This window comes from Trachurus trachurus (genome assembly GCF_905171665.1).
Source record: "Trachurus trachurus genome assembly, chromosome: 11".
NCBI classification, from domain to species: Eukaryota; Metazoa; Chordata; class Actinopteri; order Carangiformes; family Carangidae; genus Trachurus; species Trachurus trachurus.
In genome coordinates this window covers 12154293-12260991 of record NC_139904.1, presented here as the reverse complement: position 1 = coordinate 12260991, position 106699 = coordinate 12154293, and the positions used below count along the sequence as shown (strand labels likewise).

At 41.0% G+C, this 106699-nt stretch overlaps 5 protein-coding genes across 7 annotated transcripts; 3 read left to right on the top strand and 2 right to left on the bottom strand.

Annotated features, from left to right (window-relative positions):
* Positions 1-41257: 41257 nt before the first annotated feature.
* tac1 (tachykinin precursor 1) lies at positions 41258-45098 on the top strand (the record flags this gene model as incomplete). Its single annotated transcript, XM_083981861.1, has 5 exons — positions 41258-41374; positions 42859-42961; positions 43058-43081; positions 44913-44969; positions 45052-45098. The coding sequence occupies 5 exons, from the start codon at positions 41258-41260 to the stop codon at positions 45096-45098; spliced, it is 348 nt and encodes a 115-aa protein (XP_083837987.1).
* Positions 45099-46936: 1838 nt separating this feature from the next.
* asns (asparagine synthetase) lies at positions 46937-67195 on the bottom strand. Of its 3 annotated transcripts, none has more exons than XM_083982524.1 (12): positions 67105-67195; positions 62876-63131; positions 60033-60270; positions 59747-59932; positions 59567-59668; positions 57262-57389; positions 57040-57166; positions 55487-55593; positions 51068-51168; positions 50239-50320; positions 48536-48691; positions 46937-47505 (listed from the first exon to the last, which is right to left on the bottom strand). In XM_083982524.1, exons 2-12 carry the CDS (start codon positions 63122-63124, stop codon positions 47296-47298), a joined length of 1686 nt encoding a protein of 561 aa, XP_083838650.1. In that variant the 5' UTR covers positions 63125-63131; positions 67105-67195; the 3' UTR covers positions 46937-47295. The 3 variants fall into 3 exon arrangements, with proteins under 3 accessions (XP_083838650.1, XP_083838652.1, XP_083838651.1); XM_083982526.1 differs by having other exon boundaries at positions 60033-60258; XM_083982525.1 differs by lacking the exon at positions 67105-67195 and adding an exon at positions 64240-64329.
* Positions 67196-69558: 2363 nt separating this feature from the next.
* Positions 69559-79794, bottom strand: anln (anillin, actin binding protein; the record flags this gene model as incomplete). Its single annotated transcript, XM_083982522.1, has 24 exons — positions 79646-79794; positions 77856-78006; positions 77344-77772; positions 76474-76811; positions 75897-76257; positions 75460-75656; positions 75259-75366; positions 75049-75160; positions 74512-74894; positions 74243-74388; positions 73996-74137; positions 73730-73865; positions 73126-73308; positions 72892-73018; positions 72723-72771; positions 72397-72450; positions 72233-72265; positions 72124-72142; positions 71293-71405; positions 70981-71034; positions 70605-70691; positions 70409-70516; positions 69788-69960; positions 69559-69673 (listed from the first exon to the last, which is right to left on the bottom strand). Exons 1-24 carry the CDS (start codon positions 79661-79663, stop codon positions 69559-69561), a joined length of 3636 nt encoding a protein of 1211 aa, XP_083838648.1. The 5' UTR covers positions 79664-79794.
* A 7162-nt stretch (positions 79795-86956) lies between these two features.
* Positions 86957-93679, top strand: matcap2 (microtubule associated tyrosine carboxypeptidase 2; the record flags this gene model as incomplete). Its single annotated transcript, XM_083982527.1, has 7 exons — positions 86957-86994; positions 88293-88960; positions 89912-90055; positions 91359-91491; positions 91613-91918; positions 92051-92148; positions 93521-93679. The coding sequence occupies exons 1-7, from the start codon at positions 86970-86972 to the stop codon at positions 93677-93679; spliced, it is 1533 nt and encodes a 510-aa protein (XP_083838653.1). The 5' UTR covers positions 86957-86969.
* Positions 93680-97474: 3795 nt separating this feature from the next.
* stx12 (syntaxin 12) lies at positions 97475-106265 on the top strand. The gene is made up of 10 exons (XM_083982534.1): positions 97475-97556; positions 98300-98442; positions 100822-100891; positions 101158-101257; positions 103195-103332; positions 103421-103464; positions 104087-104192; positions 104948-105020; positions 105105-105187; positions 105278-106265. The coding sequence occupies exons 2-10, from the start codon at positions 98343-98345 to the stop codon at positions 105368-105370; spliced, it is 807 nt and encodes a 268-aa protein (XP_083838660.1). The 5' UTR covers positions 97475-97556; positions 98300-98342; the 3' UTR covers positions 105371-106265.
* The last annotated feature ends 434 nt before the right edge of the window (positions 106266-106699 follow it).

The following is a 106699-nucleotide window of genomic DNA, read 5'->3' as shown; positions in this document are numbered from 1 at the left end:
GGTAAGGATTTAGTTCCCAGATTTTCATATGTTGCCCTTACTATATTTTGTTATTATTTAATGGTCGACTCGCCCAGCACTTCCTAGTTTCGGTTTCCCGCACACTGCCCAGCGGGTCATGGGAATAACGCCGTCGGATCGCTAGTTGGCATCGCTTATGGTCGGAACTACGACGGTATCTGATCGTCTTTGAACCTCCGACTTTTTTGATTAGTGAAAACATTCTTGGCAAATGTTTTAGCTTTCGTCTGTCTTGCGCCAGTCCAAGAATTTCAATTTCACACACTTCCGAAACTCCTTGTAGTCCCTTTAATAGATATACCTTTAACTTAATCTGTGTTTTTAAATATTCTTTATATATACACCGTTTGGAAAAATTATTATGTCCGGAGGGTGATGAACCCTGACCTTCATTTGGAGCAAAAATTAAAAAGTAAAAAACTCCTCTTACACCGTCCAACAATGGTCAAGGGTTGAAAAGTATATAAATGAGTGCCGTATAAAGGGTTAAACCAGTCCTCAGGAACCTGTGGGCGATGTCACAGACACTATACGTCCATCTTTATTCACAGTCTAAGGCCATGGTATGATATGTAAGTCCCACAGTCCAATCTCTTAATGAAATCAGTGATTAATATAAGCTGTGATAGGCCCGCGCTGTAATTGATTGAGGGATAATAAGCGAGGTGATTCTTTCAGTAATTGTTTAATATGACCTCCATCACTCCCTCATGGCAGCTGGTAATGAGCAGCACCATATGTGGCTAAGTGGCTGCTTATAGAGTGGGATGTGGGGGTCTGCAGGGAGCATATAGGAGGGAGGGGGAGCACACTCGACCTAGAGACAACATGAGAGTTTCAAATGTAAACTGCTGGAAGCGAAGAGGAAGATCGGGTGGAGCTGAGAGGAATCACAGAGAAGGTGCTCAAGTTATTCTATCTTGATGATTGTTTGAATCTGGAAATGCACAGGCTGTATGAACACTAAAAGCAGATTTCATGACATACTGCAGCTCTCCACGACCTGTCCAGTGGTCTCACCTGCTTATTAAAAGGTGACAGCAGCCACAGCCCGGGAGGAGTATCTGTCTAATGACGAGTTTCCATGCTGAGGCTCTGCAGATGAACCTCTGCTCTGTCTGGAGACCTGTGCACTGAGTGTGAAGGAGTCTAACACTTCATTTGCATGCAGTGTTATGTCAGCTGTTTTCACTTGGAGGAAAAAAAAAATCCCCAAGGCGTGTTAACCTGCTAATCAACTGGAATCAATCTGAAGTGGAGGTTTTAATAACTGAAGTGATGAACAGTGACGTTAGTGAGGTCGGCCTTCACTTGTTTGATTTCCAGGATCGTTTGTCCCCATCAAAGCCTGTAAATAAACTGTGTGATATATTTATTTTATTTTTGAAGAAACAAATTTGTGTTGGAAGTTCAACAGAGAGAAGGGTGGTAAGAGCTGTGATAGAAAAATGATAGGGGGAGGTCAATGCAATGGTTTCTTCACCTGCTTGCTTTTCCTGGTTGTAAATAAAACTTAAACTAATTTTTGCAACAATTTATAGCTGAGAAAGAGAAGGAGGGCTGCATCTTTCCCCGATGACTAGGAGTTATTACTGTGAATGCTCTGAGGATTAAATGCGTATAAATAAACAAAGCTTTGTTTATGTTGATACCTGCAGCTGGGACCTCCTCATCTCTAGATGAAGCCTGAAGTGCATTAAACCTGGGTTTAAGTCAAACCTCCAGTCACTGAAGGTGTGTGATGGCTAAGAAAATAAGTGGTCCTTCAAAGTAAGAACATAATTCTGGTTTAATTTCTTTCAAATCTAGTAAATACAAAAGCAAACTCCTGGAAGATCAAGACAAGTTTTCAATGATTTGACATTTAGAAAAAAGCTTTCGTTGTTTCTCCAGGGAAATCAGAAGATATTAGTGAGAGTGGTCAGTAGCTAGTAGCAGAATGCCGAACTCTTCAGAAACCATTAATAATCGACGAGGAATTAATTTTTGAGACAGTCCTACTTAGATATGCAATTATGGAAATTTCATCAGACTTTACATAAGGGTTCAGGTGGGATCTCTGCAGATATTTTTTAATTTTAATTTATTTATTAAAGCCTCATTCCCCCTCATTTACACGTTAAACATTTCTAAAGAGGACAATGGTGAGTGAAAGCATTAACACATTCAAGTGGTACCTCTCGCTCATCCAGAGCCAGTGAGCGTGTCCCTCCGTGTGTTCGGCAAATTTTCCAGGTTCAGAGTTTTGAGGTCCAGTCAAATTCACACTGTTGATTTCATTGTCTTCCTGCATCAAGTAAATCATCTGTATTTCAGCCATTTATTCCCAAAATTAATCATTATCTTCGGGGGTGAATGGATTCTCTGAGAGCTGGAATCGTTGCCTTCTGGTTGTTTCTGATAACATCCCCATTTATCCAGAACCAGGTAAAATATGAACCATTTGTGTGAAATTATCTTGAAGTTGTATTGTTTTGAGACTTGAATAAGGGCTTAACAAGTCTTTTCTGTGGACACATTGATCTTTGACCACCAAAATACAGTACAAACAGTTTGTAGTGAGATTTTATTGTATATCCTCTTCAGGGTTTGAATCCATGGATCCAACCTGCCATCTTCCTGCTTCCTGCTGGAGCAGTGAGACTGATTTAGGTTTCACACTATAAAATCAAAACAATGAATTAGATGTCACAAGATCCTAAAGAGCAGAGGCGTAGTATGGGCAGCCATTTTCACATAACACATGATTTTTAACACAACTAAATATGTATAGTTTTTTCTTTACATTTTACTGCCACAAGTAAGGAAATGACTTAATTAATAATAAAGTAACATTAAATATTCAAGTTTGAATGTTCCATTATACTGTATGAGTCATATACAGTTGTGTTCAAAATAGCAGTCCGACATCACTTGCAAGATAAATCACTGATTTTGTTAGAATTTCAACTTCTTTTTTTTTCAACTTTTTCTAGAAGGTTTAGTAAAGGTATAGAAAACCAACAGACCCAACAGGCATGACGTGCATGCTGCTGATTCTGTGAAACTGAATCATTTACTGAAAGGGGCGTGTTCAAAAAAATAGCAGTGCCAGGTTCAATTATTGAGGTAATTGATTATGTGAAAAAAAATAGGTGTTAAACAGGTGGCCCTTATTCAAGGATCAAGGCAACTGATGCTGCATATGCTGGCTGTGCATTTGTCCTTGAAAAACAGAGTAAAATGGGTTGTTCAAGACACTGTTAAGAAGAAGAGCATTCTTTGATTAAGAAATTAATAAAAGAGGGGAAAATCTATAAAGAAGTGCAGAAAATGATAGGCTGTTCAGCTAAAATGATATCAAACGCTTTAAAATGGCAGCCAAAACCAGAAAGGCGAGGAAGAAAAAGAAAAACGACTATTCAAAGGGATCGGAGAATAACCAAAATGGCAAAGGCTCAGCCAATGATCAGCTCCAGGAGTATCAAAGAAGATCTAAGATTGCCTGTGAGTACTGTAACAATCAGACAACGTCTATGTGAAGCCAAGCTACCACCAAGAAGCCCCCGCAAAGTCCCATTGTTAAAAAAAATACATGTAATGAAGCGGTTACAATTTGCCAAATAACACATTGACTGGCCTAAAAAGAAATGGCGTAATATTTTGTGGACTGATGAGAGTAAGATTGTTCTTTTTGGGTCTAAGGGCCACAGACAGTTTGTCAGACGTCCTGCAAACACTGAATTCAAGCCACAGTACACAGTGAAGACGGTGAAGCATGGTGGTGCAAGCATCATGATATGGGGATGTTTCTCGTACTATGGTGTTGGTCCTATTTATCGCATACCAGGGATCATGGATCAGTTTGAGTACACCAGAATACTGGAAGTAGTCATGTTGCCGTATACTGAAGAGGAAAGACAATGACCCCAAACACACCAGCAAGCGTGTAAAGAAAGATGTCAACGCTGCTATTTTTTTGAACATTATATTTCTTGACTTTCTGTAAAATATTATCAAATTAAATTACTTTTTCCAATTTTCTTGGTTTGAAATAGAATGTGCAGTGTCCCCAATGCAGTTGTGTTCCTTAAAATACAATTTATTTGAAGAATTTTGAGGTTTACTCACCTTTTTAAACACACTGCTATTATTATGAACATAACTGTAAATAGTGAAATTACAACAGTTAATCATATAGTTGTTAAGTGCAGAGATATCAGGCCCACCAGGGTTATCTAAAGAGGACCAGATCCACGGCCAGAAGTCAATATAAATCAATTATTATTGGCAAACACAGTGTATTATTAGTGTGAAATTAGAGTGTTGGAGAACAAACACCGCTGAGGACAGTCAATAATGTGACAGGACAAAGGGAAATGATTGAATTATGTGCTACAGCCATCAAAGCAATAAGCTGCAACTCTTCAGGGAGTTCACTTCCTCATAATAAAATGTTGCGTTTGGGAGACAATGCAATCCCACATTGACACAAATATTCACACAGTTTCTATTCTGTTCATGTTTCGCAGTTTTGTGGTCGCACGACACATCGATTAAATTAAACACATAAAGTTTTATAGTACACTTTTAAGTCATTATGAGAACCCACTTACAAACATGGCTGCTGGGCTAAACTCAATGCAGTGTTATAACAACTGAGGCACTGATGGAGAATTCATTGTGTGCAGTCAGTGATGTTTTGACAGATCGGGCTGGCGGCTCCTCCGTCTGAACTCTGGGTTTATTTCAGACTCTTTACACCACTTTGAAAAGCCAACGTCGAACAAGTCGAGTGCTCAAATTAACTGTAACAACTGGCCCATTTTGCTGCAGCGCAGAACAATGCAGCTTGAATGTACACCATGTTGACTTGAAATATCGCAGGTCCATGGGGTCAACAGTGACTCACTCTGCTCAGAAAAACAAAAAAATCATGTAGGCTCAACAGCTGTGCTCGTGTATGTGTATGCGTGTATATGTGTGCGTGTGTGAACTTGTCTTTCTACCGTTGTGGAGACACTAGTTTAAACCAGTCTTGTGAGGACCTCAGAGCGTCATGGGGGCATTGAGGGTCAAGACTTGGTTTTTGTCTCGTAATTTAAGTTCAAGATATAGGGTTTGTTGCATTTTGTCAACAAGTGTACTTCTACCCAACATGAGACAAGAACATGTGTGTGTGTGTGTGTGTGTTTAAGTGCGTTATCACCTCCCCCTCAACAACCCTTTGACTGCATCAAGTACAGCACTGTGTGTTTATTATTGACGGTCTTATATGTGGTATGACGCAGTAGACCTACATCAAGCAGGTCCTTACAGAGCACTGGATTTCTCTGTCACCACTTGGTAAACATTGCTTGTTTATTCCTGTTACTTGGCCCGTGTACTTCATTTTTCTGTTTTAAACAGCAGACCCCCATGTTTTTATTTTTGATTAATTTAAAAGAAAAAAACAAAACGAAGAACATGAAATCAGAAGACGCTGTTCGGTGGAACTAAAGGTAAATATTTCTAAATAAAAGCCAAGACAATTGCGTGGGCATTCTGTACATGTGTAAAAATTGCCTGAATGTATTCTTATCCTTCTTCTCCAGATTATCCATGATTCATAGGCAGACGGACACTTCTGAAACATCCAAGCACGCACAGAGCTAATCAATTAACACCAGCCGCAGCTCAACATAACATTTACACTTCTTACACACTTATATGATGAAAGTAAACAGGACCATCTCCAGAATAGTAGTGAGCACAGGATGTTAAGGGGGGAGGATAAACTCGTATCAAACTTACTGTTTGAGTTTGTCCTGCAATTATCAGATACTTTTAGGCTGGACTCCTCAGTGATATGTTTTCTGTCACATACAGTGACTCAGTGACAATGATGACAAAAGGCTGAAGTTATAGTCTTATTCAAGATCCTCTTTTCTCCCTTTAGCTGAAAGAACAATCACTGCTACATGGTCAGCGTTTTAAAAATAAAATCATGAGGTATATTTTACTTCACTTTTCCCCACAGCTTTGACACCATACGCTGGGAAATGTTATATATTTGCAGTTAAATCATCATAATCACTGTTCTCGCTGCCTCCTCAGTGATGAAGACCGTCCTCCTCCCCTCCTAATCTGGTCCCTCCTGAACATTCACCTCAGCCTTCATGAAAATGAATAGGGGGCTGGGGAAAGCATCAATTATTCAAAGTCAATTACTCAGCAGGGTTTTTTTTTCTTCTTTCTATAACACACAGTGGATGATGTCTGCAAGCTTGCTCCACAGTTATTTTTAGGATTTTTTCATGTTGAATTTCTCTGCCCCTCTACGGTCACACACATCGAGTATAACACGCTTGCTTTTGTCATTGCCGGTACATATATTCTAGCATTGCCTGTGTATTGATGTAAAGAAATCTATTTGGCCTTAATCAAGTAGAAAAAAAAAAGTTATTTAAAATCTGACAGGAGGAGCACTGGAGACTCTTAAAGCTTCAATCTCAGCTTTGATATCTGATGCCTCAAGGTCTGGAGTAATGTTTATTATGGATGGCATCTCTTCGGTGGAAAAAAAGCATCTGTTCAAACTCACATTTTTATTATTTTGACATGACATGAAAGCGTCTCATGCACGTCCCTCCGAGCGAACGGTCCGACGAGGCTCAGATGGGACTCATACTGATGGAAGATGTGATGCTTGTATCTATAGGGTGTCAAGTCCTGGACTAACAACTCCTCCTCCTCCAACCTGACGAACCACCAACCCCTAACCCTCCAGGGAGCGTCTCCCAAAATAGCTCCCCCTATGGCGGCAGGTGTACCAGACCTCGGTTGTCATGATTTCACGACAACCATGTGGCTTCGTCATTGGTTCCTAAAGTAACAGTGATGACTTGGTTTAGATTTAGGAAATGATTGTGATTTGGATTACCGTTAAAGGGATAGTTCACTCATAATTGAAATTTCACTCATTATCTACTCACCCTCATGTCGACTAAGGGCTGGGAGAAGTTTCAGAGTCCTCCGTGCCTTCTTGAGTTACAGCGGGGCTCCGTGCAGCACTGCACTGCCATATGACAGTAGCAAACAGGGCTCACTTTTCTTCGTCCAAAAAGACACACCAAAAAACATCCAAATACCTCCACAAAGCTTGTCTGTAATGTCCCTCTTGTATTGAAGCCGCAACATGAGAAATTGTTCCGAAAAAAATAAAATAAGTCTATATTTTAAGCTTGTTTGTAGCGGAAGCTCCCAGCACTGCTCTTCCTGGTCCGTCCAAATCTCGCGCAATTTGGACGGACCAGGAAGAGCAGTGCTGGGAGAAGGCACGGAGGACTCTGAAACTTCTCCCAACCCTTAGTCGACATGAGGGTGAGTAGATAATGAGTGAAATTTCAATTTTGAGTGAACTATCCCTTTAAGTTAAACTTTGTTGCTATGATTACAGTGATGGTCCTCTGATTGTATCATGGCCTATTAAGGTTGTTCTTTTGCTTGTTTGTTTTGGTTGTACTTTTATTTTGCACCATACAATAGGTAGCTATCACAATTTCCCACATCCACTCTCCAACCTGACTGACTGCCTACAGATTTCATATATTTAATGCATCTTATTATGCATTTTAAATATGATTGATAAATAAATAAACATGATTGATTTCCCATGATTTTCCGTCTTTCATAATAACAATGTGGTCATGGCTACTCCCTCCCTCGTCCATTACTCCATTGTCTGTTGCTAACCAAGCAAGATTTACCATCATGCATTGTGCTTGTGCTTGAAGACAGAAAACATTGCAGTGTAGTAGTGTCCATGAGAATTTTACATGAGCTCTGTATAAAATCCCATTAAAAAAAAGAGGGAATAAATGAGTGTTGTCGCACATAACCTAATGGATAAAACATAGAAACAACCGAGAGAACAAACTTCAGATAGAAAGTTTAAGCCCTGACCCACCATTGCAACACTGTGCATTGTTTTTATGATCTTAAATTGACACCACGGTGCCAACAGAGTAAAACAAGAGAAGTAATTTATCTCACCTCATCCATCTCACTGGTCTAAAGGAAGCACTACCACACTGACATTATTTTATGCTCTGGTTATTTATGAACTCTGAGAGAAATGATTCCTATTGATCCACTGACCTTTCATAAAGATCCAGGTCAAAACGTTTGTGTGACCAGCACTTTGACAGATGAAAGGGTCTCATAAATTTTATCACTGACATTAAAAGCTGTCTGCTCAGCGTCACCTCAGTTGAGTCAATGAACGTGACCTCTCTGTATGTGGTGTTTGATTCTTCTGGAGGATTTTCCATGTGAATACCAAAGAAATAATTTGACTTGTTGGTGAATTCAAGAGGATGTGAGGAAGTCTGTGCTCATTATTGAGCTACAGTATCATTACGTCAGCACTCATTGGCAGGTGCCAGTGTCTGCACAGTGTAGGCTACCTGGCTTGTTAGCTTTGCTTGTTAACCAACTAATTAACCAGCAAACAATTAGCCTAAGGGTTACCCTCTGACATAAAAATGCACTATAACATACTGTATATCACCTATCACAGGCTGGTATGAAGGGGTTTACATTTCATGGTCAGTCACTGAAAAAAAAAAAGACAGACATGCTGCCTTCCAGCCTATAATTGCTGTACAAATAATTTATTTTCTACATCGCATGTCCATGTAAAACTACGGAAGAGTACTAAGGCCACTCATGAAAAAAGAAAATCAGAGGGATACTTTTTTTCATTATGCATTTCGAGAGTCAGGTCAAAATGTCGAGGAAAAATGTCGAAATGTCGAGAATAATACACTGTCGAGAACAAAGTCAAAATGTTGTGGAAAAAGTTGAAATGCGAAAACTTCAGAAATGTACTATTACCATTACAGTCCAAGGATGCATACAATTGTCAGTAGAACTCCACTCCAAATTTAATGGACCAGAGAGGAAATTGTTGACTTCACTCTTGACATTGTATTTTGACTTTATTCTGTTTGTGTGCTCTGTTTGTACTTTTCTTTTTAAAATTATTTTAACAAAGTGTGTGTGTGTGGGAGAGAGAGCATGTTAAAGAGCACGGGGCGATGGTTGGACTTAAACTATGCCTGTACAATATTAGGACTTGAACAAGGGCCACTACCAGGGTTAATTATGCTTTCATGGTACAAAATTAGCATCTTGTTGTCTTATTGCAGAGCACTGAATGATTCCTGGGAGCTGTAGACCAAAGCAGAATTCAGTTTTATTTGTATAATACAAACAATATACCCCAAACCACTGCATTTCATTTCCTCTGTTATCAAGGTACAAAACACAGACGGCAAGATAATTGTTTTTTAAATTTTGTATATGTATTTGTAATATTTCTTCACTACAGATCCTGTAACATAATTTTTTTTTTTTATGTATTTTTCACCACACTGCTGCTTGTTGTTACTTTCACAGACCCATTTATGTTGATCAGTTACTTCTGACTTATAATTACTTTGACTAAGAGTTTTTAAGTTGGACACTGCAAATTAATTCCTGTGATTAAAAAAAGAAGAAAAAATGTTAGAATCTGAATCTGAATCATTCTTGGATTAGATTTGGTCAAATTAATTGTCAGCGTGGTGGAAAATGACATTTTCATGCAGCCTTGCTAAATAATGTAGCTGCAGACTTTCCTGCCTCCATATCATAAATTAATCATCTATGATTAATTCCGCTTAATATTATCTTATATCTTATGCACTAGAAAATGTAATTTAGACTGCGAATAAGCCAATTTGATAGTGTCTTATTTTTAGTGTATTGAACTATTTTCCTTCTGATCACAGGAGCTTCAGCGCAGATCTCAGGTGAATGAGATTTGTCCCATTTGCTCAGAACTAATTTATCTCAGTCCGGAGATGAGACTCCACTCATCTGACCAACTATGTAATTGGAGGTTTTAACCCTCACAGCTCATTATTCATCCGAGCAGAGGCCTCAATCAGAGTCTTTTATAAAACGACAATACAGAAAAGACAAGAAAACCAGTCTGTCCATATTGTGACGTCACGGCGGACTGGGAGTCTCATTGCAATTGATTTTAGTGACGACCTCTTCTCCCTGGAGTGAGAGGTGCTGTGGTGTTGCATTTGTGTTTCTGGATTGGTCGGTGCAGCAGGAAGGGTCAGTCAGTGTTACAGTAATCAGGAACCTAATGTGAAGAGGCAGCAGAGAGAATAGAGTCAGTCTTCTGAGTGACACCATCATGAAAAGGCGTGACATTTCATCTGGGCATGTTTCCGCCAGCTTAGCACAGCGACACACACTGCAGCCAAGCGCCCTATGAGCAACAACCTCTGCACTAATACTTCACATACCAACACACACATACACACACACACACACCACGTCACACTGTTTTTAAGCTTTGGAGAAACGTGACATAACAAGTTAGCTTTAGCTCTTTATTATTCTACTCCCAGTTAGAGTGAAGTCTGATGATCTCCCACTCCCTCACATCACTGATCAGAGCAAAGACGAGTACAGAGAGTTTCATAACAAATGACCAGCAGCTGTAACGTCAGTGAAGGTACGTCTGAGGACAACTGTGGTTGGTTTGATGCTGAAGAAGCCTGCTGAGGGGCACCGAGGTTGCTCCAGGTTTCTTTCCAGGCTCATTAGCGGTTTCCATTATAGCTTTTTCTGGTAGTTTTTGGATATGCAAATTTTTCTGGTGAAGTTATATTACAGTTTTTCTCGATTGTTTACACACATTTTCTGAAAGCATGCCTCATACTCTCAGAACTCTACACACAAATCCAAACACACACACACAATGGGCAAAACCCCTCACTTCTCCTGCAAAATGAAACTTTACATTCAAAACAATGTTATTTATTCTCAAAATGCTATTTTAGTCTCAAATGACACATACAAGCCATCATATGACTAGACATTTATAAGAACCAGTTGAACACTGATGTGCTCAGTGTAAAACACTATGATGAATGGAAAACACTTCTACTCCATTCATCATAACGACTTAGGCTTTTTTTTTTTTTTTACTGTAACTACAGACAGTACATAAATGTGTTGTAAAATTTTAGAATATTGTTTTGATACTCAGAACACTCAAATACACGGTAACAAATGAAATGCGTGAAGACGCGACCGAGGTGGTCGTGTGACGATGCAGCCGTGCTGATGTGACCACAAAAGAAAAGAAAAAAAGAGTCGGTCGGGTTCAGCTGGTTTACGGCCGAACAATTTTGAAAGACGGAACACATAATTTTGACAAGATGTACTGTAATATGTGGCTCACCTAGTAGAGCAGCACTCTTTGTAGTCAAAGACTTTGTTCTAGTCTAGGTTCAAATCCTTCCATTGACATGCAATTTTGGTGATCAATGCATTTTCTTTTCTCATCATCATTATGATCACTGCTATATATATATATGTGTGTTTGTGTTGTGTGGCCTCTCTCTCTGTTTGGTTTCTCTCTTTTTGGTGTCAGTCCATCACTGCCTGTTATGTTGCCCTTTTTTGCTAAAGCTCTGATTGCTAATTGTAAAACTGTGTGACAGGTGTTTACCCATGTGATGAGTCAGTGTGCATAGTAGGGAAACTAATTTTAGAATTTTGAATAACAGTGTGTTACTCGTGAAAACAAGATGCCAAATGCAGAGAATTGTGTGTAGTGTTTTGAAAAAAGTGTGTTATAGAACTGCAAATTGAGTGTAAAGCAGGAATTGTGCTTGTAGTTTAGCAGACTTGGTTCAGGGGGTTGGTGCATGAGTTAGATGTTGAGGCCATTGTGCCTCAAGAACCAGAAATTGTGTGTAAACAATCGAGAAAAACTGTAAAAACAAATGTTTAGATGGGAACAGGGTTGAACCAAAATTTTGGTAACACAATGCTGTTAATGTTTCAAATGAGATATTCATAGAAATCATAATGTAACCTTTGAATTAATGTTGGATTTGAGACCACATTACTTTGTGACACTGTCCTCCTGTAAAGAATGAGCCTATACCCAAGCCATAGTTGTGTTTTGGTGTGAAGCAACAAATAGTGTAGTAATTGTCAGGGTTAGAGTTACTGTAGGGTTAGCAAAGTGTAAAGTGTGGTGACATATAAAAGGAGACTCATTTTCACATTGGGCCAGACTTGTAAAATACAAAGGAATAAACTCAGGAGCTGAGGTTTTGATTAAAAGCTCTATAAAGTTTATATTTCTCAATCGATTTCAATTAGTCTTTTTGTCCTCAAGGCTCTCGGATGTATGTGGAGTAAAGATTAAAGTTGGGTCATCACTTATTGTAAACTCATGATTACTGCAGTCCCTCTCACGGTCTGGCCTCAGGGCATGTTAGTTTTAGTCAACCTCGTCTTTTTCTTTTCTTATTTTGTAGTTAGTTTAGTTTAGTCACAGAAAAACTGAAAAATTAGGGCTTATAGTGTTAGTCGAGGAAAATATTGTTAGATTATATTGAACTTCGTATTTATAGTATTTCGGTGAGGATCAGATTGACAACTGAAAAGGCACAGTCACAAGTCCATCTGCCGCTTCAGCACCACGGACAGCGCCATTGATTTATCAATAAATTCCAACTTTACACAAAACCTGCAGTCAGATAACAGATCAATAAGTCCATCAGACTAGACGCTGCACTCTCTCCATTAGACAGGAGAGGGGGAGGGGGTGGCAGTTCACAAAATGGTAACATTTGACATTTTAGTTATTTTGCTACTTTCCTAAAACTGCTGCCTGCCAACATCTGAATATGTCACAGATATGGAGGGGGGAAAAAACATCTTTTAAAACTTATTTGAACAATTTCCTGTTAATAAAGTAGGAATTAGAGGCTATGTAAACTATGGCCATAGAAGAAATTTAATTATATTCTCATTAAGTTGATAACAGAACATTAGGTCTCTCTCTCTCTTCGCTCTCTGTATTTCTCTGAACAACATTAAGTCAAATAGCTCCACAACATAAAGCAAGCTGAATGCAGCAACAACAGTTCAACCATGGTGGATGCAAAAAAACAGATGTGTGGTCCAGTCTCTTTCCAGGCATTTGGTTAACAAGAAAGGAACCCCTTTCCAAATTCATATTGATAATAAAAATACATTTTATTTATAATGCACTTTTACAGATGCTCAAAAATAAAAGAAATAGAATGAAATGAAATAGATAAAATTCAATTAATTTTATTATAATTTAATTTGACTGTGAATCTCGTTTCCTGTAGCGTCAGCATCACATCAGATTTCTCCACTGGATCAATATATGCACATTCATGCTCTCCAGATAATTCATTAATTGATTATTTAAGTATAAAATATTGCGGGGTGGAAGATCTGTTGCTCCTCTCATCAATAGACAATGACAGCTGAAACAGCCTGCATGATCTTTAAGGACTAATTCTACCCCCCAGTGGAGACTGAAGTCAAGTCAAAGGTCACGTCTCAGCGGGGGGCTGAACCCATCAAAGAGATTCACCCCGGTATCAGAGCAAAGCTGCGGAGACTAATTAACTCTGAGACACCAGGCAGCTTTCTGTTCCCTCTTTAGTTTGACAAATGTCATGAGAGTAACTCATTCAAAAGCACCTGCCACCTGATGTCCCCCCCCGTTTCAGAGAAAAGCTGAGAAGGAGAGGGAGTGGGGGGGGGGGCTGAAGTAAGTTGACTGACTGAATCATCTTACATAAAAACACAAATTCATGCAGATCTTTGTCAATTTATTTAATTATTTGCAGCTTAAATTGATGAAGCCTTTTTTGGAATTTGTTGTGTTTTGTTGCCTTAAAGGGATATTTCAACATTTTGGCTAATTCACCCATTTCCATAATCCCTATAGTCCCTATAGTAGGTTCATTACCTTTAATTGTCGGTGCAAACAATCGACAAGGACAGAGACGCGAGCTGGAGGCGCATGGTATTTCCACGTTTCCCTCATCAAACTAAATACACAACCCAACGATTCCAAAACACTCTCGTGGACAAGTTGTGTCCTACACATTCGCCATGTTATGAAATAATCATGTATAATTGTGTAACATTACAACACATGAAGCAAATACTCTGAACTCCTTGAGTTTTTGAAATCACTCTGCCGAGCAGTCGTATCTGGTATGTAGTTCCAGCTACGCATTTGCCTCGAAAACAACTCCGTCTTGTAACGTTCCACTGTTATTTCATAGCGTGGTGAATGTGCGGGTCACAACTTGTCCACGAGAGCGTTTTGGAGTTGTTGGATTGTATGTTTGATGAGTTTGATGAGGGAAAGGCGAAAATACTCTGCACTGCCGATCTAAAAACACCATGCACCAACAATTAAAGGAAATTAACCTACCCCTAAGACTAGGGATTATGGTGATAGGTGACTTTGCCAAAATGTTGAAATATCCCTTTAAGCTGCAGCATGTCCTTCTCTCAGGGCCACCGTTCAGAAGCAATCACAGTTATATAAATAGATGCTATCTATTGTCTATCAGTGCATTGTCATCATTCACAAACTCAGAGTAAACTCCAGATTAGTGTCCCCGAAATAGCCGACATTTTATCAGCACAGCGAGAGCCGCTGATTACATATACGTACGTCCTGTGAGGCAACTGATTTTCATCAATGAAGTGATGAAGCTTTTCTTTCAGTTCATGTTCAATCTGTTTGATTCATGACGATCTCAGAGAGCGGGGGAGGTAAAGTAAGGGGGGCAGACGCCAGACACAAACAGCAGCACCCACTCATCATCACCCAAAAATTGACATTGGCAAAAACATCGCTGGTGGCTTTCAGTCAAGTTGACAGACAGCATGTCAGGAAACAGGTCTTTACTGTGAGACAATCATTGTGATTGGAAGATTTGATTGAAAAACCCGAGTGAATGAAAATGGGACAAGAGACAGTCGGCTGTCTGTCTGCAAAGTGCGGTCATGACGATGGGCAAGGAGAGTGTGCACAAGAGGAGCGACAGGGACAGAGCTTTGAACCAGACCAACCAAACTGTTATACATTGCCTGTCCAAAAAAGAAAGTCACACACTCTAATATTTCGTTGGACCACCTGTAGCTTTGATTTCGGCGTGCATTTGACATGGCATTGTTTCAATAAGCTTCTGCAATGTCACCACATTTTATTTATTTCCGTCCAAAGTTGCATTTATTTTTCAAAGATCCTCAATGGGGTTAAGGTCTGGACTCTGTGGTCACATTGGATGACATTTCTTCCTTGAAGATGATAGTTACTATCCTTCCAGTTTTTTTTTTCCCAGATGTGGAGAAATGCTAGATGTTAGAATTTCCATTGGGGCGTTGTAGTTATGTTGTTATGTTATGTTCATAATCAGACCCAGCACTGGAAATGTATTGGCCACGACAAAATTATGTGAAAATTAGCCTGAATTTTTGTAGTATGATTCTGGCATTAGGGGGAGAGGTGGTGATAATAATTTCTTCTTTTTCTTCTGCCTCTCACTCTTACTCTTGCAACATACTAGCCATGAGTGGGATTCAAACCCCCAGTTCACAGTCAGTGGCATTACCCATTGACCTATCCATCTGTGACACAAAACAAAGTCAGTCATATGACTCAAATGTTCTGCTACAGCAAATACATTTTAACATTGTCATAATAGAAAGTGAGTTCTTCTTTTGTAGATCTTTAAACCTCAGCCTCCCAATAAAATGTCATTGGTATGACTCACTGACCTATCCAGCAGCTCAGGCAAAATTAAATCATTTTAAACCTGTTAAGGGTCCAGAGGGTCCAATCCAAGTGTGAAAATGACATACTGTAGAAGACGAAAGAGGCTTAATGTTGTTGAAATTGCACATTCAGGTTGTTCATAATGTTTTGTAAAAGCATAGTTCTTTAACTGTAGACATCTTAATAAGGTAGGCTACTTGTACTTCTTAACACTAAAACAAAGGGAAGACTTGTTTTCTTTTATAGGTTATTATGTTATTATTTTACTGGTCCGGCCGACTTGAGATCAAATTGCATTGTGTGTGGCTTCTGAACTCAAATGATTTTGACACCCTTGTGTTAAATGGTTTAATTTCTCTCCTGTCCTGGCATTGTGCATCTTCCTGTTGCACACATTCACTGAATTAGTCTGAGCCCATATTCAGTGGTCCTGTTAGGGCCATAAATCAGTGTAAGCGAGCAGAGCTTCCGCTCTAATGTCCGCCTAGTGCGATACACACACATCACACCGACATCAAAGATTCAGATTAACAGAACCTCCTGTGACACCGGGCTTTTTATCTACATTTCAAGCCTTTGTTTGTGGGATTGCTGATCGAATCTGACCTTTGTGTAGATCCCATTCTGCTTCATGTGCTAATCCATTGTGTGAAACCATAGCACCTGTGGGAATTGAGCAATTATCACGGTGTCGGCGAGGGGGGGTCTCCTTCCTGTCACAGATGTGAATGTGTTAACTCTGGTGAAATACGGGGCACAGCAGATCAATAGGGAGATGCTGCTCTGCATCAAGTGCTGGTTATTTTTCCATATAAAACAGAAAGAAAAAGACATTTATTTATTGTATCTAAATTCAAGTATCAAGATGACCGACGGGATCTGCATGTTGTCAGTTTTGTTCTTACATGATCTTTACACGAGAAATCTGTGATCTCATGGTAACACTACAGGTCACTGGTCTATGACAAGCTCAACCTTTACCTTCATCCAGTCTTAATTCACATTTTTAAGATACACTGTGTATGCCATTCTAATTTCCAACTATACACTGATCAGCCAAAGCATTAAAACAGGACATTGTTTTTATTTTTTGGCTGATTGGTGTGTATCTGTTACTTATTTTAAGGTTTAGTTTTGAATTATAGTAATTTGAAATGCTAAATTTGTAGTTTCAGTTATTTCCCACTGCATCATGGTGTAACTCAGTCCAAAAAAGAAAAAAACAAACAAACACAGATCAGTTCCAACATTTAAAAAAAAATCTCGACTGGATCTGAAGTTATAAGAGACACAAGCTGAGTTCAAATGAAACTGCAATGTGAGTGTTTCTACTGTTTTTATTCTCCCAGACTGTTTGTTATGGAGAGGAGGACACTTCTGTGGAGATTCCAGCTGCTTGTTAAAAAAAACAAAAAAAACACGTTTCTGAGCATCTGGTTCATAATTTCTCACTGAAAACAATCAAAACAAAGATCAGCTGCTGTTTGATTCACTGAACAACTGACAGTAAATGGTAATGGTGGTGGACCCCGCGCCACCTCATGACCAAGTGCTGTGTTGTGTGTTGTTGTCCCGTGCTATGGTTGATAGTTTGGGTGGTGGTACTTTCAGTCAAAGGGGAGAACACGACAGGTCGCAGATCTTAATGGGAAATAACAAATTCTGTTCTTCCGGTTTTCCAAAGTAAAAGAGCTGTCTCCACAAAACAGAAGGTACAGGTGTGAAAAGCATTATAATGGGGTTAAAGAAGAGAAGAAGCCTTAGAAACGATGAATGGTAACGATGTCAGGGAATAAACCAGCAGTGATGTCGGCTGTGGGGAAGTGACTGGCTATAATGGAGGGGGGACAAACTATTAATGATTTAGGGAATATAACTGATACGGGTGGAAGGGTAATGGTTAACAACGACGCCGGGGATATGGACGACGTTCATCCATCCAGGGAAAAGGCCAGAAATAATGAGTGAGAAGGAAAAACTCAGAGGGTGAGAATGAGACGGGGACAGACAACAGCAGCCACCTGACACCACTAACTATTATATACATGACAAGCATCAGTTACCTCTGGATCCCAGTGTGTTTTCTGTTTCTATCCTCGTTCACGAAGCAGGAGTTTCAGCAGTTTTAAGCTCTGAGTGATGGACTCCTACAATGCAACCATTGATGGTTGCTAACCAATACTATCATGCATTGCACTCGTGCTGAAAGATCAATGCTCACTAGTCACACACTTCGAAGATCTGACCTTTTAAGTGTTTGAAATGTCGCTGTGCTTCTCCCTCAGTGTCTGTGTCTGCGTCATGTCAAACAGGTGTGGTGCTGCTGAGGAAACCTGGATGAGAATACCTTAAAATGCTCAGAAAAACAAAACTGTGACCACCAGCAACAGGTCCGTGACTGACAACTGTTGTTCTGCTCAGGAAAATCACCAGATGCTCAGATGGAAACATATTTCCAGCTCCAACTCTCAATGCAGATCTCCAAAGGTCCTGTTTTCGAAAGAGCACTTGAGATCAGAGTAGCAGTCTTGGAGGGTTTCCAGTCTCCACTTAGCAATATAAATGATTAAGGAGCCATTTGCTTGCAAGGTGCTCTTTCAGAAAGCTGCTTTGCTTTGTGCCATAATCTGATTTGCATTCATGTCTTAGTAAATCAGGATACTGAAATTCTGCATTCTGCCACAGAGACTCAACAGAGAGATCTTTGGAAGACAAAGTCTTCGCAAATCCGCACATTGCTATTCTGGCTGACCATCAGGTATTCCCACCGTGTTCTCACTATTTGAGCTTCTGGCGATTAACATTCATCTGCATGGGCTCGAAAGACATGTCTGGGAGCGCCTTTCGTTTCTTCTTTGGCTTGTTTCAGTCTCTCGACAGACTGAGGCGAGCTGAGAAGCTGCTGAAGGGTATTTCCAGCATCAAAGCACGCAGGGGGGCCAGGGGACACCAGGAGGGTCCTCACAGCGTCTCTCACCGGCTCACTTCGTTTCAGCGTGGCGTGCAGCAGGGGAGCAGGGGGGCTAAATGCACGCTTCGACACAGAGGATGCAGTAGGCCGGGGAAGAAAAAAACGTTCTAAGTCTTCGCCCCCACTCGATGCCACGTCGGTGTAATTATACTGTCACCTTCTCCGTGTGACCCAGTGTGACTAAACAGCAGAGTGAGCGCCCTGTGAATCAACACTAAAGAAGACGATCTCAGACCGGAGCGCACGCTGGAAAACACTGTTGTTTGTGAACGCTGCTGGAAATAGAACACTTATTAGTTTAGATTCACCTCTGTGCGTTTGCTGAGGACACCGTCTCATGGACACGGTTCACTCTGGTTCACTGTGTACATATACATATATCTATATGTGTGTGTGTGTGTGTGTGTGCATGGAGAGTGTACAATCCAATTTACAGTACATGATTAGGTATAAACATATAAATACTTCCACAAAGTGACAGCAACATGTGACGTCACCATACATAGAGAGGCTGAGCCACAAAGCCTGAAACTGATCGGAGGAGCAGCCACCCCAAGAAACTTAAAAATAGAAAAATCAAAGCATAGAAGAGAAAAAAAACTGGGGCACAATTTTGTATAGAAATTATCAACTAGAACAACAACAATACTCCATGGTTAAATTAGGAAAACCTCCATCCAGCGTAAGAGCAGTTTTTCTAGTTCAGCAGTTCTATTCAAGTCCTTCGCAGCTTTCCTTCACCTTGTGGTGTTTTCCATCAAGGTTCAGTAGAAGTGTTTGGAGAACATCTTTGTCCTGTCTTCCCTTCCCTTCCCAGTGTATGTTGTTTCCCTGCAGTGTCTCTGCAGTTGTTCTCCTGTTTGGTCTGTTTTGTTCTAGTGTTGCCTCATTGTGTCCTTTCACCTGCATTTAGGATTTTGATTTCTCAGTATTTTAACTGGTGTGCATAAGATCTTTTCTTCACCTCCAAATTTTTCAATTAATTTAGTTCCTCACGCTGCAAACCACAGAAAATCACGGTGAAACCAAGAAGCCTCTTGAATGATTCCTGCAGTATAGGAGCTCTTGTGCACAGCAGCAGCAGCTCACTCAATCTATGGTGACAAACATTTTTGCACACTGGGGAGCTGCTTTTTTATGTGCAGAAGTGTCCTCAGGGGATGTATCACCAATGATGGCATTTGCACCTTCTGTTGTCTAATCATTGTAATACGCTTCCTCTCAACATTCAGGACCTGGCTTGCTCTGGATTGGTGAGGAAAAAAAGCAGCGTTGGTCCAAACATACAGAGTCTGGTGACCAGCTAATTGTCATCGAACCTCTTGTGATCCTGGATTTTCACTCACTTCAACCTTTAACCTTGCCTGCGCTGCAGACAGACCATGGACATGCCACCTCTTATCAGCCAGGCATTTAAAAAAAAAGTGCCCTTTGACCTTTATTGATCCAAAACATTACCAAAAGGTTAAGGAGAACCACGTGTGACACACATAATGTCACTGTTGAATAATAGAGAAGAATCAGCAAAATGATAAGATCCACCAGAAACAGAGGTTGTTAGGGAGGAATTTGTGGTGATGCCAATGAAGAAGAAGTAGTACCAGAGTCCTGTATGTCTTATGCTGAAGGAGTTTATTTAGGCTCGGCCGAGGAGAACAGAAGATTCGTCATCACAACATATTAAGTGCATGAGTCCACCTCAATTCTATTTGGGTCAAACAGTAAAGCTCAGATTCTTATACTAGAAAGGTCCGGGCCGAGACAGCAAAGGGGAGATGTGTCAACATCCAATTGGCTATAGTGAATAAACATGAAGATAAGGATTCACACCAGCTAGGAAATGCAAAGTATCATCCAGTGACGGAGGGCGTTATCATCTAACCAGCCAGAGAGTGAGATTGAAGTCGCCAAAGAGGGACCATGGCCTTCGCATGTTCCTCAGAGAGAAAATAGGGCAGATAACTGCCCCAGCAGTAATCTAACAGAAAGTCACTATGACACAGAGGGATTGATACATTAACTACACAAACTATCTATAGGGAAGTGAAATTATTCTCTAACAGAGGTGATCCTAAACTCCTCATATTCAGACACACGTCATCACTCAGGTCCACAGCTGCAGGTACTTCACCTGGGAACTCGTCCGTCTTTGGACTCTGAGAGAAAGCTGCAGGTTCAAACCAGGTGTCTTCATAATGTGCAGTGACAGTGCAAACCACTCTTCCACCGTCCCACTCCAGATGGAGTTACTAATACAAATGATAACACATGATATACAAAGACGGTTATTTGGAGATCCCATCTGGAGTCACATCGTCACGTAACGTTCTGTGTCACAACAAAACAACAAAACACATGACACAGGCAGCACATTTCACTGATGTACAGGTACATGTCCATGCCCTGTTTTTCAGTACTTGCTATTATTGTTTTTTAATGCTTGCCTTTGTGTGCTAATGTCATGGCTATCAACATGTGCTTGTAGCTGCAATTGTTTTGTCTGCATGCCATTTGTCTGCATGTTATGTCTGCATGCATGCCAGTGCTGCTATGTGCCAGCATGAGCTGTCATTATGCAATTTATATGTATGTCTTATTTGTTATCATTAGCTTTTATCAGGCAAATTCATAAGTTGTACTTAAATGCATTACTTAATTGTTGCCCCTTTTCAGATTCTAGGTGGCCAGGGACAGCAGATGAAAATTAGCCTTACGGGCTAACTCTGGCTCACGTAAAGTTTCTTTTAAATACTGATTAGTGTTGCATTGTCCCTGTCAAATAAACTAATAAATAAAATAAATAAACACTGTAGGTTGTCCGCTCACCTCACAGAGCCAGAGTGGGTTGTGCAGCCTGGCCTGCTCCACGCCACACTCATCCACACCAGCTCTCCTGGGCCGTTACTCTTGTGTCAGTCTACCACTGTGGTGTGTATCGTGCTCCGTCCTGCCGTCCCTCGTCAACAGATCCGGCATTCAGCCACTCGGGTGCGTCTGGCCCTCTGCCTTGTCTTCCTCCTCTCTGGCATTCATCATCCAGTCTTCACCTGCTGTGTCACCATAAATTCAGTCCAATGAGCGCCATAGTTTTTTGCCTTCAGGTCCTTAAAGGGATAGTTCACCCTAGAATGATATTTCGCTCATTATCTACTCACCCTCATGTTGACTAAGGGCTGGAAGAATTGTCAGAGTCCACCGTCCCTTCTCTGAGTTACAGGGGGTCTCGGCGTAGCAGTGCATTTCAATGCAACGGTTGCAAAGGGACACCGGAGCTCTTCGTAAAAAAACACACACAAAAAAACATCCAAATACGTCCATGATGCTCGTATGTAATGTCCGTCTTGTGCTGAAGCCCCAAATTGCGTAATTGTCCCGAAAAAAATTAAATAAGTCTATATTTTAAGCTTGTTTGTAGCGGAAGCTTCTCGAAGCTCCTCTTCCTGGTCCGTCCAAATCTCGCGTGATTCGCAGTAACCGTACTGACGCCGGCGCAAATCACGCGAGATTTGGACGGACCAGGAAGAGGAGCTTCGAGAAGCTTCCGCTACAAACAAGCTTAAAATATAGACTTATTTAATTTTTTTCGGGACAATTACGCAATTTGGGGCTTCAGCACAAGACGGACATTACATACGAGCATCATGGAGGTATTTGGATGTTTTTTTGTGTGTGTTTTTTTACGAAGAGCTCCGGTGTCCCTTTGCAACCGTTGCATTGAAATGCACTGCTACGCCAAGACCCCCTGTAACTCAGAGAAGGGACGGTGGACTCTGACAATTCTTCCAGCCCTTAGTCAACATGAGGGTGAGTAGATAATGAGCGAAATATCATTCTAGGGTGAACTATCCCTTTAAGAAAGTGTTATTAGCGATCATAGTCACACACGTTGCTGTTCACATATCAAATCTAAAATAGCTCATGTCTTATTTCAAGCTCAGTGCGTCACATCTATCATCTCTAAAACTGAGCGAACCAGATTCAGCAGCTACTGAATCTGTTAATGTCCTGGTATCCTTCAGAAAAAAATGCATATTCCTGTAAAATACTTTGTTTATGCCCATCTCCAAATGTTTGCTACAAGCACATACTATTAACAACTTCTGTGTCACACAAAAGGATTATATATTTATACGTATGTTTTGGTTGTTTTTTCTTTTTCTCAGAAAAAAAACCTCTCTCATTATCTCAACCTTTACAGCGCTTAGCTTGCACCTAAAAAGGATGTGTGTGAAGCTTTCAAGGACAATTAGACTCGTTAGTTAGACTGCTGTGTGATTTGCCCTTTTCCCTCTGAATGTTCACTATCATGCCTCTAAATTCAAATGATGCTTTGGTGCTGACAGGTTTGAAATTTTTACAACTGATAATTACTTTTTTTTAAACGATCTGTAACAATCCCTTTAAAAAAAAAGTTGCTTATTCAAATTAAAACATCAGTTGTCATGAAAAAAATCTAAAAGGACAAGCCCTACACTTTGTTTTAAACTTTTTTAGGGAATAAAAGAAGTGTCCAAGTGCGATTCAAGCTTGACAAGTACTTCTCTCCCCCCTTTTAATGAGAGCAGTGTGAATAAAAACCCTGATGGGTACGTTCTGTCCCCAGAAATGGCTTCATCTCAACACTTGAAAGTAGTAGTCGAGTTGTTTTTGGACAATCAACCTCGTCCAATACAGATGCCATCATTGTTGTTCTTGTTTTCGTTTTGTTTCGTTCACCCCCACCACAGCGCGTCTGGTGATGTCATTAACATAAGATAAGATAAGATAAGATAAGATAATACTTTATTGTCAGATCACTCTGAAATTTGTCTTGCGTCCCATGACGTCCAAGTTTCACACAATAATAACAAAATACAAAAAACATACATTTACAAAAAGCATAATATGTTACCCTCATAGGTCACATTTAAAGAGAAACACAAACTACCTCCTAACTCCATTCACAACATAAATCCAACATTACAATGTGTCTTTGGTGCAACACCCAGTGCTCAGTCTGTACATGAACCTTAGGGTCTACTTAGAGACCAAACTCTGATTTAACAGTTTGACAGACTGAGGGACAAAAGAGTTCCTCAGCCTGTTCAGTCGAGCTTGTGGAACTCTAAACCTTCTATTTGATGGCAGAAGCTGATATTCCTCGAATAACACGTGAGAGATGACATCATCAGTGCAACAGAAAACAGCGAAGTATGGAAAGCAGCAAGCTGTGGCTTTTCCTATTTTGCACTTTTGTTCCTCCTCAAAATGATTTAAAACACCGTGCACGTGGATCAATTTTTGTGTGCTGATGGAACGCAGGAGAATATACGTTATATATGTTATATTAATATACTAGCTATACACTATACGAATATAGCCTACGTTATACGAATACGAATTTACACTATACTGTACGTCATCGCGTAAATTAGCAGTTTGACCCGGGTGTAAAGTTCCCACTGCAAGCCAATCAGAGGCGAGCTAATTAAAAATTAGGTCCACCCACGTCAATTGCAAAAGTCGTTTGACGCGGGTCAGTGACCCTTTTCCACTGCCTTCAGAAGTCAATTGTTCTGTTTTTTTGGCAAGTGGGAACGGAAAATAGATGGATGTTGTACAGAAGATCTCTTAGCCTTTAGCTTAGCACTGGTCGTACATAGCCTACAGTATGTGGACCAGTGGACTATTGCCATCCCTGAATTGATAGTCCACTTAAATACTCCTACATATACGTATTCATAATGTATTTTTGGCCAATGACTAAATATAGGAGCTTGTGAAAGAGGTGACACTTCTTTTTCTGACTGATCGGCCTTATGAGTCACAACTCTGATTGATTATCAGCACACACTGTGAAATAACTGTACTGCAGTTTACAAGATTCATGTTTGGCCATGAGCTGGATTATCTTCAATGCCAGATCCATTTTTCATTCATCTTTATACCAAATGGATTTTCGTTGTGTGGCAATAGCTTTTTCTGTATACTCACAACACAATGTGATTTATTTCAGTTTGAAAAATAGCAACCAACCCTGAGTGCTTCTGAATGATTGGTCTTTCTTCCAGATACAACACCTTTATTTTGATTCGCAAGAGCCAGGATCAAGGCTGTGATGCTTTGTAAAAAAGAAAAAAAAGGGGGGGTGTTTATTCAGTCAGTGTGTAGCGTGTGTGGACCTTAACATTGTGGAAGAGGAGCACGCTTCAAGGTTATGCTGATGTAAGGAGCTGCAGCCTTGGACACGCACTGACAAGCTGTTAAAATAGAGAAAGGTGTGAGAGGCTTGGTCGCCCAAAGAAAAGCTACTAGTTCCTTAATCAAGTTGCAAAAATGTACATTTCACTCCTTTCTCTGTGCCACAATGACGGCAACCACCCACAAGTGTGAGGGCTACAATGCTGTACGCCAATGCCACGCTTTGTTGCGCACTCATGGAGCGCTCTCTGCCCTCTACGCAGCTACTTGAGGAGGCCGCCTGAATTATTTGTCAGGCTTTAACTGTATTTATCCCATAATAAAATCTTGAGGGAGGATTTTCAGTCTCTGTGCACTCGTACACAATATCTCAGGTATCACTTTTGCAATTTAAAAAATAAATTTATTAGAAATTATGATTCACATACATGTTTTTATTTTGTATGTATACTGTACATATGGTACAGTTTGGTTTGAATCTATTTATCTTCTGTATACTCATAGGTTGCACATGTTAAAATGTCAGCAGATAAAACTAAGAACCTCTGCATTGTTTAATATCACTCCCAGTGAGATGGGTTAACATGTTTGGTTGCTATAAAGATAAAATATACTGTATCACACTTTGATGAGAGGCTTGTCCAGGTTAAATGGTCTGAAAAAGTGCATCATCACCGCAGCAAAAGTATAAGTGGATCTTTTATAACAAATTAAATGATGTTTGTCATGTCCTCTGTGTCGATAGATGATAGACAGATACTTTATTTGTCTGTTTCAAATAAAAAACAGAAATTCATCTAAAACGGCTCCTCGAGGCATTAAAAACAAAATTAAAATCCACACCCAGGCATTTTAAAACACATTCAACAGCACACACCACAACAGATAAAAACACAGCGCAGTCTTTTTTATATTATAGAGCAGTTATTGCAGAGGGGATGAAAGATTTCTTGTAAATGTTTTTCCAGGCCAATGTTCTGGTTTCGTAGCATCTGCCTGACGGGAGCAGCGTGAGGAAGTGGTGCAGGGGGAGGGAGGGGTCTCTCCGTGGTGAGGGTGTCTTTCCTCATCACTGAGTCTTGTCGTTCATGTCTTACACACCAGTCTGTCCCCTCTGTTTCCTCGTTGTTATTCCATTTCCCCATTTGAGTCCTTGGGTTTTTGTCTTTTGTGTTTCAGTGTGGTACTTTTCATTTTCATTTGTACTTTGCAGGGCCGGCTCTACGCAGGGGCAAGAGGGGGCAGCGCCCCCTCAAATAAATGTCTTGCCCCCTCAAATCAAAATTTTAGAAGAGAGATTCGATTTTTAGATTTTTAAAAATCCGCAAAAAAGGGACACTGTTCTGTTTGGGGTTTGTTTTTTTTTAGTATTCATAAGACTACCTTTCAGTTTTGTAAATCTTGACCATAGTAGACCCCCCCCCCTTCCCCTCTTCTCAGAGTACACCAGAATGCTTCACTCACATGTTAAAATCACAAAAAATTTCTGGGGGAGATGCCCCCAGACCCCCCTACAGGGGTTTAGCTACTCACCTTTTCACCCCCTCTGGGTTTGCAATGCATCTTAAGGTATATGCACCCCTAACCCCCCATATAATGTGGCTCTAAGACCCCCCCACCCCGGCCCCGAGTTGGACAGGTCTGAAGGTAGAGGCCTGACAAAGTGCAATCCACTTCTCCAGGTTGGGGTTGGACACAACAACAACCGAATCCAATGAAGTTACTATAAGCACAGAGAAAAAAAAGTGCTGGAGCATGATGTGTTCACATGATGCCCCCTTCACATTTCTGACTGCCCCCTCATATTTGCCTGCCTAGAACCGGCCCTGGTACTTTGTCTTTTTTGAGTTTGTCCAAGATCTTTTTAGTTGTTACTTTGTGTTTTACTTAGTGTAATAAATACATTTTCGTTGCCCATCACATTGAGTTTTGGATCCACATTCTCCCTAAACCTGACAATGTTGCTCTGTCTTGATAAGATCGTTTAATGATTCAACAAAAGAACTGGTTTGTTATGTGTTCAAGTTTAACAAAGTGGTGAAATAACCACTTGAAGTCACTGAAATTGTTTAACAACTGTGTACTAATGTAGCTATCGGTATCCATACTCTGAAAATTCAGGTTGCACCACGGAGATAATGTTCCAGTTTGATGCATTAGACTTTGAGACATCCCTACGTTTTTGTAGACAATAGAGCCTAAAATAGTGGGGCACTCCTGAATGTTTTCCTGTCACAGTAATTATCCTGTTGTGGAGGACGCAGCTCTTAAAGTCTCTTTTACTGTCAGCACACAGTGTGCTGCTCTATAAGGGATGTAATTGCAATAAATTTAGTGGAGCTCAGCTGCAGAAATTATAGTATCTATGCTGCGAGGCGCATCTCAAAGACAAAGACACGCTGTTTGTCTTTTACAGCTGTGAAAACATGTTTCAAAGATTTTTGTCTTTATAGCGGTGAAGCCATATTTTCATGTGATACTGTAGATAAATACCAGGGTAAATATTTGTGTGTAATTTGAGAGAAAGTCATGATGGTTGTGCTTTATCAGAATCTGAGACTGAGGTGAGTCATTCAGCCTATGTGCAGAGTGGCGAGCTGTGTATTAAGTCATGAAACCTCACAGGTTCGCTCACTCAAATGGCTGAGTTTATGGGATCACACTTGTCGTGATTAACATGGTCAACCATAATTTCTGAAGTAATGTTGGACGGTAAAATGTTTTTATAGAGGAAAGAGATACTTTAAAGGTACATGGGCCATAAATTGGATGAGACTTGAGCTGCGTGACTGTGATCTGAGCCTTAGGTACAATAAAATAGATGATAGATGGTGCATCTCCAGAGGATGCTTCACACATCCATTCTTCCATATGAATACACAAGATGCATTCACTGGAGATATAAACTACTATCACCCCCTCAGGCTCAAACTCAGACCAGTTTCAGGTCAGATCCATGAGTGTGTGTGTGGATTCAGCCACTGCCAAGATGGCGATAATTGAGCAGCTGATTCTGAGTAGAAGCTGTATATCTATCAATCTACTGTCTATGGTCAAGACTCGATTACTATCCAGACAAAAGGAGACAGCTGTTCCCATGTTCACCATCCAGGTACTTCTTCTCCCTGTAATATGGGAGAAAATGGGAGGACTGGGAACCAATGGGAGCCAGAGGTACATTTTGCCCTGTGTCCCAGCATCAGGTTTATCGCTGACAATGAGCATGGTGTCAGTGTGACCTTTGTCCTGTTGGATGCAGCTTCTACTCCTTTTTCACATTCATTTGTGAGACCAACTGTCTGATGGCACACGTTAGTCGTGTAGAAAACAGAAAAGAAAAGGTAATATTTTTAAAAGAGGCTTTTAATGCTCCAGTTTCCATCAGATCCAAACTAAAGGCCACGACAGGATCAGTGATCATGATCAGGATCAACGGCATTTCTGTGACATGATACTAACTCACTGACGTCATGAATATTCATGTGAATATTTTTTACAATTGAGACCATCACACAAACCATTTCACCGGCAATGAAACCCTTTTTTTCCCTCTGTCGTTTTTCTATTTTGCACAACGCTTAATGGAGGCATGAGCACTTTACTTGACGTTGTAAATTATTTTCCTGACGAGCTAAATGCATTGCTGACGTCTTTAAGGAAAACAAGGGCGGCCACACCAGCAGCTTTTAGGCTACTCTTCAGCTCTTGGTTTGATCGTGATCCTCAATCATGGTCATTGTGGTGCAGGCGACAGTATTGATCGTGCATTTTAAAGCGCTGATTCTCATGAATACACATTTTGATCATTGTTTTTTTTAGGTTGGTTTAAATGTAAGTTAATGCAACACAACATCACGAAGGCCTGATAGGAGTTAGATGGTAAATCACAGATCTAATGGCTGTCACAGTGACCCACTACATGATAAATACATAATTGGACAAGGACAGTAATTTCCTTTGTAAAGTGATAAACTTTTATGAGTTATACAAGTCCTCATCATAATCATAAGTCTATCCCCTCCACCGTCTACCTTATTCTGCAGGTTCCAGGCTAACTATAAACTTGGGTAGCTGTATTTGTTAAGCCAGGCTGTGCTGCTTTAATTCATCATCCAACCAGGAAATGAAGCCTTGTATGTCAACACACTGGAGGAAATGCCAACAGCAGATCAGACTGTGTGTCTGCAGTCTCCAATGAAGTGCCACTGTTAATTCCACTCAACCGTGACAATCACTTTACCTACTGAAAACCCATTTCCTGTTGATAGTGTATGACAGCTGGGTCCTTGAGGTCACCTCGTCAAAAGCATCATTGTTGCAGATTATAAGAGTACTCTCCAGATGTCCAGATAACTCATCAGACACATACACGATCAATGGATAATTAAACAAATTCAGCTAATCCATTTCATCCTGTCAATAAAACATCGGTCTCTGCATATGTGGCTATATGAATTACTCTGGGCCTGTGCCGCAGCGCTGCAGAAGTTTCCTATTGAAACTGTTTCAACTTGTGCGACAATGCAACCTCATCCAGAAAACCAAGCTTTCTCACTCCAAATGGCACTGTAACACACTCATATTGCACATTTTTGTGTCATGAACATTACACATTAACATTTTTAGTGTTAAGCTCACCAGATAAGACTTCATAAGATCACACATTTGTTACTGGACTCACTGGATGGGACTGTTCTGTAAGAAACAAGCCCATACAGTCGGTTGCCCGTGCAGCAGGTTATCACCCACTGTTAAGTTTTCCTGCTAGGCAACATGTAGTGGCCGTAGTATTTCAGGAGACAGGAGAAAACGAACAAAGGGAAAGCAAAGGCAAAACAGAGGCTCAGAGCCTTCTCTCTTCTGATTGGCTCACGGACCTGTTGTTACCAGAGCTCCAGAGAGAAGCTCCTGCAAGAGGAAATATAAATGTATAAAACTGCACTGAGATGGTTTTTAGTATTTTAAATCACAAATATTTCTTCTAATGGCTCCGATAACACAAGAAAAGAGGAAAATGTGGATCTTTGATGTAATGTTAACATATAATGAATTGTGTTTTTAATTATATTACCATTTTTCTGTTTTAATACAGAAATCTAATGTATGACACATATCACAAATATGTCAAAGCGTATGTTTACTCAGTGCTGTGAAGTGCAACAATAAACCATCTGGAAGTAGCTGAATTTAAACCGACACAGAGGGCGACCAGTCACAGTTTGTGTGTGGCATCAATATTTATGGCCTTCACATGTGTTCATTTTGTCTTTGTATGTGAGAAAACGATATCTGAAGCTGTCCAAGGAGACGCTCATCTAAAAAACATGACAGTCAACACTGCATGTCATTTGGTCCTTAGTAATAAATCAACAAAGCCTCAAGTTGATCGAATGAGATGTTGTCAAGAAAATTGAAATACAGACCGACTCCCTCCTTTATAGTTAGCTGGGAACGTGTGGCCTTGATGAGGAAACTTGTGGAGCCAGGGACTGACAGTGTCTTTAATCAGGTATTGACAGAAACCTCTTCACTATTCAAGGCAAAATACAAAGGACCTTGTCCCGTGTGTGCATAAAGAAAAGGGCAAGCTGAAGACAGCACTTTATTTGCCAAACGAAAAAGTAGAAAAACATGTCGTATTAGAAGTGATAGGTGTGGAGTAAGTCCTTGAAATGGATAGGCAGCAAGCTACAAACTGATTTCTGATACATGATTTGTGTAATTCTCATTAGGTTCGGTGTATTTATTTGCACAGTCTATCAAGGTATCATGTCTTGATCTTATTAGTAGGAGAAATAAAAGCATTATTAGATTTCAAAATGCTCCTCATGCTGTTCTAAGGTTCTTGCATGATGGACGGTCCTCTAATTAACCTTAAAGGAAGCATATCAAGATACCTGAACTACCTCAACTCTTCAAGTTTCAAGGTTCATTTTATTGCATTAAATTCTTGATGAAAAGAAGCAGCTCTGCCATCTCCCTGTATCTCCGAGGCTGAACACCTTACGGAAGAAACTTGTCTTGGAATTCACTCTTGTGTTCTCTTTCTTTGGGCCACGACAGAAAGCACATGACATGACCATGGGAAAGTGTTGGAAAACAGATTGGCTGGTAAACTGCAGACTTTAATGGTAACTCTGTAAAGTTTCCAACAGCAACAGGCGGCTGTTAGATCTTTGACACTGTTAGAGAACAGCTTGTCAACATAGTGGAGTATTTGGTAGTCACATAGACCAAACTAGAGCCAAGAGCTGGAGATAATATTGTACCTAATTTGTGCCGTCATGATAAAATGTACCTGTTCATGTCAAAAAAGAAGTAATGACAGTATTGTTTGCAATCAGGTAAAGTGGTCTTTGTCCCTCATTGATGTGTTTGGTGACATCATCAGATGATATTGCAGTTAAAACAGGATTCGACCATAGGTTGTCCAGATATGCACTCGATTTAGACCCTATAGCCTTACTATATTTGGTTTAATTGACACATCCTAAAATAAGGTGAACTCATACATGACATTTAGGTTTAGTTTACATGATCCTGTAGAGGAAGCCATCGTGTAATCAATGTAATTCAACATAGCAATATATATGCTTTGCTAGATTTGAGTCAGGACAATAAATAAGCATCACAATTATTGAATGGATTTTGTTTTTGGAGCAAGTTTTGTCCAGTCTGTGTATTTTATAGTAAGTTTTGTCAATAGTATCTGAAGTTTATAAGTGTAGCAGACAGGATGACTCATTGATGCAGGACTGTCATACCACTAAACGACCACTAGGGAGCGGCTGCACTAAAAAGTTATGACTTCCTGAATGAAGGGGCCCATTCAAATCCCACATGACCATATTAGAAATTGCAATGGCATCGTTGAGGAGACCCATTCATCTTGAGTATATAGGCCCGTAGCCAACTGCAGCAGTATTGAATTCATTATCCCGGCTGGACACAGTGTTGTTGGTATGCAATCTGCGTTTCATCCTGATGTGACACGGTTCAATATTGGCAGAAGTGCCTCAAGGTACAAAAGCATTCTCTGGCTTCCCTGAAGTGTAAAAACGAAGCAAGATGTACAAAGTGGTTGTCAAATGCGGTTACAGGAACACTTGGACAGTCTGACGCAGGAGATTTTCTTTTTTTCTTTTTTCTTTTTTGTCAATTGAGTTAAAGACTGCGGCAGCAAAGTGCTGAATGAGGACCACACCCTCCCCTCCACTCCCTCCAGCTCATCACTGTAGTGGTAGTAGCGCCAGGGGAGCTCCTGCGTATTTCCCTGTCTGAGTGTGATTGATAGTGTCTGGGCTTTGTCCTCTTTGTCTTTGCTCACGAAACAACGGAGTGACTTCACTCAATGGTACAGTCATTCATACCGGCTCAGGGTAGGAAGTGACGCAGGAATGATGCACGCCTAAATGAATTTGTTAACTTTATGTGTAATGTTGATTTCTACAAGGATGAAGCTGATGCACCAAACTACAGCATTATATTTATTTTTACTATATATAGAAAGAGAGAGATAGAAGCCCAATTGCACTTATTCAATTTACAATAAGTTGATTTTTTTGGTAAATGTTTTTTCCTGTGCTGGGAATGGATTTGAGTCCATCCTCTATAGCAAGTCTCATTCATCAGTTTGTTTCATTACATAGCCTAATCCAAGGTGTACCACCAATTTACATCCACAGGACAAGCTGAAAAGGATGTTTTTGGCTCTGCTTGACCTTTACAGCCTGTTTCCTTTGTTGTTTTGGTTTGGGTTAAAGCAGAAGTAAGCAGGATATTTGTGTTAAATATAAGTCTTAAATAGTTATATCTTCCGACAGCAATCACTTACTAAGAGTGTTTGGTCTGAAACACGGGTCTGTCAGTCACTCTGCTCTGCTGTAAGCCGAGGAGAAAACTTTCCTTGTATCCTACAACCTTTATCCAATGAGGAGAGAGAACGGCATAAAGGGGCGGTCCTCTCTGTGTGTGCAGCCAAGGGATGCGCCTGAATGTGGTGACGTAGGGACGAGGGCGGGGACTGCTAACTCCATCGGTTGACAAGAAGTTAGCCAAAACGATCGGATCACTTACTTCTGCTTTAACTGATAGTTATAGTTTCTAAGAGCAAATGTCACCAAATTCGAACTCTATTGAACTCTTTGATTTTTATAGATAGATAGATAGATAGATAGATAGATAGATAGATAGATAGATAGATAGATAGATAGATAGATAGATAGATAGATAGATAGATAGATAGATAGATAGATAGATAGGGTAGATAGATAGATAGATAGATAGATAGATAGATAGATAGATAGATAGATAGATAGATAGATAGATAGATAGATAGATAGATAGATAGATAGATAGATAGATAGATAGATAGATAGATAGATAGATAGATAGATAGATAGATAATTAGACAGACAGACACTAAATATCTACTTGTTTCTTGTATCAAGGTAAAAATACAAAATAAAAGATGTTTGTCCCCCTCTAGATGATGTCATGACGACGTGATGTAATTCCCCCACTACTGTATAAATCCTACTGTTCTTCAGTACTTGACATTTAACAATAACAATAGCAAACTGAGGGTGACTCTGTCAAGTACACCTGACAGCTGCTCATAGATTTGTTCAAATGCCTCTAACGCTGGATGCAAACACAACATCTGGCGTTCCAGGTGCTTGATAGCCAAACACAGCCTCTTCACGTTGCTGCAGTTGACTCTAACAACAGTGATGACTTGAGGTGGGAGGGAGTTTGGGTAACAATAGTAGATTATGGTTAAATCATCTGTGTGAGGAGAGAGTGAGGATTAATCTATATCTGTGGGTGCACAAACGTCGACTTTTTTGATGTAAAGCAGAAAATATAAATGTGTAGTTTTGTCATCTGTCCATGTTGGAAGGTATTACATCTCATCTGGCCTTGAGAAACCTCAGGACCCTGTGCTAGGATTCACTAAAATACTTGAAAAAAAAAAGAAAAAAAGCTGGAAATCTCTTGCTGGAAAAGTTTCTTGCTACTTGCAAAAGCCTTTTGTGACTTTTGTGAACACAAAAGTCATTTCCAAAATGATATTCACAGGGCATTGATCGTGTGTGGGCGGGCAGAAACCTGGTGCTACTGCCCTCAACACTTCACCTTCAACCTGCAGTTCAGAGATTCCACTGAGCATTCGCATTTTCCATCATTTATTACATTTTTTTTTTTTTTTACCATCACCACCTTGAAATACTACGAGGTTTCTTCAAATCACATTCTGCGTCAGCACCAGCACTCGTTTAGTCCGTACCTTAGTCAGTCAGATATCAATATTCCCTCCACATCATCCACTCACCCCACAAGTGAGTATCCATTATCTAGATGGAGTCCAGACGGCCAACTCCATCAGAGGGTCAGAGCCTTGTTCATGCACCCAAACTCCATGAAGGAAAAGACCAAACTCGATTAAAGCTTGTTGAAAAAAAAGGGTACAAACCTAAATTTTGAGCATTTCTGAACCACAGCTGATGATACAGAACAGAACTGCGTTTATGGTGTTTTAAAACCATAATGCCATTTATAGTCCAGAGCAGTAATAAGGGCAATAATGAGTTTAGATGACACTGTTGGTATTATAATTCAAGAATACATGGATATATTAAAGATGTATCCTCTCACTCCAGATTTATAAACCCTTCTTGTCAGTCCCTAATTTCTTTTAGCCCCTAATTACCACCGCTGCTCCCTCTTCATTTGTCATAGCCTTCTTAGACTCAAAAAAGAGAGTCCATGGTGCTCCTGGCTCTATGAAAACCAGCTCTCCTTCCCTAGCTGATACAACAGTGCCGTCAATGGTCTGTGTGAGCCTGTGAGGCATCTTTACCCCGCTTTAGGTCCCCTACTGCGTCCCTCCATGAGGCGGAAAGACTCCCCTCTTTCCTTACACTTTTTTATGGGAGCAAGTATTTCATTTATTTTTGTATTTGTATTTATTTGTTTATTTAGATGGGACAGTGCACATTGATGAACATACAAGTATGTATATATGCCAGATTTCATGTTCTTACAGATCTCATAACTCCAAACCTGTTCAGGAGCTGGTCTCCATGCCTGTTTCCTGTGCAATTTTCCAAAGAAAAAGCCGTGAAAATGAGGAGGATAATAGACATGTTAAAGATTTTTAGGGAAATTAACAAGAAACACATATAGATTTTGTGTACGTTCATGGTTTTATAAAAACCCTTGCAGTTGTAACCCCATAAAAAATGATCTAACAGTTTTTATTAATACACATTCATAAAATTTTAATGTGGGAATTTTATATGTCATGAACCAACATTCATATTTTCAGTCCAAACCTTATTTGTAGAATCCCTACTTCTTCCACAGCGTCTTCATTATTATCTTCATTCTACCGCCTTGGAGGGGGGTTGAGTATAATAAAGTCACGAACCCAAACAAATAGTGCGCCTATTAGCTCCATCACCTCCTCCAGCTCCTTGATGTTCAATCACTTCCACATTTTCCAGCAGAGACTCACGTTCACCCTCTGATTCTGCACATGAGGTCATACAAATGTTGTGCAGCCTCCCCTTGCGATCTCATTTCCATTTTCATTTCCACTTTTGGGACCGTTGTTTCCTGAACACACAATACGTTATCCTTAAATACGTTCATCGAATTCCTGCCCATTTGCCACCAAACCTCTATTCCACAGTAGAATATATAGCAGCATGAGAAAAAGCTTCATTTATCCCCTGTAATCACAGAGCTCGTGATGTGTGCGATTGCCTCTGTTTACAAACTAACAAAGAGTCTTTTTGTTATGTAGCCTATAGGGTCTCAATAACAGATCATTATATCAAATATAATTAAATGTGGGCTCACATAATCCAGAGGGAATTTGAGAGTTTTCTTGAACATCTCATGATTTATTTTTGATCCTAAAAAATCTAAACTTTTGGTGGCGCTATCACTGTATGTGAAGCATTTCACCATGGTTTAGCAATATGCTAACTTTCAGTTCTGTGGCTAACTATAAAATACATCACCAAGTTGTTCAAACATCTGGTCATGCTTTACAATTTAAAAGTGCAACCAAACTATAGCCATCATCACTATCGAGCACTAGTAGCAAATGAAATGAAATGAAAAATCTGCTCATTACATTTCTTGTGTAATCAACGTATGATCACACTTCGACTTTGTTTACAGCAATTTTCTTGTTTCAGACGTTGCAGGGTTGGGGTAGGGGCTCACCAGAAACATCGTGACTCATCCACCATAAATATCCACAGCAGCTGGACCAGATATCTGGACCAGAGTGTTGAGAGACAGACAAACATCCTCGGGCCACACCAGCAGCGGGGAGCGGATTTGACCCGTCCAATCTCGTACATCATTCACATTCTCACTTTGTAGTCCTGAAGCTGGTCATATCTGACATTTATCTGATAGGTGTTTCCTCTGGATTTAATTTAATCAAACACCTGGGGGATTAAATAGTGGTGAGATTTAATTAGTCTTTTGCTGGGAGATGTATGTAATTGCCCCTGGTGACCCCTGGAAACCGGTGTGTGAACCACAGGAGTTACTCCTGTGGTCATCATATTCTTCGGGCACTGAAGCACACGGGAAGTGAAGTACTTTAAGTACTTCACTTCCCGTGTGCTTCAGTGCCCGAAGAATATGACGCATCAAGACAAACATCCAGGTTAGGAATAGGCTATTAGACGAGACCATGGATGCAGCAGGTTGGAATAAGTGAAACATTAAGCAGCGTGTAGTTTGTGTTTTGAATGATTTTTTATTTATCGGTTTTTATTGGCTTGTGTAGATAAGGCTGCAGCAAAATCAGAGGTCACGCTACAGTACGCCAACAAGTTAGGCTATGAAAAGGTAACTAAGTTATCTTTCATTAAGTGCTTAATGACGTAGATACTTTGTATTGTCACTTGTTTGTATTTTGGCATTTGAAGAATAAAAGTGGCACAGTGTTGTTCCTGTGATCAAAATAATAAAAAGAATTTCAATAGTTATTTATTTGTACATCTCTTTGTGCAACTTGTATTATGTTATGTTCACTGTTGCCCTGTGCTGTATGAATAAAATGTACCTCTTCTTTTTTTTTTTCAATCAAAGTGGTGGTCACCATTAAAGAGTTCAACATTTTAACAAATTGACCCATTGCCATAATCCCTATAGCCTTAGGAGTAGGTTTGTTACCTTTATTTGTTGGTGCAAGCTATTTTTAGAACGGCGGAGCAGAGCTGTGAACTGCTCAGAGCTACGCTACGGAGGCTAATGGGATTTCTTGGTTTCCCTCATCAAACTCATCAAATACACAATCCAACAACTCCAAAACGCTCTCGTGGACAAGTGGTGACCTGCACATTCACCACACTATGAGATAATAACTAACGTAACGTTCAGTTAGCTTAGCTCTGGGCAGCTCGCGGCTCTGCTCCGCTGTTCTAAAAATAGCTTGCACTGACAATTAAACGTAAAGAACCTACTGCTATGGCAATGGGCCAATTTGCCAAAATGTTGAACTATCCCTTTAAGACACTGACGACACTGGCTCCCGATGTGAACATACACAAGTTTTATGAATGTGAAATAAAGGAGATAATGTTGGTCTGTGTGTGTTCCGCAAACTTATAAAATATGTGACAACAATATTTTGGCCTTTATGGAGCAATAAATCCAACTCAATTTAACAACATGTAGCTACGACAGCCTCACACGTGGCCAACTACATTACTGTCATTGCATCTCATTTAAACAGATAATACAATAATTAATTAACTTCAGTTTTCGATACATAAAACAGTGCATGTTGTAGTTTAAAGAACAAGTCTTGAAGTTTGGCAGGTACCAGGCAACATCTCCAAGTCTAATAATTAAGTGGTTTGTGGGTCAGTTTGGTCGACGTGTTGCTGGAGTGTTTCGTTATTTATCAGTTGCTGCCATCAGGTTCACGTGCACAAGCCCCTGAAGTGAAATATCTGCATGTTACACCCGCAGAGAAAATTAAACTGTGGTGAATTATCACAGCATCTTTAATTTGAAAGAGTGGAAAACGTTATTTTGTGCTTTTCTTTATCAAGTCTCACCGAGATGGTAACGATACCACATTTTTTGTTTCACTAAATTATTCCCACATTAATAGCGAGACAGTGTAATTACAGTAAAATGAATTACCTCCCCCTCTCATTTGGCAGTGTTGTTGTATATATTACATACAGTACATGGTAAGTATTGCAATTAAAGCAATGATTAATATTTCAACATCTCTGCTTTTATTTATTTCCCTGTGTGAGCTGTGTGAATTGAGAAATAAATTGAATGTTTGGTGGGATTTTCTAATTCAAGCACATGCATTAACTGTTGGCACAGTGCTGCGTTGACTCGGTCTTCTCTTCCAACAAATGATCTGCTTTGGATTCATTCCATGCACATAATCGACTTCTGCTCTAATGTATTCATGCATTATATCAGTATGTCAGAGACCCATTTGCTGCTGGATGGAAGTGTCCACAGTGACCTGCTATGCAATCCAGCTGATTGTATTACCCACCCAGCAGCAACGCCTGCAAACATCCCTCCCCTACACACACACACACACACACCCTCGGCCTCAGTGGACCCATGTCCCGTTTGTCCACATCTCCCCCACGTAATCTGTATATCCGTTTATCTCTGCGCCCCAACTTCACTTTACCTCCCACGTCTTCCTCCTCAGTCCTCCTCCTCCTCCTCTTCCGTGGTAACTCCCTCTCTAACAACTCCACCACCTCCTCCTTCGCTCCTCACCTCCCCCTTTCCATCTGTTAATCGGATGAGCTGTCACAGTTGTGGGGATGATTAAATTCTAGTCCAGAGTGGCTGTGTGACGGGAGACCGAGAGCCCCCCCTGGTAAAGATAAGTCATATCTTTACTTATGAATACTAGTGTAGACCTCTTCACAGTCTCTTCACCTGCACACCAGGTCTAACAGGACTTGCTAACTTTCAATCAATCAATCTAAATCTATCTATCTATCTATCTATCTATCTATCTATCTATCTATCTATCTATCTATCTATCTATCTATCTATCTATCTATCTATCTATCTATCTATGGTACCCCTTGTATTACAGTTTTTCTCTATTGGTTTGGCTCATTTCTTGAAGCAGGAATTACATTCTTACTGTAAAACTCTAAGATCATTTGGTAAAACAGTTTTACAGTTCAGCACAACACCATAGCTCACTTGCAAAAGCGCATATCTCTCCTAAAACAGTTCACTCAAGTGTCAAAACTAAATTCTTTTCTCATATAAATAGTCAGTGCCCCCAAAATGCATGATCCTTTGGCATTGTGTGAGCACTGCAAGTCGAAATGTTCAGATGTTTTGTCACTACGGCAGAGGACCATTGAAATATCCCTCATGTCAACCTCTCAGTCTTAGCCCAATAGTTACTGAATAGTTGTATTTGTCCAGCCAACAGAATACATTTGTGTATAAAACTGAAAAAAAGAGAAGAGAAAAAAAGGATTTTACGGTAAGAGCAGCCTTGAATTGACATCACTCATTGCACTCATGCTGCCAAGGAAAGGTAACTATTTTTATTCACACACTAGAGTAACTTCCATACTGTACATTGGAGTAAAAAGAAAATGTATACAGCAATACTGTAATATAAACACTCACAAAAACAAAGGACAATTATATGTAGCCTATAATATTCATGTAATTATGTTCTTGACTAATCTTGACAATTGAACAGACAATTTTGCATGTGATGACTTATACAATGAAATGACTGCAGGATCTTATTACAGTAACATAAACATGTTGACGTGGTTTGGAGAGAACAACCATTAGACTGAGAAATCAACAACCAGTTAAGATCAACATGATCTATTCACTTTGAAACTGTGCTAACTGTAGGCTACCTGCACTTAATCATTTGCATAGATGTACTGGGACATTTTCAATTTGATTAAATGAATGAGAAACATAATTCTATTGTGAACAACTGCCAAGTGGTTTGGAGGTTTTGTCCATGTTGTTTTGAGAATGTAATTTCTGTTTCAAGAAATGAGCCAAACCAATGGACAAAAACTGTAATGAAACAAACCGATGAATGACACTTGCTATAGAAGACGGACTCGCGTCCTTTCCCAGCACAGGAAAAACATTTGCATTTGCCAATAGCACATGGGTAAATAAAATCAACTTATTGTTAATGGAATAAAGGCACTTGAGCAAATCGAGGGCTTGTTTAGCTGCGTGGACACTGAACTTGGTGTAGCACCGCAGTCCTCTATTCATCCCCGACACCCCACACTTAAAAAAACAGCTTTTATAATGTAAATCAGTGGCACCCTCAGGTCACACGTCCTTCTCCAACTCATTCAGGCTTTGATATGAGAGGTTTGTATGCCCACATGTTTCCTCTCAGCTGTAGGTGGAGGATGTATGGACCACGCACACTTACTCTTACTATGATCAGGATATAAACTATGAATTACAGTATCAATGCAGCCAACAAGTTTTCATTTCCTGTACAGACTGGATCAGCTTTTAAGATGTAAACACAAGTAAAACATAATGTCTATAATGATAATGAGAGTTTACACTAATCAGATTTAGAGTTGCAGCTTTAATTGTGCTGTATAATATGACCTCAAATTGATCTCACATAGACAAACTTGAGACTTGCACAGTCATTTTCTTCCAAGTTGAAGTTTGCATTATCATCACGAGGCTGCTGGGGTTTTTTTTATTTCTTTTTTTTAATGTGAAAACCATTATTGAACTATTATTGGACAAACACTCTTATCAGTCTGAGTGATAACAACCCTTACAATCATTTACTGGATATTCATAATAGTCACATTTTAGACACGGTGCCAGGTGAACTCACCGATGACGCACATTAGTTACAGCTCGTGTGGTGACAGTGACAGGTAACTATGCTTAAAAAAAAAAAAAAAAAAAAAAAAAAAATATCGTTACTGTCTATAAACTATCGACCGGGAAGTACTCACGTTACTGTGATGGCGTTACTAAGCAACGCTGCCCCGGGGGATGCTATATAGGCGCGCGGACGAGCCTCTCTGGACAGGATGACGCATGAGACCGGAGAAGTTGCTGCTGCAGAAACCTGAGCGTGCGAGATTTTGGACAAAGTGGCGGGAGCCCGGTTCTGCGCTTTGACGCACGTATGAAGTATGGACAACAAGTGCTGAGTGAGCTGTGAAGGGAAGAAGAACACAGTCCACGACCGAAGAGAGCTGCGGGTCGAGTCCACAACCTCTCTGTGTCAGGTTGTTTTTTTTTTATTTTCCAGCTGTAGCCGACGCTCGTTTTTATAAGATTGCAACTTGCCTATACATTTGACTGAATTTAACAGAAAGAGAGAGAGAGAGAGAGAAACCAACAGTTTTGGCGTCATGAAGTTGCTCCTTTTTTCGGTTTTTATGGCTTTTTTCGCCGCCGTCCAAGTTTTTTGTGAAGAAAACGAGCCCAGAGAAGATGCGGACTACTGGACGAGCAGCAACCAAATACAGGTAGGTTACACTTGTACATGAAGGATAAACTACCTACTGACCTACTGCGAGTGAGTTTGAATAGACAGGAGGAGAGTCAGTGACTTAAAACTGCAAGTTCAGAGTCTCCCACACCATAGTACATGGAAACGTGATCCACAGATTAGGCATCATTTAAAAAACTAAACTAAACGAAAAGAAAAACAAGAAAATAGACTTTTTTGGTGTGAAAAAGGAGGAAAAAAGAATAATGAAAACAGGAGCAACTTCGGTCAGAAGAGCTTCAGCTTATTTTACTCAGGATGCTCAGGTTATAAAACCCAGTAGACCTCATGCTGGGCAATATTCATATCAAACCTGCAAGTTGGAACATCTTCTACACTAGTCCAGATGTTTTACAATCAGGGATGATGGATTTAACCCATTTTCTGCTCTCTCCATCTGATCCATAATTTTGATCTGAACATGACTGATTAGTACCAAAGTGATTAGGCTAATTAAAAAATGGAGTGGAAACTGGAACTGCCAAGTCTCAGAGTAGAGACAATTCTGCCTTTCTGTGTCCACTTAAATTAAGGAGATTTATGAATTAAACCAAATGCAATCAATATATTGAGTTATGGAGAATACAGCATAGTAAATAGTGCATAATAATGACAATGAAAAGAATGCAATAATTGACATATTTTTTAACTGGACTCAAATGTTTTCAGTTTGTGTCTGATTTGTAACATAAAAAGAGCCTCAGGAGGATGAAAATGAAGATTGTTGAAGAACACCCAGCTAATAGGAAATTGAATAAACCCTAAGTGCACAGTCGGAACTGAAACCCAGAGAATCTCTCTCCGCTGATGTGAGACACACATCATGTGTTTGACATTGCGAACTGGAAACAAGCCAAGCTCCTCAGCTAATACCTTAAAACTGCGGCCGGAGCCATTCTGCAGACTGATGAGCCCCACAGTAAATCACTCAAATTTACTGCGCGGGACATTAGTGGCTCCCAGGACGACATCTCAGTCTGACTGCACAAAGAGGATTGTTAGGTGGAGGTGGGGTGGGGTGGGGTGGGGTGTTTTTTTAATTTGGCTTTTTATGATTCATCAGTAGAGAAGCAATAATCAGGAGAAAAAAAACAGATAAAACACATCCTCAGGGAGGCTGGACAGCTGTGATGTGACCAAGTGCAATATGTAAAATCACCGAAGCTCACCTATTTTCTTTGATAAAGGTGAATTTTTGTGTCCCAACATAAATCTAAAGACACCTGCGATAATCACACTATAATTTCTCAGGCGTATGGTTCAGCCCCAGTTTTCAGTCAGCAGCTGTTTTGTCTCCACTGTTTCATCTTCACGCAGAGGTTTTCAACAATTTGGTGGCAGATAGAGACGCTTACACTGTGTGTTGCCACAGCCTGGCTTTCTCTGTGAAGACTCTTTGTGATCATTTTCCCTCCTCCTCTTCCTCCTCCTCCTCCTCCTCCTCCTCCTCCTCCTCCTCAGGATGGCTGGCTCTCCAACACCCCGCTCAGAGAAATCCTCCTGAGGATGACGAGAAAGCCGCGGCCGCATCAGTTCATCGGCCTGATGGGGAAGCGCTCCATGGGTGAGAGGCTGGTTCATGTCACCACTTCACGCTTTGTGTGTTGTTTTCCCCTGTGGACCTGTCTTTCACACTCTGTCCTGTCTTTTTCTTGCACAGCAAATGCACAGATCACCCGCAAAAGTAAGTACCACACACAAATATCACACTCATTCACTTTGATATTGCTATATAATTAAGAATCTCATAATCTTTCATACATGGCATCAGTGTAAACCTCAAATCTTGCAAACACCGCTATACAAATTAAGTTGTATATTTGCATTTGTGTCCCTCTTTAAGAGACATGACGCAAGTTGTGGGAGCAAACAGTGAGATGGGGTTTAATTAATTGTTGACGACCACAGATAGTTGCACCACAGCTGTTCTTTTGAACGGGAGGCCGGCGGTGTGGAGCCAACGTCTGTGTGGGACAGGAAGGAACCAGATAAAGATGCAGGAGAAAAAAGGGAATGAGGAGGAGGGGATTTTCCTCTTTTCTCCTCTGTGAGGTGTTTTTTTTTTGTCTAAATCAGTCACCCACTCATTGATGCAGCCCAGCGCAGCATATGGAAGCATACATCTAATTTATTCCTGGTATGCAGGCATGACTATAAGTCACTCATCATTAGGGAGGGGGAGAGTGCTGGGATCAATGCCCCAAGGACATCTGAGAGTTAAATTGGATTGTTTACGCTTGTGATGGATTGCATTTTACCCTTCACTTAGAGCTGAGATTTTTTTCTACCCCGTGACATGTTTACACAATTTTCTCATTCTCAAAATTTCATAGAGCATATTTTGCTACGCCTCTATAGTCTGTCCAAGGTTCGGTGGTTCGGTGAATTTTTTTTACATTTACAGTCGACTCTCATCAGTCTAATGCAAATATTGATGTTTGCGAAGTAAGATAGTCCCTCAGGGCTCTCTGTAGCAACCTCGCTCCTCCTCACACTCACTTTACTGCCCATTACTGTGACTGACATGACCACAGTCAGACGGCAGCTGTCCGTCACATTCACGTCCCTGTGAACTCGACAGAGCCCAGACCGCTGAACAGACCTGAGGCCAGTTCCACAGCGCTTGAGTTAAATCGGTAAAAATCAGGACTGAAGCCGCTGAGGGCCGACAACCTGAAGGGGTTTCCATTCAAGAGCGCACATTAGCACATTACCCATGGTGGGTTTCCAGACTGAATCAGTGGTTTCCAGTCTGATCATTAAACTCAAGACCCTCAACAAGGATGTGACATGTAGTGTCTCCTCTCAAACTAAAGGCTGGTTATCAGAAACGCCTGTTCAGGATAAGACAAGAGAGAGCGTTTCTGTATGGAAATGCTAACTGCATTTTTCGTCAGTCCATCATAGTGACACTGTAATCATGGTAAATGTACAACAAGTTGATAATTGTAGCTTCAAAACCATTAGAAGACATTAAAAAACATGGCTAAACTAAAGCAAATTCATTAAAACAAAAATCTGTTTGGTCGTGACCATCGAATGTCACAGTTTTCAAAAACCAAGTTTGATTCCACAAAACTGTAGTCTACTAATATTGTGAGCATTTACATAGGCCTTAACAAGCTAATGTTAGCCTTCACCATCAAACTTCACCATCAAAGGTGAGGACATGTTCTACGTATGAGTCTTTGAGCTTTAGATAAGTTTGAGCTGTTGGCTCCTTCAACATATTCAGTCATAATTTCAAACAAAATCTCATTGGTTTCCTTTAGATCTTGATTATTCCTAATCCTGCGTCCATCGATATATGCAAATGGGGTTGGCAACAACAGGCTTCTTCAAAATCCCTAATGGCCAAAGAGATTATGACTCATACTGAGCCATTAACTGTTGGTTTTACGGTGCATTTCTCTAAATTAAACCTCATGTGGGTGGGGATTTTGACCTTTTTACTTTTGGGTGTTGACACAGTTTAAGTGTTTCAAACAACGTCTTGCAATGTCTTTTCTTCGAAGGGCATAAAGTCAACTCTTTTGTTGGACTGATGGGGAAAAGAAGCCAAGAGGAGCCAGGTGAGTTCATTACTATACAGACGTGTGGACTATACAGATGGTGACATTGCTCTGAAGCTAACAAGCTCTCCCCTCCCTGCAGATTCCTACGAGTGGAGCACAATACAGACGTACGACAGGCGCCGCTAAAGTGGTCGTCTCTTCATCCACCTGCTTCTCATCCAGTCATCTTTCATCCGTTGGGAGGATCACCTGACAAGTTTCTCCATACCGTGTATAGCTGTTAATCGAATAAAAAATGATTCTGTTTCCACATTGTAGTGATGTAGCAGTGCTGTACCTGTGCCAGTTTCATTTGTCCCCAGCAGAAAGTACTACATTGGGTTGAGAAGAAGGGAATGGGGATGGGGCGGAGGTTTATGATTAGTGTTAGTGCTTTCTGTGAGCGTTCTCCACCATCTGCCATCCCACAAAGACTGAGTGTTGTTGTGGACCATCTAGGCATGGCTGTACCCCAGGGTATGCTGAAAATTGCACTGCCAAAGTCACTGTATAGTGCCTCATAACTGTTTAATTGCAACTGATTGTTCTATAAATACAACACACTGGGACCTTGTTCTCATTCTGGCTTCAAGTCGACTACAGAAGAGCCGCCATGTTCTGCAACTGGACACGAGGTTCGACGTTGACAGGATTCCTGTGTGTTGCAGTGGTTTGACAAATATTAAAATTATTTTCTTTACCAGTTCAACGTCGGTTTGCAAGTTGTGAATTCCTTTGTGATGCATCGACTGGTTGCGTGACGAACCCTGCTGGTGTTCACTGTGGGGTGCAGGCGCCCTCTGGTGTGGACCGGAGGTGCTGCACACAACCTCAACACAGGAACCAGAGGGGAATTTATTTTACTAATAGCAAGTAAAGTTACAGAGAAATAATGACTAGAAAAAAAGATTATTATGATGATTATGTCTCGCAGTGGACAAAATTACAATGTGGAGTTGTCTGATAAAAGAGGCGCACAATAAACTCTTCAACTGTAGTTAATGCTTTGAAATTGTCAGATGACATTTTATCCACTACTTGTAACTCAATCTGATCAGTTCACTCACAAATCACAAAAAAAGATATAATCTTCTAATGTGTACTTTAATTTAGCATATCATAAATTCACTAGAATTTAATTGATCAGCAAATAACCAATGAAAAACAATGTTACTTTCTATTACTGACATGATGTAGTGTAGTAGCAGTGAGGTTGTTTGCATAGCCAGCCCCCAGTTTCACATATGACTCACTTCCACCTCTGACAAAGTGTCAACATGTCCTTCACACTAATTGCATAATATAACAGACAAGTCATCAAGCTGGAGCAGCAGCTCTGTATAATCATATAATATGACCAGGGTGAGTGTGATGTGGCGTTCAAGAACCCTGTAAGATAAAGAGTGCTCACATATTTAGCCACATTAAGATGTTTATCAGACCGAATAAAAAAAACGATTGAGAGCTTTCAGTACAGCTGGAATCTAAAGAGGATTAATAGCAACAATTGTTATCAAATTACAGTATAACTTCTAAAAGCTAAAATTTAACAAACAAAATAAAATGCATGTCACATCAGTATAGTATTGATGCCACAAATATCTCATTATCTTTGGATGACAAATTATCTTTTTCTCCTGATATCTTGTCTTTCCACAGAAAATGTCTTGATAAGGAGCACTGTTATCTTGAGATAATGGGAGGAAAAATATTTGTATGTGTGGCCTTTCATGTTATCTTGAGATAATAGGACAAAAAAGTATTTTCAGGCTTCCATTGTAAAGCACTTATATTTTGCTAATTAGATTCAATTCATTAGGTCTAACTGGAGAAAGAGAAATGCACACAGCACACAGGCCATTGCCATTGCAAATCAATGCCAAATAACACAGTGCAATCGATGGGTAATGTTTGAGATGTGCAAGTGAATGATGCACCTGTATGTTAGAGTCAAGAAACAAGAAACAGTTCAGTGCACTGTGCTGTTACTGATGCGTTTATTTATCAGCAGGACAAACTGCAAACTCAGAAATGCCAGGATGTCAATGACAGAGGACTGAAGTGCTGATGTTCAGGGTTGTGAGAGACCTTCACAAACTTCCTGCAGCAGGTTGTACAAAGAAGTTCACACCGGACGCCACATGCTGAAAGGAAAGGTCGCAGCTGGAACACACAAACGGTTTATGAAGAAGCGGAGAAGCGGAGATCTGAAAGTCTGACAAATGTAATGTGAGGTTAAGTACAAACTAATTCCTACTCAGTTAAATTTGGTAATTAATTTAATGCTCATAGTCGACTTTGCAAAGGCGACTGACACACTGCTGCACGACGCCGCTCCAGCCAATCACTGGTCTTTATCAGGTTTATAGATAGACAGGGTGCGGGCTGACGGGTCTGTGGCGTTGATCCAGCGCGGCATCCAGTAATGGGAGAGCCACTCGGCGCGGCCTGGGTAGTGTTTCTCAAACACCTGTCTGAAGTAGTAGGCCTCCTTGGTGCTAGGAGCGTTGTGGGGGAACGTCTTGTGAGCCTTCTCCATCTGGTCATCGTTCACCTGAGGGAGAGGACGTGTTGTTGTTATTTTGATTATTATTATCATTAGTATACACTGATACTGATGTGTTGTTATTTTTATTTATTTTTTCATTATTATGACCATTAGTTTCATACAGATATTCACATGAAATAATAATTGGTATTATACATGATTATGATGAAATAGAGAGTGGGGGTAGGAATTAATACGTTTTTTACTTCTTCCTACTCATTTTCGAACATGTTTAGCTTTATTTTATGTATTATTATTAGTTAATTAGTAGAAAGAAAGTAAGGACAGAATTTTTTTTTTTTTTTTTTGATATACTCTTTTATTTTATAATTGTTTCCTTCTCTGATTATAGAGATCATGAATGGTTACCGTAATTTGTGTGGCCTTGTTTTTATTTAGTAATAATATAACTATTCAGTGCTTAAACATGTTCGAAATAAAGATTTCAAATCAAATCGTGAGGCTGTGCATTGGTCACATTGGCGAGCTGAGGTCCTGGACTGAAAAACAATAGTGAATGCACGCCACGGCCACGCACATCCCAAAATCTAAAGGCTGGGTGCCAGACATCTGGACCGGACATGACGGCATTAGTCCACTGGCCCAGACATTAACTGGACTGAAGGCCATGACAATGAGTGGGCATGCAGAGGACAAGGGGATTAGGGGACTAAGACCAGGGGACCAGAGGGCCCCCAGAGGCCAGAGGACTATATTATGGTTAGAGGACAAGTAGATTGGTGGACATTGGATGTAATGCAGCCATCCCTCATGTTATTATTTAGTCATTATTGTCTGCTGGGGTCTGTTCATTGAGTGGACAAGGGCTCGCCCATGCTGTTTTTTTCACCTGTTATTAACAGCAACATTTATGAGAGCATGTAAATGAGAGGAATAATGATGCATGACAATAACTTGGTTGACATATGGCTTCATTGTTTTTACTGGATCATTTCTAATCTATTCTTTGCATGTTTGATTGTAAACAGGTTATAAACTGATCGTCTTAATAATCAGTGTGACTGGTCTCACATACCATGGACTCCAGATGCTCCTGCAGACAGGTGTACCAGGACTTCTTCGTGGACATCACACCATCGCTGAAGGCCTCTTTGCGTCTCCACAGGATCTCTTCGGGGATCAAGTTGAGACCTTTGAACGATTCCCTCAGAAGGTGCTTCTCCACCCCATTCTGCTTAGACAAAAATAATAATAATAATAATAAACTTTATTTATATAGCACTTTTCAAAACAAATGTTACAAAGTGCTTTCCAGTAAAAACAATTAAAATGACAACAAAGACAAATTAAGTGACATCAAATAAAATCAGGGAAGGCTTTTCGATAGAAATGGGTTTTGAGTAAGGATTTAAAACAAGCTACTGATGAAGCTGACCTGATGTCCTCTGGCAGATCATTCCAAAGTCTTGGGGCCCGGACTGAGAATGATTTTTCCCCTTTTGTCATCAGTCGGGCCCCAGGGACAGCTAAAAAACCTTTATTTGAGGATCGCAGAGGGCGGGCAGAAATGTGCAGAGATAAAAGGTCAGCAATGTATGCAGGACTAAAACCGTTGAGTGCTTTAAAAGTAATCAATAAAATTTTAAAATCAATTCTAAAACGTACTGGAAGCCAGTGCAGGGAGGCTAAAACAGGCGTGATATGCTCGCGTTTCCTGGTTCTAGTTAAAAGCCTGGCTGCAGAATTCTGCACTGACTGAAGCCTGTCCAGGGATTTTTGGTTAAGACAGGTAAAAAGGCTATTGCAGTAATCCAGACGTGATGAAATAAAAGCATGTAAAATCATTTCTGTGTCTTTAAAAGATAAAAACGATCTAATCTTTGAAATATTTCTGAGATGATAAAAACAAGACTGTACAAGTTTAGTCGTATGTTGTTCAAAGCTTAGATTGCCATCAAACCAAACCCCAAGGTTTCTAGCAGAGGGTTTGATGGCGTCCGCTAGCGGCCCAGCAGATGGCATTATTTGCTTGGTTATCTGCTGGGGGCCAAAAATGAGAACCTCGGTTTTGTTGTCGTTCAGCTGAAGAAAATTTTGCGACATCCAGTTTTTGACAGCGGTGATACAATCTAGTAAAGCACTCAACTTCCCAGGGTCAGTGGCGTTTACGGGCAGGTACAGCTGAGTGTCGTCAGCATAAAAATGGAAAGACACGTCATATTTTTGTATTATGTGCCCCAGGGGGAGCATGTATAATGAGAATAGAATTGGTCCTAGGACAGACCCCTGGGGCACGCCGTACTTTAGTGGGGTGAGGGAGGATGTGTAATTGTTTGCTGCGACACAGAACTTACGATCTGAAAAGTATGAATAAAACCATTTCAAAGCTGTACCTGAAACTCCTACCCAGTGCCTCAGACGATTTAAAAGGATCCCGTGGTCGATTGTGTCAAACGCCGCACTGAGATCTAGAAGTACCAAGACTGGGCACAGCCCACTGTCAGATGCCATTAAAAGGTCATTGGTCACTTTAAGCAGAGCCGTTTCTGTGCTGTGGTACTTTCGAAATCCTGACTGAAATTTGTCGAAGAGAGAATTTTCCTCTAAGGCTGCTAAAAGCTGTGAAGAAACAATTTTTTCTAAAATTTTTGAGATAAAAGGCAGTTTGGAACACACACAACATAGCACTGTCATTACTGCTTCACTTCCCTGTCTGGGACATCAGGTATCTGCAGTGAAGGTAAACTTATCCTAGTCTGACAGACGACAACAACTGACCTTGGGAATCCTCATCTCCTCCGGCAGGGAGAGGTAGTACGCCGTGAATCTGTGGTCCAGGAAAGGCACTCTGAGCTCCAGGCTGAGAAACAAAGACACAACCAGTGAGTCGGGACCAAGTCCTATAGGATACAGTATGTCTTCCAAATAACTAGTAATTTCATCAGCTAAAAAAAAAAAAAAAAAGGTTGACAGCTCCACTACTATCAATTATCAGTGTTTTAATTTATTTTCATGACTCAGAATGGTTTATTGGATTTCATTTCTCGCTCAATTATTGAGGCTTGATGAATCATGTTTTTGCTGTAATTAAAATGCATTATTAATTTTACTGTTGACGTTTCTTAGCCACGTTGTTGATGTTCCCATTCATGAAGGATTTACCTTTTTGTGCTTAAATTGAGGACAAGATCTTAAAAAAAAACACATCAAGGCTACTGAATATTGATGTTCTCACCAAATTAATTAGCACAACATCAGCCCATTAAGTCTTTTAAGTGTTTTTTCTGCCAAATTCATGAATGGATTCCAGAATAAAAGCACAAGGCAAACAGAAATTGCGCTGATGATTAATTCAGGAATGATAAATTATACTTGCATTGAAACAAAAAAAAGTAATTAAACGTTATAGGAGCTTGTTGGATTTTATGTTTCAGCTCCATACAGTATAATGGTAGATGTCCATGTGTAGTCTGATTATAAAGCAAGGCTAAATATTAATAACAGCACACACACACACAGCCTGTATTTAGAAACTGAGTCTTAACACCCATGATTTCTGTAACCTTGGATGTTTAGTTTATTTATGTTATCAATTATCAGCCATTACCCATGTGCAGCCGTGGTGCGATCGGCACGGAGAACATCAAACAGGTAGAGTTCCTTCATCAGCCGGACGCTGTCCTCTGCTGCTGCTTTGGGATTGGGAGCCTAAAAGGAGGAGAAACACAGACTTTATCACATCTAGAGCACTGGAATAAGAGAGTAACGACACGCATTGGTCAAATGGAAGCGCCTCCTGATGGCGGAATATGGGTATTGCAAAAGTGCCCAAGAACTGACAACTCTGCATTGTTGGTGAATGAGCAAGTGTGGTATTTTCAATAATTTAAGGACATTTATACTGCCCTACTAAGCCAGACCGCAGTAACTACGCAAACGCTGAAACTGAGAAAAATAGCTTTAAAGTTTTTTGATTTGCCTTCCAAATGTGTTGTAGGTAGATTAGTGAAAATACACAGATTTGACAGGTTTTCATTAAAGCAGAAGTGAGTGATATATTTGTGTTAATATAAGTCTTAAATAGTTATATCTTCCGACAGCAATCACTTACATAGAGTGTTTGGTCTGAATCACGGGTCTGTCAGTCACTCTGCTCTGCTCTGAGTCGAGGAGAAAACATTTATCGTATCCTACAGTTTTTATCCAATGAGGAGAGAGAACGGCATGCAGGGCTGTGTGTGCAGCCAAGGAACGCCGTGAATGTGGCGACGTAGCGACGAGGACTGTTATGGTGCGTTCAAGGAAACTCGTATTTTTCCGACCTGTGACGTCGTACCAGTTCGATCTGGTACATAGACTGTACAAAAAGACGTACTGGTACGATTTCACGGGTCGGAAGTTACGAGTGGCCGTTATAGTGATTTTCACCGGTAAAACAGGTCGGAAAAACACGAGTGGGTTGCCTGGAACGCTACAAAGTCGTAAGTTGTGACTTGAAGCTGTAATTTATGATTTCAAAAGCCTGCCTGGAACGCAGCATTAGCGAAAACGACCGGATCACTCACTTCTGCTTTAAGTAATATTCATGCAATTAAATATATGACCACATATTTTACATTTTACCCCTAAAAAAGCAGATACTGCGCTCTGGTGCCAGGTTTCCTTAAACAGATAGACAGGTAATGCTGAGGCAAAGTGCAGTAACTACAATGTTGTTGTTTTCTTCCAGCTTTCATTACTTAAAGCAGATATCAGTGGAATGTTTTTGTTAATATAAGTCCTAAATAGTCCTATTTTCCGTCAGCAATCACTTACATGAAGTATTTCAGCCTAAACACGAGTCTCTCCGTCACTCTGCTCTGCTGTAACCCGAGGAGAAAATTTTCCTTGTGGGATACAAGTGTTATCCAATGAGGAGAGAGAACGGCATGAAGGGCTGTGTGTGCAGCCAAGGGATGCGCGTGAATGTGGTGACGTAGCACGAGGACCAATTGATGCCTGACAAGGGCGGGGGCTGCTAACTCATGGTGCGTTCAAAGAAACTCGTACTTTGTGTTTTTCCTTCCTGTGAAGTCATACCAGTTCGATCTGGTACGAGTTCACGGGTCGGAAGTTACGAGTGGCCGTTATACTATAACGGCCACTCGTAACGGCCGTTATAGTAACGGCCACTCGCATTAAACAGGGTTGCCAACTCTCACGCATTGGCCGTGACAGTCACGCATTCAGCCTCAATCTCACGCTCTCACGCTCAAGAGAGAAATCTCACGCCAAATCTGACTTATTTTTGTTTTTGTTAATTTTTCCACTCATCATGTAGCCTACTCATTTCCAAATGACTATAAACCAGCTCTGGTTTTACATCGACTCTAAACCACTCCAGTGTAATGTGTTATAATTGTCTCTGATTGTTGATTGATTCGCTGAAAACATTTACCGTCATTACGTCAGTGATGTCCGCCTGCTGCTTCGGTGTTGGTCAGACAGCGCAGCACTGACGTGCAGCCCTGAAGTCCTGCTCCTGCATCAAGCTGGAGCTCTACGGACTTGAAAGTTAAAAGCTGACCCGCGGGTGTTAAAGCCCGGACCCGAGCTGGTCCGTACGGTGGCCAAAAAAAAAAAGAGAGAGAGCGAGAGCGAGAGCGAGGCACGACCTGACCGAGTTATGTTTTCGGACCGGATGCGGCTCGAACTGACGCCTGCGGTCGGGCTGGTTGGGCTGGTCCGGTCCGCTGAGAACTAAAATCAAAGCCCATGGAGGTCCATGCAGACTGTAGCCCAAAGTAGGCAGCCAGGCAGCTCAGTCCAGAGAGCAGAGGAGAGAGAGACAGCACAGCAACAGGTGTGGCGTGTGTGTGTGTGTGTGTGTGTGTGTGTGTGTGTGTGTGTGTGTGTGTGTGTGTGTGTGTGTGTGTGTGTGTGTGTGTGCGTGTGCACGTGTGTCATACCTGCAAACTTCGATTTTATTATTATTAGGCTATATTATGATTTGTATATTATTATAGTAGACATTTCAGGACCTGGCTTATATCATCAGGCTGGAATAGACTCATAGAAGGCTGAAAATCACAGGACATTTCTGTTCTGTTCTTTCATATATTAACATCTGACAGTAGCCTACATCAAGATAGAGATGAGAATAGGGCAGAAGTGGTGTGGTGGAACAGTAAAGTGTGGCCTGAAAGAGGCTCAGGGTGAAGCAGAGGAAACTAGGCCTTGAAAGGCTGGTCCAGTCCAGGCCAAAAGACCACAGCTCCCCACTAGACCAGTTTTATACAATGATAGGAACCACAGATCTGCTTTTTCCCTTATTTTCTTCTCAGAGTACACCAGAATGCTTAATTTACATGTTAAAATCACAATTTTTTTCTGGGGGGGTGCCCCCAGCCCCCCCTAGAGGAGTTTAATTTGCCACTTACCACTTATTCCACCTCTACTCAGTTTGCAGTTATGGTGTGTGTGTATGTGTGTGACAGAAAGAGAAAAAGTACATTAAACACTACTATTATTATTATTATTATGGACAGCTCTCCTCCCTCTATACAACCCCCAGCTTCTATACAAGTCCAGCCATACAATGATAGGAACCACAGATCTTTTCCCCCTCTTATCTGAAGCAAATGTTGTTTTTCCCTTATTTTCTTCTCAAAGTCCACCAGAATGCTTTGTTTACATGTTAAAATCACAATTTTTTTCTGGGGGTTTGCCTGTTTGTGTGTGATAGAAAGAGAAAAACTACATTAAACATTACTATTACCCCCCCCCCCGCGCGCGCCGCCAACAGAATCTCACTCCAGCCCAGGACCAAAAGTTGGCAACCCTGCGTTATAGGGAACTTTCACAGACAACAGGATGGTAAAAACACGAGCTACGGGTTACCTGGAACGCTACCAAGTCGTAGTTGTGACTTGAAGCTGTAACTTACGGTTTCAAAAGCCTGCCTTGAACGCAGCATTAGCCGAAACGGCCGTGAAGCTGATATCTGCTTTAATTATTAACTTTGGCCACCTCAAAAATGATTAATAATTTAACAGTACAAACTTAAGTGAGCTAACATTTAATGTCCAGTGTTTAGCTAAAGTGTTAGGTGCTTGAGCTAACCTGCCGAAGCTAATGTTAGCTAGCTACCGTAACTGGCTAGCAGTGTGTAATAGAGCGCAGTAGCTGGAGTACAGGGGAAAAGAGGCAGAGTGCAGTAACTGCGCAGTTACTGCGGTTTGGCTCAGTTTTGAGTGTGATTTTGTACAGGGAAACAGATACAGAGTGCAGTAACTGTAGTTACTGCGGTTTGGCTCAGTTTCAAGAGTGATTTTGTAGTTACTGCAATTTTTTATACCTCATATCTCTAAAACTGAGTAAAATTGACCGCTGAAAATTTTACACAAGATAAAACATTTATTGACAAGTTCAATTTCACAAAAAAATCAATTTGGAATTTTCACGTAGTTACCACGGTCTGGCTTAGCAGGGCAGTATAGATCACCCACGTTAATAGCATCATCGTGGACCCCTTACAGGTAAACATTAACACATAGGCTAGTAAAAACTAAACAAAACAAGTTTCTGTCTTGCCACAAAGAAATGGCTCCTTAGTCATCAAAGTTGCCAACACTAGGTGGTGCTGTCAGGCTTTTCTGTCTGACTCATTATGTTGTTTCCTCTTTCTCGTTTCTCGCACTTTTCGTCTCTGTTGTTCATCTGATGTCCACAGATACTATAGATATTTTTTTTTTTTTTGTAACTGCGAATTATCATCGTTGGTATTACATCTGCCACTCTTATGTTTTATTTGGCACATTTTCTCCTGTGCCACCTGCAGTCTTTCCCACCTGCTGTTTGACACCCCGCCATCTTCACCCCGTTTACCCTGCCTCTATGGAACGAGCCTGAGTAAAGATTAACCTTTTATCTGTGTCTCACTCTCTTCCGATCCCGAGGTCGTGAAAATTGAAACAAAATCCTTTTTCTTGAATCAAGCCTAAGTTTGACCGACTCAGTCGTGGTGATTGGTTTTTGCAGATTTTACCTTGTGGAAGTAAATGTATCCCTGAGTGAGTTCATCTGAGCCCTCTCCAGAGAAGATCACCACACTGTCGGTCTTCTCCCTGATGTACTTTGACACCAAGTACATCCCTGTGGAGGAACAAACACAGTAGCTTAACGACCTCATTACAATATAGTTAAAATATATAAATATAAATATATACATTTTTCTAAATATTTTTTGATTGCTCATTTGTATATTTTGTTTTCTTTAGTATGATATTATATTTTATTGTTAGGTGGAGGCACCTGATAAGCTCCTTGAGTTTTTGCCTCTTCCTGCACTTTAAATTATCAAAATTGTTACTTTTACTTGTGTAATTTTTAACTGTGCAAACAAATAAAATCTAGTTCATGTGAGTGAATGAAAAGCACATACACAGCAAAACATACAGACCCAAAAATAACTGTAGTGTGTACTTGTGTATACTACAGGACTATAATAATACTGAATAGTGCAATATCTCCTGCCATATATGAGGTTTGCAGTCCCACTCTCATTTCAATGCTTTGCTCACTGATCACTGAACTTTAGCATGTGACAAGTAAAACTTTTACTGATTAGAGGCAGCATCACTGCACTATGCTGTATTGAGATATTTAATTCTGGATATCATCAAAGCCTAAGAGATTATCTGAAAGGTGGCTACATTTTTTCAAGAAGCTATACGATTTATCCTTACAGTTGACGCAAGCCAAGGAGAGGATCAACAAATTAAATATAAGGTTAAGAACCAGAGATGATATTGTGGCAAAAAGGTGCAAATAAGTCACAGAATGGGAATGAAGGTGCACACAGCTCCCTGCTGAACTAATCTAGCTGGAATCCACTGTGATTCACTGAGGGAAATCGGGAGGAAGAGGAATGTTGTGATTCAGCAAACCTTCAAACACAGACAAGCCACATCATGATTTAGCGCCAGATAGAGATACGATAATGACTCATTATCTTTTGCACAATTGCAAACTGTACAACAAACTGCCAATAGTTTAAAAAAAAAAACACACACCAAGTACCGTAACAGTTTACCAGGGTTCCCACTCTTTTCCTGACGGACATTTTCAGTGTTTATTCTACATCCTCTGTCCCGTTCATGCTTTGGAAAAGTGTTCTTTTCGACCGTTGGGACCTTATTTTGTACATTTTTGTTTCTATGTTTATTCCTCTCTCAGCCCCAGAAGTCTGGTTTAAATATGTGCAGTCTGTGGCTCTAAGTTACATGCTTAGAAATTCCTATGAATTTATCATAGAACAACACAAACACTGGAAATAGTCATCCACTCAAAGTCTCTAGTTTTCTCACTAGGCACTTTTTTTTAGAAAATAAATCCTTAGTGAGGTCTGAAAACGGAAAATAGAGCTCTGGTAGCAATGTGGTAAATCATTTTCCAAGACAACTGAAGCTTTTCCAGGACATTTGACTTTTTTTCTCTTTTTCCATGTGTTTTCCAGGACAAGTGGGGACCCTGTTTACGTCATAGCACATGATGTGGCTTGTTTTCGTCGCTTCCCACAACGCTTCATGTTGCACTCACCAACAGAGGCACGTATAGTGGTGATGTCATAGGTCTCTAGGTGGAAGATGACTTCCTCTACCGCTTGGATGCCTTCCTCCGCAGTGAAGTTCACCTCGTGGTGTTCGCTGCCGATGTGAGCTACGACCTGACCGACAAAAAAAATCAACCCGTCAGACTGCACCGCACCGATGCTACGGTGATGTTTGGGGGATCTGAAAGTCTTTTAGCTGAAGAACTGACCTTGCGAGCAGCGATGACGTCTGGGCTGTCTTCTGACCCGATTGAAAACGTCTGAATGGGATACTGCAGCTTATCCTCCTTGGCCAGTTTCACCAGTGTAGCAGCAACCAAACTGGAGTCCAGGCCGCCTGAGGGACAGATAGCATGAAGGAAACCACATCAATCACCACTTGTTTCATCAGTTTTAATTTACAATAAGAGGCAGATAACAACACCCTGTGGTGGCAAAAAATGTTACTTTGTATAATAAAGTATTAAAGGGATAGTTCACCCAAAATTGAAATTTCACTCATTATCTACTCACCCTCATGTCGACTAAGGGCTGGGAGAAGTTTCAGAGTCCTCCATGGCTTCTCTGAGTTACAGGGGGTCTCGGCGTAGCAGTGCATGTCCATATAACAGTTGCAAATGGATACCAACTGTCTTCGTAACAAAAAGACACACCAAAAAACATCCAAATACCTCCATGCTGCTCGTATGTAATGTCCAATGTAACTCAGAGAAGCCACGGAGGACTCTGAAACTTCTCCCAGCCCTTAGTCGACATGAGGGTGATGAGTGCAATTTCAATTTTGAGTGAACTATCCCTTTAAAAAAAGTATCCTCACTAGGGGTGTAACGTACACAAAAGTCACGGTTCGGTACGTACCTCGGTTCAGGGGTCACGGTTCGGTACGGTTTCGGTACAACAGACACTAATTGAATGTAAAACTAAAATCTGTCTTGTGTTATAAAAGTTAAGCTATTATTCGAATTATTAAATTATTATTATTAAAAAAATATTATTAAAAAAACAAAACAATAAACTGACATCAATGTTGGTTTACACAGTTAAATTAGACTAGCAGTTACTTTGGTGATGTTTCTGGTCCTGCCTGTGTTCATAAAACATATTAGGCAGCTACACGCACATCCCCCAAAAAACTGAAGACTAGGTGCTGGACCACCAAGAAAGACACAGGTAAGGAAAAAAGGAGACCGCACACTAGTTAAAAGCTCCCGTGACAGTTGAATGTCACTCACACGTTTCGGGCGTCAGCCCTTCATCAGACAAAATGTGTCTGATTATTTATATAGTGTGCGGTCTCCTTTTCTCCTCACCTGTCTGTGTTCATGTCAAGAGGCTTAAAAGCTGCGGGATAAGTTGTTGCACACAACTTGTCTTTTTACTTGCACCAGTGATTGACATGAGGCAGGGAGGGGAGGCGGGTGAACATGCGCTACGTGTTTGATGCGTTTCCAGCGACGCACCGCGCATCCGTGAAACATCGCCGACGGACTTTGTCCGGTGGACCAGTCGCGAGCATGGATGTATTATGGTCGCGAGCCGCCGCCGCCGCCGTTTGTTTCATTGAGAAGCCACAGTGACATGAATGAAGCAGACAGCTCTCCTCCTCTAACTTCACTCTCTCATCACTTCTCTTCTTCGTCTGCTATGACGGCTGCAGGCAGCTTCGAGGCTCATTACCGCCACCTGGATTCGAGTGAGGACTCGACTTTTTTTTTTTTTTTTTTAAATATTCATTCATTACACCCCTAATCCTCACACATCAGCTGTCTTTCTTGAGTTTTAATAAGCATTCATGAATGAAGTCACACAAACACAACTGAACAGCAGCGCAATCAGTGAGTGAGTGGCCTGAAGATGTTTCCCAGGGCCACATTCTTATAGTTCCCAAAACACATGCCAAATAGACAAAATACGACACTCTCTCATGGGATTGTCTCCAGCCCGAGTCTTCACCTGCTCCCCCCCTCGCCGCATGTCACTGTAGCTCACAGCTCTGTCTCCACAGGGGTCGAATGAGCAGCACTTATCATTAGAAGAAATGAAAAGCATCCACATGTGTTGTCTACATGTGTTCTCACCAGTTCACACAGAGGTTTAGCACTTTGAGATGACTTTATGAAAAGTGCTTTACAAATAAAATGTATTATTCTTACACAACCATAAAAGGTGTACATAGGTTACTTCAAACCAGTCTTTGGTTACACAGTCTTGCATAGGCATACATGAGTTATATCAAAATTTCCCGTTACAAGCCCAAAATGTAAACAAGCAACTCAGTTTGCCATAGCAAATTAAAAATATGCAGATAGGACTGACCTGTATGTGGTTATTTGCTAAGTCTGACCCGAGGTCAGTCCATATCAAGCGTCATCCTGAGAGGCTGAACCATGGGGCAAACACTGAAGTACCAAAAACTGCAGTTTCCAGCCTGGTACAAAAATTGCATCACTTACCTTTCAGGGCTTCCATATGTTTCAGTACATACACTACTGTAGGTGCAGAGCCTTAAATTACCTGAGAGAAGACACCCGATTCTCCTGTTAGCCATCAGACGTTTCTTTACAGCGCCCTCAAACAGGGTCCTGATGTTGCTTTTCACCGATTCCTCATCAAACCCTATGGAGACATTTTTCTTTTAATGCCAAACAAAACATGAGATCATTCAATGTTTGCTAACATTAAACAGTTCAATACCTGTGGGCAGCCTCTCCAATGTGTCGTAGACGGCGTGAGCAGGCTCTTGTGTGCAGCAGTGGAACTGCTCCATCTGGACAGACTGAACTTTCCCATTCGGCTTTAAATCAAAGGCCTCGATGTGTCCAGGGAGAAAAGGGACTATGTTGGCTGGGGTGGCCATAGCATGAGTAATGTCTGTAAGGCCTGTGATCAGAATAACAAGTTCAGCAGAGTTGGGAGACAGTAAAAGAGATTTATTCTTAGAGGACACAGATTCAAATGAAAGAATAAACTATCCCATTACCTTTGGCCTCTGAGCAGACTGCAAGGAAGCCGTCATCTGTCAGGAGTTTGAACAGAGGCCGGACACCGTACGTATCCCTTCCCAAAAAGACCTTTCTGTTGGCAGTGTCCAGAAGGATAAAAGCAAACACCCCGTCCAGCAGAGAGGCCATCTTCTGGATGCCGAAGCGGTCGTACAAGTGGAGTAAGACCTCACCGTCCACTTTGGTCTGGTAATCAAACTTAAACTTCTCCCGCAACTGAATGAATGAAACAGTGGAGAGACAGGACACATGGGGTCACTTCAGGTCATCATATCAAAGTCCCACTCCAAACTCATTACAGCTGAATAAAGACAGGAGTGTGGCCACAATGACAATGCTAACTATAAACGTGCTGGTGTTTGGCAGGTATAATGTGGGCATGGGCTAATTACCATTAAACTGGGGACGTCTTTAATTTTGCAGGAATTTATCGAAGGACAAAGGACATTTGTGTTTGGTAGATTATCTATTTGTTCTAACAATGCTTCTTGGGAATAAATCTTATACCGTTGGAAAGGCTGTTTATTTCCCTTTTAAATGGTACCACATTTGTAAGGAACATGGGATGAGCAGCAGAGCTGAGTATGTGGGTTCAAATTAAATTAAATTCAAATTCAAAAGTACTTTATTATTCCGTTAGGAACTTCGTTGCGGAAGGACATCAAAAGTGCAGGTGCAATGCAACGATCCACACATCCCTACATACCACAGACATACCCAACACAATAATAATACACATTCCTACAAGTACTCGCAGCAAAGGTTCAAAAGACACATACAAAGATAAAAAATTAGTTAAAAACAGGTTAATTGAAAAGGAAAAAGTTATGGTGGGAGTTAGGTGTTTAGAAGTCGGATTGAGGTGGGAATGAAACTGGATGATGCTCTCTTTGTCCGGAGTTCGGAGTGACCTGTATCTGCGTGCTGATGGTAGTAGGCTGTAGTTGCTGTGTAGTGTGTGTGTTGTGTCTGTGGCAATCTGTGTGCCTTTTTTCTTGACCTGAGTATTGTAGATGTTGATGAGTGGCTCCTGTGATTGCGCCCTTGAAAAAATTGTCACATCTAATCTTCCTAACTAACCCTTACCCGACAAAGAAAAAATATACGGTACACAAATTTCCATAATTTTTTGTGCTAAGTTTATTTATGAGGGTTGTGTATTGGCAAGACAGAATCCAAATGGGGTTAGGGGGGACAGGGTTAGCGTAGCAGCATCGCACCCCATCAAAGGGGATGTGATACGATCAGTGTTGGGTGTAACGCGCTACAAAGTAACGCGTTACTGTAATCAGATTACTTTTTTCAGTTACTGAAAATAGTAATCATATTACACTTTTCCAAGCTCGTTACTTGTGTTACATTGCTAGTATCAACTTCAACGCACACGCATCACACAGGACACACGGGAGGGGGAGGGGGGCGTGAATGGGTCAGTGATTGGTTGGGGTTTGGCACGAGGTATCATTTACCATCACCGATTGGTCGCCGCCCGGCAGCCAGCAGCCGGCACCCGCACGGACAGATGAGAAAAAAATGGAAGCGTCAACAAGACCAGAACATGCTGCTGTTAGCTCTTTTCAACGTGGTGAAGGATGAGAAACCGGGTAAAACATGTGGTATGAAAACAAACTGAGGTCAGAAGGACTCAACAACAATCCGTACATTACGTTCGTTGTGTGTTTTAATCAATCCTGTAACACACACATTGTGACCGCGGCACCAGCAGAGTGACAGACAGGCTCAGTGTTAAAGGGATAGTTCATTCAAAATTGAAATTTCACTCATTATGTACTCACCCTCATGTCGACTAAGGGCTGGGAGAAGTTTCAGAGTCCTCCGTGCCTTCTCTGAGTTACAGCGGGGCTCCGTGTAGCACTGCATGTCCATATGACGGTAGCGAAGGGGGCTCCATTTTCTTCGTCCAAAAAGACACACCAAAAAACATCCAAATACCTCCATGCTGCTCGTCTGTAATGTCCCTCTTGTATTGAAGCCCCGACATGAGAAATTGTTCCGAAAAAAATTAAATAAGTCTATATTTTAAGCTTGTTTGTAGCGGAAGCTCCCAGTGTCTCAGTTCAGTGCTCTTCCTGTGACCGGCGGAACAATTTCTCATGTCGGGGCTTCAATACAAGAGGGATATTTCAGATGAGCAGTATGGAGGTATTTGGATGTTTTTTGGTGTGTCTTTTTGTTACGAAGACAGTTGGTATCCATTCACAACCATTATATGGACAAATACTGCTGCTCCTCCCCGTAACTCCGAGAAGGCACAGAGGACTCTGAAACTTCACCCAGCCCTTAGTCGACATGAGGGTGAGTAATGAGTGAAATTTGAATTTTGGGTGAACTATCCATTTAAACAACTTTTTCCTCAGATTTGAGGACCAGGATCTCTCCTCCAAAGGGAGGGAGATTTTAGATTATCTGCCCCTTTCTGGTAAATGTGCTGTGATCGAAATAAACATTCATTCATTCTTATTTGTACAGTTGACGAAGTTAGTTATGACCATTATTTGTGGCTATGAGTGGCTTTTTTATCGATTGCAGTTAGCTCTTGGCTACAGAGAAAGCAGTATATTGCTATTGTGTGGTCTTTGATGAAGTCGCTACAACTAGAGAAGTTTGCCGTCAGCAAACCTAACCTAACCCTCTCTCTTACTCTGTCTCACGGTGCGTTAGACCATGGGTTAAACTTACGCCGGAATATCCCTTTAACAGACCACCAGATGAAAATCTTGGGAGAACAAGCTATGTTGGGATAAAAACCTTTTTGGAGCTACCATCAACGGCTCCTGGAGACCAGCTAGCAGATCCTTACCGTGTGGTGGTTATAGATTTCTCCATTGTAGCAGAGCCACAGGAAAGGGAACTTCTTGATGCGTAGGGGCTGCATACCATACAGCTGGTCCACAATGGCCAGCCGGTGGAAGCCAAAGCAGCAGTTGGTGAAGCCATTGACGTTCTCGAAGCGAAAGGCATCAGGGCCCCTGTGAGCAATCTTCATGGCAGAAGTGCACTGAACCGAGAGGCACTCATCACTGCCAAACAAAGCCCAGATCCCACACATGCTGCAGCTGTGGAGAACAGATTGAAGACATGTGGTTTGTTAATGTAAAGTGAAAGACTCATGTATAACTGACATAAACATAATGTCCAACACCTCCTGTGAGTTATCATTTCCAAACTGTGTCACTTTTATGAAATGAAACTTTTATGACATAACCAGCCCATTGGGACTCTTACCCCAAAGAAGAGCTATTGTAAGAGAAAGTTCAGCATTGAGGTTGTTTTACATGTTTGGGTTGTTGAATCAAAGCAGATCAATTACACATTGGGGGGCATAGAAACAACCACACAATTCACGTCCTGCCCTTGGGATGTGGGACTCTGAAGGATTCATTTCCGACCAATACAATGAGCCTTTTAGAGGGATCATGTTAAAGAGTAATGATATCATCGTTTCCACATGTCTAAACTCTCCAAACCTCAAGATTTGAATAATGTGTCACAGTGGTGTGATTTGAGAGCAAAATCACGAAGCTTTCTCAATTATCACTATCAAATGCTATGGATTGGATGATACTCACAATACCCCACACAAGGGTTCACAATATAACTTATTTAATCTCTGAAGACAAATGAATAGGCTATTTGAAGTTTATCCATTCCGTAAAAGGTGTATGTATCCTGTCTTAATTGCCATTTATTTTGTGTCAACAAATCATTGCCAACATGAGTTTATTCACTGCTAATCTACAGTACATGTTTCTACAGTAAGAACAGCAAAGTTTAACAGCAAAGTCAGAATAAATTTAATCTGGAAACAAAGTATAATGTTCACGAGAATTAAAATTGAATGAGTGATTCCTCTTGTTGCTGCTGTGATTCACTACATTCAGGTAACCTAATGTTAGACAGGGGCTTGCTTGGGACTTGTGACAAGATAAACAGCCTCCACACTCCACAGACAGCTGTCATTAGCCCTTTCTCAACAAGATGACTGCAGCAGCTTCACAGTGTTTCTCAAATAACTTTAAGATTTCATTTTACTGTGCTCTAAGTAGGCTAGCTAGTGTTAGCCAACAAACAAGCACTGAAATATGACTCATATGTGGAATAACTGGTAGGCTAAGTTGTTAGCAGGCACCACTGGGAAGTCATGTTGATGGCTTTATAACTCACAAAGGGTCGCTCCCTCGCTCCACATTCACGTCTGCAGCACACGGAGTTACAGCCTATTATATGAGTAATACCGATTATACTAGCCTCGCCTCGCGCCTGTTAACTCCGAATTTTGTCTGCATTCTGGTTCCCGTCGGTAGCGGAAAATTCACCAAAATAAAAGTGTTCACCAACATAAAACTTATAAAATAGACATTAACTTGTAATACAATAAAAGCAAAAAATGTTAACTTAATGGCTAGGGGACTTTCTTGTAAATTATATTCCTTAAATTAAAGAGTTTCACCGCATTTTATTAGCTTGGTGCTTTTATTTTGAAGGAATGGCCTGTCTCTCTCGCCCCATATGGTTCCGTTTCCTACCAAAACAGCGAGTCAACCAACGCAACGGCCCAGCACTTTCTGCCGTCCGTCATGGTCATGGCTAAAAGGTCTTTGTCATGGTGTCGTCGTGACGTGCCTGCAATAAAGGGTCATATTTTGACCCTTTATTGCAGGTGACGATTATCTATGATGCAGCGGCGTGCACTCCACGTGTCTGTGAGAGCGCGCGACACGAGGCAGCCCCGCCCCTCAGTGTGTGTGTGTATGAGAGAGAGAGAGGAGCAGCAGGAGCGACAGCATGGTGTTGTTCAGTGAGAAAAAGAGGCATCGCATCACTATCACGAATCGGTCAGAGGGAATTACAACAGGACACAGTACACCGTAAAAAGTCCCGGTACGCCAGAGGTTAAAATCTATATTGTGCCAGTACCCCGAACATTTTCTACCAAAGTCAAGGTATGGCGGCGAGTGCCATACTTGCCATACCCAAAGTGTCATAAAATCTGCCACAAAATGGGTTGAAGATGTCCATGCGTCCATAGACATATACTTTTATATCATACCTCTATGGACGTAAATGCACTGTAGTAGTGAGTAGCGCTGTTCCAAGATGGCCGCCCTGTAGGCACCGGTAAGTTAGGCACGCCGCGCTAGTGGGAGGCAGGCAGCAGTCTATCGGCCGGGCGTCTATATGGATGCTACCAGAGACGTTATAATATGAAGGACTTTGATGCTACTGTCTAATAACGTCAAAAGGGTAAATCAGGTCACAAACACACGGGTCATTCCATGAAATCGGTAACTTTTGCGTCCCCAAGAAGTAATCAGTCATAAAATTATGATAACAACAAATTAATATGTAATTTAGTTTTCAATTCAGTCAATTAAATATAATTTTAAAGAATTAAAATGACTTTTATGCTGATGAGGGTGAGGTTTTTGGCCTGTCCCTCACTGTTGTTGTAAGTCAACAGGACTTTTAATATGTAAAATGTTGGCAAAATGTTAAAATGTTCACATTTACATATTGTTATAAGTATGATCTTACTGTAAAACAGTGTTTTTGGTAATAATATATATAAATTCTTATAAATATTTACCAATTTATCGGTGTCCCCTGATTTTATGTCAACCCTGTTACCCTAACCAAAAAACCCTAAAAAAAAACAATGGTACATTCCAGATTTGACATGATTGACAGGAGTTTGCATCATCTCTTACCCAGGATGCCAACAGCTCAGTAACAAGTAACTTTCTCTCATCTCTTATGTGCTATTTTTGATGTTTTTTCAAGGTTGGACCGGGGGGGACAAGCATACAACGTCAACCCTGTTACCACTTTTTAACATATAAATCTAAACAATTTTCAATTTCTCATAATATAATCAATATCTACAGGTAATTACCTTTCAAAGCACATAGCTTGCCCTTTAGCTAGCATTTATTTCAGCTAGCAATGGGCAAATTAGCTTGAAATAGTCAACCCTGTTACCTTTGCAGTGTAGACAATAGAATGTGTGTCCTGTCATCTATTACTCTTGTCAACCCTGTTACCATAACTTCAACCCTGTTGTTGTCATTAATTTGATAAAAATGTTTTTAAAAAATGGAATTTCAACTGTTACCATTATAATTAAAACTATATAGACTATATATAGAAAAAAATCTCAATAAACTCTAATTAGAAATACTGTATATTGTAAAGTTTATGTCGGTAACAGGGTTGACAAGATTAGGAAAACATTAAAACTGTAATAAAATATGGAATTCCACAGCCTGAGATGGCACAACATCATTTCTTGTCATTTTAAACTTTCTTTGATTCCTGGCTACTTAAAAAACAGCAATTAAATATAGTTTAAATTTTAACTTTTTCAAAGTTGAAAAGTTACCGATTTCGTGCCATGATTGAACTCACATGAGAACCACGAGAACATGCAGAACAGGTCAGATGTAATTATACCTTTAACAAAATGTCAAGATCAAACATCTGATGTGGCAGTTAAGCCTGTGAAATGTATTAGGTAAAGTTTTAAAGCTAAAGTTACCCTTTTCATATCTAAACCTCATGAGAACAGGTCCAGATCAGTTACAAATACTCACTAAAACACAAAACACAAGTTCTGTTTCATGAAACGGAAATTGCGCGTATGAAAAGGAAAAAAATTTGAGATTTTTACAACTTTTGTCACATCCAGGTCCAATTTCACTAATGTTTTAACCATATGTTCCTTTTTCCTATCGGCAAGACTTAAACAGCTTGTTGTTGTACTTTATTAGATTAATCAACACTATTATCATTGTGTAGCCTGTGTATTATCATTCACATTTCCTGTCAAATGTTACAGCAGCTCGTGGTGTGACACTGCAGAATAATCATACACACGCTGAGTTTTCAGACATTAGCCAGCCTATCGATTCAGAATCAGTCGTGTTTTTCTATTGTGATCAAATTGATTAAAAGTTGTTTGTTTTTTAAGCGGAATTAAGAGCGAACAATTTAACAACACAGATTTAGCCACAGCTCAGCCACATCACATACCTTCTTGTTCTCCGTGTAGATGAATATGGTGATGATGAGGGTGGTGGTCGTGGTGGCGATTATGATGAGGATGAAGTTGGTAGTAGTGATGTGTTACTGCTGCTGGGAACCGGTTTACCACGTTGACTCGAGACTCGTAAAATGAGGCAATACCATGGATGTATTACCAATACGGAACCGGAAGTTGAACCTTCAAAGTAAGAGCATCGATAGCTTTATATAAAAACTTCAGCTGGTAACACGCGGTTGGTAGAGCGGGTTAACTAGAGCACTGGAAAAGAGAGTAACTACACTCATTGGTCCAATGGAAGCGCCTCCTGATGGCGGAATATGGGTATTGCAAAAGCGCCCAAGAACTGACAACAGATCACCCACGTTAATAGCATAATCGTGGATCCTTTACAGATAACTATCAATACATAGGCTAGTAAAAAAGAAATACAAAAAAAAAACAGTTGTCTACATTAATGTTTCAATCTACATTTTGTAATAAACAAATTATAAGTATAATTTAATTAAATTGCTTGAAAGATCGTGCAGCCTTGGCTGTAGCGCAAAAGGAGCTCAATCACCGCACCTATAGAACAAGGGCTAATAGGGAGATGGACAACAGGAGACTTTGGGACTGTATGAAAAGCATCACGAACATGACCTCCCGAAATAAACAGCTGATAACCTTAGATGACTCAGCAAGAGCTGATGAGTTAAACATGAGTTTTTCCTCAGATTTGAGGACCAGGATCTATCCTCCAAGTGGAGGGAGATTTTAGATTCCCTGCCCCTTGTGATTACAACCCAACAGGTGCAGGTTGCTTTTAGCAAAGTTGGGAAAAGGAAATCACCAAAAAAAAAAAAAATCTGTCATCGTTCCGGTCCCTAAGATCTCTTGCCCAGCTGTTTCCCGTGCTGACCGAGACAGCGTGAGAATCCCGGTCTGCAATTGGCTGCTTCTTCGGTGGCGTCACTGCTCATTTGCATAAAGTGATGCTCGGTCGCCGGCATCGCGCCCCTCCCTACTGCTGCAAGCTTTTCATTGAAAATGAATGGCTGCTTAGGACGCTCATTAAGTTTTTAACTGAACGGATAAAATAGTCATTTAGTATATACTGTATATTAAAAAAAGTCAAATACATCCTATAAAAAAAGAAACCCCAAGACCCCCTTCTCATTTTGTAGTAGCCTACATATATGACACTAACATCAAATTATCTCAAAGCAAGATCAGAAGTCTGTCACAGATAACATTTTAATAATGCTCATGAATAAAATTATATTAGCAAAAAAAGAACCATTAGTAAGAAGATCCATTTTGGGTGGAGCAGGAATTTATTGAAGTCTCGTTGATCCACATTTTACATGGTCAATTAAAGACTTGAGTTAAGGAACTTAAAAATGTCAAATGAAAGCACTCAATTTCCTGCTCACGCTTATTCTTCATGATGAAAGTTTATGTAGACGGTATTCAGTAACAAAGCAGTGTAGTTATGTAAATCTGTGCTCCATCAACATGCTGATAAAGCTTCCTCTTACCTAAACAAGTAAAACACATTGTCACACACCTGCAGGCTCACTGTAAAGTCTGTTACATACTCTGCATAAGCAACGCAAGACCTGTAGTCGAGAACATCTGACAGCATTATCTGCTGTTGCATTTACATTTTCTTTTACATTGACATAAAATAAAAGCTGATTATAATAATATATCAGTATATTTTTTATCAGTTTTGGTTTTGACCTTATGTTAGTGTTGGTCAGGCTGTAGAGCAGAATATGTAATAGACCTTAACCCCACGCATCCAAAACTTCAACCACCACACTGAAACAATTACATTAATATTGATGACACAGTGCAAATAGAATAAAAGCTTGGGTATGAAGTCTGTGCATGGAAATATATAAAAAAACACATTTGTAAGTCCTGCCACAAAAATTAAAGGCCAATATATATATATAAAGTTGAAACCTCAAAAGCATGAGCATTACTCCGTGTGCTGCCATGCAAAATAAAATATAGAGCATTCATTCAGTGATAAAACTATGGTGCTTCAATTAGTATTAATCTGCAATTCAGCACCATTTATATATTGATTTCCGCAATGAAATCAATAATATTAAAGTCATGCATCAGCACACCAAGGTCTGGCATTAACATAAAAGAGGCCGAAATGCAACGATACCCAAAAACCAACATAATCAAATCAATGTGGAAATGTATAAAATATAGTTACAACCCAGACTGCTGCAAAAAATACTGTACTGAAATGTTCCTCGTGTATGGCTTAGTTTACTTTCCTCTGAGCAACAACTTGTGTTTGTTTAACTTACCTCCTGTAAAACACCCACAAGTAACAAATATTTAACAATTGTCATATTGTATTGCACTTAGTAATTGCATGCGTCACTGATACTGACAGCCCGAAAGAGAGAGGGGCTGGTTGTGACAAAGTGCAGAGATTACAGTGACCTGTAACAAGCATCTGGCTGCCACATCCGCAGATCTACCAGGATCTGGTTCAGCTTCTTCATCCACATATTCCTCTCGTCCTTTGTGTCGGCGCTGAGCCAGTTTCTGAAAAGAGAAAACAAACAATGCTCAGCACCTGCAAAGTCAGTTATCTACAGACGACAAAAGTGCCATGTTAGTGTCTATGTACTGTAATTAATTGTAGTGCTGGGAACTTACTTGGTGACACACATGGTGTTCTGGCACTGACTGACTAGTGTCTCTCTGTCGTCTTCTCTCTGTGGTCTGACTGTAATTAGCTCAAATGTGTTAGGTCTGGCACAAAACTCTCTGTTGGCTGGATCCACTTTGTTACTGGTGCAGTTTGCCAGGTTGATGCGACCGATTGGATTCTGTCAAGAAAAACAGAAGGAAAAAAAGATGAGTCAATGGAGAAACAAAGGCTGAAGAGCCCCATTTCCTGCTGCAGTAAGAAGAGTAAAGTCGTCGTCATCACCTCTGTCAGGATCCTTAATATGCGTTCAGGTCAAATGAAGCTATAATAATAGTTAGGTACGGTATTTATTTAGTATGTTTTTAGAGGACACACTGGACTCTACACAAACACATACTTATGTCAGGATCCTGTGTGAATAATGACTCCAAGATCACTTTCCAGTGATCTGGTTGGTCAGTAGTTTGGCTGTTAACAGGTTTTGATCAGATCCTCTGAAGTGAACCGGTGCTAGAGCAGGTTTTAGCATCAGTTACCAAGGTGATTTACAGTGAACATTGAAGAGCTGCGAGCCCAGAGAGAGAGAGAGAAAACAGTAAACCCAGAAGCTCTTTGATGGCAGTTACCTTACGCTTCTCATCATCTGGGTAGGTCCAATAGGAGATGTAGTATCCGGACAGGACACACCACCTTCTGTGCCAAGCTCCAAATCCACTAACATCTTCAAACATTGTCTGGGATACAAGAAGAAAAAAATTAAAAATGGCAACAAATGATTGCATCCATCTATCTGTAGAAATGATTTGATTTTCTTGTTCTCACCAGGAAGCCCCTCTCCTCCACCTTTGAGCCAACTTCACACTGCAACTTGAGGTAGATGTGGCCCTCCAGGGGGCACAAGAATGGGACCTTGGATTTACAACAGACACTTCATGAGAAGCTTAAAAACCAATGGTCACAATTTAAAAATATTTCAAGTGCATATGTTCAAAGAAAGTTCATATGCAAGTCCCATTATAAGATGGTTAAAAAGCACCTGATGAGCATAGACAGAGGTGAAAAGCACATTACATTCCCCACTTAGAGCAGATTAGGCTGATAATGTTAGGATAACGTCATGCAGCTCAGAGTGTTCCTTGTTATTCTGTGTCCCACACAGGCAACAGAAGAAATAATAGACAATAGGGCAGGTAGTAACCTTGGTATGAAACATGCCACTGAGTAGTTCTCTCTCACATCCATCATATTTGATCTAAAAGACAGACATCAAGGCAGGTGAATGAGGCATACTGTCTGTCACACATACTAGATGACAGTCTCTGTAAAGCCTGTACACAGATGTAGCACTATAATCCTCGTGAGCCACTTGTTGGCATGTACAGTGTGTATATCATGTCCTCAGACCCAGGCCAGCCACAAAGGAAAAGCAGAATCAGGAAGAAAATTAAAGAAAGTGTGAAGATAAGCAGACAGAGGGAGAATATTAAAGTGACACTAGTGGTTTCTTTACCTTCTCCAAAGGAAATTTGTTTCTCCCAATTGAGGACAGAGTGAGCTTGTGTGATCCAACCAGGATGAAGTTACTTGTGCGGACAGCATTGGGGCCTCCTGGACTGGCCACAACTACAGAGACAGAGGATATAAGTGTATATGAAGCCAACATTATCCAGCTAGTTGACACACATCAAGATGAGTTTACTTAGTAAAGAAAAACTACACCATGTGTAACATGTGTGTTGGTGGCTGACTTAAAGACATAATTCAGTTACAGTATGGTTAAGTGTATGTTCAAGAAGATTCTCTTTTGAGAATTTTGAACAAATCTCCTTGAAGGCCCTGCCTCTGCATATTAGGACTGCACAAACACTCGAGCACTTTAAATCTCTTCTAAAAACTCATCTCTTTTCCTTGGCATTTTAGTTAGGTTTTATATGTCTTCACTCTTGTTTTATTGTTTTATTGCATGTTTTATTATAGCTACTGTACATTACCTGTATCCCATCTAGTTTTATTGCCACTAGTTTTGCTTGTGTGTTTTATTGTACAGCACTTTGGACAACCAAATGTGCTATATAAATAAATATGTATTGTAAGAAGATGGGCTGTTGAACTCATAAAATAGGATAAAGAAAATTAAATAACTTGTTTCTGCAGCTTATTTGATCAGTTCTGATTTAGACTCTCAGCTGTAATAAAGTGGCAATACTTCAAGCTACCATCACCCTGAGATGCAAAAGGTTTCAACGATCACATTACAGTGGACCTGCAGGATCCCAGTTTCACTAGATTTGACTCATTACAAACTTCTGTGTAGAGATTGGTTTTGAAAATATATACATACCTGGTGTCTGTACACTTTTCTGTAAGATAAAAACAGAACAAATTAATTCAAACATTTAACTCCCAAGAGAAATATGTTTGTGGACAGAAAATAGATGTAAAATTCTTACGGTGATGCCAAGGAATCTCTTTGGAGTGATAGCCTGGAAAGACAAAAGTAAACAGTTAATATTATATCCCTCCAAGTAAAACAACTTCTAGATTATCTGGACACATACAGACACAACATTTAAGCATGTTCCTTCAGACTAAAAATGTCAGAGAGGAGATTTACCTTTGATTTGTTGGGCTTCTTCTTCTTGTCACTGCACACCTCCGGTTTCTGCACCTGTAGGTGTCCTTAGTCAGTTAGCCCAAGGTCTTAGTTTGTTGTTTGTTTTTTTAACCAGTGCTTTGGGAATTAAATAGTTGTACTGTGTTGAATTCCACAGTTTGATGATAAATCATTTGTTAAATAACACATGTCAAAATATCCTTAGGGGAGTGTGTAAATTAAAAAAATCTTGTGTGTTGTGTTTACAAAATTAAAGACTTTGAAGAAACTTGAAAACACAGACCATTCATTTGTAATCAGAGCATTGTAATTGTGGAGACACTCACCAAGCCATAGACCTCAATGTCAATGACAAAGTCACTGGAGACATCAGATCTAATGGTGAAATGGCAGAGGAGCAGCGATCAGTATTCAAACATAGAGTGGTACAGCTAATGGATGGATGGACTATTTATTAACATGACGTGCATTATTATTTCTGAGTGTTTGACTCACATGGTGAACTTGGTGGGGAAGGTGAGGGTGTCTCCACTCAGGCCACGGTGCGTGCTGGCCAGTGGAGTGGCCACAGTGTTCTCTGCTCCGGCTCGGATCATGATGAAGAAGGAATATTTGGTCGACCCTTATTTAACAACCAAAAAAATAATCACGTTGATGATCGGCAGAACAATAAAAAACCCCAAAGTCTCTAAATTGAGGTGCAGCTCTAATCTCTTGTCATGAAGCTACCTGGTCTGTTGGCAGTGGAGCAAGCAAAGTCTGCCTTCAAAGGCAGGCGTAACTCCTGCAGGGTGATGGAGCCCGTGGAGGCCGACAGGCTGCTGGATTCTGGAGCTGCAGGAGCCTTTTTCTGTCCTGCTGCTCCTCCTTTCAGATGGTCCAACTCTGCCTTCAGTGCCTCCCTCCTCTCCACTAAGTCAAAGGAAAAAAATAAAGTCAAGCTTTGATTCTACCACTAGGTGTCACCAAAGGCTGGGGGGATTCATACAGATTATATACAGTGACTGGCTGTGGTGGCAGTGTTGAAATGTGGCTCAAACTCAAGGAAAAGAAACTGGATCCACAGGAAGAAAATGAAAAAAAAAAAGCAAATCTAGTGGGTCCTCTATTAATAATACAAGGCAGGTGTCTTGTTTACATATAAACCTAAGAGAAGCACCTTAAATAGTGGTGTGTTTTTAATTACATCAAAGCCTCAGTCCAGAGAAATCCCCACAGCCTGAATTAAGAATGTGAACTGTAAAAATGAACCACAGGGGGCAATGTATTTCAAGATGTGTTACAACCCTATGAATATGTACAGCACAAATCATGTGTGTGTGGCTAAACTCACTTGCCACCTGAAGCAGCCTCTCTGCTTCAGCCTCCACCTGGGATCCTTTGCCGTGCTCCTCATCCGTGCAGCAGTTCAGAGCCTGACTGGCCTGATGAATGACCGTCTGCTGCATGTTCATCTCATTCGTCAGAACCTGCAGAGAGAAGGGATCATCCGTCACACAGACAGAAAGCCTTAACAAGCCGTACTTGGTTTGAAACACTTTTTTTTCAGACAATGTGCCCCATTTTCCCAGTTTATGTCGAAGAGCATTCATTCCACACCTTCAACTTCTGTTTGATGCTGAACGCACTGGATCCTCTGGGCTCTTCTGCTCTGTTAGAAACATCCTCTTTTCTCACAATGACCTGTTTCAGGTGGGGTCTCTCGGTCTCCTTCACTCTGGTGGACCTGTAAGCATCGATGCTAAAAACACACACAAAACAAAATTATACACATTATTCATTTATATTTGTTGCAATAGTGAGGTATCTGTCGCATGTGTCTCTGATAGCTACAACTACAATTCACCTGTAAGGCAGCTTGTGGTCTTCGTCCAGTGCATCAACACTCTCTGAGGAGGCGCTGCGTACTACGTTAGCCCTCTGGAACTTGCTAGGCTTGGAAACCCCTGGAGTGTTGTTTTTCACAATGAATGAACTGGCCGGAGTCGACGTCTGCACAAAGATACAAAGAAAACATTTCCTGTTAAGCTCTTGCAATGTTAGTCTCTCAAATCAACAGTACATCTTTTATTAAGTAACGGCTGGAGTGGACACAGATGTGATGTTGGTGCCTACCATCATTCTCCTCTCTGGACTCTTCACCACAGCAGCCACCGTCTCTGCCAGCGGAGTGAGGAGGGACATGGAAGAGATATTCAAAGCATCTTCCTCCTCGTCATCGTCCTCCTCATCCCGATCGTCACTCTGATCCAGGACTCCATCGAACAGCTCGTTGATAACAGCCGAGTTGATCGACGCGTCCACGTTCATCTCCCTCTCTGTGACCTCCTCGTCCACGTTCATCTCCCTCTCTGTGACCTCCTTGTCCACGTTCATCTCCCTCTCAGTGACCTCCTCTTCCTCTTTCTCTACCCTCTCATCAGTTGGTTTAGTGACGGTCAATGTAGCTTCTCTCAGAGGACTGGATGTCTGTGCTGGAGTCAAGTCCAATCCATGACCTGCTATTTAAAATAATCCATGTTAGCCATGTAAAAACAGCTGCTGAGCCCTTCAAAGCCACCTTTTTTACTTCAAGCTGAATGAACCATCTGCATAAAGGGCAACATGTTCATTGCATTCACCACTCAAAGCTGATAAGACCCAATAGCGTACCTGGAGGAGTGACCGTGGTTGGTGTGTCTGTTTTCTCAGGTTGCTGTGCTGTAGGTTCATCCTGTGGCTCACGTGGGGCAACTCCACTGTCAACAGGCTTGACAAGCTGTTCCTAAGATGCACATAGGAAATGTAATGTTTTCTATGCTATGAAAAGATAACCATGTTCTGTTGTCCGTCTGTCTGTCAGATAAAAGTTTGTAAACCTACCATGACATCTGAACTTTTCTTGGTTTCTGTTGCTTCATCATTGTTCTTCCACATGTTGTTCCCCTTCTGGAAGCGAGAGCGAATCTGGGCCAGCTCAGACTCACGCTCCTGAAATGAACAATTCAATCATCATCAAATGTAATTTTGCTCATTGTTTTAAAATGATCCCAAAACACTGTAGAACCTGGCGCATTAACGTACCAGCTTCATTCTTTGGGTGAGATCAGCAGTGGTTGTGTTTGCAGACTGTGCAGTTCTGAGTCTCTCCTGTACCAGTTTAGTGTTGGGTGTGACCACTGGAGTTGTAGTGGGAGTCTTGACTTGGGTTGATGCTGGAGAGCTCTGGTTGCTACGCTCCTGGCAGCGCTCTCCAAAGCGCTCCAAGAAGGATTTTACACCTGGTGGGAAAAAAACGTAGTGTTTCCTTTTTTTTTCAACTTACAACAGCAGACAGTAAATAAAGCTTAGGTAAAATGTTTGTGTACATGATAAACAAAAATAAAAAAGTCTTGTATAAAGATAAATTTGAGGAACTCTCTTTTAGCTGAGTTCTTCCCTTTGTCTACAAAAGAAAATATTCATACCACAGAGAGAGCGTATCAACCCTCCACTCTGAAATTAATGACAGAATAACTCACTAGGACCTCCAGCATTGGCCTTTCCCTGGGGGACGGATGGGGCAACTGTGGCAGGTTTGGGGCAGAGCTCCGGCTTCTGAGGGCTGGCTGTGGGGTTAAGACCCCTGCTGAGGGCCTGGTTCTTCAGGGGGCTTTGAGGCACGGATGTTGAGGAGGAGGAGGGGCCAGACTTCTGGGGACTGGATGGCAGGGCAGTTCCACGGTCGTAGCTCTTCTGAGGAGTGCAGGTGAAGGTCCTGCCCTTGTTGGCCGTCTTCTGAGGAGAGGTTACTGACTCGGGTGCAGGTCTGGCTGCTGGGGTGACAATTTTCTGAGGGCTTGGGGGAACAACTTGGCTAGACTTGACAGGAGAGCGCACAGCCTGGTGAAAAAATAAACACACGGTCAGATCTCTACCAGTCATCTTCAAAATATGAAACAAAACAAATATCAACAGGACCCAGGACCAGGAGCCTTGTTCAGTGGTTCTCGAACCTTTTCTCATTGCTTTCAGGTATGTTAGTGTGGACGTAAATAGCAGACAGCTTATAGAGAAAGAAAAAACTAAAGAATGAGGTATTACCAGGCAGGTACACACCTGATTAGAGATGGATGTAGGCTTGCTGCCTGCAATGGAGCTGGCCACCACACGGCCTTCAGCTGCACTGGGCTTAGTGCTGGCAGCCGCGGCGGCATCTCTGGCAGCTAACTTGGGAACAGCTTTACCAGACTTCTCTTTTGCATCCTCTTTGGGGATATTAGCATGGCTTAGGTCGTCTTCCCAGGATCCAATGGTTGCAGCGAGGTTGGCCAATCTGCCTCTCCTCCCGAGTGGCGCTCCTGAGGACACGGAGGGGGCGGCTGTGGCCGGTGGGACCTCAGCTTGTCTCTTCACTGGAGACAGCGGAGGACAGTATGGAGCTTCATCAGATGCGCCTGAAAAGAAGTAATACGATTACTTTGGGACAGGACAAATGATGACCATTTTCTAACTTTGAATCACTGAAGCACCAAGCTGACGGTGAAACACAAATCCTTTTTGCTACAAATAAAAAACTCATGGGAAAATCATAGGTATGGTATTTTTCTTTTGACATGTCGTGGCCTTTTCTTTCTTTGCCACCTGACTTTCACTGCCTCCCCTTACAGTGCCCACCCCATGGGCTCTATGCACAGCTCCACCACTTACTGAATTTAAGGCAGGTCCTTCATTTCCTGTCTTACATTATTGGACACATTGATTAATCCAGGTGTGTCTGACCATTGTGACTACTCAGACACACCTGGATTAATCAGTGTGTCCAATAATGTAAAACAGGAAATGAAGGACCTGCCTTAAATTCAGGAAGTGGTGGAGCTGTGCATAGAGCCCATTGAAGATCAGAAGGTCAACTCACTTTAAAAGCCCTAAAACAAGTATTGTTATATCAAACTGAAGTATCTCAAAAGGTTCTTAAAATATTCTTACTGGATCCATCCCAACATTTTCTTTGCTCAGCCAGCCTATGTAGACGCGATCTCATGCCACCAGCACATGCAGCTGGATCATTCACTTGGTCCTCCTGGTTCTTCTCTGTGGCTGGATGGGCAGGCACCATCTCTGCCTCTCTGCAGCTCGAATCATCAGAGGCAAGGGTGACAGCCATTTTCTCTGGCTCTGGCTGGACAGTTTTCGGCTGCTCTGCCTGACACTGAACAGCCGCCCGGGGAGCAGTCTTCTCCAGGGAGGAGGAAGATCTGCCACTAGGCCCCGATGGAGGTTTTTTGTCCGTGGGAGGATCCGAAGGCACGGGACGTGTGATCATCGGCTCTTGGTTCTCCTCACCAACTGCAGGGTGGACATTTTCGCCTGAGCACAGGCGCTTGGAGGGAGACGGCTTGGAGGAAGCCTGTGGAACTGGGAGGAAATGGTGGAAAAATATAAGAAAGATACTCAAACTAAAGTCTCAGATAAGTGCAATGCAGCAAACAGGCTCCTACCTTTATCAATGGCAGGCTCACTGATCACACTATTGGTGTCAGCCAGTGGCTCTCTGGCTCTTTTGACCATCTGTCTGTTTGCTGCATTTGGTCTTTCAGCCATTTTCTTCTGCAGGTTTTCTCTGCGAGCCCTGGTCCGCTCCAGTAGTTTCTGTTGGGGGGGGGGGGGGAAACGGCACTTTTAACTTTATATACACAATGGTGGCACTGGCACCAACACAATGGTGGCACTGGCACCAACACCACAAGACACAGCCTCAAATATATTACCCCAGATTGGACAGTCTTAAAGGGGATAGTTCAACATTTTGGCAAATTGGCCCATTGCCATAATCCCTATAGTTTTAGGAGTAGGTTCGTTGCAAGCTATTTTTAGAACAGTGGAGCAGAGCTACGCTATGGAGGCTAATGGGATTTCTTGGTTTTCCTCATCAAACTCCAAAGCGCTCTCGTGGAAGTTGGGACCTGCACATTCACCACGCTATGAGACAATAACGGAATGTTACAAGACAAGTTGTTTCTCGTACTTCTCGTTTTGGAGTTGTTGGATTGTGTATTGAGTTTGATGAGGGAAACCAAGAAATTCCATGAGCCGGTACAAAGATTAGTGACTGTCCAGAGGCACTGCTCTTATGCTACAGACAAGAATCACAGAGACTTTGACATTCAAGGCATGTTGTTGATAAATAAGTCTACATGCATGGAGGAAGGCAAAGGTCAAATCAAAATCAACAATGACCTGATGAAGGCCATAAGCAAGAAAGCATCTGAAAGTGTCAAGCGTGTCAAGTTCTTGTGTTATTTTTTCCATGACCCAAAATCAGAGACTCAGATCTCTTTATATGTGCTACTTAAAGCATTTGATCAGCTGATGACACACAAATCGGACACAAGAAGCCCTCTGTTTGCTGACTCTTTTCTTGGTATGGCATGGCATTCCTTTCCCTTCCTCACAGAGCCTGTCACACGGTCTGATTTACTGGGCTGTACCGTGTGCAAGCCCAAACACATTCTTGCCGTTGCGTTGCACCGCCTTCACACTTTTCTCCAAGCACTGTGGAAAACCTCAAGTCACATTTTACAGCATGCCACAGGAATGAGCCACTCCTGCTGCTTGTACTTCCCTGATTTGAAATTTCAAACTCCACTGGCCAGGGCAACCAACCAACCCAGTAACAACAATTTGTAATCACACATTCACTGCTGACTCATTTCTAGTTTTAGTTTATAACAGAAAAAAAGCAGAAGAGTATGTAAAGGGAGCCAAGAAGTGTTGGGTTGTTTCCCCCCTGACACATACCATTCCCTTAAATGGAGACAAAGTAGCTGCATTTGAATAACGTTCATGGTCGTTATGCTTATGGTTGAGAGAACAGATTGAACACATGGATATGGATGTTATATTATCTCTTATATTCAAGAGGTGAATCAAACAGCAGTTTAGCTACATATACTATATTTAGAAACATGTGGTAGGTAGGCAGTTTAGTTGTCTCCAGGTCAAAATTGAGACGTACGATGATGGACAAGACAAAGAAACAACACGTGATATGTTTTGACATTGGTAACTTTACTTTACATTTACGCCACGGTTTGTGCTATCGAAACTAACAGATGGGTCTCCTGACGTAGACTACACACCATATATCTAGTAAGAGTGTTAACTTAAATGAATAAAAACAATAACGTTACGATTGGTAAGTTAGCATTTGCTGGTAACACTGACAAGAGCTTTGTTATGCACGTACTTTAGGTATCGACGTGAACGTTAGGTAACGCCTTTTACTCACCTCAGTAAACGGATCCATTTTAAACCACGTATCCCCACTCGAGCAATATTTCAACTATTTGTCCACTAAAAACGTTTGTACACCACTATGTGTACACAAACGAGGCAGCTAAGCAACACCCAGCTTCTCTTGTGTGACCGCTCGGTTCTTCTCTCTCTCTCCAAGTCCTCACACAAAACAAACGTCTGTTCAAATTTGAATTTCAGCGCTGCGCCTACTGCGCAGACTCCAACCGTTGGAGGAAACGCTTGAGGACCAATCAGAATGAACCAGTCGAGCTTTACACTTATTAGCCAATCAGAGCCAGGCTGCATGGAAAAAAGGATGTCACTATGGATGTCACACATGTAGTCTAGATGGAAACAGGGGTCTACGAGCACGTCTTGATTTTTTTTCCCCACCTGTTTTTTCTTAATCTTTAAAGTGTCTATTTTAAGATTCTGACAGGTACCAGGATGAAAAAATGTCCCATGGTGTTTATTTTTAACCCTTTACTGCCCCTATCCCAAATTCGAGGCTCAAAAAACTGAAAATTGAATTGGCATAGCTCTTTAAGTAAACAACTCACAGAGACAAATTAACACGTTTTTCTACACAATTTGGGGCCAAGGAATTCAATAGAATAGTTATTTTTAAGTTTTTAACACATCCTGACTTGATTTTGGGGCAGAAATATCAAAAATTAGTTGAAAATTCTAAAATCGTATGTATATTTTCCCCTTTACCAAAATCCTTTGCACTGAATGAAAACATTTAGAGATTTTTCTTAATCTTTAAAGTGTCTACTTTAAGACTCTGACAGGTACCAGGGTGAAAAAATGCCCCATGGTGTTTATTTTTAACCCTTTACTACACCTATCCCAAATTCGAGGCTGAAAAAACTGAAAATGAAATTGGCATAGCTCTTTCAGTAAACAACTCACAGAGACAAATTAACAAATTTTCTACACAATTTGGGGCCAAGGAATTCAATAGAATAGTTATTTTTACGTTTTTAACACATCCTGACTTGATTTTGGGACAAAAATATCAAAAATTAGCTGAAAATTCTAAAATCGTATGTATATTTTCCCCTATACCAAAATCCTGTGCACTGAATGAAAACATTTTGAGATCTTTCTTAATCTTTAAAGTGTCTACTTTAAGACTGACAGGTACCAGGATGAAAAGATGTCCCATGGTGTTTATTTTTAACACTTTACTGCCCCTATCCCAAATCAAACCTGAAAACACTGAAAAAGAAATCAGCATATTTCTTGAAGTAAACAACAGAGAGAGACAAATTAACACATTTTTCTACACAATTTTGAAACTGGGAATTCAACAAATTAGTTATTTTTAAGTTTTTAAACACATCCTGACTTGATTTTGGGACAAAAAGTAGCTGAAAATTCTAAAATCGCATGTATATTTTCCCCTATACCAAAATCCTTTGCACTGAATGAAAACATTTTGAGATTTTTCTTAATCTTTTAAGTGTCTACTTTAAGACTCTGACAGGTACCAGGTTGAAGAAATGTCCCATGGGGTTTATTTTTAACACTTTACTGCACCTATCCCAAATCAAACCTGAAAACACTGAAAAAGAAATTACGGTAGCAAAGCTCTTGAGGTTAACCAGGGTTGCCATAGGTTAGCTCCCAATAGTGGGAGGGAGCTGGCACTGCTCGTGTACAGGTCCCGCCCACCCCTGGCTACGAAGAATTCAAGGAAGAAAACACCCCCAGAGTAGAGAATGGGAGACCTGATATACAACTATGGTGCTGACCGCTTCGGAACTACAGACAAGAAGAAGAAAACATCAACCACCCTGATGAAGTCCAGGAGACAGGAGGAGATTGAACGGCTTATCAAGGAGAGGAGGCAGCTGAAAAAACAATGAAGGGTCCAGAGGAGGAGAAGGAGGGAATTAACCTGCTACAAGCAGAAATCAATAACCGACTGTCATCGTTGAGGAGAACTGAGAACTTGAGAAGGAGGTGTAAAGCGAAGGAGCAGGGAAGATCAAACTTCTTCAAGGACCCCTTCAAGTTTGTAAAGAGTCTTTTCACAAAGAACAAAAGTGGCAAACTCAAAACAGCGATGGAAGATCTCGAAGCTTACCTAAATACCACACGGACAGCCAGCGGTCTAGTCAGACAACTCTTCCACTCGGTATGCCACCAATACATCCCCCTGAACATCAGCTGGACATCAGCCCTCCCAAGTGGAAGTGGAGAGGATTGTACATTGGGCAAGAGCTGCATCCTCTCCTGGGCCCAATGGAGTCCCGTACCGGCTTTATAAGAACGCACCAGAGGTACTACACTTTCTCTGGAGGTTGATGACGGTGGTTTGGGAGAAACAAGCTATCACAACTGCGTGGTGGAGGGCAGGAGGCATCCTAATCCCCAAGGAAAAGGACTATCAGCCAGTTTCGCCAAATCAGCCTCTTCAATGACCACGACAAAATCTTCTTCAGTATAGTGGCTCATAGGCTGACTGTCTACCTGGACAGGAACCACTACATCAATACCTCAGTGCAGAAGGCAGGCATCCCAGGCTTCTCAGGTTGCTTGGAGCACACAAACATGAGACACCAAATCCAAGCCGCTAGAAAGGATGAAAAAGATATCAATGTTGCGTCCTTGGACCTCGCCAATGCCTTTGAATCTGTTCCTCACAGTCTCCTCTGGGCAGAATTTCACTTTCACAGCGTCTCAGAAGCAATCACCAGCCTCATCAAATCCTACTTCCAACACGTGCAGCTATATGGCTTACAACAGACGAGTACACTACAGCATGGCAACGTCTGGAAAGAGGGCTAATGGCAATGCACCATCTCGCCTCTGGCCTTCACGATGGCAGTGGAGGTCATCATTCGAGCCTCCCGGTGGGTAGTAGTTGGGCTCAAGCTCAAAACTGGTCTTCGTCTCCCTCCGATCAGAGTGTATATGGATGATATGACCATACTCACCACAACCAAGGCACACGGTTGCTGAACAAGCTGCAGGAGAACATCCAGTGGGCCCGGATGGAAATAAAGTTGAGCAAATCCAGGAGCATTTCAGTTGTCAAGGGAAAGCTGTCAGACACAGGTTTTACGTTGACAAAGAGCCTAAACCAACAATGCCAGAGAAGCCAGTAAAGAGTCTTGGACGTTGGTAATTGGTATGATGCCACCCTCAAGGACACAGAGCAAGTGGACCAGCTTAGGCAGGAAACCATAAGTGGCCTTGAGCGTATCAACAAGACCATGCTCCCAGGTAGGATGAAGGGCTACTACCCAGGCTGATGTGGCCTCTGACCATCTACGAGGTCCCAATCTCAGCAGTCGAAAAGCTAGAGAGGTTGATTAGCTCATTCTCCAAAAGTGGGTGGGACTCCCAAGATCATCGGGCTGTATCGAAGAGGCATACTCAATCTTCCTGTGTCCAGTCTCGCAGAGGAGTTCAAGTGCTCCAAAGTAAGGTTGGAATGACACTTAGGGAATCCCATGACCCTTGCGTAGCCCAAACAGCTCCTTCTCTTGCAACTGGAAGGAAATGGACCCCGAAGTCAGATCTCAGTGCACATCGTTGGCCTTGTGCAACAGGGGAGGGGAGGCCTTGACCTTGGACAGAGCAGACCATCCTGGCACAAGGAAGCTCCAGCTCAATGCGGTGCTCTGGTTGCTGAGGAGGTGTGGTGACAAGAGCAGACGTAAAGATAATAATAAGGGATTACATTACATTGAGTTGATTAGGAAATTCTCCTGGAGGGAGCTGCTGGGCACGGAAGCATTTCACACCAGTTTCATCTTACGAGGACCGTATGATGTCCTTCCTTCCCCCTCTAACCTAAACCAGTGGTACAGAGAAGACCCCACCTGCCCCCTCTGTCCATCCCCTGCAAACCTTAAGCATATTTTGGTTGGCTGCAAAAAAAGGTGAACGAGACTGGAAGTTGGTCGCAGATCTAAATCAAAGGTTCTGCTTCCCATCTGAGATTGTCACAACAAACCACAGACTAGATCTCGTCCTCTGGTCTTCCTAAGTACACAGAACTGGTAGCCGATGTGGAACGGCTCAGCTGCCCTGTGGAAGTCGGCTGCAGAGGCTTCGTGGGCAAGTCAACCATCAGGCTACTTAAGGACCTTGGGATTCGAGGCCAAGCCCAATGCCAGACCATCAAAGCCCTCTAAGGAGCAGCAGAGCATGGAAGCCCATGAGTAACACCAGTGGCCTAGAAGTGTTGAAAGCAGAGGGGGCCACACCTGGGACATCGTTACCACTCAAACCTCAGGATGACAAGCTTAATCTAGGGATAGTTTCATCTAGTCCTAAAACAGAACTCATCTGTGTGGGTTGTTAACTTCAAGATGTTACCGTGATTTCTTTTTCAGTTTTTTCAGGTTTGATTTGGGAAAGGTGTAGTAATGGCTTAAAAATAAACCCCACAGGACGTTTTTTCATCCTTGTACCAAAATCTTAAAGTAGACACTTTAAAGATTGAGAAAAATCTCAATGTTTTCATCCAGTGTAAAGGATTTTGGTATTGTGGAAAATATACATGCGATTTTAGAATTTTCAGCTAATTATTCATATTTTTGTCCCAAAATCAAGTCAAGATGTGTTTAAAAACTTAAAAATAACTATTTAGTTGAATTCTCTGTTTCAAAATTGTGTAGAAAAATGTGTTAATTTGTCTCTCTCTGTTGTTTACTTCAAGAGATATGCTGATTTCTTTTTCATTGTTTTCAGGTTTGATTTGGGATAGGGGCAGTAAAGTGTTAAAAATAAACACCATGGGACATCTTTTCATCCTGGTACCTGTCAGTCTTAAAGTAGACACTTTAAAGATTAAGAAAAATCTCTAAATGTTTTCATTCAGTGCAAAGGATTTTGGTAAAGGGGAAAATACACATATACGATTTTAGAATTTTCAGCTAATTTTTGATATTTTTGCCCCAAAATCAAGTCAGGATGTGTTAAAAACTTAAAAATAACTATTCTATTGAATTCCTTGGCCCCAAATTGTGTAGAAAAACGTGTTAATTTGTCTCTGTGAGTTGTTTACTTAAAGAGCTATGCCAATTTCATTTTCAGTTTTTTCAGCCTCGAATTTGGGATAGGTGTAGTAAAGGGTTAAAAATAAACACCATGGAGCATTTTTTCACCCTGGTACCTGTCATAGTCTTAAAGTAGACACTTTAAAGATTAAGAAAAATCTCTAAATGTTTTCATTCAGTGCAAAGGATTTTGGTATAGGGGAAAATATACATACGATTTTAGAATTTTCAGCTAATTTTTGATATTTTTGCCCCAAAATCAAGTCAGGATGTGTTAAAAACTTAAAAATAACTATTCTATTGAATTCCTTGGCCCCAAATTGTGTAGAAAAATGTGTTAATTTGTCTCTGTGAGTTGTTTACTTAAAGAGCTATGCCAATTCAATTTTCAGTTTTTTGAGCCTCGAATTTGGGATAGGGGCAGTAAAGGGTTAAAAATAAACACCATGGAGCATTTTTCACCCTGGTACCTGTCAGAATCTTAAAATAGACACTTTAAAGATTAAGAAAAAACAGGTGGGGAAAAAAAATCAAGACGTGCTCGTAGACCCCTGTTTCCATCTAGACTAATGTAATGGTCATGTGCAACTGAAATAGCCTACTGAAAACATCTGGTTTAATGCTGACCAAATGCACATAATACATTTCAGTTGAGGAAGGATTCTTTTCATTATATAAATACATAAATATTGCAACATGTATCATTCCTTATCCTTTTTGTAATTCTGTTTGACTGCATTTCAAGAAAATGAAGTTAAACGTTAAACTTTACAACCTCGGTTTAATAGTGATGTCAGGATAAAAAACAGGAAAACTGACATTGCGTGTTCGTTTATTCCAAGAGAGGACAAACAACGACGTTCCGGTTAACTATTTATTAAATTGGATCATCAAAGGAATCAGATACAAGAAACTCTCCTGTTCAGGAAATCGCAGTCTGCAAGCAGTTAGCTGCAACCACCATCCCAAGAGAGCGAGAATTCTCTGTCTTCTGCAATTTGCATCTGGCTAAGACAAAGGCGTTACATTGGTTTTTAATATTTCGCACTATGTGTGTGTAATTAACTGTTATTGGTCAAAAACAGGTGGGGAGTGGCTGTGGTTTAAACTTAGCCCTCCCTTCGTTGGTGCCCTCTGGCTGGCACATGTTGGTCCCATCTTCCCAGCACACGAACCTCTGGGCCTGAAACACAAAGCCCTCCCTACACTGACATAACTTTCCACCCAGGTGTCTGAGGGGTCAGGGCAGATAATACAGACCATTAAAACTCTTCCTCACAATGCTTCATTCAGCGGGCCACAGGCCTCTCATCCTCTCCTCCCTTCGGCCTTGGAGATGTTTTGCTTTCACTGTGGCTCTGTGTGCCCTCAGTTTACCTCTGAATGATCAAACAGGTTACTGGTATTCATTGCATTATGAATTAAGCTGAACACAAATCTATATGGTTTGCTTTAAACTCAGGGGGTTAGTCAAAAATATAAGACACGATAGGTTAGTTAAAACATGAGACTAAACTTTACTACTACTTAAAGTGAATGCATAAACAGGTACATAAAGGCAAATGTTTCACACCACGCAGGATTAACTTGTTTAATTGGGTAAAATGAGTAAGTGCTCAGTCTAATAAAACAATCATCAGTGAGATATATTCAGTGTTGATCAGTACTGTCAAAGTGGAGAATATATGTTCAGTGTTAGTTCTGGTGATGAGGTAACTGTGTGCAGCTTTGCAGTCTCCAGTGTAGAGACACAGGTTCAGCTTTATTTCATCAGTCAGTAAAACATTGGTGTTCTGTTTTATTTATTAAATCAGTAAGGCACAATATCAACTTCAGTTAGTAAAAGGCAAACATTCAATGTTAAGACAATTTTCACCCTAACAGTGATCAGCATACAGTTTACTGGCTAATACATGCAACATACAACAAAAAAAGTCATATTTAGTTAGTTCCTAGAGAGACTACATTTCCCAGTGTGCATTGCGTCCGGTGTGTTGCGTAGCTACACGGAAACCATGGAAACAGATCAGTCAAAGCAGAGGCAGGTCGCCTTTGCTTGTCATTCTGCAAGGGAGTCGGTGTAGGCGGGTCTGGTCAGTCCATGTCAGTTCATTTAGCAGCCACTAAATGTTTTAAACAGTTATTTCTGTATGCTTGAATGCGTAGCGACTAATAGCTTCGTGTAATTGTTTGGTTTATTTATGTGGACAACATTAGCCGGCTAATTTAGCTGGGTTCAATCTGTTAACTAACGCTAGTGTTCTTCTGTGCTTCAGCTGGATACCTCAACGAAGGATGCTGGAGTCAATAAAAGTAACAGGTAACTAATGTTGCTCTTATCTTTCTGCGACTCAAGCATGGATTGTGTTTCACTATTATACTATTATGATAATACCGGGAAGGTAAACGTGAATTATGTGTGAATTATTGCATACACTATATCAGTTTGTTTAGGTTTAAACAAGTGATGTATCATCAGTTATACCAAGGTGGCTCTGTTAAAGGTGGGATAACTTAAAATATAAGGTCCAGTCAGTCAGCTGTTAATTGTTATAATTACCAGAAAGACACAATGAACTGATGAACATCAACAAAATCGTTACGTCAACACGAATTTATTGATTATTCTCTTAGCCTTGGTCCAATGGATTTTGTAGTGCTCATGACAGTGCTTCAGTGCTGAATCATGCTGATTATTGCCAATCATTAATTTCTAATGAAGCCAATGGTATTACTTTGATATTTTGATAGTGGTGATAGGGAGATGCTGGAGCAGATATTTTGCAGCTGTGTGTGGTTTCAGGACTGTGTTTGCTGTCATAAATGTAATATCATACGTGGTAACTGTCTTGGTCTGGCTTTGTAAAACTCTAACTCATCCATCATGTATTCACTAGCAGGATTACTGCTTTGCCTACAGTATCTATCACATCAGTTGAGCTGAATGATGAGATAGCCAGCTGATGTGTTAGGTAATCGTATTTGATTTGATTGTTGAGCACATAGCAAGCCAGCGAAGCTCAGATTTCCACTTTTCCCTCTCCCAGTCATTACTGTGCTGCCAGGGTCATTAGTTTGTCCTGTGTGTGGCTGCACGGCTTCCGCCTCAGTGCTCCTGTCCGAACACAGAGTCTGTTCCCGGGGTGATGACGTTCTAGGTTGCCTCGCTCGAAGTCACACAGCCCTGCACTCTGACTCCTGTGCTGTTCTGCTATTCCCTAGAGACATGATGAGAATAATTTCCTCTGTGCGAGGAGGATACTGACTCATGAAACTGATTGGGGCATAGCTGCAGACTGCTGACATAACAGTAGTCCAGGACAAGACATCTTAGGTTTGTTGTAGTCAGAGCACATTATTGTGATTGCAGCAGAAACAAACGTTGAGCAAAGCAGTTGTTAGTTTGCTTACAGAGATGTATAAACATGGTTCATCACACTAACTATTTATTACTATTTTTATCTTGGCGCTGGAATAGATCTAATTTTATCCTGTCTTGATAAGTGGATTAGTCTATCGAGCTAGCTATAAAAAGCCTGAATGTGAAGGTGATTCTGAAGTAATCTGCAGACACGTTCACTATCCTCCCTTAATGTTCTTTCATATTACTCATTTCAGAGAGACTTCACTGGCCGGAGGTAGAAATGTCCAAAAAGTACGTCTTAAACTCTGCTGACCAGACGGTGAGTCCAAGCCAAGTATACCTGGAGAAGATTTCCTCCAGTGCCCTCAAAGACCTCTTTAGCACTGGCACCAGCAGCTGCAACATACTGCTGCAGGCTGAGGAGGAGGAGTGGGAGAGCGTAAAGCAGTCTCTGGAGTCCAAAACGTCTTTGAAATGTGGTGCCACACTTGGTAGAAGAAGCCACCCAGGCATGGCTTTTAAAAAGGTGCATGCTCAAGAAGGTAATGGTAAGCCCGCACAGACAAACTGTGTCCTCTCAGACACAGTCTCCAGTTTGCCCAAACCGGCGCGGGGCATCGCGGTGGTGGGCAGCACGATGGGCCTAACTCCTCGTGCAGTTCCACAGCTCAGGAAGATGTGCTTCACCAATTCACCTCTCACTAAGTTTCCCTCATTGCACAAGGCAGCATTCAAACGTGAAGTGGAGAATGCCAAGAAGCTCTGCATCCTTGCAGCCGTCAAGCCGACTAATGTGGAAAGAGAGAAGGCCAAGTTTTTCAAGGCTGACTTCAACTACAATCCTCAGTTTGAGTACAGCAGCCCCATATCTCCACACGTCCTGGCAAAGCATGATACCGCCTCAGATCGCTTCCTCACACAGGTAAGACTGTGTAACCACATGTTTATTTATTTTATCTATCTATCTATCTATCTATCTATCTATCTATCTATCTATCTATCTATCTATCTATCTATCTATCTATCTATCTATCTATCTATCTATCTATCTATCTATCTATGAAATATCTATCTTTCTTTCTTTATCTATGAATCTATCTATCTTTCTTTATCTATGAATCTATCTATCTTTCTTTATCTATGAATCTATCTATCTTTCTTTATCTATCTATCTATGAATCTTTGTATCTACCTGTGACTCAATCAATCAATCAATTTATCTATGAAACTATCTATCTTTCTTTCTTGATCAATGAATCTATCTATCTATCTTTCTTTACCTATCTATGAATCTATCTACGTGTCTATGAAACTATCTATCTATTTATTTATCTATCTATCTATCTATCTATCTATCTATCTATCTATCTATCTATCTATCTATCTATCTATCTATCTATCTATCTATCTATCTATCTATCTATCTATCTATGAAACTATCTATCTTTCTTTCTCTTATCGTTTGGTGTACTGTGGTTGTTTTGTCAGGTAATCCACAATCTAGGACATGAAGCAGAGATCCATCCCTCCCTATCCCTTTGAGGGATTGAATGGGTTGAATGGTATTAAAGGCACTTGAAAAATCAAAGAACATAGTTCTCATGTAACCACCTGGCTCATCCAAGTAATGGGCCCAGTGGAGCATATAGTATGTTCCTTCTTGGTAAACTGTAAGGGATCCAGTGCCGGTTTACTCATCATTCTTTTTTGAATTTGTTTTCCGTGATGTTTTTTACAGTCATCTTTCACTTCAAAGCGTTGCAGTGAAGAGTGCAGTTTGTGGAAGGCATCAGCAGCAGAGCATGTCAAAGGCAGTTAGTGACATTAGTCACAGGCAGCTTTTACATGATGTATTCTGCTGCATCTCTTACAGGCAGTGCACATCATGGAACTTGCCCTGCAACGATATGGCAGCTATGAGAAGTTTGAGCAGGTCACCGGGGGAAACCTCCTTACCAAGAGTCGCATCTGGCACAATGTGAAGAAATACATGGAGAAGGAAGGCTGCATGGGGGAGGTGAGAGGACACGTGACTCTGGCTTATTTGATCATGAAGGGGATGATGTGCTCTTCATTTGCACACTTATATTTTTTATAGCTTTGATTTTTTTTTTCACTTCAATGACAAACACAGTACAACTCCCACTGCACACAGTAAACAGGTTATTTTGATCCTGTTCTGGAGTCTGCGTCATGGTGCATTTGTACATTAGCAGTGCAGAGCAGCAGACAGGAGGGCATCAAGGTCTCTGCTTTACTGGGGTCATCAAAACCAGTTTGGACCTGTGCTTATGAAGCCGTCAGCTATGTTACATCACCCAGTTAATAATGTTCCACTGAACACATCACGTCATACATACTAGCACTAGAGAAGGGTATCATTAAGATGGATAGATAGATTTAAACAGTGAGCTTTATTGTCATTTAAATAGGTACGATGAGATTATATGCGGCTTTTCTCCTGAATAGAAATACAAATATATACACGTTCATATAGAATATAACAAATATATAAATAAAAACAGTATCAAAAAAGGCAGAAAATTGTAAAATATGATGAAAGATCAAAAGTTCAGATTTTTCAAATGTTCAGAGTAGTTTGATGAATAGTGCTGAGTGCAATTTGTGTCTCTTTATTCTCCATTGAGTTCCTGAGGATGAGGTACTCACAGACACAGTGTGCATGTGTGCACCCACACACTGGATTCTCTGTGGGTGTTTCATAGTCCGACGAGGCTTGTTTTATATCCGGAGAGGGAGGAGGAGGAGGAGGAGGAGGAGGAGGAAGGAAAAGAGGCCTCAACAGGAAGTCTATTCTCTCAATTTCTCAAGTACAACAGAACTGATAATGACCAACCTGTCCTGCACCATCCTGTGTCTGGTTTAGTCTAAAAAAGGAAATGAGGGCAGCTATAGGAAAAACACCATGAATGAAGTGAGCTGTGCTTTTTGTTTGTTTTTTTTGATGAGGATAATGTGTCACTTTATGATGTGCATTGTTGGCACGATGAATAGTGGTGCTGAAGAGGCAGCCTGGTCTACAAAACATATCCTGCAGTATCCAGACATGAAGAAAGAATATGATGTTTTGTTTGCGATATGATTTTGCATATTGAATAGCCCTGTAAGTTAAATAGTAATAATATAATAGTAGTAATAATAGTAAACGCAATTGTGTACCGCATCAGTTACATTTGTTTGTGTACATGCACACACTCCAATGGGAGCATCTGCACTGGGACATTGTGTCGAGCTCATTGACAGTCCCCTGGGCTGCCAAGTTTTCTAATGCAGTTGTCCTTTGAACGTTGTGTTGACAGATAGTCGTCCAGGTGACGGATGACCTCCTGTCCAGAGCCTCCATGACAATCGTGAACAGCAGACCCACACTCACCATCAACGTCTCCACTGCACGAGAGCACTGGCTGGAGGGCATGCTGCGGCATGAGATCGGTGGGTACAACAAGACTGGTGTTGATACTGCCCATGCATCCAACTCTACTGCTACTAATGAAGTTGGCTTGAGTTTGAACTTGAATATAATGTGTAAATCGTCCTTGTCCCATGTCGCCAGGCACACATTATTTCAGAGGCATCAACAACTGCCACCAGCCGTGGAGCAGTAGCATGGGCAGGAAGAAGCACAACCTGAAGCCCCTGAACCCCACCGAGGAGGGCCTGGCCAGCATCCACAGTGTCCTGTTCAGGAAGGACCCCACTCTGTGGCGCGCGGCCCTCCTCTACTACACCGTCTATCAAGCCAGCCACATGTCCTTCTCTCAGCTCTTCCACAATTTGGGACGCTTTGTCCAGGACCCCAACACCAGATGGGACTACTGTGTCAGAGCCAAGAGGGGGCAGACCAACACCGCACAACCAGGTCACTATGTCACTAGAAAGGGTTAAAGGGTCCAAAGAGTTGGCTGTATTTTCAGATTGGACTTGATTACATTTTCAATTTAGAGACAACCTAACTTGTATTGTCTCTCTTCTCTGACCTCTCACATTGCAGGGTGTTTCAGTAAAGACCAGGTCTACCTCGATGGCATCCTGAAGATCCTGAGATACAGGGACAAGATCAACTTCCCACTGCTGATGGCTCTAGGAAAGGTGAGGCATCTTGACCATCTCTGTTTGAGTTTGCAACCCAGATGGGGTGATGATGGGCATACTCACATTTATTCAGAACTTATTACTTGAAGCATTGATGAAATGTAAATGAGAGTTCTCCATAATGCAGTTGTTATTAAAGAGGAAATTAGGGTAACCCTTTAATTTACAGGCCGCTAATTACGTGATAATGTCAAGAAATAGCCAAGAAATAATGGTCAATTTCATAGTAATGTCGAGAAATCTAGCCAAGAAATAACGATTGATTGCACAGAAATAGCCCAGAAATAACAGTCAATTGCAACGACTTGGTGGAGAAAAATTCTGGCCTTTCCCAAAAAATTCAAAGCATGACAAGCATGTGTAATCTTTTGCCTTTATGGAAAACATGACATTACTATGAAATTGACGTTATTTCTAGGCTACTTCTTGACATTACTGTGCAATTAATTGTTATTCATTGGTTATTTCTTGATATTATCACATATTTTACAGCCTGTAAATTAAAGGGGTTACCGAAATTAGCTCAAGAGACCAAAACACTTTTTTGCACCAGGTTGTAAACCTGTTTATTTTTTTTTTTAGCATTGTAACATGGGAGTACGGGGACTGACTCACTTTTTGAGTCAGACTCTAGTGGTCATTAGATCAACTTCAGCTTTTGGCTTCTGGCTAGTGTTGGCTTCATTTTTCAGCCCCAGAGGTTGCTGCCCCAGTCTAGAGGCTGTTTGTACAGCTTTTCTCTGGATGTCCTTGCATCCAACATAGAGCATTGGCATTTGTTCTGTTTCAGACTGGCAGGTCAGGCCTCATTGTTATGCCGACTGTGCCCTTTGGGAATGTGAACATATTATTACTGTATTTGTCTGCCCTCTCAGGTGTTATGCTTCTTTTAGAAGTGACTTTCTTCAATTTTACCAATGCTCTTGACTGCAAACAAAAAGTCCACCAGTCAAGAGCTTCTGTCAGTGATGGCATGTTAGTGGCATCTCCTCACTACAACACCAGTGCAACACTGAACAACACCACAACACCAGAATGCTGTTAATTACATAGATGTGGTTGAAGTGAAGACACGCACGAGAGAGCAGTTATAAATAAAGTTTATGTAACAAACCATGCATTTATGTGTCTTAGGAGCTGAAGCCATTCACAATGTAACAATGTTCCAGCTGCAGATGTTCAACGTGACTTTAATGGTTGATCTGTTTGTTATGACACCGACCCAGTTTTACAACACCAGCAGTTTGAGGCTCTCGTCAATTATTTAAACTAGTAGTTCATCAAATGGAGAAGTTTCATCATTTCCCTTTGTACTGAGGTTGAAAAAGTTGCTAAATCCATTTTTAATACCATTTCTCTGTGGACTCAGGTGTCATTTGAAGACGTGGACCGCCTGAAACCGGTGGCTCAGATGGAGAACATCCGCATCCCGCACTTCATGCAAGACCAGGGGAAGTACGCCGAGCAGCTGACCAAGATTATGTTGGTCAACCAGCTGACTGAGGAGGAGCTCAAGACTATTGTCTGAACCCTGCTGTACTGCTGCACTGCTGCCAGCTGTGGCCTGCATGCCTCCACACCATCAGCATCACGGCAGCAGTGTGTGTGTGTGTGTGTGTGACTTGTGCAGTGCTCTGTATCACATGTAGCACAGACTTGTTAGATTTCCCCTCCGATACAATTAAATCCGCCCAAGAGTCATTTCAGTGTGTTGTGTTTAGAGCTGGATGAGGTTTGATGAGACTTTGTATACCAGTGCCACTACAACATCTACATTACTTTATGAATACAGAAGGGACTTTTTACTTTTACTTTTTACTCCTACCTTTCTGCAACCAGCATTTGGTGCCATCTTTTCTGTTTCTTTTTTTCACTCAACAGTTCCAGATGCTCAGTTTGGTTTGTGTCTCACATGAGGACCGTGTTGTTGCTAGCAGCTATCGTTCAGTTAATTCTGTATTTTGATTCTACAACTGTCTTTGCTGTTGTTTGTATTAATATTTTCTGCAATTAATCAACTGCAGAGTTGTTTTACCCAAGACTTCACACAGCACACATATGGCAAAATGGTGATGACGCAAATGGTGGTACGTGTTTTATATGAATGTGGATAAACAGGGATATACCAGTAACCTGATACTGGCCTGAATGAAACAGACAGACAACCACAGAGGTGATTCTAGGTGGATTTGGTGCATTTTGTTAAGGGTAAGCAAAAATACATGTAAGGTTTAAAGAACCTCAATACCTAATATATCTGATGAGTTAGACGAGAGTGTTTCAGTTGGGCTGTCACCTGAATGCTGCTCCTGAGGCTTTTCCTCCCTGAAATTCTCAACACCTGAATGTTAAAGTTTTTGTGGACACTTGTGCATGACTATAGTGACATTTACACATCCATTAATCTGAGCAAAACCATTTTAACCAAGTAATGAGACACAGATTATTTTGTCTGTCACGTACCTATGATCTAAGTGTACTTACCTACATTGTTCTTTATATCTGTCTCTATAGTGAAGACTTTGTGTCCTCCAGGGCCACTGAGGGTTACCATTGTTTCAGTGCATGTGACAGGTATTAAAATGGTGAGTGGCCGTGCAAGAGTAGAATCGGTGATTAAAGGATGTGTGATTATCGCACACAGGATTGGTTATGAACGCTCACAGGTAATGCTGCTAATGACATTTTGAAGGTGTGTTGTGTTCCTAATCATCTTGAATGGAGCCTCAGTGGTCTCAGTGCACTGACTTGAAGCCCTGTTATACTATTTGCACTTTCTTACCTTCGATCTACCTTTTCAGCTGCACGGATATATGCAGGTTTATATCTATATATGTTTTCCAAACCAAACTAAATGCCTTGTGGTTTTTTTCAGTGATACTTGTTATTAGTGTTTGTGTTGTTAAAACCTTGAATGACCCAATGTAGATGTAGCACATATGCTACAGTTTAATAGCATGGCATTTTTATGTGATGTTTTCTATTTGATGTATTTTTTTTTGTCATAGATTCAATCTTCAAATAAAATGTACTCATGTACTGCACAAGAAAAGCTGTGTGATTTGTTTTGTGTGCACATCAGAGAATTATGGGTACCATTAGTTGCTTATTGGAAGTGGATATATATATATATCTTATGCTGTAATGCTGACCTGCGCTTGGATGAATAACATAGACTGAGAGACACAGAATACTGAGAAAGACACAATAAATCCTGTTCTTTTGTACCTAGAAGTAGATGCTCAAATACAGCATTTTATTGTCTTGGTATCTATACGTTGCAAAATGACAGCACATCCAATCTAATCTAATCTGAATCTATAAACCAGGTAGATACCGAAATGGATTTGCCTGATGCTAGTTTAGCAACAGAGCAGCGGTTAAATATCTAGAGCGCATTGCAGTGCCAGAAACAGATGAGGAGAGTTTCCTGATCTGAACATGCTGACCCAAAATCTGAGTGACCACAGTAACCAAAGCTACACACACACACACACACACACACACACTGCTGGCCTCTCCAGAGGTGTCACACTCCCCATTCATCAGTGTCTGGTTTCACTGGGAAACTGGAAACCAGTGAGGGTTCATGTGGTGACTGATGACTACAAGCTGTGACATGTCACACAAAAGGTATCAGTCCACACACACACAGACACACGGACGCACACACTTGGCCGTCGTATAATGAACAGTGGCTGGTGACCTGATCTATAAATCTAAGCAGCATGGAAGAACTCTATCTATCTATCTATCTATCTATCTATCTATCTATCTATCTATCTATCTATCTATCTATCTATCTATCTATCTATCTATCTATCTATCTATCTATCTATCTATCTATCTATCTATCCATCCATCCAATGATGTCTTACTTGTACATTTTCTACTTCAATAAAGAGGATTAAAACATTTAAAATGCTTCTTTCATCCCAGTCTTACAGTTTCAGTTACAGTTTTTCCAAAAATCTGATATCGTCACAGTTTGCTCCTTTCCGGACCCAGTCACAGACACACAGGTAGGCTCAGTGAAGGAACTGAAATTGAAGAACTGAAAAACAACCAGGCTTGTAGAGAGACAAACAGGAAGGTATACCAAGAACAGGAAGGATAAACACACAGGGCAAATGATCTGACTGACACGATACAAAGAAGGTCAAGTGTCGCCTGTAGCTAATGGAAGATTAGAGAATGAGGTGCAGGTGCAAGGCTGATGAGGAAAAGTGTGTGAGTGGAAGAGGTGGTCTGGTCATGAGAGAAGGAGGGAAAGTCTGAGGACATCTGGTGGACAGCTGGAGAAAGACAGGTCTGAGGATACTAACTAACTAATAGCAGACAGTTGACACAGCTTTAAATATTCACTTAGCAAGATATGTATATTCAACTTTACTGTCACAGTCTCACAGCAAACATTAGCAGGTGGGAACCAAAGGTTATATGTGAAATAATCAAGAACTATTATACACTTTCACCACTGTAACTCCAGAGTTAGTTGAACATTGAAGTTTGCAGATTTTTTGTTACATTAAATTCTAATACAATTTTAAAAACATGCAAATACTATAGAACCGCATATTTTGGATTTTGCAGCACTACTGCAAGGTAGGTATGTGTAACCATCTACTTAAATGGCAGGACATACTGTAAGGCTTCACTGGCCAAAACTTCACAGTGAAAAGGCCAGACAAGATTGCAAAAAAAAATTACATTGCCCAGATCTGGCCTGGATCTATCGACTGACACAACAGCCCAATATCAGTGCAGAGCAGCAAATGTGTTCTTTGAGTCTGGGTCAGACCTGGGACAGCTCCTGGCCAGATGAAGAATCTGTAATGAGAATAAGGAATAAATGTTTCACAGTTATGTTACACTAATTGTATGGAGCATGTATTGTCTCATTGGAACCACAATCAGTAAACATGATTTCTGTCCATGTATGTGTCCTGTGTTTGTTTTGTGTTTTGTCCTTTTAAATTTGCTGCAAAACAAATCTTCCCACGGGTATTACATTAATAAAGTTTCTTGACTTGACTTGAAATAAATAATAATATAAAATCGAATTAAGTTAATTGTCAGTAATGAGTTATTTACTTCACCTGTCAATGACAATACTGTTATGTTTTCTTTTTCTTTTTTCTGTTCATTAAACATGTATATTTTATAACATATCTAAAATATATTTATCATATGTTGTCAGTATTTCGAATTTCAATAGCTTCAGAAAAAGAAAAGTTTTTATGTTTTTATAATAGATCCATGACTGACTGATTCATGTCATGTTGTAGATTCTGCGCATGCGCAGGAAGACGTTACGTGATCACGTGACAGTTCAGGAAGGGCAGCATCTCGACGGGCAGAGCGAAAAACATAACGCCTATGAGCTCATTTGAGACACCTAAAAAGCAAGTATTACAATGTTTTTTCTCCCTCAAAACGAAATGTTCTTCTTTTATAGCTAACGCGCTACTTCTCTAAAACAAAACCGGCGAACAACGTGGTCAGCTTTGTTGAGACAGCCAGATATATCGAGTAGTAATTGAAAGCAGTAAGTTAACGTCAGTTAGCTGGAGAGCTAACAGCTGAGCACAGATGGGGGTTTTCTTACGCCCTCCTCCCCAAGTTACTTTCCGGAGCAAAAGCAGAGGAAGATACGGGTCTAGCTAACCGGCTTAATGTGTTAGACGACCACTGTGTTTACAAACAATACGCTCGCAATGTGATTCAGAAAATATATTCCTTCGTTCTTCCATGATCTTTGATCTCTGTGAGCTTCAGTGATTCGACGTAACCAAGCTAATCTGATAGCGAGCTAACAGTTTTTATTTGGAAGTTACTTAATATAGGTCAGTCTCTCTCCTTTCAGTTCAACAATGACATCATTATCACTCAGGAGCTGTGGGCAGACTGTGTCACACGTAGCAAGGGAGAGTTAGCTACTCTGTCACTGTAAATTATGTGTGGCAACCTGATGTTAACTTAAATGAACAAACACTTACTACCAGTTTCTTGAGTAAACAACAGCTGGACAGGATTGGGCTCCTGCTGTCATCGCCATTGTTTTGTTTTTTTATGGCACACATGTCAGTTGTTGAGGAAAAACATTTGAGTTATTTCTAATGTCAACAATCCCTCTCTCTGTCTGCAGATAAAAGTTCAACTCCAAAGGCAAAAAGCTCCTTTTGGGCAACATGTCATACGGCAAAGCAGAGAGCTTCCGCCCCGTCCCACGGGACTTCAACACCCTCATACAGACATGCAGCTCCAATATCCAGAAGATCACACAGAACAGTAAGTTCATCGTTTCTGGCCACGGCCCAATACACTGACCCACTCGCTGACTGATGAGGGAGATTGCTGTGTCACCCTTCAGTCTGCTCAAATATGCTAAACCTGTTTCTTTCAGGGGATATGCATTGTCATCAGAGGGTTTTTACTAAGTTTTCACTAATATTTGATGATTATTGTTGACCATCGTTCTCTCTAAATGCAGATGCTGGAAATGATCCCCATGTAGTGCTGAGCAATAGCTGAATATTTGATACATAAAACTAATTTTCACAACCAAGATTTATTAGACATCATATTTATTCATTTCTTTGTCATTTGAATTCTTCCTCGTCTCACATAATTGATCACACATTTATTATGCCAGAGCACTGGTCAGGTTATTTACAGCAGGACATCCCCCCACTTTAAAACTCACAGACTTAATGGTGTTTTTAAGGTCTCTGGGTGCCAAGGGCAGTCCAAACCCAGGCTTCACAGAATCTGCAAGGGGGTTTCTTTCTGTAAAATGCAGTGCAGATGCTTAGAAGAAAACTCCTTATTCATTAGATTATGGGTGTGAATCAAATTGGGAATCACCTCACAGCGTCAGTCCTGTGATAGACAGGTGACCTTTCTAGTGTGTACCCACTCAGCCATTGTTGAGTCCAGTTCCTGTGGTGAAACCCACACGCCGACGTAATAAAAACAGCATTTTAAAACAAAATCAACTTCTGTCCGAGCAATGCTGAATTTCCCCTGGGGGGATACATGTGAACAGGAAGCAGATTGTCTACACTACAGTTGATTAGTCACACAAAAATACTCTGAATGAGGAACAGCAAAGAAGGTTGTAGTGTGAAAATGCAGATTTAGGCTGTAAACAAAAACGACAAGTCTACTAAAACTACAAAAAATGTTGTATTCACCACTGGTAGCCAAGGCTAATAATAAAATCCATTCAGTGAATGACTTTGGGGTGCAACACATCAGAGACAATCCTGTCTTCTGGTCTAAAAAAAATGTTACTGAAAACTCTGTAAAACTGTCCAATATGTTTCCTCTTATTTTAACGGCTAAATATCTAAATATATCTTTAATAACAATAGCACCTTGGTAAACCCTCAAGGTTTTACGTGTAAAAGTGTCTGAACATCATTGTCCGTGTTAATGCTTGATGGCTGGTGTCAGGTGTTATAATCAGATTTGCATTTTAAATGTGTAAGTGGGCAGATTTTGAGGAGCATTTTCATGCAGTCTGCTGAGAGCAACAACAACAACAATGGGATCAAGGAAACAGCTGTCGGAGGAGCTCAAAATGAAACTTACATAAAGCCGGAGAGGGATATAAAAATATTTCAAAGCATATGAGGATTGCAGCGCCAACTGTGAAGATCATAATGCCGAAATGGGAGAAACATGAGCGCGCTAAGATGCTACCGAGGAGCGGGACCAAGAAAAACAAACTGAGAGAGCTGCAAGAAAAACTTGCTTGAGAGCTACATAAGAATCCAAAACAAACATTAGAGGATATGAAAAGTCCTTGGAGTCAAGTGCAGTCTGTCTGCACAAGTCTGGGATGTTGTGGAGAAAAGCAGGCAGACAGCACGCCAAGGAGGATGCTGAAGAGCAGACGGCTGATTTTATTTTAATTCCACATGGTTTACATGATGATGAAATCATTTCACTTCACACATTATTGAACAGGAAAAGGATTCCACTGATCTGTTCAATCTTTTTTCCACCCAGCAGCCGATTATATGTTCACCATTATTAAATTATCTTCACTTTCACTCTCTATGGAAGTTTGCTCCGTCCAAACCCATTAAAAAAGAATCTTTACAGTGCTATTTTAAGCAACTATTGAACTTGAAACCTTATTATCCTTCGTACAACATTTTTGCATTAGAAGATGTTGGCTGACTGGGGATAAAGGGGACTGGGGGCTATGGGCACCATTATAATATTTATAATAATGATAATAATGGTTTACATTTATATAGCGCTCTAATTAAGTGTTAGCCATGTTGTCCCGTCTTAGGACATGCCAGGCAGGGGCTTCGTGCCACAGACTGTGTGTTTGTGTGTCCATGTAAAAGTTTATGGCAGTGTCTGATATCACTTACTAATCACTATATATTGCTCACGATATATAGTGAGTTTGTCGTCCTGTAATACTGTCTATAAGTGTAGATTAATTAGAATTTTCATACCCTATATAGTGGACATAGTATCCCATAATGCATCATGAAAAATGGTACACCACCGACGGTCACTAAGGAATAATATAATCACCTTCACAGACTACCTACCTGTACATTACACAGTGTAACTCGAGTATACATTTCTTTCTGGTGTAAAAAATAGACAGAGACTCATCACTGTGCTTTGTTCCCCCGACAGCTGCTCAGATCAAGAGCATGGTGAACCAGCTGGGCACCAGACAGGACACCAGTGAACTCCAGGATCGTCTGTACGTACAAACCTACTCTCCACTAGCTCACGTGTTGTTCTCTCTCTCTTTTTGCCAAACGCACACTGTCACCTCGATCTGTTATTATCTCCTCCACCATCTCTGACATGACAGATAGTATATTTAAAGCACATGTGATTGTCATCCATGTCAATACCAGTCTTTGTCACTGAAACTACACATGACTTCAGCACCGTATTTCCACATGTAGCAAAAAAAAAGTCTTGTAAGTCTTTTATTTTTCTAAACTGCTGATGTCTCCCCAGGCAACAGATACAACACTACACTAACCAACTGGCAAAAGAAACCAACAAGCACCTGAAAGAGCTGGGATCAATCCCTCTGCCCTCGTCACCCTCAGAACAAGTAAGTGTCAGTCTACCAGGGAAGATACCTGCGGATTACCAGAGTTGAGATTATTACTAAAACGTAAAGAATGACTTCATGAGTACCTGCTGTCTGTTCAGTAGTAGGCAGAGCTCTTTAATATACACTGCCCGTCCATAAAAAAAGTTACCACCTGGATTTAACTAAGCTAAGAGCCTCCCATTGGATAATTACTGCATAGATGATTATGTTTCAGGTGGCAACAACTTATTGAACCCTAACTGATGCAGTCTCATTTCTTAAACAACCATGTTGGGCGACACAGCCTGTGGCCGTGGAGAAGATGTTTTTCATTTTTCATTCATTGTTTACTTGACGAGGACAATGCACATTAATGAACAATTCGTGACGCGCACATCACGTCATGTAAATATGCCGGAATTACCTCAATGCTAATCTCCATCCGTTTCAGAAGGGTCAAATTATCGGCATGCATCAAGAAAATAAAACATCCAAGGAGATTACTGAGACTACTATCATTGGGTTAAGAACTGTCCAGCGCATTATTAAAAACTGGAAAGAGAGTGGGAAACCATCATCTTCAAGGAAGAAATGTGGTCCAATGTCACCACAGAGTTTATATCTTAACCCCACTGAGAATCTTTGAAAAATTAATGCAACTCTGGACGGAAATAAATGTTGTGACATTGCAGAAGCTTATCGAAACGATGCCACAGCGAATACGTGCTGTAATCAAAGCTACATGCAGTCCAATGAAACGTTATTAGAGTGTGTGACTTTTTTCTTTTGGATGGGCAGTGTATTTTGTTCATGTAGCTGATAAATGCTCTAATCAACTGTTATAAAATGACACAGAGAAGTCGAGTCATTTGAGTATCAGCGTGGAGCAAAGTCCCTGTGGTTATGACTAACAGGCAGTAAACTGCGATTAAAGTCAGCTTGTGTCTTCAGCAGTCACACGTTACTGCCCTCATGACCTCAAGTTATGTTGTTTTTAAATACTTGGTAGAAATAGTGGTGGCGGCAGCACAGTGTTGCAGTGGTTTTGCGCTGACGCCTCACAGCATGAACTTTTCGATCCCCACTCTCCGAACCTTTCTGTGTGGAGTAGTTTGAATGTTCTCCATCCCCCGGCCTAAACACATCACATCAGGTTAATTGAAGAATCCAAAGCAACTCTAATTGTCTTTATATGTGATTGGCGGCTGACCCTAACCTCAGCTGCCCTCACTCAGTGTCAGCTAGGATTAGCTCCAGCCCTCCGTCCATCCTATGGTGACAGGTATATCTGATAGATGAAGGAAATATTACAAAACTCTTATACACCTTTATCTTTATAGTAACAGGTAGCCAGTGTTTGGAATTCCTCCCACCACAGCTTCCTTGATTTTAGGTCTGCAGTGTCACCTAGGGATGTTACGATTTATAGATTTTCTTGGTACGATTATTGTCAGAGAAATAATCACGGGTTTTACGATTATCACGATTATTGTGCATTAGTTAATTTCACAACACTATGTATATTTTAAGTATCTATTAATAAAGGACCAATTATATTCCCCAGGGGAATTAATTTTCATCTATACCAAATTTTTAAGTTTATTTTAATCTGTTTTTTTTTTCTTCGTTTTTTTTTAATTACAAATGACAAGCAAACTTTTTAATTCCTACTGTTCAATGTTACATTATATCTATCGCTCTGGGTAAATGGACCAGTATCTGTGCATTTACCTTTACTTTGGCGCACATCTGTCGAGATGGTTCTGACATAATCTTTTTTGGAAAGTGACGGTATTTAGGAATCTTTTGTGATAAATTAATTGTGGCGTTTAATACCGCGATTAATTGTGAAAACAAGTAATCGTGACATCCCTGGTATCACCCCCTTCATCTCTATGACTTCCTCCCTGTCCTTCTAACTTGCTCTCCTTCTCCCTCTCTCCTGTGGCGTCCAGAGGCAGCAGAAGATCCAGAGGGACCGGCTGATGAACGATTTCTCCGCAGCTCTCAACAACTTCCAGGCGATCCAGCGACGCGCGGCAGAGAGGGAGAAGGAGTCGGTAGCCAGAGCAAGGGCCGGATCCCGCTTATCAGTAAGGAGGAGCAGCACAGTAATTAGAGAGGCATGAATGATCAGATACGAGGAGGGCTTGACTCTGACGGTCTGTTTTTCTCTTTCAGACCGAAGACGGTACTCGAGATGAGAAGCTTGTTTCTTTTGATAAGTAAGTGATCATTCAGGGTTTCCTCCTCAAGCAAAGTTTTAGATCCCTCCCTCCAACAGAAGCATCCGTTTACTTTATGTGCTGTTTACATGGTCAGTCCCACTGGTCATCTTTTCTCTCCACTCCCCCATCATCATTTTTTTTGAAGAGAAAATCCTGTTACCTGGGAAATATCTCATTACATTACAAATGAAAATAGATCATGAAGGGATTTTTACAACCCTGACGCACCTTCAATCTCATTCATAAACACATAAAAAGGCTCTGTGCATCAGTTGACAGTGCTTTGCATTTAATAACAGCAGGTGTCCAGCAGGGGGCCTTTGAACCCAAACTCGTGCTGATTGTGAATGGCTCCCTTCTTTCAGACACCTTCGGTGCATCACTGAAGACTGCAGTTATCAAACCTCCACTAAAAAAAGAAACATGGAAACCTCTGTATTTAGTTATTATAGGCTGTACTCAAACTTTACAAATAGGCAACTTGGAATATATATGGCTACTATGACAACTTCTAAAAAGTTTTAAAAAAAATAAATAAATAAATAAAACTAACTGTCTGATCTTAGTTTTTGACGGGGGCTTTTCATATGTTTTTAATTAAATATGTGTTTGTGTGTAGCCAAGACGACTGGGGTCAGATGACAACCCAGACAGAGGAGGCGGCCATCACAGAGGAGGACCTGGAGCTCATCAAGGAGAGAGAAACCAACATCAGACAGCTGGAGGTCAGCCTTTGCTTTCTGATACTAAAGGGATACTTCACCCAAAATTGATAATTCACCACTTTTCTACACACCGTCAAGCCAAGGAAGGGTTTGGAGAACTTTCGGAGTCATCAAAACGCTTTTGGAGTTCCAGGGGAGGTCCGGCTGGCAACGGATTTTCATATAATGGAGGCGGATAGAGTTCCCTTTTGAATCGTCCAAAACACACACTATGAAACATCCAAATACCTCCATACTGCTCGTCTGTACTGACCCAAGTGTCCTGAAGCTGCATGCGTGAGATTTTCTGCGAGATGTTCCTTCTTCATTGTAAACCATTGGATGTATGATGTAAACACAGAAGAACATCTCGCAGCAAATCTCGCACATGCACACAAACATCAACGAGCCACTTGGAGCTACTACTACAACAAGGCTAAAAACAGAGAGCAAATTAATTTTTCCCCAACAACTTTTTCATGTGGCAGCTTCAGGACACTTGGGTCAGTACAGACGAGCAGTATGGAGGTATCTGGATGTTTCATAGTGTGTGTTTTGGACGATTCAAAACTGAGCTCTATCCGCCACCATTATATGAAAATCTGTTGCCAGCCGGACCTCCCCTGGAACTCCAAAAGCGTTTTGATAACTCTCCAAACCCTTCCTTGGCTTGACGGAGAGTAGAAAGTTGGTGAAGTATCGATTTTGGGTGAAGTATCCCTTTAGCAAATACCACGTGAACTTCCACAGCTGATTAGATTTTGCTGTTTTTTCAGTCTGACATCTTGGACGTGAACCAGATCTTCAAGGACTTGGCAGTGATGATCCACGACCAAGGAGAGATGATCGGTGAGTGGTAATCTGGTATCACACTTTAATTGTTTGGGACAATTTTTTTCCCCAGCTTACCTTGCTGTATGTTGCACTCTGCAGATAGCATCGAGGCGAATGTGGAGAACGCTGAAGTTCACGTAGAGCGAGGAGCAGAGCAGCTCCAGAGAGCCAGCTACTACCAGGTGAGTGTGCAGCCGTCGCTCCTCGGTGCTGCGAGTCAGTGAAGGCACCGCCGTCCGCCGCTAACCCTCCACTCTGCTCCTGCTTTACAGCAAAAGTCCCGGAAGAAGATGTGCATCCTCGCCATGGTTTGCTCCGTCGTACTCGTCATACTCAGCATCATCATCTGGCAAGCCTCGAAGTGAGAACAAACTCCGCACAAACCGACGTTTTGACTACCATGTTTTTACTCCGCCCCCCCCCTCTCGCCTGCAAAGCACCTGCGCTGGGATCCTGAAAAAACAGCAAGAAGAGGCTGATCACTCTGTCAGTGAAGCGAGATTGAGCAGAAGGCTGGTCAGTGATCAGCCGACCTGATCCAGCCGACTTCTGTAAAAAAAAAAAAAGAGATGAAGATGAAGGAGAGGGTGCAGGACTGGGGGGGGTTGCAGGGGAGAGATTCCTTCATTTGCCTCATTCATTAATTTCCTGTCTTCACTGCACTAACACTAGCTGTCACTGTATTTCAAATGTAAAAAAAACAAAAATGTTATTGGGAATGAATGATATCCAAATAGGCAAAATAAAAATAAACAACACAGCTCGTTAAAGTCAATAAATCTGTGGTTTGTAGGGGTTGTAAATGATTTTACCTGTTCTTGTGGTACCTGCTGATGTGAAGGGGGTGGGCAGCCACGGGGACCGGCCTTCACCATGACACGACACACACGGGACCTGTTTGACTCTTGGTGGTGAAGGCAGAAGTGATTGTACCATACGTGTTGTTGTAAAATGAGAGCTCTAACATGATCAGTATAAATCGAACCCATGTCTGTAAATATGACAAAGTGCTGCATTATATTCTGCTGAGAACATTATGGATGATAAACAATGACAGTATCTCACACATCGACCTGTAGTCTTAAAATGACACGTATTTAAGTTCATTTCTATGACTCCTGACAGTATGCATAATAAATGTTTTAAATTCTTTTAACCTGCCGCTTGACCTTGTCATCAGTTCTGTTTTACCTCAAAAACACTCAGGCCTGTTTAGCTGCAAGAAGGATGATTAATACTGTTTGAGCTGATCAACTGGAGTATATTTCAGTTTTATTTCCCTGATCAGTTAAGATATAGTTAAACTCACAATAGTAAATGCTAAGATGTGGAAATGCAGGAACATTAACATCAGTATGGCCCAAAACATGGTCAACATTTGGGTGAAATTTTCATTTAAACATGCTCTTATTCTTAGAAACGTGTTTTCATGGCACTTCATTTCAATGTAAGTCTAAAGACCTGGTTCCAGGGCACTGGAGTGACAAATTCAAGGACTGCAGGTCACAATAATAAAAAATGAAAATGTTTTTTCTTGTATCAAGGTCTCGGTCATAAAGCAATAGGAACTTGTCTTTGACCACATCATGTAGTAGTTGGAAGAGGCTTGGGGTTTTGAATTCAAATAAACTGCTGTGTTATAATGTATGCTGCTGTAGAAAAGTGTGTGAGGGGTTTTGCATGAAGTTGTTCTA

What these genes read in the sequence shown, in the direction of transcription:
- asns (XM_083982524.1), bottom strand. Translation starts at nt 63,124, where the DNA reads ATGTGTGGGATCTGGGCTTTGTTTGGCAGTGATGAGTGCCTCTCGGTT. An exon ending in ACGTCATCGCTGCTCGCAAG is followed by an intron (nt 57,167 to 57,261) that starts GTCAGTTCTTCA and finishes TTTGTCGGTCAG; the next exon opens with GTCGTAGCTCACATCGGCAG. An exon ending in AGGAGATGAGGATTCCCAAG is followed by an intron (nt 48,692 to 50,238) that starts GTCAGTTGTTGT and finishes TTGTCTAAGCAG; the next exon opens with AATGGGGTGGAGAAGCACCT.
- stx12 (XM_083982534.1), top strand. Translation starts at nt 98,343, where the DNA reads ATGTCATACGGCAAAGCAGAGAGCTTCCGCCCCGTCCCACGGGACTTC. An exon ending in CGACCAAGGAGAGATGATCG is followed by an intron (nt 105,021 to 105,104) that starts GTGAGTGGTAAT and finishes TGCACTCTGCAG; the next exon opens with ATAGCATCGAGGCGAATGTG. An exon ending in AGAGAGCCAGCTACTACCAG is followed by an intron (nt 105,188 to 105,277) that starts GTGAGTGTGCAG and finishes CCTGCTTTACAG; the next exon opens with CAAAAGTCCCGGAAGAAGAT.